Source organism: Excalfactoria chinensis, chromosome Z, assembly GCF_039878825.1.
Source record: "Excalfactoria chinensis isolate bCotChi1 chromosome Z, bCotChi1.hap2, whole genome shotgun sequence".
In the NCBI taxonomy this organism is placed as follows: Eukaryota; Metazoa; Chordata; class Aves; order Galliformes; family Phasianidae; genus Excalfactoria; species Excalfactoria chinensis.
The window spans coordinates 38694144-38838322 of record NC_092857.1 but is presented as its reverse complement, the minus strand read 5'-3'; the positions used below and the strand labels follow the sequence as shown (position 1 = coordinate 38838322).

The following is a 144179-nucleotide window of genomic DNA, read 5'->3' as shown; positions in this document are numbered from 1 at the left end:
TCATTCTTGCCAAACACAGCATAACAACTTTTTAACATTCCTTTTCCTTTACAACTGCCTCCACTTCCATTATATGAAATATGGCTGTATTATACACCACCTCTCATTGCTTAACATGCTTTTTTCAGAGTTCAAGAAGATTTACATTTGGAGCTAAATGTTTCAGTGATTGCTCTGTTGGATTTCATTATACCAGTGTAGTTAATCAAAGCAAGTCTGGCCTTGCAACCATGATTCATTGTATGGTTTTTTGAACTTAGTCATTTATACTGAATGAATATACACATTATCACCAGAGTACCAGATTTTCTTTAACAGCCTGCATGGCACTGTCCTGTAATGCTTTAGTAAACTGCTTATGCCATGTGCACACTGCAGCTGTTTTATTAATTTTCTTTTTCTTTCTTTTTTCTTCTTCTTCTTTTTTTTTTTTTTTTTTTTTTTTTTTAAGGAATTCACTTAAAGCCATTCTCTTTATCAGAGAGAATGAGGACCCACTGGGAGTGTTGTCATTGCAAAGGAAATGGTATTCTCTATTGGTCCAAATGACTGCCATTTCACTATACAGGAATATTTTCAGATCCACACACTTTGTGCAGCTGGGTGGTCTGCACAATAGTCATTAAAAAGAAATCCCCAAATAAGCATAATGCGTTCATCTTTGGCTGACATTTACTCAACCACATGCTTCAGAGTGGATTTCAGTTATGGGCAAGAGAATCACTGCTTTTGGTGTGGCTGGAAAACAATTTTGCGGTTTCTTGTTTCCTTCTTCTTGATAACTTAGAAAAGTTTTTGTAAGTACTATTCAGAGAGCAAGTTCTTTTAGGCTACAGAAACCCATGGAAGTAAATGTTTAAGGTAATAGGATGTGTCAGTTAATACTTCCTAAATAATTATTTTGCGATCATACATGGACTAGGATCTCTGTCTTTAACATTCTGCCTGAGTTGTGCCAGAGCCTCATCAACCTCTTTAAAATGCTGTATGTCAAACACATGCAAGTACTTAGCTGCCTAGAGATGAAAGTGGATGCTTAGTGAGATTTACCTAAATGAGCAAACAGGTCAGGTGATTAATTACCGCTGAAATAAAATGACAGTACTTCAAATCCCTCTGCAAATCAAGATGCTTTTATTCCTGTCTACACTGCCCTTTGCAATTTGTCAATACCAGAACTAGAGATTTTACCTTACCTTTATTCACTGTCTGGCATAAGGTATAAAATGATCATGGGTTTTGAGCACTGTGTTCTGAAAAGTTGCAGTAGCAAAAGTAGTTCTGATCAGTCTGAATAAAACTCAAACACAGCTGACTAAGGTAACACTGTCTTCCTAATCTCTGTTTATGCACAGCTGGTGCACTATAGAATACTCTGTGGGGTTTCACCTTTTCCATCACAGAGAAAACATGTGAGCTATTAGGTGGTAGGTGTGACTGACTGAGAAGCCAATTCATGTAAAGAGAAGAATAGGGCTTGCCCATTTTGAATCAGTTTCTTGGAAAAGGTACCAAGAGGCTGGCAGAATCTTGTACCGTATTCAGTGTGTCATTGTTCTGAGCAAACAGATGCCAGTTTCCAAGTTGGATTCGGGTAATTTTACATCTAAGAGATTAAATGGTTATAAATGGGTGAGATGCCGTTACAGGAGATTTCCTTGATTAGAAGGATCCTCCACTTATTTAAGGTCCCTGTAACAGAATCTATGACCCAGGTCCTTTTAGCTTGTGTCACATAAGTGTATTACAAAGTGAGAAGTGATTTCCACCTTTTCATCCAACTCCGAGGACAATGGTTAGCCAGCACAGCGTGGAACAAAATCAATTTTGAGGACATCTATTGGATATCTTTTTCACTGTCATCAGTCTGGTTTGTAACTGCTTAGTGACTACTTTTCTTCTTAACAAAAGGCACCCAAGAGCATCAAACAATTACAAGAAGAAGAGATGGACAAATAGTATGCAAATATCTTCCACTGGGATTGTCTTTGTAGCCTCAGTGTCACTTATCTTTCCTTCCAACAGCATATTGTTAATTCATTCCGCTGTTTAAAAATGGGATTGTATTTTGTGTTGGCTACGTGATAATCACAATTCCCTTTTGTGTTTGCTTTCTACGGACATTTGAATGATTTCCTTTTACTGGAACAAGTGGCCACAGAGCACATGCTCCCCTGTCACTTGCAGGGGTATTCACTGAAACTAAATGTCATCTTCTCATGTGTAAATATTCCTACCAGAAGTATATACTTGTTGTTCCAATGCAGGAATAGGAGGAATACCGTATGACTTATCTGGCTCATCACAACTAACCAGCCAAGCTGAATTGTCAAATATTTGCAGATAATGGGTTTGGATTAACCTATGTGGTTGCATTTTAAAAATAATATCAAATAACAAATGAATCTGAAAACTATGATCTGTTTGCTGTTATTCTGTTTGCAAAAAGAAGGCAACATGTGTCTGATGAAATATTCATTGCAAATTATTCACCAGTCTCAAACAGTAGGAAGTGTCAAGATAAAAGATTTGTAAACTTATTGAGCATTCAACAAAAATCACCAAGCCTGCCTCGTTTGGTTATTTTCTTTGTTGGTTTTCTTTTTTGGTCATGGCATTTCTGCCTATGAAAATATGCTCGTGAATTTGAAAGATTCTGCACACTTTATGTTTAATTTCTGAATTAACAATTATTCAGCAGTTCAAACAAATCCATATTACCAATAGATCCATGCTCTTATGTTTTATTTCTTCTTCAAAGACGTGCTAGTGTTGCATCCAGATTAGTGCTTCCCCAAACACACACCTTACTTTCTTTCCAGTACTTTACATTCCAATAGAAAAAGGACATTTCTGTCAAGCTTTTCTGATGTTTGGTAAATATGTAAGCAAGAGGAAACTTAGGTGTTAATTTAGTTTCATCACACTTTTCACTCTTAGGTGGAATTTGCTGGCTTTTCTGTTTGTTTTGGACAGACGTTTGTACATGTATATGTAGAAGTGCTGCTGAATTTAAGCTTTAACAAGGGTATGCACTGTGCTCGTACAGAGTATTTGGCTGTTTGCTTCAGGCAGGACTTTGATTTAAATGTGTAAATGTGGCTTAGAACTTTCCTACAGATAAGAATCTAATACTGTGAAGGCTCAGCTACAGACATAACCCCTATTGCAAATAACTCAGGTTCAGAGAATACCTATTTTTGAAGATTTTTTTAAAAATCTAAGTGGTAGAATATGCAACTGTTGACATTTCAGATCTAAACTAGCATTCAGCTACATGTATGTATATATTTTTATAACGAAAATTTTAGATTGAAAATTCTGGCTACATAATTTTCTGAGCTCTTTACAGGAAGAGACAGCAGTTTATGTTAAGTAAGAAAAGGGTTTATGGAGGGTTCAATAGATTTGTTAGATGGGCTTCTTTATAGATGAAGAAGAAGTTCTGCACACAGGGAAACACTAATAGCATGGATGTAACAGAATAATATCACCCTTTTTCAGAGGACTTGTGGTATTTGTCCTCAGATATTTGTAAATATTAAATAAAATGTGCTACACAATATGGAAAGAGCCATTGTGAATACATATAATTTTAAAGATAAAAAAAATCAGTGGCATAGTTCTTCAGAAATGTGACTGCTAGAATTTACACATTGGAAAAGGCAGGAAAAAAAAATAATAATAAAAAAAAAAATCTCTACCTAAAAGGAAGAAAGTTGTTGATGGAGGAGTGTACAAAACTCCTAAAGTATCAGTAAGTAATATACATGATGGAGATATAAGAGGGCTTGCTTGGTCTGCTGTGTTGGGTCTTTTGTTATTGCTTTCACTACTGTCTGTTGAAGGTGTCCTAACACACTGATGACATTGGAAACAGCATTCTGGCATGTGGGATCACTCAGCAATGCTTGCATTTATTAGCAAAGATGGAGACCACATTCCTAGACATCCAGGAGCAATGACAGAGCCTCTGAAGATGCACCTTTCCTTGCCATCACAATAATGCGTCAGTGCCAGCCACAGTGATTCTCAGCACTTGAATATGGAATGGATTGTTCTCTTATTCTTCCAAGAGTCTGGATGCACTGATTTCATTATCATATCCTATAAAAACTGAGTGCAAGTGAAAAGTTCAGGTAGAATGAGTTACTTTTAGCTTGTTCCACCACCTAACATTCTACAGTTTCTTTTGTGTGTCTTATTTATCAATTTTGGATTTAGGTAACTTGTACTTATATGAATAATGACAGCCATCTTCACTGACTGGTAGGAATTCGAGAAAATGTAATTTTAAGATAAAAAGAAGAAAATAAAGAATGGCACTCTTCATCTACATAAGGTGTCAAGAACCTTGGAAATACTCCTCAGGACATTCCAGGTGAAATACCCTTCCACTAATTTTACTTCGATCCAATATAAAAGACTTGCTGCCTATGCTAGGACAAAAACAAATAGAAAAATAATCTTAAAATGGTCACAAGTTTTAGAAATAAATTTAAATAAGTGAACCTAATCCAAGAAGAGATAAGCCATGTCCATGGCTTCTATGCATACAAAGAGAAGAATATACACATATTTATAAAGCGAGAGTTGCATAGTGTTGTAAGTCTCTTAAGTCTCTTGATCCCTGCCTGCATGAGCAGAGCTGGTGAGATCCCTGCCCCTTTAAAAGTCACATTGTGGAAATCTGGTTAGCGTAGTGGATGGAATTATAAGCGGCTGCAAAATACCTCAAACAAGGGAAAGGTAGTAGGCAATGGACAGTTTCCTCTGGTTTTTGAAGGAAAAATGAATTTCTGTAGCTATGAGACATTGCTTGCAGAAAGTACACCTTAGGGACATTAACAGAAAAAGACTTAAAATCTGCTTCTTTATTAGGGTTCAGTGAATTAGTATGAATGACGGTAAGGATGGGCTCAAGTTGCATGGCAGAGAGGGAGTAGAAAAACTTAATGCAAGGTCAAAAGTTGGGTACTTCATTGGAGTGGCCTCAAAGATGGTGTCCTGCATCAGGAAACCTTTTGTATGTACTTCTAATGTGAATAAATGGGAAAACTCATCTACATTAGTAGTCTCCCTAAATCCTCTCTTAAAATGGATCAGGGAGTTCAAGGAAGACAGGATTCCAGAGAAAGAATAAAACAAGTTGTGAGAGAAGAAATTACTCAATGCAATTATCTGCTTAGGATATTTAATCAAAACGAACATATAAAATCAAAACATCCTAAAGAAACATTGCTTCTAAATCTTTATGGCTTAGCTTTGCTTGTTTCTTACAGAAATAGTTGGTGTTTCGTTATTATCACCACGAGTTTATTATTATTATTATTTTCCAGGAACAACACATTTATTTCCTCTGACCCAAGGGAGCATATGCTTAGAGCTAATCTCTTTTGACAATGATTAGCACTTTCTGCTATATTCTTCTGCTGTGTTATTATTAATGCAAGCATGTAAGCTTGTAAAGGATTTTAGTAGTTTGCAAATAAATAAATAAACAAACAAATAAAGTTCTCTCATATCAAAGATTTCTACAGCCACAACTAATCTAGCTCTCAGACTTTCATAATAGCAAGCCAGCTCTCATAAGGGGAAAATAACACAGATTCAGCCCTTCCTCCCTAAGTTTCACATACTTAATAAAACAGAAAAAATTCCATCCACGTGCTCAGCACCCCCCTTCCTGTTGTGGAAACCCTACGGCTGGTTTTAATTTCTGTTTACTTATTTTTCTTCAAATGTCTGGGGAGCTGCGCATTGTTGTCTTTGGTGAACATCATCACTAACAGGACTTTTAAGTGCATCTGTACCGTTCTGACTTGTTGCTGTTGTTGACCTCATTGGATCACATGTTTCTTTGATCATTTAAAAGAGAAAACATTTTTACAGCAAAGTATTCTGGAATGGATTGCAAATGTAAACCAAAGATAGACACACATTTGTTGTGCTTGCTTTCTTCCTAATGTATCCATTTTAAAACATCTTGGAGATGGCGGAATCTCCCCCACACAACTTCTAATCATCTTGTCTTTAAACATTCAAGGTTAATCACTTCCATTGCATAAAGGATTAATTTTTCTTTATGATGAAGAATCTTCTGAGGTTAATTTAAAAGGGCACTTGAATTAGAACCTGCTATGTAGTATTTCAAGTCACACCAGGCAAGATCTTGAACCACTAATCAGCTGGTTTCCTGCTAGTCTAGGATGAGGCAATTGTTTTACTGACACCTACAGACAATATTGGTGCTTTCTGCTTTCTTTGTAGTTCTCTAATAACAAACTGATATCCTCATTTGAGTGCATACATATATTAATTGGATGGAGTTTGCAGTAATAGGAGTAGTTTGAATAGTCTTCCTTATAGGCTGAAAGAGATGGTTTCAAGTACAAATTCATGCATTTTTTATTTATTTATTTTTTTCAAATAAAATGACATAATAAAATAATATTAAGAAACTGAAAAATGATCTTCCCATACCATATAGGGATTTCTTTATGTCTTACTGTATCTGAGCATGAATGGGATTAGGGCTGATTTGCGCTGCCCACTGAAAAATGGTGCATCAGTAACAGAGCGAAGAGACACTGTAATCTTTGATCTACCGCTTGCCACCATTCCCCCACTACTAGACATAGATATTTAGTTCATCATGCTAATGCTTTGTAACTTTTTGCAGAATGAGGTCATCTAAAATTTCAGTGTGTTAGCAGATGACAAATTGAGTTTTCTAATGGAAATTATATTGCTTTTATTTTAGCAAATTACTCTAGAATCTAAGCAAACTGATGCTTATGGAGAGGTGAGCATATAGATTCAAAAATATAAGTTTAAGAACCACATGAGGAATGCATGCTCCCATACGCACATGTCCATCTGGCCAATTGATTGGCACTTGCAGCTTCAGTAGTATGGACAGACACATGCAATAAAAATGTCTGTTTTTCCACATGCTAATTCAGAGTTCAGTATGGACTCTGAATGAAATTCTGAATGCTTAAGCATGGTTTGTTGTACTCTGGGCACATAGGGATGCAATATTAACAATTAATGCTGTGTGTTTTTTCTTGGGTTGATTGTCCAGCATATTTTTGTAAGCTCCATCACTGAAGCAAAGTAGATCTAAATGATGCTAACAAATCCAGGTGCTGGTTTTTTTGTTTTGTTTTGTTTTTTCCCCACTAGTTTTCCTCAGCTAGAAGTAATTGCAAAAGACAAGAACTGGAAAGTGAAAACTAGTTGAACTAGAACCTGTATATTAAGCATTCTTTCTCAGGGAGCTTTACAGCATTAATTAATTCTCATCATCCTGGTGTGTGTCGCTAAAAATTTTATTATCCTCATTTTATAGATGGATAAAATTAGTCACATAAAGGTTAAGTGATTTGTGCAAGGTCATGTAGTAACTCTGTAGCAGGGCTGAGAACAGAATTAGAAGTCGCAGCCTCTGCTACTTTGGGCTAATGATGAGTCCACATGTTGTGTGTTATCCTTTCATAAATGACATATACTCAGACAAGGGCTGACTGTAAATTAAGTACTTAAGAGATTCCTCACATGTCTCTTCATAACGTGTGTATCATAAAGAGGTTCAGGTACACACAGTAAAATACTAGATCTAGAGTACAGAATTAGCTTTGTACTCTTTAGGTCCATACTTTTCAGTTGGTGAGATGCATAGCCAGCCAAGCTGCCTGGAGACAAAGAGAACTCCATAAAAAATACTTAATTTATCCCAATGCTCATTGAAGAAGTTCATGTGCAATAGGGAAGAACAAATCAACTGGATTACAAAAGTGAAAACAATTTCCCTGCGAGAGAAATTAAGTTCTACTTTATGTACTTGAGTGACCACAAAAGTCCTATGTATGCAGAAAAAGAGCAGTCTTGCAGAGTCTGCAGCAAGAAGCTCTCCCAAATCTCTGACAGACTGGAAGTGGTTAAGAAAATCATCCATTGCTGCAGAACATTATTTCCTGCAGCTGCCAGCACTGCTGGAGCAAACACAACACTCTGTGGCTGTCTCTACTATATAATTCAGTAGCGTTTGTATAGCTTTGGGATACAGGCTACATTTCTTGTTACTCCTGCTTGTCACAGGATAAAAAATGGGCTTGTGTTAAATGACATGGCCCTGACTGGGCTTGTGCTTGCAGGGTGGGAAAACCATGACATTCAAGGCATTCATTTATGAAGAAGAGGAATTATGTTTGTCAGGTTCAGATAAAGCTCATCGTTTCAACCTTGGGAGAATAGACATGATACAGATTCCTAATAACTTGGCAATTTAAAGTAAAACAAAAATGCATAGGCAGTACAAACATGAAGGAATATTCCCATTATGTCTTTAAAATGAATCATACACAGAACTGGCTGAATTACCAATTTTAAATAAAGTAACAGATAGTGCTGTTTAGTGAGTTATTAGTCAGAAATCAGAGGTACTTTTTTTATTTATTTATTTTTTTTCCACTTTGTACTGCACTGACACTTGTAAGAGTCATGCAGATAAGTGATTCTTCTTCTCTCTCTCTTTTTTTTTTTTTTTTTTTTTCCTGACGTATATTGTACCAGGCACAATGGAACTGCGCAAAAATAGAAGCTACTGTCCAAAGAGCTGACATCAAAAACGCTGTTAAAAGAGAGAGAAAATAAATGGGCAAAGTGATATCTCATTAGTTTCACTTCCTTCACTTTTAAAAATTCATTTATTTTCATTTTTATTGCAGTAACAGGGAATGAGGTAAGTTGAAAATGGCAGAAGATGTAGAAACAGGAATTACTATGGAAGGAAAGAGGAGATGAAAGTGGCTGCATGTGACAGGAAGACTGAAAGTCACAGACAGGATAGGAGGGAAACCATAGAGCTCAGCTGAGCACCAGCTGGAGCAGGGAAGAAAATGCTTGAGAGAGGTGTGGGGATGGGACTTCCCTCTATAATTTAGAAAAAGCAGGGATTTTCAGTGGGCTTAATCTCTTTCTCCTGAGCTACTTCATCCCAGTGGCAAACAACACTAAATTTGTAACACTGATTAGCAGCATAGGAGAGAATGGCAGGCACACTGAATTAGTTCTGGTGCTGATGCTTTTGTCCTGCTGGCTAGAAACTACTTCGACCGTTCCAGTATATATATCTGCCCCTAAATCGTCTGCTTCCATTATTTTTAATGATTGCAGAGATACTCAATTGTTGAGTATTATTTTGTTAAGCGGATTTGGTCAAATCTGGCAGGGGGAGGATGGAGGAGGCTTGTAGGAAGGGAGGTTTGCGTTTAATATACTGATGTGAGGCCTGTAAGATCAGAGATAAAGCACTACCATTACCTTCTCATACCTTTGCATTACTAGCCATTACTGAATGACACAGTGCAGAAAGGCTGTTAGGGAAGGCTAATGCCTATACAGCTGGTGTAATGAAGAAATGGGAGGTTTAGGTACAGGAAACCACAGCTCCAACAGAAGGAGCTGAAAAGATATAGATAAGATTAGTGACATATGTAAAGGCACAGATAATGTGTGACAGAGTCTGCCCAGCTGAATAGGCTGAAGCCAGCAGTAATAGGAAGCCCATGTTCTCCCTAATCCTCCCAGATAAGCTGTTCCATCCAGAATTATCAGCCAACAATCTTCAGGGTATCAGCCTGAAAATGAAGTTTCAGACTACTTTGATTCCTCATCCATAAATGAGAAAGTGCCTGAAGGATCTTTATTTATTCTCGCTCCCTCCGAAACACTCTTCAGAAAGTGCCAATATACTAGCAACAGATGCATAAAGCCTCGCTTACTTTGATTGACAGAACATGATATAAAGAAGCTCTCACTTGACATTTCAGTTTCATAAGGCTCCAAGCAAGTATATGTGTGGGGGGAACTTTAAAAACTTCAGAAGGAAATAGAAGGGTATATATGCAAACCTGAAGAGAATGTTTTCTGAATTGAACATAACTTTTCCTTTGCTTCATGTTCTTATACGACAACTTGTGCAGGTGATGAATAATTTCACTATCTCATTTCAGCCCCGTGTTTATTAAATGCCTGCAATGTTTGTACTATTAGCTTTTGTAGCATTGCAAAATAATTGATATGTATGTTTCTAAGGAACGGAGTTTAATTTGAAGAGGTAAAGAACTTTAGAACAAGCTTTCAAAACACAAGTGCTGCTATGGAAGTAACGCCTCCTATTTCATGATGTTAGCCCACACTATCAGAGGTAGATGTTGGAGGTATGGCAGTGCTGTGTGACAGACGGCAGCAGAGGGGCAGTCTGACAAATGGCATCTGACATGGAACTGAGAATGAAGCAAAGGCGTTACTCCATGAGAAAAAAATTGCACCCATTAACATCCATTGACACAAGCTGAACATTTTTGGAGACAAAACAGTGTATGCATGCATAATGAGGCAGTGGTTGGTGTATTTCAGCAGTGGTGGCAGTGAAATGAAAGACAAGCCAAGGTGGCCATGCACAGCTGACACACCACGAACTGAAGAGCATCTTGATCGATTCATCCATATGAATTGGTGAATTGCAATCAGGGAACAGTGTGCAGAACCAAGTATTGGCTTTAGTACATCAAATATGATGACAGCAATGTTGAAATATCACAAGGTTTGTGCCAGGTGGGTCCCATGAATGCTCACAGTCGAAACAGAAATAATACCATATGCTAGTTTGTCAGGAACTATTGAAACAATACGAAGCTGAAGGTGACAGTTTTCTAGATCACATCATTACCACTAATGAAATGCAGTATTACCACTACCAGCTAGAGTCAAAATGGCAGTCCATGTAGTGCTGACAGTGAATTCCCCAGTTTAAGAGAAAGTTCAAGATACAGCCCTCAGGTGATGTACACTGTCTTTTGTGGATTTCCTGGAACCCAAACAAATCATCAGCTCTGACTGCCACATTGCAACACTGACAGAGCAGAAGGCTTTAACTTCCAAAGTTAGGACAGAGAAGAAGACAGCCTTTCTCTTGCAACACAAAAATGCCAGGTCCCTCACCAGTTTGAAGACTGTAGATCACATTGCCAGTCCTGGCAGGACTGTCCTACCACATCCACTACAGTCAAAATCTGGCATCCTCTGACTTCCACCTAGGCTGATGAAAGATGTACTGTGTGGGCAACATGTTCCTAGCAGTGATGCCATCATAGCAGATGCAAGGGATCACCTCTGATGGTGCAGATATTTGTGAGCAGGCATGCAGGCTTTTTTACATCACTGGTGAAAATGCATAGCTAATGGTGGTAACTATATTGGAAAGTAGTGTTTTGTAGCTGCGAGTTTGCTCTATCCAATGGTATTATCACACTCTCTATATCTGTTATAGTTTCCAGGGAAATAAATAGAAGGCATTACTTTCAGAACAACCTATATATACTGAGTGTGAAAAGGAATCCAGATTCATACGTTCTTTCACATAGACAAAAATGATGACAAAGGACTGAAAAGGTGCAGGAAGAATTTTCATTGGTTTTGTGTTTCTTTTCTTGGCTATTTTAGCAGGATGAAGGGAGAATACTGGCACCTGCATTGTGCCACTTTAGTCTAACTTCTCCAAGGGAGTCAGGATAGGCAACGGTCACAGGGAGCCTTTCTGCTATGCCTTCATCAGCTTTTATGCTTTAACACCTTTTTTATTCTTTCACATGACTCACCTTGATCTTCCAAGGATGCTGTATTCTGTGTAGGTTAACACTCACAACACTAATAATGCTTGGGAATTATTGATTTGTACCTGGAAAGAAAGGAAGCTGCTTGAATGAATCTATAACCTCTTGGATGGGATGCATCTTCTCTTCCTAATGAGGAAGGAAGGAAGAAAAGGAAAGGAAAAAAAAAAAAAACTCTGGTAAGAGTTTCACTGGGGAAAAGCACAGAACCACGATAAAATGAAACTGGCAGATTTCCTACTCTTTATTTACAATGGATAACCCAGATAATTAACTAAAATATGACTAGTGAAAGAACAATAGAAAAGAGAAATGAAATATGGATTGATAATAATATATGAATATGTAATATTAAACTTTTCAAAGAAGACAGGAAGAAATGAAGCATTCCTCTTTCTCTTACTCCTTGTTCCCACACAGTAAGCTGAAAATTACCTACCTTGAAACCTGAAAAATATTGTTGACTGCAAGAGTTAACCAAATTTCATTTAACAAGCTACAATTTTTTGCAAAGCTACTGCTATCTCAGAATGCTAGCTATAGGATAAAATGATAAATAATTAATCTTTTGATTATTTCGAATGCTCCAAACTTTCATATTTTGGAAGACTTTTAAGGCCCTATGGTACTCAACATCACAAAGTTTCCTACCACCCGACCCTATTTAGCAGAAGCAGATCAACATTTTATGAGTGGCATATCTTTCCAAGTAAAAAAGTAAAGTCAAATTTACTTTCTTCCTTTCTTTTTTTTTTTTTTTTTTTTTTTTTTTTTTTTTTTTTTTTTTTTCTTTTCCTTTTTTAAGTAATAGTTAAAATAGCCTTGTTTTCAGACAACAATTCTGAATGGTGAGCATACTAAGTGTATTTCTGCTTGGGCTCCTCGGTGTTTTCATTTTCCATTTCTTTTAGTTCAGTTGCCACGGGTACAGGGAATTTCAGTTTTACCAGATCTAGAAGTTAACATATGCTGAAGAATGGTCATTACCAGATCAGTTACAAAAATATATGTTAAACCCTACATTCCCAGCAGAGAATGCAGGGACTAAAACTGAACTTCAAAGCAAGTAATCTTCAGGGAGAATCATGGCTCCATTTCATCATGAAGATGAAATTCAGCTAAAGTACAGCCAGGAGGCGAAAGGGGGAAAATATTTAGACTAAATTAGAAAGAGATTGAAGTGGAGAAATGGACATTTTCTTTTCAGATGCAGATGAAATATGCCTTTTTTGTCTTTTCTTCATTCCTCTCCTTGACTACTGGATCATGCGCAACTTTTCTGGCTTTCTAAAACTGGTAAAAGAGAGATGATCTGTACTCCACTTTAAGAATCTTATCACTATGTTTAGTAGAAAACAGAAATGTAGCTTTGTCTCTGTGTTCTTAGGTATAAAAGAGTGTAAGAACTGTCCTGTTACTAGACATTGGTTTATTGAAAAACAGTAAGAAGCAAAAGAAACGAATGTTAACAGAGTCAGATGTTACTGCAGAGAACTGCAAAACAGTATGCAGTGAGTAGGATCCTCATTCATGTTCTTCGCCACAGGGCGAAGTCAGTCCTCACATGAGAATACCAGCAATATCAGTGGGGCCTGTCTTCTTTCACTCTAAGCTGGAACTACAGCTCTTCTTTAGGGATCTTCAGCCATGTTATCATCCCCACTAGTGGACTTGAAGAAGCACTGATCTTATCAATTCACAATTGGCAGCACTTCTAAGTGGACTAAAGACTTGTCTGCAGACACTGCTTAATAGTTTTCCTCAGCTGGAAATGATCCTATGTGCATTGCTGCTACGTGTCAGACCACGAGTAGGGAAAAATGCCTTCAGTTACTGTATTTATTTTTAAGTGAACAGTATTCCTCAGCTATGCTTTTGGCTGCCTGAGAGCAAAGCTGAGCACAGTTAGAAGATGAATTTGGGGCACCGGAGAATCTCTCCTTTGCCCATACATCAGTGTGCTCATGCATGTGAAGCAAGGCATAACTGAAAAAAATAGATTGAGGGGAGAAAGTACTGAAAAGGGTAAGTCGTGCTGCTGTTAGACATATCAAAGACATAATTTTGAGGGCAAGCAGCACATGGGAAAGGATTAAAAAAATGTTTAGATTTCTCAGATCTGTAGGGAACACATTCTACTTTCTCCATGTGGATAAGCAAGAAAACAAGGTGAGAGCTAGTAAATCTCTATCCCTTTGTAATGTCCTAATTTAGTTAGCATAACTGATGTCTCCAGTGTCTTCTGCATAGTGCAAAATGTTTACCTTCTGTAGGTGCTGACATGCTAAGGGAAACTGCATTCAGAGGAAAATAAAAGTAATAAGGTGTGAGGGGGAAAGGAGATCTAGCAAAGACCTAAAGGGTTAACATCATTTGAAAATGCCACACAAACTGCTCCCACAGTTTTAAAATGTTAATCAGTTTTGAAAGTGTAAGTCATCCCCTGCTGATAAAGAAAATGAACACAGGAACACAGGAAAAATTGGAGTTTCTGAATTAAGAATCTGTGTGGCTTTTCATCAACACTTGGTAGGCAATCCAAATACTCAAGGCTGTCATCCAGCAGACCAGAATACAACTCTGCGTTTTATATTATAAATGCATTTGGAGCCAGGATGACTACCAGTGTTGGAGAGATCCCAGCTTTCTGTCCTGTTCCAAATGATCTAGAGCAGAAGCAAGAGAGGATCCTCTGGGTTATGTGTTCGCTAAATGACATCAACTTTACATCTGTAATACAAGTGTGAGAAACTGTGGGTGTTTGATGTCAAAGGTACCAAGCTGATGACAACCTGAACCAGGGGACAGTCTCCTGAGAGAAGAGACCCTCAATATGAAGAGTGCAGCATTACTTTTCCCATTGATGAGCTGTTATAAAAAATTCAAAGACTCAGAATTATTTTGTTCTTTTACCACAGTCAAAAAGGCACCTTAAATTCTTTGCACAAGGACTAATATAAACAAAAGAGTTTTGTTGTCTTTTTAAACCGGCATTTGCCTTCTGCTTGTTCGTTTTAAATATGTTGCACTTTATGAATTCAGAACTTGTAAGCTCAGAGTGGGATGCTCCTCATGGCCCCAAGCAAACATCTCTGATTTTAACATCCTATTATGCATGGATGAAAAGCTAAGCTAATAACTAATTTTCACCCTCACAACTCAGGCATCTCTGATAAGATTAAAAGTGATTGTCTTTAAGGGATGTTTACTAACATTAGGCCAAAGTGGACAAACAGGCAAGTGAGGAAGGAAAGTATGATCCTGCATCAGAATAGGCAATTTTGGCAGTATGCAGAAAGAAAACACAGCATTCAAAAGAATGGAAAGGACAAGGGCAGAGAACACAACATATTAATACTGCAGAAGATTCACTGAGGAAAACACTGTGGAAGAAGCACCTAATTGATTGAAAAATGAGCATTTAGTTTCAAGGTGTCTGAATATTGAACAGTCTCTCTTTGTTTTTACGCCCACACTGGAAGCGTTTGCATCTCCATTGTGTACGTGATAGCACATATAACAAATACACATCAAAGAACAAGTGCTACCTCTTTCTCGTCTCCTTGCATCAGCTTCACAAGAACTCAAAAACAGAGGCTTATTGTATTAAAATGGAATAACTTAACTACCTTTTTCCATCTTGATAAACATAATCCTTTACGGTACCAGTAGAAATGAAAATGCTGCAGGAAATGCTACAGCTGGTCAGGTAAATAGTTCTTGTGTTCAATCTCATACAGTTGTTTTCGGTATGTATTTGTGATCATTAAGGACGATACGGTACTTCCCAAGGAGATGTTTGGGAAAGTCAGCATCATGGCTAAATTGCAGTTTGCATGTGGAGGTCTACCTGAATTTCTCCATGCAGCTTGCATGACGCGGTTCCCTTTTTCCTTTTCTCTTCTGGACACCTGTCTGGTGCAGCTCTGAGTAGTTTGGTAATTATTACATTCTGCCTTGTACTATGTTTCACTGGTGAAAATAAAGGCTAAAAAATATCCCACCATGTTTGTGGTGTTTTTGTTGTTTTTTTTTTTGTTTGCTTGTTTGCTTCTTTCCCTGATGTGGCGTGCTCTTTAAAAAGCCCAGTGAGATTTCTGAATGAATGGGGCTGTAAAAATTAAAGTTTCTCTTACTCATTATCACCACTGGCAACATGAAGATGCTTTTTAGTTAGAAAGCAAGGCTAAAAACTCTGAATAAGAGAAAAGACATCAAGGAAATCCCTTATAACCAGTGATGACTACGGCTAAGATTTGCCTGTAAGGTTGTCACACAAATTGTTGTGGGCATTACCAGCCACTGTACAAGAAAGAACGTACCTCTTAGGGCAGAATAGATAACAAGATTGGTTGCTCATTTCAACTGAGACAGGAGTGTTCTAGAAAAATAAACAAAAAAAGTAAGTTTAAAAAATGAAAGACAGCGGATATTGTATGACTAGTACTGAGTCTATGTTGCCATGCAAGGTGCAACTGCAATCTGTGTCAGTGCAGTTAAACTAGATTTGTATTAACTCTTGATCTTGATGGCTGTGTAGCTACATCATTGTGAATTTCAGCTGACTGGTCAAAGCCATTAACCAGATCCATTTACCTACTGAAGTGCAGAAGGCCATTACAACAATATTTTTGCCCAGGAGAGCTTATTCATAGAAGAACCACACACTGCTTCAAAGGCTGCTTCTGTACTTGGAATGTGACATTTTTTGCCTCTTTCCAAGTTGTAAAAACCACCTGGAAAACTAACTTGGTTGGTTTGCTAAAGATTCCCTATTTGTTAGAGCATCTTTAAAGAGCACAGCCCACTATAACTGATCTTCAGTTATTACTGATCCCACAGAGTCTCAGGTAGTCAGCAATTACAGAACAGCTTCAGATGGCTCTAATTTATGCCAAAACCAATCTGGCCCCTGTCAGTCTCAAAATCACAGGAGTGCAAACAAAGATTAAAGACACATTTTTCCCACTCTTCATTGCAGTTCAAGCAGACAAGTGGCTTATCCAGTAATTGTATAGCTGCAGGTAATTGTTAACTAGGAGTCACTTCTTAAACCATGTAGAAATTGAAACTGAATCTAAAAGAAAAAAACATTTTTTTTAGTTAGCATTCTAAGTAGCTAAGTAGCTGAGAACAGAAACCTGAAAGTCTGGAAACAACTAAGACTTGACAGCAACCTTAAATGTATCCCTTTTCCCTTGTTTATTTTTCCTGTTACTGGAGGAAGAATCATTTCTCAGGGAACAAAATACACTTATTTATAACACAGTATGTAATCAGTTCAATCTATCCCCTACCCATAGCAACAACAAAACTACTCAGAACACAGAACAGGAATACATTAAAAACATGACATGAGCCCTTCAGAGGTTTTCAATTATTAGTTTTCATGCACTGCACAAAGGTATAAGCTGTCATTGTATTGTGGCTTTTTAAAATGCAGAGTATGAAAGAGATGTGTTTCTTCCACGTACAGACTTTAAGCATAACCATTGCGAAATCTTAAACTTTCCCTTTCTTTTTAATCTTCCAGTTTCTTTAATAACTCTCACCTCCTTCTTAACCCAACAACTGGGGGGAAAAAGGCGGAAGCTATAACAATGAAAGGCACTAGAGTTCACAGAGCAGGATATGGATCTTTAGGATGCTCCATTTCTTTTCCAGGCTATGCCATTAGCTCCCTGTGTTGCCACAAGCAGGTCATTCCATTTGGCTACTGCTAGTTTCCTGCTATGCACATAGTAACAACACCACTTGTCCATGTCATAAAGTCTTCTGAGGAAATAAACTCAGATTTACTTGTCAGAAGCAGACTGATTCTGAAGCTCAAAACTGAAATCCATAAGAATACTTTTGTTGAAAGTTAATCTATAGTAATAACTATTGCCATTAGCAAGAATGTTAGCAGATAGCTATTTAGATCAGTGTACAAAAAATGAACTTAGAGTATATAAATTTATTTATAGTGAATCCAAATGAAATGATTGCCTAAACTTGGTCCTCTTGCTAGAAGAAATCTTTGAAATTCTGCTAATTTGATGATGGATGGATACTTCTTTTTTTAATGAAGCCTTTGGACTAGGATAAGTAGTTTGAAAAGGGGAAAAAACAAACAAACAAACAACAAAAACAACAAAAAACTAGTTTTGGAAAACATCACATATCAGACTAACATACACATTTTGGAGGCTCTTGCTTTGTTTTTCAGCTGGAAAGGAAAAAATGGTCTTAACCATAGTGAAAAAGCGCAGTCAACTACTTGCTTCCATCCGAATTAGTACCTCTAGCATGAGACTGTATAATACCCATAGGATCAAATGAGGTTTACCACATAATGGTTTCTAAAGATTGCATAGAGAGGAGAGTCGCTGTGTCTAAGTTTATGTCATACTTCTGTCGTCAGTCACTCATGGAATTATGGTATAGGACATACACCTTGTTTAACATTCATACACTGCATTGTACAAATGCTGGCTTGTAATTTGCACTTTTCACAATTACTCCAGCAAGCAGGCAAGTGTTAAAGAAGTTTTTAAAAAATTGTATGATGGTGATCGGCTGCTTAAAATAATTAGCTGTTTTCAAATCTATCTTAAATAACAAAACTGAGAACAGTTCAATATATTTTGTAACATATTAGGAAATGTACTTCAGGAGAATACAGTAGAAACTGGTGTAAAAACAGAACTACTGTGCTGATATGCTATCAGCCATATGTTATGTTGTTTTATTTTTCAGCACATGTCATCAACAGTTTTCTTTTGATATGATCAAAGAACCATACACATTCACTCAAATAAGGTATAAAGAAATCTGTGCTTCTGTTTTTCTTTAGTGCTCAGTCCTTCATTTTTGTCTGTTCTTTAAACAAGAAATCTTGAGTGTTCTTATGCTAAGATGTGTATCAATTAAAAGTGAACTGCTTACTACAGGAAAGCAAAAAGCTTTAGGACCTTTTGGATATGCGTATCAGTTGTAGGGTCTTCATTGTACTCCAGGGAAATACTCTCAGTTATCACAGAAGCTGAGTCAGCACTCTTGTGATAAGTGTAGGAAAAATGCATATACAGATAACCAGATTAAACAGAAGAAACTGATTTTGGCTTAGTGAAATGGGCCTGCAGTATAATTGGTACACATATTCTGGGCTTTCATCTATGACTAGATGTACATGTTACTGTATATGCATGGGCTCTTCTGTTGCATGGACAGGATATATGTTAGTATATCAGGATGAAAGGAACTCTCATTTTTTCTAAATGAATTGCAATAATGATGAAAAATCTCCTAGTGCCCACAAGTGCCAAAGTAAAGTTTGAAGCAATAACACTGAGCATCCAGTTACACTGTACCAATATTTCCTAATCCTGTTAAATCTCATAAAACAGTTTGTACCAACATGGGAAGCTTTTTAGGGCTGCTTTCTGTCAATGAAATTCACGACAGACAATGAGCACAAAAAATGCATCTGCCTTCTGCTCAGGCAGAAGGAATGGCATCATAGATGGTAATCATAGATTATTACATAACTTTACATATTTTGCTTGCTAAGCACTGAAAAATTATGACATGGGACAAAAAAACAGCAAAACAAAACAAAACAAAACAAAACAAAAAGAACAACTATTATTAAAATAAAGAGTGTATTTTTTGTCTTTTCGTAAATGTACAGTTTAGTTACTTTTCAGATGCCCTGTGATCTTCTTCCTAAAGAAGCGCAAGGTCTTGAACCTGGGTCGTGGTCATCCCCACTATCAATCATTTTGTGGGACAAAATGATTGAGCACAGCCCTGACAAAAAGGGACTTGGGGTACTGGTGGATGCCAAACGACATGAGCCTGTGAGATCTCCTACGGTACTGCATCCAAGTGTGGAGTCTTCAGTACAGCAGGACCTGTTGGAAAGCAAGGCCACAGAAATGATCCAAGGGATGGAACATGTCTCCTATAAGGACAGGCTGAGAGAGCAGGGGCTGTTCAGCTTGGAGAAGAGAAGGCTCTGGGGAGACCAGAGCACATTCTTTCAGTACCTAAAGGGGGGCTGTAAGAAAGAAGATGACTTTGTAGCAGGGTCTGTTGTGAGAGGACAAGGGGGAATGGTTTCAAAGTGGGCAGACTTAGGTGAGACACAATAAGGTTTTTTCAATAAGAGTGAAGTACTGAAACAGGTTGCCCAGAGAGGCTGTTGATGCCCCATCCCTAAAGCCATGCAAGACTGGACTGGACCAGGCTCTGAGCAGCCTGATCTAGCTGCAGATGTCCCTGTTTGCAGGGGAGTTGGACTAGATGACCTTTAAGGGCTCCTTTTAACTCAAACAATTCTATGGTTCCATGATTCTAAGTTGCTTGCACATTTAATGTGCATGAGAATCTATTTAAAAAAGTCTAAGAACATTAGCAAATCAACAGCTCTGGGATTCCTGATGCTCTGGGAGGTGAATAGCCTCACAGGAATGAAGCAGAAGTTCCATATCCTGAGTTCACATCAACTCCATCTCACAGGTATGCTTGGCAAAATTCAGCACTCTTTTAAAGTACTAACAGAGATACATCTGCATTACATTTACTTTTATTTCCTATATATTTTTATCATGATGGCTGTTTCTATGCCTAAAATACAGATCTTTGGGACATGATGATGTTCATGATAACTAATATTACAAACCTGATGGGAAGTGAATATTTTCCATGTGTTATTTCTCTTAGTAATTTGCAGTTCCAGTTACATCAAAAACTCTTCTAAGCTGAAGCAGCCAATGCAAGTCAGCTTGTCCAGAACTGTCACTACACTGGTACTGCTAGGTATGCCAGTGAAAAGCTGAAAGCAGGTGGAGAACACGTATGTCACGGCCAAGAGCAAGATTGGGTCCTGGGGCAACTCCTGCCTTAGTTGTACAAATGCTCAGCTAATTGCAAGTGTGGACATGGAGACTGACGTGGAAGCAAGATGCAAGGAGTGCTTGTCACAGTGGTCTAAAATTGAGACCCAAAACCACCCATTCAGGAGGAACAAAACCTTCTGTGAAGTCTGAGGCCAACAGCATTTTATAAATTCATCCCTTGTACCAGACTTCTTAAACAAGTTGAGGGTTTCATGATAAAACAAAGCTCAGAGCTGAGAATATAATAAAAATACTAGGCATGACAAGATTGGCAATAAAGTTGTGAGCACTGACAGTATCACGCTGAAATCCTTCCTTTACCAGGTCAGTGAGAATTTTACTAAAGGCCTGACAGGCTAAGGACTTCGTGCTGTGTTTTACAAGGAACTATAGAACTATTTAAGCCCTCACTGTATCTATTCATTTCAGCCTTTCTAGTAGAGCCCTGGAAACTTCTTAGCAGTATCTTTTTTATTTTATTTTTTTTAATGCCACCCCTTTGAAATGCTGGTTGCTCAACTGTTGAAGACTAAGCATGCTAAAATATTCTGAAACATAAATGTGGCCAATGAGGTTGGCATTCTACTTAAACTAGAACAGGAAAAAAAAACTTCTAGAATTTTCTAAAAAAAAATAATTGTACAGCAGAGAAAGACAAGAACTGTGATTGAATAGATAATTTCTAACAAGAACACAGAAGTTAACCCAAGGATCTTGGCCACGTTTCATTTTTGCTCTTTAAATTCCCTCTAATTTCATATGGGTAGAGAATTCTTTACTTCCTATCCCATGCTGTTATGTGGTTTGCCATTCCTAAGTGAGCAGTGCCATTTCCAGACAGGCTAATCTTAAGTCATACATGAACTATAGGGATTTTAATAAGTTAACTATTAGGAATTTTATGTAATCTCTCAAGTAAAAGAACCACAGTTCTCCAAAGCTGAACATCTGAAAAAAAAAAATGTTTCAGCTGAAATCTCTTAAGTTATCAATATTTTAGTTCACGGTAGAATTATAATTGAATGAAAGAGCATACAAGTTATACTTAAGTGAAAGAATGCACTTTATCCTTATCCCAACAAAAGGATATATGTAACACATACATTAAACATAGATCACTACACAAATATCTACAAAAGCAAACCTGAACAGTTTTCCCTGAATTTTACTCAGTCTGAAATACTCAAATGACTATTTGAACACCTTTTTTTTTTTTTTTTTTTTCCCCGATGCTCAGTTTTTACCAAGTGCATTATGGACTTCTCCAGGGAGCAGAAAATGTGTTTTTTTAAGTAAACACGGAATGTTTTGATAAATCAAAACACTCAAACGAGATTAGTATTGGAAAAAAACAAAACAAAACAAAACAAAACAAAACAAACAAAAAAACCTATTCTCTTTTTAACTGAAATTCGTTGTTTAGGATAATAATAAAACCCGTTTTCCCAAAAGACTAAAACAAAATTGTATTCATTGTTGCACTACTGCATATTTCTTAAAAATAAATAAATAAAGTAATATCAACTGTAAATAATGTATTCCCGTAAACTAATCAGAAAGAAGTTGAAACTGCCTACAGCATACTGAGTGACAGATATTTAAATGCAGTAATTAAAAGGAACAGCTGTTTTCAAACACAGTTATTTCTATATCATAGATGTACAATGGTCTATAATTTTACCCACTAAATAGGAGACAAAGCGGCACATAGTAAAAATGAATCACGTTTTTAGAATATTGACCTGTAACAATAAATTTCAGGCTATTGCCTGCAATGGTGGCTGGGTAAACAGCAGAGAATTATTTTTAGCTCAAAAAAATAAAATAAAATAAAATAAAAATCACCACCCACTTCTTGCTACATATTACCTTATATTGTTTTAAATTACACCTCAGAATCTTATGGCTGTGCAGAGATTTGTTTTTATGGAGATAAGCCCCCAAACACCTACTTTAAAGTAAAAGCCTTATTTTTCAGCTTTAAAATACAGATTACAAGCCTGATATTGCAAGGCAAGGCACACTGTTCAGTAGTGTCTTTTGTCAGCAACAGGCTTCTTACAATCAGTTGAGACTGCTCTGTAAGAGGCAGTGCATATTTCTACTTCCATTAATTATATGCTGTACTACAAATGGTAACAGACATTAGAAAGTAGTGTAGAACAGGAGACATATCTTCAGACGTGTAAATCACAGTAGCCTTATTGCAGCTGACTGGGGCACAATTGTTTAGAACACTGCAGGATTTAACCTTGCATCACTGGGAGATAGAAGTAACAGGAGTATGAGTCACACACACTAGCATTTGGAATGTTTAGATAGCTAAACAGATATTAGTCAATGTTTAGATAAGTAAAATACATGTGAGTGTTGAGGGTTCTTTTGCCCCAGATGGAAATCTAGGTCCACCACCACTTTCAGCTTGACTACATAGTCTGAAATAAGGAGATGATCTCAGCAAGTTTAAGAAAGATACTAAATCATAAACCTTACAGTCTGGTAAAAGTCCAACAAGTCATTAAGGCATAATCTTAATTTCAACCTTGTGCCTAGCTCTACTGAATTGATAGCTTGAAGTTAAACAAACGCTTAAAGCATTCCTCTCAGATACAACAAATTTGTCGTTACTGTGAAGCTAGAACTGCAACTGGTGTTGAGAAAACCCCAGAAATTCCACAAAAGCCAATGTGAATGTGAATTTCACGTCTTTCAGGGGTTTCAGGATGTGCATGTACTAACCTTGGGGCTTCTTAACAAAACACAATTAGTAATTTACAGATTCTGCAGGCCTGCACAAATATTAATTACAGCAGGTTTTATCACATTTTCTTACAGAAAAAATGAAACTAAATTCTCTGAAGCAGTGAGTGGCAGAACTGTTAACACAGTTCTATCATGCATTCTTTTTCCCTGCTTTGATTTGATACGCTTCTTAGAGATCTAGACTCACCATTTGACGAATCAGAATCTGGGGTGAAGCTATTACATTTTAGATAATCTGTCCTGACCAAAGGAGCCGCAGAATTCCTCTTCATTCTCACTGGGTCTTTACTTTCCCTGGGTCTTTAGTTTCCTGGCCAGGTGACAAATTTCCGATTAATTTAAAAATTTGGTATAAATCTGTAGCTAAAGAGTTCCTTAAAGGTGAAAGGATGAGCTAGAGACTAGATGAGCCCATAAACTCACATTCCTTCTCTCTCAGATCAGAGAACAGGCATATCTTGTTTGAGGAGGGTGGGGAGGACATCTCTTGGTATAAGTATGCCCCTATTTTTCTCCACTACAAGATCTGCGTGCCCATTCTAATCTCTGCCCGCTTCAGGAACTGCTGCTCCTGTGCTATCACTGTTGCTGACATTTGCATGCAGATTGCAATCCCAAACATTTTACAAATTCAAAAGCAGTCTAAACATCACAATCCAAAGCATTCATTTATGAATTAATTAGCATCACGGCATTTGACCTCTAAGCAAAACTTTATGTAGTCTGTAATTCAAAAGTTATCATTGGCAGCTCCTATAAAACTGATACCATGGATATGTGAACAGTGCACTCTAATTCAGAATAATATTCTTCCCAAAATTGTGCATGCTGTTGTCCTTTAATTTTGAGGGAAAGAGAAAAAATTTAATTCAACCTAGTACTTATCTTTCCCTTGCTTTCTTGTAATAAGAAATTATATAGCTTTATACATAATACTTGTTCAGTAAACACAATAGTAAGAGGTCAGCGCAGAAAACAGGTATGGCATACTGCAACAAAAAATATCACAGGTATTTGGTAGGTGGAAAGCTTTTATAAACTGTTTTCTGCTGAGTTACTCTCAGGAGTCTCAAAGCTTCCTCCAGCTAAGGTTAATATATTGTTTGTAATAGTGCATATGCCCTAACAATGTAAAGAGCATTTCCCACAGATCAGTTAATAAGATGCAGCACAGAAAAAGGGCCGATGAATCTGTTTGTTACAGTCTACTTAGTGAAGCTGTGACTACTATACTCCAGTGCTGAAGTCAGTGAAAAGACACCAGCAACACAATCCAAGGAAAATGCAGGCTGATACAGCACAAAAGATTCTTTGTTTAAGAGCAGCAGAAATTTCCAGCAACTATCTGTACAAAAAAATGCAAGATAGAAAGAGAATGTAATTAAATAACAAAACAAACCCAATCTAAAAGAGAATCATTATAAACCAGGACAAGGACACTTTGTTTTTAAGTGCACACGATGAATTTTAAAGTTCTTTCTTCACAAGGGGCAATAAAGTATTATGGAGGAATGACACATTTGATGGATGGGTGGGTTCTGAAAAAACACATTATCAATTACTCGTTCTTGTTTGGCTCTGGTCCAGTAATTTTTATTTGAACAGGCCACATGCTAGCATGGGTTTGATTGCAGGAAGTGACTGACTGTTGTTAAAGGGGGTACTGTTTCATTGACTATACTCAGGTTTACTCAACCCCTCCTTTTTCTAATAAGGACTCTGCTATGGCAGGCACTGTTTCAATTCTTTAGGGAAGGAAAAAAGAAAAAAAAAAAGTTTGCTTAGTAGTCTACTCCCCCTTTTCTTTTCAGCCAACTCCCATCCAGTTTAACCCAGTGTAACTTGCATGTTGTTTAGGAAACAGGAGATTTGATTGCTCAGGTTTATTCCCCTAATCAACTTTCTCATTGGTGTTCTGTCTTTTATACCAGTATTCTTACAAAGCAGTGTCATTAAACCTGAAGTGGTCACTTCACTTGAGCTACGAGCAATCAGGACGTAAATTCCCACTCACTGTTACCTTAAGTAAACTTTTTGGAGCCTTCATGAGATCTCCTTATCAACAAGGATTAGTTATCAGAAGCAAAACTACACTGTTTACCTTTGAGACAGGTGTGGGCTAAAGAACTGCTGATACCTGGAGTACCTGGGGTGAGGATGACTACATTATACCCAGTTACGCCAACAAAAATAGTCTTTCAAATAACAATTGTTTCATCTTTACTGCCTTTAACTGCAGATTTTAAAGGTCCACTCACCAGCCTCCATCAAAGGGAACCTCACTCAAATTTCAGCAAGAGCAGGCCTGTAACCCTTCCTATGAATCGTATCTAGAACACAGGCTAGGCATTCACCTCTTCCAGAACCCCTTCTGTTCACTCGAGGAGATGTATAGCTGCTCTCCATCTCATGTCAAACACTCTGGACTTTCATCTGATTTTTTCTGCTGCAGAGGTAGGGAAGAAAAGTGTATGGCCAACAAGAAAGACAAGACTGAAATGTGGGGACATCATAATGATGCCAGGAGAATTTAGACCTCAGAGGAACAGCAAGAACAGAAAGGTAGCCTCACCTCACATGCTGCTTTGACACAATCTGATGACTTAACAATATCTTTCACATCACCCTGAAATACGCATGTAATTCATGAAAGCCTAATGCTGACCATTTTTGGATGAAATGACTGCTGACACCATGCAGATTTCTGGGTCATATTTAGGGCCGCTGTACGTCAATCCATTAAACAGAAATAGCAGCAGAATGCATTCAGAGGTTCTCAAAATCCATTTAGTGCTTACAATTCTTAGCGCAGAAATGCAGTAAAAGTTCAAAACCGTCTGCATTCTTGTAAGATAGCAGGAAGTTTACATTGTGGCACATAAATGTACCTGAAGCACTTTATTTCTATTATTTTAATTCCGAGTAAAAGCTGGAACTGTTCTTCCCATTCCTCAGGAAAGAAATGTGTGTTTTGTGTAAAACCTCGGTTGATCATCAGATGAAAATGCAATGCCCCTGAATTGCAGTTTTCCATTTTTTCAGAAGAATAAACACATACAGAAGCTATTTTTAATGTTTTCTTAATTGTTCTCTGATAAACACATTAATATACTACTAAATATGGCTATTAAAAGAGGTGTGTATATCTTAGTCATGTATGCTGCTCCTAAGGAAGACAATAAAAGTGTTTCACAACACACAGTATCTAAACTTCTGATTCATGATGCTTGCTGAGTCTGCAGAACAGTAACAGCACGGAAATCAACATCAGCGTATGACTGCAAATTAAAAGAGAAATGGTGTCTTTTCCCTGTCAGAGCAACAAGGAAATCTGCATTACATAATGTGAAAAAGATCAAAATCTTATTTATATTCTGAAACCTAGTTCAAAATATTTGTATTAAGTTTTACCCCAGAAAATATTCTTGTGCTGCTCAGTTTACCCACATTTACAAAGGTAACTAAATGTTAGCATGGCCAGTACAAACACAGTGAACTAATATTCTAATAATCTCTACATAAGGCTGCTCTGAAAGTAATGCCTCCTATTTTATTATGTTGGCAGATGTCATCAGATGTCATCAGAGGCAGATGTTGGTATGGCAGCAGAGGGTGACACTTCCTACCAATATTCCATTACATTTGGTTGCATTATGACAGATGACAGCAGAGGGGCAGTCTGACAGAATGACATCTGACATGGAGGTGCAGATGAAGCAAAGGTGTGTCACTGAATTCCTCCATGCAGAAAAAATGGCACCCACTGAGATTCATGGACGCTTGCTGAACGTTTCCAGGGATCAAACAAAGTGTCTGTGAGCACAGTGAGGTGGTGGGTGGTGCATTTCAACAGTGGTGACTGCAACAGTGGATCACCTCATGGGTGCAGATTTTTACAAGAGCAGCGTTCAGGGTCTTGTTCATGGCTGGCAAAAACACATAGCTAATGGTGGTGACAGTGTTTAAAAGCAGCATTTTAAGGCCAAGAAATTGCTCTATCAAATATTGTTGTTATGCTTTTTGTAACCGCTCTAGATTCCAGGGAAAGAAATAGGAGGCATTACCTTCAGAGCAGTCTACATTATATTCTAAATGAATATTATGTTCATTTTCACGTATTACTTTTAGTTTTGATGTCTTTCAGTACGGCTCTCCTTACATTACTTAATGCATCTTTCACTTATAAAATTCAACTGGTTAATACAGTTTTCTTGTGTTACAAGACATGTGGTTTGAGATAATTTCACAATGTTTATTTCCAAGCAGTGGTACTTTCTCTTTTATCGACATTGTGTGAAAAAACCCTTTTCAATACAGTATGTACTTTTTAAAAGCTAATGTTTTGAAGAGATGCAGAAAAGCATTCATTACACCTAAGAAATCTTGAGTTAAGGACTCAAAGAATTACATTCATTCAGTACTTAATATGTATCAGAGGCTGAAAGTGGCTTTTATCAATGGTGTTGTGAGGGTTGGAGGAACTTTACCTGCAAGACCATGGAGCGCATCTTGGGTAGCAAGAAAGCATGCTAAGTTCACTCTCCCTATCTTACAATACTGTTAGCAGAATCCTAATGTTCTATTAAGCACTGAAACATGGTTAGAGAAGATGGCAAGCCATGGGATTTTTTAGGAAGTCATCACTTCTGGGATGGATAATTTTGTTCTTATGTTGAGGGTGAATGCATGTGAGGTTCTGTCATTTGAATGGGTGACTTCTTCCTCATTTTAACTGTGATTTTGTCACTTAGCTTAGCTCACCTATTTACTAGTGAAACATACAACTAATTATTTGGAAACAGAAAAATTTGTATTGAATGCTGAGAAGGAACCGATGGACTTTACATTACTGAAATTAACAAGGGTTCCGTAAATAAAATACACCAATAAATACTGTTACATTCTTGGCAGGGTTGTAACTTTTACTTAGTTAGAAGAATGTTGATATAAGTTAGAAGTACACAGCCTCGTGGAGGCTCAAATATTGTGGGTAGGTACTAAGTCTAAGCCATTGCCTTACAGAAAGCAAGGGTTGAATAGGCAGCACTCACCTCGCTAATAAGGTGCAATTGAAACTTAGTGATGGACAGGACTTTGCAGGAGTTCTATGAGTACAGTGAGTTTGCTTCCTAAAGAATTTGCCATGGCTTTGCCACAGGAAAACAATAATAAAATCCTTACTGCTTGTTCACACACTTCATTGAGAAAGGGAACATCATCCAGGAAAAACTACTTTAATTTCAAGGATCTGCCTTAACCATTCTGCACTGCCTAAGTCCGCAAATCCAGTATATGATGGGCTCTAAACGCTGTCTTTCCTGCAGATAAAACTTCTGTGGACTCTAACAGAGCTTTTCCTGACACATCCCAAGTGAGTTTCTTGTGAGCTGAATTGTGTCACCGCACGAATCTTGCACGAAATGGAACAAGCAAGTCTGCAGAAAAAAAAAAACAAAAACCAAAACAAAGTAATACCAGGAATCCAAAATACCAATGTTTGTGAAAAATAACTTAAGTGGGATTTTGTCTGTGTTGAAGAAGAATGTAAAGACTTCATTAAAAAGCAGTTTGGAACACACAAGTACTGTTCGACAGATTTCATATTATTATTATTGTTATCATTATTATTGCGAGAAGGCTGCATATAAATTGTTGTATAAATCATCATATTACACACAGTATCATAAATTCTTTCAATTTGCTTATTAACGACAACATGCCCCCAAGGTCGCTAACAACTAATTTAGAAAGTTGTCCGCAGTGATTGTTTTAAAAACATACTGAGACAAGGTCACTTGATAGCACTTGTAAAACAGAAGAATGCAAAACAGGTGCCATGCTGTCACATTCTTCTAATACTAAAACCTGGCTTAACACCATAGTTTAAAGTTTTAAGAAAAGAGAACTTAGTGCCAGTTCAACAGAAATTCTCCCGCATTTATCTTTTTGAATGTTTGTTACAGACTGCAGTTAAATACACTAATGAAGGAATTAGTACAAGGCATTTTGAACTGACTGATTTATCAAAGAGTTCAACACCTTTATTTTTGTGAATGTGTGTGTATGCGCGCATGTCTATTTGTGAGAACACAGCTGGCAAAGCACAGTGACCTACTAACTCAGTCCTGAAATAAACTGCAATAAGTTGCAGTACCAGGTACTTCAGCTGCAGTCATTCCAAACAGGAAATCTGTAGAGTTATGTAAAAAAAAAAATGGCCTCACAGTTGGACCTGTTATCAAAAGTTCTCTGGCACCGTTAAGTCTTAGTATTAAAGCTCAGCGATACAAAGATCACCAGAGTCTAAGAGCAGGTTAGAAAATCTTAGCTGAAAAATAGAACATCTTATCTATCCTGTAATATACCCATAAACATGTATAGACTCTGTTCTGTTCACTTTAGACCTTAGACTTTAAATAAAAGTAGATCAGTTCCGAATTAATAGGACTGAAATAACCAGTTCATAGCAGAAAAACAGTGGATGAGATATTCTGCAACCCTAAGCTTGCATGCAATATTTCATGAGGGGTTTTTTTTTACATCGGTTAAAACTCAACACACTTACTGTGCCTATAAAGCTGCCTAAATATTTCTTGCAGTTGATTCACTTATGAGAAATCTTTAGCAAGATGTGTAAAACATTTAAAAGCTTCTTTCCCTACTTGCTAAATAATAGTACAGGTTATATAACCTACCATAAAAGATTTCTTTCCCCCCCTTTTTAATAAAAGAAGGAAAAAACAGGGAACTTTAAATACAAAACCACCTATATTTAAAGATCCATCAAGGCTGTGTCAGAAGTGACAAAAGACAGGAAAATAGAATGACACTGACATTCCCATCTTAATTCACGTCACTTAAAATTGGCAAGCATTTTCTCTTAAAGTTCTGAGTTTTGTGGATCTTGCCAGAACGTTGCAGAGCTGTGCAAAACCCCACAGTGACATGCTCCATAAAGAGTTAAGCATGCCCATACATATTTTGCTAGAGCTGAGCAAATCTAGCTCTGCCCTTCCTCGAGTGACATAAATTCACTGAAGACTAATGGGCAAGCGAGAGTGAACAGTGCTGAAGCTTATCTGAACATCACTGGCAAAGCGCCCTCCAAAAGAAAAGGGACTGCTTTGTCAGAAAAGCTGCATACGTTTGTCTGCTAAGGTCTTGAATACCTTTTCCTTCAGACCAGCAAATCTAAGACAGGGCTAAAAGAACAAAAAACCCTGCTGTTATTTTCAGAATTCAGTTTCTTCAGACAGAGTGTTTATTTTATAACTGGACTAGTTCTTTGCCATCTTGAGGATCTGATCCGAAAATGACATGCTGAATCTGCTCACTGTGTTTCCAGAGGTGCACACAGCCCCGCAAAGCCCCATAACTGTTCTGTTTTTGTGAAGCTTTCGAGCATTTGTAGACTGTTCAGTCAATACTTCTGAAAGCCAAGACCTGATCCTGTCGCACATGAACATCCTCCATTTCAGAGGAGATGAAAGAGCTGCACTGACTAGTGAACAACGCTCACGACCAAGCTTTTTAAAGTATTTCTTGGTGCTGGGAGGTTTAGATATATACGAAGCGTTCTTTTCACAATCAGGCGGGTGTTTTACCTCTGTATCCTCATAAGATATTTAGAGACCTAAAACCCACTGGAACACTGATTAAGATCCCTGCAAATATGAATGCTCCGGTGGAAATGAAATCTGTGACAATGAAGAAGGGAGTATTTAAATGCTTAATGATGCTGTGCGTATTTTTAGTCATGGAAAAACAAAATGTGAGAAGGACATATTTTGGTGCATTTCCTCAATGACTTACTTTATTTTAGACAGAAATGGCCTCAGAATCACCTGCCACAAAACACTCAGCGGTTAGTTAGGAAGCATCACATTGGAAGCAGAGCCTGGTTACAAGCTCTACCTCAAAACAGAAAGATGAGTTTCTGTCCTGCACCTCCTGAACCCTGGTGCAAGATGGATGCCATCACCACCCCCGACAGGTGGACAGGTGCTGTCACCACTCTCACTCTGCTCCAGCACCCGGCAGCGCTGAGCACTGGACCAGACTTCAGAGATCAGGTGAGCAAGATAGAACCATCATGGAATGTTTCATCAAGACCTTGAGCTGCTCCACAGCTACAGGCCTCAGCCAGAGCACCGGGGGTGCAAACAAGATTCTGCTAGAGAAAAGGTAGCTATGTGTAATAGCTACCGCTATTAGAGCATTAATCGCTGAGTGAAAGTTTTGAGACTACAGATTTGGAATACAGGCATCAAGAACGACGTGACTAAACTGCATCTATTTTGCATGCAGGTTTAAACTCCTGCTCATCAGGAATACAAACTGCTCGAAGGCAAATTGGAGCATGACAGGTGCAGACAGGGAAAAACTCCGAGCCTAACGCTCGCATGTGCATCAGTGCATGGTACTGTCTGCAACGGGGCTTGGAAGAGAAACTGCCAAGAGGTCCTTTTAGGACACAGCACCACCCGGCGCAGAATTGTTGTTCTCTGGGAAATTAGGCTCCCCTGTCCCTGAGCGCTGAGATGCGATGGGCGGCTGCAGGGGTGCGTTTCCTGAGGCCTGCAGCCCACTGAAGGCAACGAGGCTATGGCCGAGCAGCTCGTCAGATCAAGATGCGGTCCTTCCCACGGGTATTTTACAGATACTCTTATTGTACCTGCAAAACCCTGGCCCTTGGATCCAGCAGTCCTTCACCCGCTGGATACTGACAGAAAATGCCCCCTTTGAATGCCAACGTATCTTCAGAATGTATCGCGTAAAGGTCAGATCTTTAAGCCTCACTCTTGCAAGCGGCTGAGAATAACATCCTTTCACCGGAGCCACTTCCAAGAGCAGATTCTGTCCCTTAAATACAGCCAGCCGGAAGAAACCTTAAATTATGTCATATTCGGCAACTACAAACATGACACATCTCCGCCTGCCGCGGCCACGTTGCGGGCTACAAGAGAAAAACAAGAAGGCGGCGAGTTGCGCGTGAGGCGAGACCACGGCACCCGACAGCAGCCCGCGCGGTACCTCGCCGAACGCGGGGCAGAGGCCGACCCCAGGCCCGCACCGCCCGAGGCGGCCGCACCAACACCGACCCCAGCACGCGGGAGGGCAACGCCGCCCTCCTCACCCCGGCGCGGGGGCTCCGCGGATCCAGCAGCGCCGCGATCGGTGCGTGCCGCCCGCCCGCCGGGGGTCGCCCTCACCGCCCTCAGGCGCCGCTGCCCCTCGTTAGCGCGGGGCTCGGCGGGCACGGTCAGGCGGCCGCCGTCGGGCTGGGCGGGGGGCAGGGCCGGCCCTCCCCGCCCCCACCCCCCCCCCGCTCCCGCCGCGCCGCCACCCCGCGCGCAGGACGCGGCGGGAGCAGCAGCGCGGCAGCCGACAGCAGCCCACGTTACTTTGATTGACAGCTGAACAAATGTTTCCCCTGTTCGAACGCCGGCGCTACGGAACGGCGGAGATCTCCAAGCTCCGCCTCGGGCGGCGGGGAAACAGAAGAGTCGAGGCCCGGGCGGCCGCCTGATTGGTCGCGGGCCCGCGAGACGTCAGGCTCCCACGTGGGGACCACCCTCTCCCCCCCGCCCCCCTCCCCCCGCCCGCCCTCCCTCTCCGTGCCGCTGTGCTCATTTGTCAGCGGCGAAATGATGGGCATTAATACAGAACGGCGATTAACGCCAGGCCGACGCTGATTGGTCGCCGCCGACGCCCTTCGTGGGCAGAACGAGCAGAGGGGCGCGCGAGGAGGGCGGGGAGCGCCGCGGTGCCCGACGGGAGGGGAAGTCCGCCGGGCGGAGGCGCGCGCGCGAAGGGCGGGGAGGCCGCCTCCCGGGAGGACTACGGCTCCCAGGGTGCCCCGCGGGCGGCGGCCTTCCGGCCGCTGTGAATATGTATCAGAATGTTAATGACGAGGCGCTGCTAAATTTGGTCAAAGGAGTCACCTCGGCAGAGCGTGCGGTGGGAGCGGCGAGGAGCGGCGGCGCCGGGCGCAGGGCAGGGTTGGGCAGGGCTGGGCTGGGCAGGGCGGGCCGCGCAGGGCCGCGCCGCCCGGCGCTCCGTACCCGCTGCTGCCGCTTCCCGGAGTTCGGACAGGCGGAGGAGAACGAGAAAGCAAAATACAAATAAAACAGCGCGGACCGTACCGTCTTCGTCCTCTCTCTCCCTCTTTTTAATTTTTTAATTTTTTCTCTTTTTTTAAATCTTTTTTTTTTTTTTAATATATATTTTTTATGTTGTTTTTGAGCGACCCACTCGAGCGGAGCCCCGCGATTCGGTAGCGGGCAGGAGCGGCCCCCGCGCTTCGGCCCCGCGGCAGCGCCGCACCGCTCCGCCCCGCCCGGCGCCGCTGCCCCGCCGCCGGCCCTAAAAGTTTGCGGGAGGCGGAGAACTGCGGACGGGGACCTTCGGCGCAGCGCCCCCGGCCCAGGGGCTCTCCCTGCCCTCCTCCTTCTCCTCCTCTTCGTGCTCCTCCTCTCCCGCCGGAGCGCTCGAAGCGGCGGTGCTCGGGGAGAGCCGCTCGGCGCCGCCCGCCCCCGGGGGATGTGGCAGCGGCCCCCGGGCCCCGGGGACGCCGCTGCCGCGCCTCGCTACCGCTGCCGCCCGGGGTGCCCCGCCAGCCCCGGGGCGGCGGGACCGGGGCGCCCCTTCCTGTCGCCGCGCCCCAGCGCTGAGCCCTGAGCGCGGCCGCCAGCGCCCCCCGAAGCGGCGTGGATGATCCGCGACCTGAGCAAGATGTACCCGCAGACCCGGCACCCGGTGAGTGCGGCGCGGCCCGCCGAGTTGGAGCCATTTTCTTATTGTTGTCCGCCGCCGCCGCCCCGAGTTGCTGCCCCGCGCGGCCCTCCCGGGGTCCCTCCGGCCGGCAACCCCCGCTCGCCCCAAACCCTCGAGGCCGTGTCGGGGTGCGCGGGGCGGGGGGCGCGGAGCGACCGAGGGGCGGCGGAACGACCGTGTCGCTTGCTTGCAGGCTCCGCACCAGCCAGCGCAGCCCTTTAAATTCACCATCTCCGAGTCCTGCGATCGGATTAAGGAGGAGTTCCAGTTCCTGCAGGCGCAGTACCACAGGTAACGCTGCCCGGCGCCTGCCCCGGGGGAGGCCGTGCTACCGCTGCTGTCCCTCGTGTGTGCCTGCTCGGGTGGGCGAGGGGGGGGCGGGGGGCTGCCGGGCCCTGCCCCCTCAAGCTGTGCACCGGAGTTGCCCGTGCCCCGCGCTGCCCCGCTGCAGCTCGCTGCCTTTCTGGCACCGGTAACGTAAAGCCCCCGACGGAAGCGCAACAACTTTTGTGTCCTCTGAACGCGAATGTGCGTTTGCTCTGAGTGAAGCGGGAGGTTTTTCTAAAACTCGTGGAAACAAAAACTTCCCAAAACCAACCGCTGGTTTGTTCTGTGGCTCCTCGGGCTTAGTGCCGTAGGTGTCAGACAGTGTGCTGTAGTCTGCCGTCCAGCTCTCTGCTTTTCGTCCGAGAACAGTGGTCCGGGAGTGAGGAGGGTGTTCCACAGTCCCTCCAGAAAGAGGAAAAATGCATCTCCCCACGGAGCCCCGGGCAGGAGCCGGGACGCACCTCTGTCTGCACGTGGTGGAGTGCTGGGAAGGGGGGACCTCGAGTGTTGGGGGGTATTGGTTGCCGTGACGATGCACCCATGCTTTTCTTGTGTCTTGCACAGTTTAAAGCTAGAATGTGAGAAGCTGGCCAGCGAGAAGACAGAGATGCAACGGCATTATGTCATGGTAAGTGAGCTGCAGAGCAGATAGAGCGTCTGTGAGTGCGGTCTGCTGAGACCGAGATGCACTCAGGTTGCTGGAGGCGAGCAGGGAAGATGACAGCGAGTGCTGCTGCTGTAGGGCTGCTTCCGTGTTCCCATTGCCAGATCTTAGTTCAGGGTTTGTAACTTGTTTGCAGCAGCCGTGCTCTATGCAAAATGTGCCGCTTAATGTCCTGAGCAGCGGGGGATGTGTCCTCAGCATGCTGGCACGTCCCTTGCAACTCCAGCAGTGCTTATGGAGACGATGTGGTTTTTCCTGATGGTTTTCCCCTGCTGTCATAAGTGCTCTGGGGTAATGCTTTTTTGTTTTGTTTTGTTTTTTTGTTTTTCTTATGTACTGTGTTCAGAATTGTGCAGGTGTGTCTGTGGCCCCAAAGCCTCCTTCCTTAGGAGAGCCGTTGTTCCTGTGCTGCTGTGCATTGCTCTGCTGAGCTGGGAATGGCGGGGCTCTGAGCGCAAGGGGTTTCTTCAAGGGCTGTGTGGGCTGCGTGGCCAAGTGAGGCGCGCAGGAAAATGTCTCCCTGCACATAATTGCATGATGGATTGTGGTGGCTCCGAGGAGCCTGCGCTGCCCACTACCTTATACATCTACAAAGGATTAGCTGCTTTCTCTGCGTGCCTGACAAATAACACCCCAGTATCCATAAAAAAGAGTAAATAACCTTGAAAAATTCTTAACCAGAAGTGCAGGCATATGTTAAGGCTTGCATTTGTCTTTTTCATGCCTGATTTGCTTAAGTCCTGGGGATGGTGTGGCACTGAGCTGCACGCTGACCCTGCTCCCTGTGATGGGGGATGTCAGAGCCACACGTCTGCCTGACTCTCTGGCTGATGTGCGCCTGCCTTCTTTTCATCCCTGCCATCCAGTCATAGCTTTTTTGTGTTTTTAATTTAAAATATCGAATAACCGTTCTGTGAGTTGCAGCTGATTTATACGTCTGTCTGGCTTCAGGCACTTCAGGCTTTTTTTTTTTTTTTTTTTTGCATCTTTCATGTGTAGTAGGGAATAAAATCTTGAGCGTTTTCTATGTGCTTTTCTGCTTTTAATCTGTAACTCTGGCTGTGATTACTTCTTGTGATTTTTTTTCTTTTTTTTTGTTTTTTTTTTTGTTTTTTTTGCTTGTACTATGGCCATCCTTTGTAGATTTGCCAAGAAGTGACACAGATAAAGCAAAAAGAATGGGCAACTGTAAAATGCTTGTCAAATTCCAGGAGCTCTCCTGGCTAGTAAACATTTTTGGGTCTGTGTCTTTGTATGGATAATGTCTGAATCAGAGCAAATTTTGGAATGGTTGTTAAAAACTGTGAGGTCTAACAGAGTCGTTTTCTTCTTTCTTAGTATTATGAGATGTCGTATGGGCTGAACATAGAAATGCATAAACAGGTAGGTAAATATTTTGCTTTGTGTAAGAACGCTCACCGTAATTTCTCCCATCAGCCTTAAACCAGATGTCTGTTATGTGCGAGTTGCCTTAATTGCATGCTGAAGTGTGTAGGAAATTTTCTGTGCTCCTTGCTGGCCCAGAGCCCCCCATGTTTGTCTGTATGGAACATGTGTGTGCAGGGGTAGAAGCGGGTGCAGCCCTGAGTCATCCTGGCCCTGTGCTGCTGGGGCCATGTTTTTGGAGTGATAGCTGCATTGTGAATGCATGTTGGGTGTCGAGGAATGTGTGTTTGGGTATGGAAAGGGCTCATTCTCAGTTAACTGAGGCTGTTTTAAGCTGGAGCTACAGCCGTAATCAATGTGCAGCCATGTTGCTGTCTCCCTCAGGTTGCCTACCTGGACCCTTGTCAAAAAGCAAGTGTCTCAGCACATCAAACACAAAAGGGTAAAGGAGCTTTCCAGAAGGGTGATATTTTGCTTGGTTCTATGCCTTGAAGTCTAGCACTTAGGCTGAGATTAGCAGGAGATTACTGGTATGGAGCATGGCAGTGTAAATCAGAATTTCTTATTCAGTAATGTGTGTTTTTAACCTTCTCTGGAGGAGAATGAATTAAACATCTGACCTCTTTTCCAGCGAGAGAACTTTTAATATGGTGGAGTTTAATACTGACAACTCATTTTAGCAAACGGTTGAGCAGTTCACCTGTGTTGCTGGGAAGGGTGAACAACAGAAATAAATGGTTGAATGGGATAAGAAACATCATCTGACAATTGGCTTAAGTGTGTTCCTGTTCAAGGTAGCGAACATCGAACTTCGCTGGGTTGTGGAAACAGGATTCCTTTATCTCACTGAGAACAAACTGAAGTCAGATGTTTTTTCGTGTTTGTTATATTTTGTGTCCCGTTAGCACCCCAGTACTACCAGTGCTGATCAAGGTCATTTGGGTTAGATGGCGGACTAGTACGAAGGCAGAGCGTTCGCTGTCCTTGGAGTGGTTTGCCTCTGGTGCTGTAGAGCTTTGGAATCCCTGTGTGGACTTGTGGAGCGTGGGTGCAATGCCTGGCTTGCAGCTGGAGCTGGGTGATGATGTGGGGTGACTGAACAGCTAAGCTTCCTGGGTCTTGTCTGAAAAGCAGAGGCGGTGTCATGCACAAGAGCAATTCACCCAGTGCAGAGACTCTACAGGCCACCTACGTGGTGTATTCTTGCTTGGTTTGAAAGCAGCTCTTGCAGTTTGACTTGTTTATATTTCTGGGTGCTCTGTTTTTACAGCAATTAGTTGTACGTAGACTTCAACTAACCGTGCAAAATGGTGTGGGACAGTACTGGCTTGCAAGGCAAATGTGTAATTAGTTTGTTTTATGTAGGGGAAACTCACTTAAAACCAATTTTAATTTTTAATTTCTAAATGCTTTACTTCAGAGATGAATGATTATGGCAATGGAGATGTCAATGATATTCTGAAAAAATTTAAATCCGAAGCTCCAGCTAAATATGAGGATGACAAAGGACCCACATTTTAATTAAGCACCTTTTTCCAGTACTGCTCAGTCTGTTTGAATTAGTAGTTCAAGTATTCTACTCTCATGCAAAACACTTAAATATTTTGTCAGATGTTGATTCAAATCAGCTGTGGCTAAGAAACTCACTTGCTATCATTCCTAAATCTGATACTCGTTTGTATGTTCTGTGTCTCCTCTTCCCACAGTGTTTTCTTTCCCTTTTTGCTCTTGCTACAGCAACTGCAACATATTTCCCATTTTGCTTTGTGATGGCGGTGTTGGCGCCCAATTTTGTATATACAGGGAGTTGATTGTTTCATTCGATGTGTGCGAATCTTTTTTTTTAGCTTTCCACTTTAAATTCCCTTTTCTTCCTCACAGATCTTTGAATTTTCCTCGCCTGAAATTGAGCGATTCACTTTTTTTTTCCTTTTTTTTTTTTCCTTTTTTTTTTTCCCCCCTTCGTCTATTCCTCTTTCCCCCCCTCAGCTTTCTAAATTCAATTATACCAAAAATCCTGAGGGCAGTTTATCACATTATGAAATACAGACAGCCCTGCAAACCACCTACTTATTATATTTTCTTTTTTTTTTCTTTTCTTTTTTTTTTTTTTCACTTTAGCACAGAGGCATATCTGTCTTTATTTGTTTTTCTGGGCAGACAGCCTTGGTTCCTCTTAGGTTCTTTTCCAGATGTACTGCTGGATGCCCTTGTAATGGAAAGCAGGCAATAATGCGGTGAAGTTGCCCTTCAGCGTAATTGGGCCGAGTTCTCGAGATCAGGTTAGGCTTATTCACTTACTAGATTTGCGTCTCAAAGGGTTCAAGAGCAGGACTCCCTGGAGTCCTTGGAAGTACCCTAGTAATTGGTGGCCCTGATATTTGAAACCTTTGTGTATTTTTCTGTTAAAGCTTCTGTTCTTCTTGGCTGCTCCCAGCCACAGAGTATTTATTTTTAGAGAAATTTTTCACTGGAACAGAAAATGATGGCTGTGATGGAGTCATGACTCTGTGACTTAGCAAATTGATAAAAGGATAAACGTGGAGCGCGGCGATAGTGTGTGTGCATGCCGGGCGAGGGAGGAGGGGGAGAGCATTGCATTCCCACCCCTCGTGTGATGCTCATCATCAGTCATCCTGTGTTGATTTTGATAGAAGACTATTAAAGTGAAACCTATGGGGAATTTGTCATTCTGAAAGGAAAGCTAATGTAATTAGTACCAATTAAAGTACATTTAGTAAATTGGATTTAATCTTAATTAAGCCTGCATAATGTTGCCAATTTTTAACAATTATGTTTGAGAACATAATTAATTTAAATTTTGGTAACTGAGTAAATAGCATTAGACTGGTAGAATTAGTCATTTGTATCTTTTTATTTATTTATTTATTTCTTGTTTTAAAGACAAGTGTGGGGTGTGTTGTGACATGTTGTGTTATAGCCTAAAACATTAAGCCAATTTTTGATGTTCTCTACTAGGATCAATAGAGCTTCAAAACAGACTCTTTCCTTCCCCCGCCCCCTCCCCTCAAAAAAAAGACAGTAGGTTGGGGATTTTGGATGGCAGTATGAACAGATGCTTACCTGCGGTTGTAAATCTCAGTGTTAGAATAAAGGAGAATGTGTGAGTGTGATCTGAAGAAATCCATTTCCCGCAAAGTTGCTTTTTTTTTTTTTTTCCCCTTTTTGGAGGCTCAGTGAATGGTTTATGAATGAATACTTGACATACTGCGCTGTGTTCCAAATGCAGTGTTGCTACTTGTTGGTGGTCATTTGGTTTAATTTCTGAAATTAGGCTGTTTTAATGTTATGGTAAACAGTTTATTTAAATTGCTGTAATCAAACATGCTTTCTGAAGGTTTTAATTGAGAATTGTAATTATCGCTTAAAATAAGTGTCTGTATTTGGCTCCAGACAGCAGATATTTGTGAATGAGACTGATGGAAGGCATAAGCAGGATATGGCATTCTCTTCTTATTTCCATTCTGTGTTTAGAGGAGGCAATATGTAAATGCTGATTCTCTCTTTTCTTGGTCAGGCCTCTGTCTTTTGAACTAATTCACGTGCTGGAATGCTGGATTTCAGCATTTTTGAAGAAAAATTCAGCTCTCTTAAGTAACCGTGTGTTAAAAAATAAATGAAATTACTTCTTAAGATCACAGTAACGAAAAGAAAAAAAAAAGCCCCACACCACTTCAGTTCAATCCATGTAAATTTTATTAGAAGACTTGGGCAACAACCATTTGAGTGCTGCTAAAATATTAATTGGATAGAAATGAAAGGGCTCTACTAGCTGATAGGATATCATAATCATAGCTGCAGTAGTCGATGGTAAATGATGATAAATGGCATTAGGAACCTTTTAGCAAACTGTAATAACTATGAGGAGGGAAGCAGTATGGATTTGCATTATATCTGATACCCTCTAGTACCAAGTGGATTGCCAATACTGCTTGTTTAGCATTTTCTAAGGGCAATAGGATATTGATTTCTGACTTACAAGGAACGGCTCTATTTTCACCATTGAAAAGTATTGCAGGTTGTTAAGAAGAAATTGACTTGAAGAGGCCTGACTGCTGCCCATCATGGAGCAAATAAAGCAAAACTGCCGAAGCATGGTGGAGCAGTGAGATGGGGCCCTCAGCAATTTGTTGCTATTAATTTACCATGCTCGACAGCAAATCAATCGGCATCTACTTCATCTGCTGGAGAAAATGCTGTCCAGGGCAGATAAAAGGCCCTGCGTGGTATGGGGAATAGACTGGATTGGCCAAACGGATGCTGCAGTTAATGTGTAAATAAGTGAAATCAAGGCCACTGTTGCCGAGAAAGCTGTTTTTAATTAGGTTGGGGCTTTATAGTGAGCTATTTAAGAAAATAGTATGGAGCTTGGAGAGTAAGGAGAGATTTATTGCCGACTGAGTTAATATATGGGTTGTACGACATCCCAGCCTTGAGTCTGCTCGCTTCTTAAGCCTTAGTAAATTATTTTGGTAAAAGGGTAAAGATGGGAATCAATTTGTTTAATTTAGGGCTGAGTTTTGACCATTTTTCATCTTCGTGGCCATAAAACACATACATCACAGGGAATTGGTTTGTGTATGTGCTGTGTGTGTAACAGGAAAGCACTCTTTGTTTCACTAGCAGTGGGCGCAGCTTGGCGTGGATGTGTGTGCACATACGTGTGCAAACCTTAGTTTTCTAACACGGACTGCAGCTGAAGGTACTTTGTCTTCTATTTGAAGAATAGCTGGAAAGCCAGCTAAAATTTTACTGTCTGAATTTGTTCTCTATTACAAACAGTATGGAAGATTTAATAGAGATACAGGTGGTGGATAATCAGAGCTGAACTGGAAAACTTCAAAATGAGAGAGATTAGAAGTGGAATTTTGGAGACTGCAGCTCACCCAGGACTATTAGGAGGAAGAGAAAAACGGGTGGCTTTTCCATCAAAGTCACAAAATATTTTTTTTAATATTTTGTGACTTTGATGGAAAAGGTTTGACTACTGAGGCTTGTTTGTCCGAGTTTTAGGTTATTTAACCACTGAAGCCAGTAGAACAGCTTACAAGCTTATGAAAACTTAGAAAACATGCTGTTCTGCAGTTAAACCAGAAACCTTCTGCTCGGTATTAAAAGCTCAGTTTTTACACTAGGTGTTTTTTTTCCTGTCACGGATGTTGGACAACCTTTCCACGGAGAGGGCCTGTTAATTACTCAGCTTGCTGTTTGCGCTTCCCTGTGCTGTTGAAGTAATCTTGCCCCTTTCAATTGCAGAATAATATATATTAGTATGAGAGTCTGCATTTTGTCATTCATAAGGAAGGGAAAATGTTATTTTCACCCATTTGTTTTGGAAATTCAAGCAGATGCCAAGACATGGGAAGTAGCACAAAGCATGCCAAGCAAACTTTAAAATTAAGTCATATGTTCTGTTTTTCCTAGCAAATGGCTATACTCACATTTGCTTAAACATAAAAGCATTTATCTGCCTTTGAAAGATGCTAACTGCTGCAATGCTGCCTCTCTGGCTGTGTTTGCTAGTTTATGGGCACACTTGTAATTACTGGGGGGGGCAAAGGGGACCCTGTGGGTAGGGTTGTCTCACGTTTTGTGATAACAAAAATTCTGACAGAAATCTGTGGCCCTCTTGTTTGTTTGTTTCCCTTTCAAGAAACTGTCACCTTTACTGTTTGCATTCAGGGATGTTGTGGCGGAAGCCCCCTGGTCTTCACCAGTGCAGGGACAGAGGCAGGGTGCTGCGGAGGAGGAGGAGGATGGGTGGCATCTTGCTCCTGGGCAGCTAGTGCAGTTTCAGGCACAGCTACACTGCGAGGCTTGTGCTGAGCAGCTAGAGCTAGAGGAGTGAGGAGCAATGTCACCTTTTCATGTGTAATTGCGTTTGTAGCATACTGTACAATGAGATTTGCCTTCCTTTCAGGGGTAAAAAAAAAAAAAGAGTGCCGAGGTTGTTAAACATCGGAGAAAAAAAAAAAACACTAATTAGCGGAGAGGTTTCAAAGTGTGGGTACTAGGATGCCCAAGCTTTACAGTGTGTGTGTTAGTTTGATCCTGCCCCATTGTGTGTCTGCAACATGCTGCGGGTCTTGGTTATACACTCACTGATCTCATTACCGCTTTTCCTAGAGGACCTCTTTCACTGCACAAAATAGACATTAGGAAAGTAGAATTAAGGCTGCAGAGGCGACTGTAAATCTAGCTTGAAAATGTTTGGCTGCTTGGTTCTGCAACTGAAATAAATAACTTTTCACGTGAAGGTTCAAGGATGTGAAGTAATCGTGCCTGGAAGCTCCTCAGGGCAGAGATTCTGCTTTTTCTCTTCAGGGTACAATGAGGGGGATACCCGCAGGTCTATTATAGTGTATGTGAAGGAACAGAATTTTTTTATTTTTACACATAACACCATCTATATTGAGAGTTACCACTTTGGCCATACTCGTATTTTATTTATGAGAGGAGGCAGCCTACCATTTGCAGGAATTTGTGAGAATAGGATAGAGCACCAAGTGTATCACAGACGTGTGCCAGCTATTGAACAGAGAAGTTATAATTGTTACAGAAGTCACTTCTGCTGCTGTCTGCAGATTGAGCACATCTGTTGCCACTGATTTTCAGAAAACCTATTTACCCACAAGGCACAAGGGGAACAGAGCAAAGATGATAATGTAAAACTCGGAAGTATAAACTGATGCTTGCATTAAGTAACAGGTGACAGTGTACTTGGAGCTGCACCTATCCATACTCCAGAGATCCAATTCTGTGAAATAAATCTAAGGTTTGAATGTGGAAGTAATCCTTAATTTAAAATATTTAAAAACACGAGGTATTTCTAAGATTACCTGTCGGTGTCTCTGTTCGTATGTGTATTTTTACAGATTTTGTCTTGATTCGAGATGATGATTTCACATGTTCCACTGTTTCTTTGAAGTAGTATTTACATGGATTTTTTTTCCTTGATATTCTTTATCGCAGTGGTGGCACAAATGTAGTAGTTAAGCATAGTGGGAGGCATGCTGGCACTGTGTCAAGAAAAGGTGCCTGTAACTTTCTTTTTTAGTATTTTTGAGTATAATACAAATATATCACAAATGGTGACTAGAACTGTACGTAGTTCTTTCTTGCCTGTGTAGATAGGATTTAGACTTAGAGAATGATTTTTACTAGCCTATGACAGGTACGTAATGTTCTGGCATTGAACACTGTGATGTTATGGCTGAGATGTTTAAATGTGCAGATGTCAGGCCAGTCAAAGTTATAGTCCCCACAGTAAACTTGAATTGGTCTCTTTATGGTTATGTATTTGTATGGTATGCGCTATTGCCAACTCTAAATATTAAATCATGCCAATCCCCAGAAAATCACAAGATTGGCTGAAAATTAATCATGAGATAAATAATAAATTTGGGGTTCTTTTATTTCCCTTCTAATTTTAAGCTGCCAAACTGTACTTGGCTCATGTTTCTTAATTTTTTTTCTCCAGTATTCTTCTATCATCATTTCTTGCTAGTAAAAAGTAAAACTTCCTAATAATCACAGTAAAACTTCCTAATATATCCACACACATGGAGCTGGACATCTGATGCAGCTTGTGGTTATTGTCGTAATTTTTTTATTCCTGAAAGTGTACTCTACTAAGGAAGAGTAATGCAAAGTAAAAAAGATACATGTATACATAATTTAGAATTCCTTTTTAATTTTTATTTTATTTATTTATTTATTTATTTGGTATTATATACCATGATGTCACAACCATACTTACGTTGATTTCCCCATCAGTGTTTGAAGGAGAGGGATCACAGGACGTGATGTTGTTTTGAGTGGAGGTCTTCTAACTTGGCCTCCTTCTTTTGGTCTGCTTAAATGATTTCTCCACAGGATCTTATACTGCCAGAGGTTTCTGTCATTTGCTGGATGAGATTCAACTTCTTCAAAGGAGGAAAAACCTCTCACTATTATGTTTGGGATGTGGAACATTGGCAGTGAGAATGTGTGCTTTTCTTTTTTCTCATGTTTGCTTTAAATCCTCAGCAGAGCATCTCACAGTTGAGCAAAAATCAAAATCTGTCCCTTTCATGCTATAAAGAGTCTGCATACTAATAGGTCCTGCCAGTCAATTTTGTTTGGCTCATGTTGTATGCTTAGTGCACGTTGTAGATGATCACTGAAAGCATTTAGTTTTTAAAAATGCTGTTCTTTCTGCTATCTCAAATGCAGTAAGTTTCTCTTGTATTTGTTCCTGCTTACTTACGTGCCTGGCTTCTCTTGATGGCTTGGGGAGTTTGCAGAGGCAGAAACCATGCGTCCCTTGTCCTGATGTACTTCAGAAGGAGCACTGATGGCTTTGGGATGGAGCTGCCCATGATAGATGTGCACTCATCTGTACAGAGAGCTTGATAAAGCTGATGGTGGTACATCAGAGGGACTTACATCGCTGTGTGTACGGGGACATATTGATATTTTTGAGGGGTGGATCTGAAAGCAAAAGAACCTGTTTCCTCATGTATTTTCAGAGTTCAGGCCCCACACCACAAAGTTAGGATACAGTAGGGCCACACATATGGTCTAAGCTCAGCTGAGGTGCTGGTGGGATATAAAGGGGAACAGACAGCTGGAGTTTCCCATTCTTTCCAATGGCATGGCCTCAGCTTTCCCTTGGTAGCAGGAAGGAGCTTGCAGGGTAGTGCATAGAGCTTTGGGACCTCTTGTGTGTACTTCTCCACAGGGGCTCTGTGGGTGATGCCATCATTTGTGTTGTTAACTTGGTGGCCTTGTTTAAAATGCATTATTAGAAAGAATGGCAGCATTTTGGTTACTCACTTTCTTTCTTGCTACCCTTAGCTTCTCAACAGCAGAGACAGAACTTAATGTTGCTTGCTTCTTATGATGGCAGGTAGCTTACAGGACTTCCAGAAGGATGTTATTTAGATATCCAGCTAACATGTGAATTGACACTTAATTAAAAATTTAGCTTTTAAAACCATGGAGAAAAGGGAATGATCTTAACGTTTATCTTGGGCAACCACTTTTTGCCATTTCTCTCCTTTCTCAGGGATGAGTAAGGAAATTGCAGCTGTATTTCATGGCTAAAACGTTTCTTTGATTAATTTTGAAGTCACAGTGGTTCACCTAAATGTATCAAAATAGCTGCCATGAAGCTCTTCATGGCCTGGGGAAGGGTCACATGTGGACTTTCTAGTGTTCATCCATGTTTTTATGGAAGGTGCCTTGCCAAGGGCTGTGCAGGGCTGGGTTTCTGCAAGAGGCCCCTGTGGTGTCTCTGACTGGCTTCCTATCTAACCTGTGAGATGTTGCTGGGGTTGGAGGACTATCAGCTAGCTGCCAGGCAGCCGAGAACCCAGTGTGGGCTCTGCGAGGCCATTTAACTCCAAGAGATGAGCCAAGTTATGCTGTGGTTTTGGCATCAGGAAGGGCATGAGGATCTGCTGTGTTTTCACGGCAGCTGCAGGGTGAGATGTGAGTTCAGTGCTCAAGCTCTACTTTGTGTCTAGAGTGGAAAGCCAACACTGATACGTGTTCCGTTTCCTGCTGTGGGTAATTTTAAGTGCGTACCTCTGGGCCTGACTGTCTTGGATCTGGGAAAGGGGCCGTTTAATAGAAAGTGTGTGACAAATTAACAGCTGTGGTTTCTCTGACTGAACTCGCAGTCTGCATCCCTTTGTGGAAATCTCTGAACGTTTCTCCCTCTCTGAAATGGTGGTGATATTTACATGACAGGAGTGATGTAAGATTTAATTTGCTAACTTCCATTATTAGATGAGAGGCTCTAGAGAATAACAGAATATTGAATAAATATATATTTGCTGTTGAGGGAGGAGGACTTCTTCCAAATCTATGTCAGCTTTGTAATGAGGTCCAGTAGTGCCTTGGCTGTGGTGGGTTTTTCTTTGTCCTTATGCCTCAGGGACCACCAGAAGAAAACACTGGAGATGGCAGGAGTTGTTCTCCTGCCTGCTCCTATATTAACTATATTTGGAGATAGAGTTTGGAAATGGAGGGGGCTGGTTCTGTGATAGCATCTGGAGAAGAAAATCAGCATGGACAATGCTGACCAAACCTCTTTCATTTGAATGAGGAGGCAAAGAACAGAGAATGATTGGAGGAAATTAGTTAATGTTTTCTTCTCACGTCCTGTACTCCCCTGCAGTACCATTCACCCTGTATGACATCCATCCAGCTTCACAGTAACCCCTTTGAAAGATGGCACTGTGCTGGTGTGCGAAAGAGTCAACTACAACACCACTGCTGTCTACTCTTTGTAATTTCATGTGACTTGGTACAAAGTAGACACCTCTGAAAATATCAGCCCATATTGTGAATAGGGTAAGAAAGATGGGAAGGCTTTGTGCATAAATTAAACTCTGTATGTTTATATCAATATATTACCAAAGAGTTGATACTTTGTTCTTAAAATGGGTTTAACCAGTCGTCTTTCTGTCCTAATTGCAGAAAGCTATTGCACTGTGAACAGGTTGTTTATTTACAGTGTCTCTCATTAGTTCTTAGCTTCTGTGATTGAACCATGTGCTTTTTCTCTTAGCGTCCCACTAAACAAAATAAATAAATAAAATCCAGGAATTGTTTAGGGTCTTTCTATTTGTTGCTATAGAGCAGTAATTGTGGAAGAGTACTGACTCCTCTGAACATCAGAGAACTTTTATGTTGGAGTATTTTGCTGTATATTTGAAAGTCACTGATAGATTCTTGGTTTAAGTCAGTCAGTGAAGATGGGTGTTAAGTGGGGCAAAACTAATATTGTGTCTTTGATGGGGGTAACAGGAGAAAATCGTTTTCTGTGCATCTGTAGAAGGCATTTATCTCTTTGCCTCTCGCAGCTTTCCCTGGTTTATCTCTGCATTCTGGTGACACCAAAATGCGCATGATATGTCCCTTGTTGGCACCATAAGAAAAGCCTTACAGTATTATGCCTGTGGCACTCTGGAAGTTTCTGGGGAAGTGTTCGTGTCTGAGATTCTTTTAAAACCTAATTTAACTTAGGGTAACAACTGTAGATAAAATAGTAGATAGAGAGCACCACAGAACTGAGAAGAGCCAAGAGTCCCCATGAGTGTACATGTGGGGTGTTTTTGTTGTTTTTTTTTCTGAGGTTGTGGGTTTTGCCGAAGAGGAGTTTAAAAACACGTTTACAAGTTACTGTGCAAAGTGGCATCACTTATTATTACCTATTTTCAAGCCCTATCTCTGGTATGTAAGACTTTACTTTGAATAAACAGATGTCCAGCTTCTTGCTGTGTGCAACTATTTTATTTTTTTTTTTCCCAAATATATGTTTACCAAATAGACTTCGAATTTCATACACTTAGAAGGCATGATATTTTATCCTGTATTTGGATGCAATGTACTTAGCTCCGTTTCCTACCTGGAAGTCTATCTTTCTTCTAAAGGGTTAATTTTTTATTTATTTTTTTTTTGTGTGTGTGTGGGTAAGAATCCTGGAATAATCTTAATTCGTGTATTTTCAAGGAAAAATGGAGCTGTAAGTATGTGCTGTGTTAAGGGTCATGAAGTATCTTTAACCTGGAGAGGTTGCAAGTCTGTAGATAGAGGAAATACCTCTTAATGTTAATAAGGCACAAAGCACAAAGCTCCCAGGTAGCTGTGATTCAGCTGCCAGGGTCTCGGGATTGTGAAGTTCTGAGGGAAAGTTTCAGGTTTGCACTGTCAGAAGCTGCCTATGGGATCTCGGGCCATCCTTTTTGATCACTGTCTGCTAAGGCAGTGGAGCACTGCTGTGGGTGCCTTTGCACCACCGGGTATAGCCGGGTATATGTACCGGATAAGGGTAGGAGGGAGCTTGCAGTGTTTGGGATGAGCCGAGCAATCTATTGTGGAGTCAAAGAGATCCAGCACATACTGAGTGCAGCTCACAGAGTAATGTTGAGGTTGTGGGTGTGTGTTAAATCTTGCACTGCTTGAAGGCTGGGACACCTCGAGTAGCGCTGTCACAACATGCTGATCTCACTGGGTAGCGTCAGCTCAGAATCGCCTTTAGGAGAATGGAACCTAAACTTTCCTTCAAAGCCTGAACACAGGATATTTTTCTTAAGCAAACAAAAAAAGAGTCCAATAATAATGACAACAATCAATATTAGTAAAAAGTACAAAAAAAGTTGAACAAGGCGACATCCTAAATTCATGTTATTTCAGCTCCTTTACTGTCTACTAAGGAGACTTGTGTCTCAGGAGAGGATGTAGAGACTAGGGAATCCAGCAGAAAGCTGTTTGTTTTGGATGAGCTGTTTAATGGTTCAGTAGATTTGAAAGAAGAGAGGAGCTGTAAGGACTGCAGTGTTCTGGAAGGTGTTATTTTGGGTTTCAGCCCTTGACCCAAACCCTTCAGCGTGTTTTAGCCCCTGGTGTTCTTACTGTGTACCACTGTATGTGGCTGGAAACAGAATGTGGTAAGGGGACTTTCATCTGTGGTTAAAGAACAGGGATTATTTCCTTCCCAGAGTTCACAGAAGCCTATTAGGTAGGGTGTGCTCCTAGGAGGTGGGAACAAAAAGTAAAGAAAGAATTAATGTATGTAATGCTGTGATTAAATTCTTTAACCACTAAGCTGTTACATAAAGTTTCGCTCTTCACCAACCCTCCCTCCTCCCTTTTTTTTTTTTTTTTTTTTTTTTTTTTCTTTTTTTTTTTTACAAAAGTGACTGCTGCTGTGTTTCATGTGAGAATCATTCTGGCAGGGATTCTCAGCTCCCTTGGGGACATGGGTGGAGGAGCACTGATTTGAGGGGAAGTGTTTGCACAGGCTTGGCTGTGAACTGGATGCCAGAGTCACTTCTGAACATGTCTGGGAAGGGGACTCAGAAGTACATAATGGGGAGCTTCAGTTCAGTGCTGGAGACTGACACTCCTGTATGTTTCATGTCTGAAATCCTCCCCCAGAGAGGGGAAGAGAGTTGGGGAAGATCATAGTGTTGGACTGTGATGTCTAAGTCCAGTCTTTTTATGTGGGATGACTTTTTTTTTTTTTTTTTTAAGATACGTACGTACATTTATGTATCTACAGGTGTGGTTATATGTCATCTTGCTCTTAGGAATTCTTGGAAGTCTTGAGCATTTATCTGTTGACGTTCTGCTTGAATTAGGAAACTTGTCTGTTTAGGCATTATTAAAAATCTCATTACTTACTTTCTTGAGACTTCACCTGTGACCTCCACTGCCTCAACTGTCTGTCTGGGAGTGAAAATAATAGTATTTCCTGGAGCGTAACTTACCACAGAGGAGCTTTTGGAGACCAGTATATGTTAAGAAACAGCAGGTGAGATATTATTACATGGGAGTCACTTAGAAGTGCCTCTGTTTATCTCTCTAGACTGTAAGATGCTTGGGGCAGGCTGCTGTTTCCCAAGACAGTTTTGTCCTAATTTTGTCTCCCATGTGAGTTCTGCTGTCTTTTCCATCACAGCTGCAATTAGCAAGCTCCAGTGACGTGCCTTTTGGCAGTACTGCAGTCAGTACTTTAATTTGTATTAAGGAGGTTTGTTCCCCGGTAATCTGTCTTTTCAGTCTCTGTTCTGCACCTGAAAAATGGGATAATACTGTGTGTTTAACTTGGTAGGGTTTTTTTGGGGGGAAGGACAGAACAACACACACACACACACACACACACACACACACACACAATTTAACCTTCTTGTAGCTTATTTATGTGTGTCTCATGCCCCCTGAGACAAAATGCCAGAGTTGGGACTTACGGCTATGTAGCCAGTGGCTGCAGCACAATGGGATCTTGTTTCTCTGCTATAAGCAGTGGTACTGTAAAAATGAGGAAAATATAGGTTTTGTTGAAGTCTTCCACACCTCTTCATTCCAGGCAGAACTAGTGGGCTGAGGTAGTCTCTTTTTAACTTCGTTGGAATTTCTATATGCTGTTTTACAGACTATAAATCTGTAAAAGGCGCTTTTTAAAATTTATTTGTTGCAGATAGGAAGAAGTTAATGGCACTGTGAGTTGTTGAAGATTAGGCAACGGTGAGGATCATGGCATTGCTCAAGTCTTTACTTCTCAGCTTGTGAATACCCCCACAAGTGTGAGAAGCTATAAATGTTCTGAGGCTAAAAGGAAGTTGGACTTGAGAAATACTAGTTAAAAGACCATTTACAGTACAGCATAGGGTTAGTGTTTGATATTTTCCTCTGAAACATCGTTGTGCTTTTCAACCTTGTTGAAGCAAAGGGACTTAGAGACAGTGATCTGTTTTACGCTTTATATGAGCATCTCATTACCACTACCTCTCCTAGTTATTCTCACTGAGAAAGCTGCTCATTTTGGATGCAAAGCAGCTGTTCAGGACCTGGTCTCTTCCTTCCTAGTGTAGCTTGGTCTGCATAGGTGGAAGAAGTCTGATTTACAGACAGATCAAATAAAATCTGGAGAGGTTTTGCAGTGGATGTATAGTTGTGGACTGCGCTGGATGAAAATGGCATCCTTTTTAAAAACACTGCTTAAAAGTTCTGTGGTAAGATAGAGTGCTTTAAGGTATATGGACGTGTTATCCACAAGTACAACTGAAGTACTTGCAGGTGCTCTGTAACCACATCTGAACAGATTTGCTCAGGTTCTTCTAATAGCAGCCTGAGAGCCCAGAGGTCAGCAAGGGTAGTTCTGCAGGTAGTTTCAGTCACCCTCAGTTTAGTGGTCATGAGCTGAGGTTATACCTGTGGTGGCAGAGTTGATGCAGCCCTTGTTGGTGACTGTTAAAAAAGTTTTTCTCACTTCTCTTTCGTTTGCCTTTGCCTACGCAACATGGTATGTTGCAGTAGTGAAAAGTGACTTTTTCAATAAAGAAATCAGTCATTTTAAACTGCCTTCCCTTTATATTAAAGGTTAATATTTTCCAACTTAATTCTTTTATCTTCACTGAAGCTCACACAAAGAAAGCACAGTCTGAGCTATCCACTAGTCATCAAACATATTTCCCTTCCTCCTCCCCCTGGCTTTTTCCATTGTCTTTGTGAAAAACAGACAGGGATTATTCATGAACAGGTTTGCAAACAAACTGTGGGTAGTTCAGTGATTTTAAGGTTTCCTTTCTTGTATTCTGGCAAATTTCTAATGCAAACAGAATAGCACAACTAAGTCTATAATTGTCATGGGAAACTACTGTTATGAAAGGGAATAATTATAATAGTTTGTGCAAAACAGGCTCTCGTAAACCAAAATAGGTACAACCTCTGAGTTTTTGTGGGTAAAAATATTAGAATTCGAATGACTATTTTTCATATGAACACTTGCCTGAAACCTTTTTAATTAAAAGGGTGGAGAGATTACAGACCTAGCTAAGTAAATATGAAATTAACAAGCCCAAAGACTGCATTTTGGTAAACCATAGAATTACTCCATGGCAAAAAGCCACAGATCCATTAAAAAAAAAAAAAAAAAGAAAAAAAAAAGAATAAAAATAAAAAGGCATGGAAATGTGGTTTTGCTGTCTGTCACGCTGTCTGCTGTAACCGAAAAAGCATACGATGTTTTATGAGTGTGTTTTTTTCACAGTTTTGACCACAACGTTTAGTTACTTTATCTGGCTACTACCAGGCTAGTACGCTCGCTGCTCATTTTCACCAGTTTTTACTTATTATTTTGAGCTCACTGTGCGATTGTGCATGGGTGACTTGGTTTACCATATGATCTCATAGGTGGCTGCAAGGACCAGTTGAAACTTGCAGCTGGAGCAGATTGCTGTGCTAACCCAGGAGGTAGAGAGGTTGTTCTGTGGTTGACGGGAGCACATTGGGGTTGCAGCATGGTGGAGGAAGTGAAACGAAGCCTTCCCACGCGGGGAGATGTCTCAGTATCTGTCACAAGGCAAATGCAGCTTGCCAAGAGCACTGTGCTGCGGTTTGTTCTTCTAACTGTGTTCTTGTTTTCTGACTTAAAGGAGAAGGGTGTTGAGTGCTCACAAGGAGTCTTGGCACAGAGGTTTTTGGTGTCTGAGACTGCAGTTCTCTGTGTGCCTCAAGCTGGCAAGAGGTGGCATTGATAATTAAGGGAGTGATCCAGTATTTGCCTTTATGTTGAATTCATTGGGTTCACTCACAATAAATTGGATCTGGGAGTGATATTTGTATTTTAAAAAATAAAAAAGTTGTTGTGGTTCTTTTTAATTTGGGTGTGTTCCTCATTTGGTTCACCCAATGCCCGTTGCAGCACTGGCAGCACAGGGGTGGTGAAAAGGAACAGCTAGATTAGGCAGAAGTGGGCGCCCCTTCAGAGCCTGTTATATGACAGTGCATGGGGAAGCTACAGCCAAAGCCTTTGTCTAGCTAATCTCCCAGGCAGAGATGGTGGTGAGAGTGCTGCCTGTGTTTCAGACCCAGATGCTTGCAGAGGAGTTGTGGTGCTGAGATGGACTGTGAAGGAATCCTGTTTGAGTGACAATGTGTTGAAGGAGAAATGCGTTGATATTGTTATCATACAGTTAAACCGTTTATAGAGTTGATCGAGTTGATCACTTACCCTTTTCAATTGCTTGCATTTGACCTATTTTCTGTGTTCTAGACATTTTTATTGAAGTCTGTGTATGCAGAATGATGAAGAGCATTCTTAACATATGGTGCACCTTGAGCATTTGTCTGAAATTAATGCAGTTCATAGTAGCTCTCCACACAAAGTGTGATCTCACAGGGAGTTACAGCACTGGAATAGATTTCATGAAATCTACATTTCCCCACCAGATAATTCTCCATTGCTCCAAACCTCCTGTTCTGCTTTTTATAGCATTTTCTTAAATTTCATGTTTCGTTAAAAAGTTCATGTTAAGTAGAAATCCTTCATGGATGAAATGTATTTGAAAACTTCAATAATAGTGCTGTAATTTCAAGATGAATGTCATTTAGTGTTGCTTGACTCGGAGTCTGTCCTGGCACGAGTTTTACTGGGGGAATGCCATTCAAATGAATTGAATATCAAGATGTACTTAGTGTATCCAGCTGTCTTGGACAAGTGAATTTCCTGGATGTATTACGCATTCATGTCTTACAAGTGTCTTAACATTTGCTTTGCAAATGTATCCTCTTAGAAGGTTAAAAGGAGTATTGTAAACTGCCTGATTATTTTAGATGTACTTCACTAGTGAAACTACCACTTGTTAGATATTCACATTTTGAAGGATAAAATTACCTGTTCTTTCCTAGTCCTCCTCCACTTAAGAGAAAAATAGTAAGTGCTGTAGGAAACTCCAGTTGCAGAAATGCTGAAATCGAAAGAGAGTTATTGCGAGCAGAGGCAGTTATGATCCACAGTGATTGAAATTATAAGCCCTGACAATTCATATCAATATTTTCTCCACAATGGGAGTCAGAGCTGCACACTGTTACTCTGTGGTTGCTCACAGAAAAGCAAGCAGCTTTTTGCTGCGGCAAGAATGACTTCCTCTTAAGTTAATGGTGGCAGTGCACATTTTGCTTAATGTGGATATGAAGCAATGTAGGTTGTGTGGTGGAGATGTGTACAACAGTAGAAAGTTCAGGATTTGTTCCTGGGTGAAACTCTCATCTTTCTAGCTCTGTAATACCACCCCACCTACTCTGCAGGCAGCCTACCCTAGTAAAAAGGAAGTGGGGTCTTGGCTGGCCATGCCACTGTGTGTGGTGTGGAGTAAGGCCCAAGTGACAAGATGGGTGTCAGCTCAGCCTGGGCTGACCCACCTTCTGGGTACTGTGATGTGGAAATTCGTGACTGGTATTTCTGTGGGAGTGTGGTGCTGTCATCTCAAAGCAGGAGGAAATCAAGAATCAGTGCCCGAAGTTGAAACTCACAATTAAGTTGATAATAAAAGCACGTGGGCTTTGCTGCATGCTCTTAGTGTTATGTTTTTTTCATTTTTCTGTTCTTGAAAAAAAACAAATTATTTGTATGTGGGAAGAGGAGAGAGGTGTCTGTAGTTTGATTCCAGTAGCTGAGACTTGATCTAGTACCATCAAAGAGTATGAACCATTTAGTTATTTTCAGAAGGAATCAACTTCTGGATTTTGTTTGTATTTTTGTCATTACCAAGATCCCAAAGTTGATGCTTGATTATAACTCTACTATAAAATCCACTTCACTGTTCTTTCATCTCTTTGGGGGTATTATTAAAATATGTTTTTGTGTATTGGCTTAAAAAGATTTGTATCTACTAAATTAAATGCAAAAATCTGTTACCTTAATGTATGGAAATTGCATTTGAGTATTACTCATTATTGTAATGCAAGAGGAAGGTGTAGAGAAAAAGGAGCTGAAATGTTTCTTTGGCATAGACTACCTGCCCTTAAATAAGAATGTTTTTGCTATATTTCTCAACTAATTTGTAACCGTACCCCCTGTTATGTGAAATCTCTGGGTAGGAAAAGGAGATGAGGGATTGGAGATGGAATCTGACAGCTTTCTAGCAGAATTTGTGTAACTAGACCTAACAAACACACTGTGTGCAAGTGTGCTGATCCCTGGTATAATCATTTATAGAAGCAACCATAAACAAATGCACTTATCAATGAATCAGACTGACTATGTGCTTCAGCTTTCATGGCCTGTAAGGGTGAGATGGGTAAGCAAAAGCAGTGAGAAGTAGAAGTGACTATTTTTTAATGCAAAAAGCCTGATTCATGCAGGTATGTATGAAGGTGAGTTTGGAAGGAATAAACTGAATTCAGTAGTCATGATGCTTCTGTTATTATGAGGGACTTTTTTTTTTTTTTTTTTTTTTTAAGCACTTTAATAAGTTCATTGATCAGCTCTATGTGTGTAGGTCATTGAAATCTGGAATAGCACAACACTTGCTAGAGAAAATAAATATTTTTTGTTTAGAGAAAAGCAGAGTACTATGTGTTAACACTGGCTGCAGTGTTTTCTGCAAGCTTCAAGGGAAAAGCAGTGCTTTAGACTTTAGACATGTAACTGGAAATCTGGTACAGTTCTGAGCCTTCATAGCTTATCAGTTTCCTAGTGATAACTTGGGATGTGTGCTGTTCCAAAGGAGGCACTGAAGCCAAAGAAAATCTGTAGGATAATGGTTGCCCGTAGCTTCTTCTGAATCTTCCTTTGTGTGTTCTTGCCAAGGAAGGATGATTGCTGGTAGAGATCAGGAATGAGAACTGGATGCTTGAAGCAGTTCTCTTTTGTAGAGGGAAAATGATTTTAGTATTTCTTTCTCGGTAACGTTTTGAAATAACATCAGTGTTCCCTTTCCTGATCATGCAGTGCATGAATTTTAAAAGCATGGATCCTTTTGGATTGCTCTGGTAGAGCAATCTGGTTTTGCTGAAATGCTGTCTCATTAATATTTTTCCAAGGCAGGTAAAGGACGTCTCAAGGTAAGCATAAGCCCACTGAGAATAGGTTTTGACTCTCACCTTTTGTTGGCTCTTTACGATGTACAGATTGAAACTACTGATTGGCAGTATTTCTCTTTGAGTACTTCCCTTTCTACTCCTGAGAAGCTGAACATGAACTTGTGTTGTAAATGAATAGGGAATTCTCTGCATCTGATAAAAGTAGGCTTTAAAACCACTATATACATGTAGCTCTATGGGTGAGCTTAGACTGGCTTGTGTCACTTCCAGCAGGTGCGGAAGAACTGTGGTCAGGCTGTGTGGAGGACTTGTGGGGGGAAGGGTCAAGTGGCAAGAGTGTGGTGATTGTGCATGTGCAGCTGCATGTCAGTGGTTGGGGCAGACATTAGCATGGGAAGCTGACCTAATTCCAACTATATGGGGGACACAAAAGATTGAACTCAGGGCTGTAGGTGCCTTAGTGGGATGTCAGAGGTTTATAAGCTTAAAATAGCCTCCAGAGAACCCAGCTACGAAGTTGGACTCCTATCGTATCTCCATAGGAGTTATCCTATGGAGAAAGCTGGAAACTTGTTTTTCTTATAGTATGAGGCAATAATTCACAAAATATGTATGCTTGTGAAATGCCATGATGATTACTGCGAAGTAGCTGGACAGTACTGTCTAGAGTACTACAGTGCTCTACTAGAGGTTGTCCTGAATCAGCACTTCCTCCTACTTTGCAGTATCTCCTTCTTAATTGTTTCAGTCAGCTTTTTGAGCAAGTCACTTCCCTCTGTCTTGTAAGAGGAGAAGCTGAAGCCAGTTTCTGCCATCTTAAATTCCATTTGCAGCCTTTCTTCTGGGTGCTTTCCAGGACTGAAGGTCTATAGGGACTCCAAGCTTTGCGTTTCTGTGCCGGTACTTGCATGCAGAAGTCAATATTGATAAAAAACATGACTTCCTCAAGTGACAGGCTTTGAGTGTCTTCATGTTACCTTACTTGATTTGCTTTTTATTGTCTTAATCATGAATGATTCAGAATGTATCGTTTCTTGCTCAGTTCAGCTCTGTGTGTTTCTTGAGACATTAAATAAAAGCCGTGTCTTATCAGTTCATTTCAGCAGCCCATGGATTGGGATGTATGCTAGTAAATTGATTTTGGAAAATTCTGCTTCTACAGTCTATTGTGCATGTTGATGTCTTTGGTACTTTTTGCAAAATAAGCACCTAAGTTAATTTATGAATTGCAAGTACTGAGTTTACAGTACTTGGTGGTCTTAGGATGTTTGTCATAGAAGGTTGATTAGGACAGCAAAGGGGAGAATATGGCACTGTTTATTTAGCAGAGTCTGGTTGTTGCATACTTAATTGCATTGCTCATTGCATGCAGTGAAGAAGAAATTTTCAGTTTAATGTCCCTCTTGCTAGAGATCTTTGCCTTCTATTCTCTCTGACTACAGGGCTAGATTGTAGATTGGTTTCCAAACAGTGTTCCTTTATGGCTGAAGAGGAGTTTTATATTCAGGGGTTGCAATATTTTCTCCAGTTCTGTAGAAGTGGAATAAGTGCTTCCAGACAGCGGTCTGTGATTAAAACAAAACACATTCTTCTTTATGAAAGAAGAGTTAATTTTCTGTGAAATACTAAGATTAGCTTTTTTGCTCGTTTTATTCAGGATCATGATATGTCTCATACACTGTAATAATGTTGTTGTTTTTTTTTCCTCACTAATTTGTGAAATGCTTGTTTAGATACTATGGGTGTGTGTACGTGTTCTTGGTAAGCACTTAATAAACTAGATTGATCTTCTTGGCAAAGGCTGCATTGTGTAAAACAAATTAAACTTGAAATAACAGTTGTTTCAGATTATTTTTCTGAAAGTGTAATTGCATATATTCTTTTTCCTACTGGCTGCTGAAATGGGTTTCCCAATAGTGTTTTATTATTTTGTTTTATTTCAACAATACATATATAGTAGTTTTGTTTCCATTCCACTGACAGACCTACAGCCTCCAGTGGTAATTCTTTACCGGCAATTTTTTATAATTGTAATAACTACGGAACTTCATGAAATATAGTGGAAATATTTTTCCTGAAGTTTATATACTATAAATAAAATCCCAATTTCCTTTTTTTTCTCTGCTAAAAAGGAATGCATATGGAATTTTTTTAAAGCAGCAAAAGGATTCTCAACTTCTTGTGTATCAGAACATTTCTGAGTATTTCAGTATCTGAAGTTTATGTGATTCTTGCTTTTCTCTTAGGCTCCAGTTGTGCTAGGAGTTGGGATACATGCTAAAATACTTAGTGAGACACTTGAAACATGTTCCCATATTTTGCTATGTGCTCAGGTCCAGTTTTAGTGGTGTGCAGCAAGGGTGAATCAGACCAAACTCGTAGCTGTTACTGTAAACAAGTAATGGGCTGTCACACGCCTCTTCCTGTGTGCTGCTGTTAGATGCTGGACCGCAAGCCCGCTGTTCTGGGCTGGGCTACCTCCTGGGAGCTCAGGTTCAGCCTTACCTGCTGGTTTATCTGGTGAACGTTTTCCAAAAATACCCAGGCTTTTGTGTGCTTAGAGGTCGGTTTTATGTACAGTGCTTGTCTGCATGTTTGGGCAGTTAATTATCATTTTAACGTTGCTCTTCGCTGCTTTAGTCAAAAAATGTTTAGTGAATTGAGGAGTGAGTTAAGCAGCTGCCCTTCTGTTGGATCTGTGTTTTCATACTGTAGAGGGACTGTTGAGCGGTCCTGGTCTTAATTCCCTTGCTTGGACAAGATTCCGGAAGTGATTTTGCTATGTCTTTATATACAAAACAAAATACCTATTAACATCATGGTTAATAAATGTTAATAATTATTCATGTCAGCATTGTAATTAATAGAGACTTACTGATTCTTATTTATTTATTTTAAATAAATGTGAAAAGAGCTTAAAACTGTTAAAATAGTGTCTTTTGTCAGTGCCTCTTAAAGGGAGCAAACAGTACGTGCCTGCATTAGATAACTGGAAAGACAATTCTGACTTGAACCTTTGCTGCCTGTCACTCCCTCATCCTTTATGGTTCCGTGCTGGTGTGTTCTTGTGCAAAACCAAACATCTTTTGTGTTTAGGGAAAGGAGTAATAGAAGTGTCTGTGTTTGTTAACATATTTGACAAACTATGGCAGCAAAAGCTATCCTTTTTATATTTTGGCATGAACAATCGTCCTTTTATTGGGCCATTAATGCTATTTCAGAGCATCACGCTGTATCCACAGGCAATAATTTAGCAGCTGTTTATCAGGAGCTTTCATAAAGCTTTGAATAGTATTATAACATTCAGTAACCCTAACAACAGCATTTCAGAATCTGTGCCGGTTTAAATGGGATATCTGTGAATGTAGCTGTTCAGGGATGCGTGACCCACATAACCTATAAATTTGATTGGAAGTTACAGTGCTGGCATAGGCTGATGGATAGCAGATTAGAGCCCTGATTAACCATGTGATTCACAGGCTGAGAATATATTGTCCTAAGAAAGATTCATCAGATGCAATCAGAATTTCAAGTGGTCAGATGAAATTCAAATGTGCCGTGTGCTTTTTCTTCCTTTTTCCTTGTGCTTTTCTTCTTGAGTTCCCTTCCACAATTTATTTATTTATTTATTTTATTTCCAATGCTGAAGAATACTTCTTTGATGAATCTGCTCCTCACCCTAAAGCTGTCTGTCTGTTATTCATCAGAAAGCAGGTCGCAGTTCAGTGAGCAGAAGAAAAGATTTTAATAGAAGCTGTGCCAAGGGCTGTAATGCATCATTTTAGGGCCCTAATTACATTACAATGACAAATATCAATGGTGACAACAGCAATAACCTACATCCTTTAATGGCTATGCTGGAAAAGGAGTTTGGGCACTGCGCCATTAGATTAGACTTGGTTTCAAAACATAGGCCATTAGAAGTGTGTGTCCTCAGCATTATTGGCCGATAACTGGAGCCCAGTGGAAAGGCCTGTAAATAAATGATGCCTCTCTAAGGCTTGGTCCCATGGGAAAAAGGAGGCAAAATTAGTTGGCCGTGGAAGCAGCAGTGTTTCTGAGGCAACTTTAGCGTTCAATGTGAGGAACTGGCTGCCCGATTTTATGAAATCATACTTTTTCCTTCTCCTGCCAATTAGGCTGATCACGGAAAACCAATTGGTGCAGCATCTAAGAGAAGAGAATTCCTTATGCTGGTTTTTAAATGTGTTTTTTTTTTCAAAAGTCTTTGTCCACGTGGGAATATAAAGCACACTCGTGCTTTTGTTCTATCTCTAACTTAGCGCATTATGTAAAGTGGGGAGTTTTCAGGCCTGGTCTAATGGAGCAGGCCTATGGAGGTGCTAGTGTGAGTTACCATCTCATCTTTGGATTGTACGGTGGCCTGATAGAAACCCACTTCAGTCAGTTAGCTCCTTTTTATTACGTTACAATAAACAATTGAGTGTGTTGTGGTAGTATTATTCTGTGCAGTTAATTGCAGAAATAGTTGCATTGTCAAGACAGGATACTTTGTATTCACTTACATGAAAATGTATGATCTACATTATTATTATTTCTTTTTTTTCTTAACATCGTTTGCTTTTTTTTTTTTTTTTCACATTAAGCAAAAAAAATACATAAATGATGTGTTTTGTTTCTTGAGCAGTTATGCTTTGGGATCATTAATTTGATACCTAATATGGAACACAGTAATGAGAAAATATTCTGACATCACTGAATGCTGTTAACTATTCAGTTCCGGACCACTGGAAATGTGTAATGCAGACACCATTCCTCAAGCGGCACAAATAGTATCTTCTGACAGTCCTGCCGTCCTTACACTGGGAGTAAGCATTTGCTTAAAGTGCCTTTTACCTTTTGCATTTGGCTAATTGAGTATGTGGGGTGCATCAGAATGTGTTTCACGCCTTTTTATTCACGTGTGTGTAAAGGCGATTTAAGTTCTCAAATCATGTAGTCTACTTCTTCCTCTGGTAATCTGCTTATTGCTGTAGGTTAACAAATTTGCTGTGTGTGCACACCAGTTGTCCATACTTCTTGCTATAAGCACTTGCTGGTGGTTACATTATGATATAGATGGATTGTTTCTATCAAAATTTGGGGAAGAAGAAGATCCCTTTGAAAATTTCATATGCTGCTTCAGGCATCATGTGTCACTACTAGACTCTGAGGCAAAACTCTGCCATGTCTCTGTTGTGTGTGTCCCACACGTCTGTGGAGTATCAGCATGGCTGCCATCTGGAAGAAGAGTTGGCTGTGGTGTGTTCCTGTTGCTTTTGGCAACACTTCTTAGATCATTTCATGATCTTCCACAAATGCAGGTGATCTTTAATCTGCAGACCATTCTCTTAACTTGGGTATAAAGGGAGCTCTGGTTTTTTTCTTTCTCTTAACTAAGCAGAATTACAGTCTTAGCAGCAAAAATGGCAGGTACGGGAGGGTTAATAAGTGCTAGTCATTTCCAAAATGTTTGTGAGGTTGGGGTTAGGAAAGGCTTCATCCTTGCGTATTCGGTAATAGCTCAGTGTCTGTCTTATGGTTCTTGGAATCTTATTTAGAAGTAGCGAGGGGCACCCAAAGACAGTAATATTCTGTGAATGTTCAAGTGCAGTTACTTTGGAGCCAAGCCTAAGCATTGTGGAGTAATAAAGCAGATTGTATGCTCTTTCTGAAGAGCTCTGGAAGCCAAATGCAGATGGGAAATTTTGAGGTCTTGGACTTAAGAGCATTATAACCTTCCTAGCATTTGCACAGGTACCCAGCACTCTATTGTTCCAGTATGTGGACCCAGGGGTAGGCAGCTGTACTTTTATAGTCCTGCAGCGAAGTCCTGCTGCTTGGTTGAGTTACTCTGTTGCTGCTGAGCGCCGCCTGAAGTGCCTTGCTCCCAGGGCTGGTGTACCAGCTTGCTTTTCAGGTGACTCCATCACTACCTTTCACCATGAGATGGTGCGGAGCACTTACTCCTGAGTACTCCCTGCTTTTGTTCCCCTTCCCAAGACTTTTTAGTAATCATTCATGTGCTTCAGAAAGACATGGAGGTACTGGAGCAGGTCCAGAGAAGGGCAAGGAGGCTTGTGAAGGGCTTGGAAAATCTGCCATATGTGTTTAAGATGTGTTTAAGAGCTGTTTGGATGTGGTGCTCAGGGATATGATTATAGTGGAGGGTTGTTAGAGTTAGGGTACTATGGTTAGGCTGTGGTTGGACTTGATGATCTTTGAGGTCTTTTCCAACCTGAGTAATTCTATGATTCCGTGATTCAGAGCAACTGTATTTATGGAAGTTGCTGTGATTTTTATCTAAACATAGAGTTGCAGATGTTAAAACATAACTGTGTACATAACCACACAACTAGGAAACCTCATTGCTGAAGAAGTGAAGACCAGTTTAATGAGGACAGAGTCTTTACGTGCGTCTGTGCCTAGGAAAGCTACCTGACTGTTGTGACTGGCCTAGCAAGCCTCCTTGGCCAGCTGTGAAATACTGATGGGTGTCTTGGTGTACCCTCAGTGAGTTCCTTCTTGTACATGTGGGGCTGGATGCCGCCTTGCTCAGCTCACTTTCTCTCCTGGGAGGTCTACCACTGTTCTGCATCCAGTAGAAGAGAGTTTTGCATCCAGCAGACCAAGAGGTTTGTTAAAGCTGTGGGTGCTGCTGCTCCCTATATCAACTGCTTACAACCTTTTGCAAGTAACATTTTGTATCAATGTTGTCCAGGCTTAAGATTTGCCTGAGGTGAATTTCTGTGTGAATACTGAGAAAGCATTTTTCATGTATTTTTTGGCCATAAGAACAGTTAAAGAGGCATATAATTCTGTGCGGACAGGGGAGTGATTAAAATAAAAACACCGTAGCTTAATACCTTAATTTAGGAGACATGCCATGAAGTACTTTGAATGAAATTATTTTGGTTGACTAAGCTATATTCTGGCTAAACTAGAATTTATGAGTTTGATGGAGAAGTAGGTGAAATTTTAAAGCCTGTGTTACTTAGGAGGTCAGATAAGACAGTTTTAACAGTTCCTTCTGGGCTTGAAATCTGTGAATCCCCAAGCCTTTCAGAGTTAACCAGCTGAATGTCTGAGAGAGACTTCTCTATGAGTCAGAGACAGTGGTGTTTGGGGGCTTTTTCTTCATGTGGAAAAGCCTCTGAGAGCAGGAATGTAGTTTTTTTCTGGTTTTAAGGCACTCAGGAGATTGCTTTAGAAAATACAAAAGTGTGGCTGGGAACCCAAATTTGGAAATGACTGAATTAATGGTACTTGAATCACTACAGCGCAGGTACTTTGGAACTATTGTGAGTTGTCTTATGTTCTACAATGCCTTTATCAAACATTGCTTCTCAAGTAATGCAGTACTAGATCATGAAGCCTTTCTTTCTGGATTTAGGCACATACCTTTTGCCTCCTTGCATTGCTTTATGTAACAAGGACTTCATAAGAGTAGAACAAATAAAATAGTATAGTAAACACTATCTATTTAAAGAGATGTTTTAAGTTTTTAAGAATATTACAGGCATGTATAGAACTTTGCAACCAGGTGATGATTGAACATGTTCTCAAGTGTTATTCAAGGTGACTATGCTGCTAATAAAACAGTATATGAATGTCAAATAAGTATTAGAATGCATAAATTTAATGACACGGGGATTTGCATGAGCTGTGAAAATCAGTGAGAAGTTGCTGGGATGGTACAGCATAGAGATTGATATATAGAAAACCTGTAGGAGTTTTAATGGATTTTGGAGAAATTAAGAAATTATATTGAAAAATAGTGCGTATGAATTCAAAAGTGTATTCACAGTATGCACAAGGGGGCAGAGTTAGTTTCACATGTACCTTACCTCCAGCATACCAGACATTCCGGTTACCTGGCTGTGTAACTGTAGTAATCCTTGAGCACAGCTTTATTTTACATACAGTTCTCTCATTTTACTGCTGTTTCTAAATCGTTCTGTTCCAGGATTATTTCTAAGGGTAAGCATTTTGGAGAACTGCATAGCAAAAAAGCTGGAGGGGTTGCTGGTAAAGGAAGGAAGCCCAGATTGCAAAAGTTTGTACATATTTGTCACGTGGTTAGTTATTCTGCAGGAAGAATGCTCTGTCCTACTGTATAGTGAGAAACTGACCCTGGTTATGATTTATTGTAAGAAAGTTACAATTTATTGCAAGAAAGTCAGCATTACTTTATAAATATTCTGTTGCCCAAGCTGTAATTCTTGTATCTCCGTTGAGATTTGCAGAATAGATACACAGAATAAGAATTGTTCTGCCGTTTGGAAATAAAACATTGTTTATTACCCATTTCTGATCACAGTTGCTTCATGAAAGTAACTACTGTTAATCCAGAGTTTGGTCATAGCAAAAATACAACACTGTAGTGCAAAGCATCTAACCTTGTAAGTTATGTGGTAAAATGATTATCAGTGGAGTTGTATACTGTGTTGCTAATGTTCACATGAAACACAGTGTACATACAGAAGTAACTGGCTTATTTGTTTACTTACATTGACATTGCTGTAATTTGGAGTGATGCTTCCTTTGTTTCCTGGGAGAGAATTCAGAGCAATCCACAGTATTCTGTTTATCTTCATGTTACATCTCCTGAAGACTTTTTCATTAAAAAAAAAAAATAAATAAATGTTAAGCTGTCCTAGCCAGGAGGGCTGGAGATGGAAGCAAACAAATAAAAAAATGTGTATTCTGTGTTCACGTTGCATCTGAGAATTTATATAATTAAACTTTTTCTTTTTTCTTTGTCATTTACAGGCAGAAATTGTCAAGAGGCTGAATGCTATATGTGCACAAGTCATTCCCTTCCTGTCCCAAGAGGTAGGTAGTAGTTTGTACTCGTACCAGTCTAAACAGTTGCCTTGTTACAGTCCCTTTTGTTGAAGCGGGACTTCGTGTTGAGACAGTTCACTTAAGAATCTCACAGTTCTTGCATTTGACTTTCCAGTATGCTATCCTCATTGTAACTTAATTATCTTCTCCAATTCTATTATAACGTAGTTTATACATACTTACTTGAAATGGAGAGTGTTATGATGTGTTAAACAAAATTTTAGTTGTTTAAATATTTTGCTGTCATGTGGAAATGCAGTTTTGCTCCCAGTTCTGACTTTGTCAATCTGAAATCAGAGGGTGGCTTGCCAAAACGGTAGGAAGGCATGATTTGTGCTACATTCTTGGCAGAAGACTTTGAAGTTCAGCAGAAACTTCTGTTATGGTGTACTGAGTAGTGATGTTCCACAGACCTACGAATGCAATATTTTTCTGCCTGCTTTCTCATCTCTGATTAGATTTTACCTTGAAATACTTCTATTATTTCAGTGTATTTTTGCAATATAGACAAAACATTGAAACTCAGTGTAAGCTGATTTCTGTAAGCACTAATTTTTTTTGAAATTATGATATGCTGGTATTATCTTGAATGCTCAGTAGATACTTTGAAGGACACTGGAATTTGGTCAGTGTGGTTCATGAAAGGAGATATTGGGCGTGTGATGGCTTCCCTTGCCCACCCCTCTGGGGCAAGAGATGAGGAGTTGTGTGTGCCTCTGTTTAATTTGAAGTTTCGCTGCTGTAGTATGGAAGTCAGAGATGGAAGCAGTAATTCTTTGTAGTGCATCCATAAAACATCGTATTTGTGCCTGAGAATGCGCTAGAACTCTTTTTCTTTCTCCTTTTCAACTGTCCTGTAAAGTATCATTGCTTTTCAGGGGAGCTGTTAGTTCTGTGTATGTTCTAAAGGCTGTGTGCATGTGTATGTGCATGCACGCATCTGCCAGTATTTGAGATGAAAGTCAAAACTATCAAAACTAGAACCTGGCAATGTTTGCGAGCGTGGCAGTGCTCTTTGCATTTAAAGATAGATTAGTGGTAACTAAATGATGTGTAATAATCTAGTTATATTGCTGGGGGACCAGAATTCAAGTCCTGCATGGTTCTAAATCAAGTAACTGTTGATTCTGTACTTTGCTACAGAATCACTGTACTTCTAGTCTTGGGTTTTCATTTGCTGCACAGGAATAACACAGCATATAAAAATGAGGTGTAAAGCTGATTCATACTCATGCTAAAGTGAGCACGAAAATGTCACGATTTTGAAACAAAGGCAGGGTTGAGTTCTTGGCAGGCAAAGCTGTGATCTTGGCAATGGCACAGGATCAGCATTTCTGTGACAGAGACATCTCTTCCAGAGCATGTGGTACAGTGTTTAGAAACTTTGTACCAGTATACTCCTACTGGGACTGCTATTTTCAGAAGAGTTCCTGAACAGAGCATTATTGCAGTAGGTAATAGCAGGTTGTGCTGCTCTGCTTGCTCTGCTTCCAGGTCCCAGCTTGTTTCTCCTGGAGCAAGCATGGTTCTTGCCATGGAGAAAGTGAGCTTAGAAGTACATCTGAAGAGAGACATGTTTGGTTCACAGTGACTGACAGATTTTGGCCCTCAGCTTCGATTTTTGGAAGTGTTAGCCTGCATCCCCTCTGTGTGCTCACATGGATTTTAAAAAAGAAAATACACTAAGTTTTTGAGCTCTTAGTATTAGTGGCATCCTGCTTATGTGAGCTCTGACTCCTATTTCCCTGCCCTGTTTTCTGTCTTGCTCTCCGGTCCCTTCAGCTGCATCAACCAGGAGTCCTCCTGAAAGCTGGAATTAGCACAACTTAAGTGCAAAGAGAGGAGGCACTGTGATGGCTCTGCATCTTATTTCTCTCATCTTATCAGTCAAGGCTAATCTCCCTTCTACTCATATGCAGTAGCTTCTGAACTGTGAGCCGAGGGCCCTGATCACTGACAACGTTCTGGACCTCAAGCTAAGCATGGGGAGTATCATTTTAAAATAGCTCTGAAGTTAACTATTGCAATATCTTCTCATTGACATGCTTGCTGTAAGAACTATGTAGATAGACAACAGAAATGGCCGAGATTGTAAACTTAAAAAAAAATTACATTTGTCCCACGTCTGTCATGGGTACAGTATGATCCCATGAGGGCTTGAGCACACCAGTGTCACTCTGCTCTGTGACTGCTATTTACTTCTTTAGGTTTTAGGTCAGAACATTAAGAAGTTTTAGGTCTGAAAACAGACCTTCCTATGGTTTCTGCTCTAGCAAACCTCTGCTTTTCAAAACCACGACCCACAAACTTTCCTTCAGATGTTTACATATGTCTTATTTACCAAGTCTTACATCTTCTTCCCTGTGTATACTCTGTGATGTTGAAGCTCTTTGGGCTATACAGGAAACTGAGAGGTCAAAAAAAGTTCACAAATAAGGCACTTTATATGTGGTGACATAGACAAAAGGGAGCACTTCCAGGGAGCCGGTGTACACATTTGTATTACTTGGAGGCAAGTGTATTTTTTAGGTTATTTAATAAGATGGGAGAGGGACTAGAAGGATTGAATGCAGAAGCACAAAAAGACTTTTCACATATCTCGACAATGCTGCTGGAGGTGGCACTTTTCATATTGGGGTTAAGAAAATCTTGGTGATTCTTTGACCTGTATTACACAAACACATGGTCAGGTTGTACTGGCGTATGCTGATGAGGCAAAAGAAAACTGGTCTCCAGTTTTGAGCTAGTCTTAGTTTCTGCCTAATTTGTGTCTTTAAGAACCAAGTGTCTTAATGGGAGCCTCTTTATTTCATCATCTAGATTAACAGAGAACTGAACTGCAGTGTGCTTTTGCTGTTTATGCAGTTTGCATACAGTCTAATTGTGGAACAGTGCCTGAAAAATGTGATCAGACTCCTCTGTATTGTGCCTGAGGGAAAAATGAACAAAATACAGCGGTTACATGCACTGATGGCAACATTATTGCCTCATAATAGCACCAGGTTAACTTGTCTTATTGCTTGTTAACTTCGTAAGGAATCAATGACTTGCAATAACTCACTTAGAAGTAAGAAATTGTGGCCAAAATCACTAGAGATCTCTTGAAATGAATGCAATTACAATACGTCACCCTTCTGGGTATTACTGCCTGCTTTGTTTCAGGGAGCATACCAGTAAAATATTCCGGAATTTCTTCTGACACAAGACTTCAGTCAGCTTTACAGTGCTTTAGATTACCTAACTATGCATCAAAAATAAAGTTTTTAAATGTCCTATATATGCAGTCAAATAGTGTCTTGTTTTTATGTTGACTTCATCTTCAGAAAACTGAAAAATAGCATTAGGAAATACAGACTTCCCCTTTTCAATAAAAGAGTGACTTTGTGGTCGAGGCATGAGATGAACCTCAGGGGTGATCAGTGTTCAATTTCTGCTACTGTTGCAGACTTCCTGTGTTGCAATAGTCATTTTCCACCTCTGTGTGATGTTGTGAGATACTGGTGTGCTCAAGGTACTTTCTATTAAATACGGGGAAGGAGGTGCCCACAGGCTATAGGTAAATACTTGGAGGTTGTTAGCACTGAGTTAACGTAATTTTGATAGTGTGCAGCTGTCGAAGGTAGTTTGATGTCTGCATCCTCTGATGATCTAGCTGGTTAGAGACCATTCATTTTGGGTATATAGCTGTAGATTACACCTCTGCTAATTTATGCTGCTTCTCAGTTGGGTATACCAGCTGCAGCACAGTGTGACATTTCCTCAGATGTGTGGGTTTCAGGCTGAAGCTGGTTCCTGTCTTGTCAACGTGGTATGTCTGTGCGTCTCAGTGCAGCCTGTGGCTATTGCTGTCTGACCCTGCCTGTGTGCCCTGAGTACCAAATGACGTGTGCTGGATTGTGGCATTTGTTTGGTGTGACTGAGTTGTTCTTTGATCACGGTTACCTAATTTTGGGTAAATATTGACTTTTTTTTTTTTTTTATTTATTCATGTGCACGCACAAGAGTTGTCTCATTTACACTGCAAGCATTGTGTAGGCTGGAGGAGGCTATCAGAAACATTTTGGAAGATTCAGTATCCCTTAAGGTGAACAGGCTGATAAAAAGCTAGAAGTTCTGCTCTTCAGTAGCTTTCAGTTCCCATGCAAAACAAGGTGGTGACATTGACCTAGGAGTACAGTTGGATGCCAAACTCATGCATATGTGCAAAAAAACAATCAAAAGAAAATACTGCGTGTGTTCCTAAATGCAGTCATTTCTTCTCAAACACTTTTCCATTTGCAGGATAAACTTGGGCCATAATATGCTCAACTCCTCTGTATATTGATATTCTATAGAGGAGTTTCTAAAGCTTAGTAGATTTGGATGAAGATCATTATGTGCATTATATAGAAGCAGAGCGATAGTCCCTGAATGTTATTCAAAAGACAATAACCATTGGTCTGAGATTTGAGAGGCTGAGAAGAAAAAGCTATTTTCCTCCATCTTAGACTTGCCCAAGACGAGCTGAAATAGAAAGTATAAGGAACTATCACATATCTGTAATCCTTCTACCAAGGAAGACATCTTATTAGCAATTCATGCATATATCGCCAGCAGTTTTCTTAGGATCTTGTGAAGTGGTTATTATATGTTGTCTGAGTTGCTGTGTCTGGATTCAGTGACCCTGATGGTCCTTTTTAGTTTTCTTAGTGTGTGCTGTACTCCACTGTAAATGTGTTTTTGCTCGCTGGTGTTTTCAGTACCGCTTTGTCTCGTTATGCTGTCTCTAGATCAGGCTTTCAGAATGACACCGCTTCATTTCCTAAGCAAGACATGGTTTGCACTCCTTCTAAGCAGATAATACAACAACAAAATATTATAAATTAAACATAGCAGAATTTACCTGCTTCTGCAAAATAAATTATCTGCAGTTTTTGCTTTGGACTTTATAAATGGTGCTGGAGGAAGGCTAAAATTAGACATTTTTAACAGCAACTCCTCTGCATGGTTGTTGGGGAATTTTGCCGCTTGGCTGCCATCAGCATGAGTTTGACTTCTCTGTTGTTGGAAGAAGCAGGGAGCTCCAATATGTTAAAAAAAACAAACAAACAAAAAACACAGTTATTTTCCACAATGCTGCAATGCATGCACAGAAATCAGGGCTAGATGACGGTGTGGTAAGACAGTGTGATTGCAAAAACACCTACATCCTTCTTGTGGTCTCTGTCATTGCTACCCACCATGAAACCAAAAGGAGGAGATTTTCCAGCATAAGGCAACTGCAGACACCACCCCCTGCAGAAAACAGAAAGGGATGAGGAGCAGAGACAGGGAAGAAGTTTGAAAGGAGAAATGATACTAGTCTGCGTGACAGGCGAGGCAGGGCACTGAGTTCATTGCTCTGGTCTGGTGTGCAAAATACTGCTTTCTCATAGCTGAAGGTAATGGTCTTGTCATTTGCTTTCATGCAAGGAGGTAGGCTGTCATTAAAATGTGCTTCACCACCCTGTCTTCATGTAGCTGACAAAAAAGCAGAAGTATTTTATTTTGCAGTATTTTTTTCATTTAGTTGTAAGTCTTTCCATGGTCATTTGATGGGTAGTCTATTGATTGGTGACATCACTGGTTGCTGGAGCATGTGCAGAGTGTGCACTCAAGCACTCTGCTGGTCCCTAGCAATGGTCTGGGCTGGCAGCTGCCCTGCCTTCTGTGGTGCTAACCATCCTTTACATTGCCCATCCTGTTGCATTTGGGCCACACTGCATCCCTGGACTACCACCATGTGCCTCCTTGCCTCTCTGCCAAATAGAGACCTCCAAGCACTGCCCAGTCTGTGATCGGTGACATGAAACCCCTCATTCCCTCATGCACAAAGGACTGGATCCCCATGCCAAGAAGGTTTGATTTGGTGTGGAGGCCGCTCTGATTTTTCTTGCTATGATGCATTGACGTGTGTTGTTTGCATCTCTGATATGAAGTAGCTTATGGTTCGCATGGGGCAAGGACCCAGCAGGGTCTCAGGGAAATGGTAGGGAGCTGGATGTGGATAGGTTGTTCTGCTGAGGTGGAAGTGATGGAGAGGCTAATTTCAGACCATCCATTTTCTCTGTTGTGCATACCATAGCACTGAAGATTAAATCAATTTTAAAGCAGCTAGCAGCAGAGAGTTTTAATTGTTTCTACCATACCTAATTTAGGTTCAGTTTTACAAGGCCCGTGGGTTTTCTCCTTTCTATGAAGGCTTGATCCCAAACCTATTAGAATCAATGAAAAATGCTTTGTGTGGTTGGTTAGGGAATTTCTGTCTAGAAGTGTTTTTCAGCAGAAATCTTAAAGAGAGATTTTGGTGCTTGACCCTTCCACTTCTTCTCACTTAGGAATGAAACAGTGTTTTCCCAAATACTCTTCAAATCCACTGTTTGTGTACGTTCTGCAAAAGAAGCAGAGCCATTTGAACTGTTATCGTGTCAACTTATTTTTCCAAAGCCCAGATGAAAATTTCAAGCATTTCTGTAACACTGTTGACATTTGCAGGCCAGAATTCTGCAGGTTCCTTGGAAGTTGTTTTTTTTCCTCTCTGTGGCCTGGGAACAGAATTTAAGTAGATGGGTATTATAACTGTAAAGAAGGATGCTCATACATAGGGCTGGATTCCTGTCTTTATTTCCATGCAAAAGTATTAGCTAAGAAATGACAGGAAACCAGTGGTGACTGTAATCCATTCAGTAATTGAGAGTTGTTTTTTTTTTTTAATTATCAGTATTTTTCTCATTTATTTGATGATGTGATCAAAAATTCTGTGATCCTTTTTGGATGTAATTGACTTCCACCAGAGTATGGTGGGGTAATTATTTCGGTCACCTCCTTGCCTTACAAAGCCACGTATCACAGAACGCCCAGCTACATTTTTGATATAAGCTGTGCTGTCCTCACCATGTGTTGATCTGGAGATAATGCATCATCAGGAACTTGAAACTTGAGAATTGCAATTTCCTTTTTAATGGTTATCCATGGTGTTGATATGCCACTTGCTGCAGTTTTTGTTTTACTTTTTTTTTTTTTCCCCCATTGCCAAGAACAGACTTGCTTATGTTCAGCCCCATTTTTTGTTCTTCACATTTACTGCTCTTAACTGACAGATTTGGTTTATATTAGCACTGTACCTTTAGAAAACCCTAAATGGGACTGCTGTGATTCTGTTTTCCGTAGTATGTTATTTGCTCTCCTGGCATTTCCTTCATTTAATTCTTCTTTGCTTGAGAACAAACAAACCTTAAAACCCTTTTTTTCTTCCTTCCTGGAATGTTTCTAAATTACCTCCTTCGTTATTTGTTGGTATCTGTTTTCAGTACTAGAGGTTAGCATTTCTTATGTTTATGGGTGGATTTTTAGACTTGCTTTTCCTCACCCGAGGAGCTTTTAGGAGAGGAAATCTGTAAGTGGCAAGGCCATTTTTGTTTCTGCATGGCAGACTGTCCCCACTTTGTAATGAAGATAGCTGGGTGGGGAGCACCAGGAACAGGCACATCTGAGTGTGTCAAACCCAGGTGCAACAAAGCTCTTCCTCCCCTGAGCAGAGCTTGAGGTGCTTTACTATGCTCAGTCTGTGTCTGTAAGGTGAGGGTGATTCACTCTCCTTACTGAGCATGCAATTGCTTGCAGCTTCTCTTCCCGAGCCCTCCTCATCCCATGCACCAATTTCTCATTGTAATTTTGACCCTACACAGCTGCATGTACAAATGAATTTGCCACTGGTGGAGCTCCAAACTGACACAGGTCTGGCTGCAGGATTAGGACCTTACTTTATTTGTAGCTGATGTTTTCAAATACCAATCACTTTTCAGTGTGCAGCAGTTTTGAATTTACTGCAGGAATACGGTATCACTCAAACTGAGATAATATAACCACTGAAGCTTGTAAACTGTGTTGTTAATTAGACCATGTGTTTTTGATGGACTTTTTAAAGCTATTAAAATTTACATGTTGGGGATTGAAATAATTAGTTCTCTTTCACGTGTTTGACAGAATTGTGAATGGCATTTTAAATTTCATTCTCATGGTTGAGCTGCTTTGAAATGTACCAAAGAGAATCTGTATATCCTTCAGTGATGTGGGCGCTGTGTGATTGCTGAAAATACATACCTTTCATTTTCAGTATGCTTTTTTTTTTTTTAAATCAAGAAGTTTCTGTGACTGTAAAGGAAGTGATTTTGCTTTTAAAGGTGACATGTAAGTTTGGGAGCGCACTGATGAACAGAAGGCAGGGCCCTCAAATGGGCTGTAAAATTGGCATAATTGGTGCAAGGATATTCCAGACAAGTAATGGCATAAATAAAGTCTTCTCCTTTCGTTATACACAGAATTTGAGTGTTAGAGAACTATTATTTCAAACGTGTGATTAAAAAGTAAAAAAAATAAAAAAAGAAAAAGAAAAAAAAAAATCTTTGAGTAGTTATTTTAGAAAGCAAATAATTTTATTCTGTTTCTGATCTTCATTTATAGCACCAGCAACAAGTGGTGCAGGCTGTGGAGCGTGCCAAGCAAGTGACCATGGCAGAACTGAACGCAATCATTGGGGTATGTGGTCTTTCCATTTCAGCTCTAATAGCATTTTAAAAAAAAGCCCCTTTCCCTTTTCCTGCCCCTTTCCCTACCCCTTCCCCTCACATTTCCATCACATGGGCTAATGTTGGGGGCAGTGGAGAAGGTCAGTAGCTTGATCTTGGTAAAAGGTGGCTGCTGCTTGAAAATTTTGCTTGTAGCATGCGTAGGAGACAAACAGGTTAATGCCTGTGTTGTATCCATTCCCTGAAGTTGGATGGATATTTGTTTTCTGTTGGCCCTTTTAAGTCATGTTGCTTCCTTTGTATACTGCCTGCTAGTCTGCTTCTGCACCATGCTAACAGCTTTTGTATGATACACTAAACATTAACAAGGAATTGCTCCCTTTGCTACTGCTTATGTACCTTTCTGAGACTACAAATATCCACCACGTATTTGTGCTTACTTGGAAAAATAATTCAGTTACTCATTATAACAAAAAAATCCTGGGAACAGCATAGAGCAAAGTATTTTTTCCCTGGCTCACTCATAGGTGCCAGGTTCGCAGTCAGTTATCTGAAAATACATGTGTGTGGAGCCTCTCTTGTACAAGCTTTACAACCGGTGGTATGGGCTCAGTGTGGAACCCCTGCAAGGTTTATGGGTGTGGGCAGCCACACTATTTACATTTTATGACTGGAGAGGAAAGGCATAATAACAAAAGCTACGACTGCTAGCACTACATAAAATAAAGGTGAAGAGTCATAGCTTAATAGCACATTATTCACATGTATAATTATGCAGCTGGTGCAGGCAGTTGTTTAAGTTATTCTAATGAAGACGCTACAACTGTACTTTCCGTATTCTGTCCCCTCCCAAATGCTTTTTCTTTTGTGTATAGATTATACATAAAAGTCTTTTCCCTTTTTTTTTTTTTTTTTATTCAGTGTATCAAACACACTTTGAAATGCTAATTATTCCATTTACTTTCATTAAAATTCAAATTGCTGAGTGAAGATGTGGATAAGGGTCGCAGAATAATCAATCTGAAGTGAAGATATTGCTTCAATTATGCCTCTGTCTTTTAACAAGGAAATCAGGACTCTCTGATCATTGCTGACGGTAGTGTAGAGCAGCGGTCTGATTGTAGCTTGTTTTTAATAGTCTGTTTCTAACTCTGTTTTGTATCCCTCTGACCACAAGAAAACTGTGGTAGTCAATTAGAAGATATAAATGGAAAAGAGTAACCTTTATTTCCTCTGAAGTGCCCGTTAGAAAGAAGAGGGTGAATCAGAGCGAGTCGTGTAGAATCATGAATAACATTTGTTGTATGTCTTTTACGCTCCAGTGGGGAAAGTGGGAGATGAATAATTTCCCAATTAGTTTTCATTACCTAACCAAAAATATTGCCTTCTATTAACATTCTTTGCATAAAGTAAGTAGCTAAAGGTTGGCTTCTTTGTTGTAGAAGTTTCTGTGCGTCTGCTTTGCATGTGTTTGTAGTGTTGGTCTGTGTGCACATACCATTTTGTGTGTGCACCTGTGTGTACCCACACGCACATGCATATGAATACTTCACAGCCCATTTGTGTACATTTTTGTCGTTCACCTTTGCATATATCAGGGAGACCGTGAAAAGTAATTTGCATTCTAGGAATGAGAAAGTTTATTGATGTAGAGCCTATTGGTCTTGTTATTTAAGTCTATCCTGCTTTCATGAACCACCAAGCTACTCAGAATAGATATAAACAGACTGGATGCTTGTCTGGGAGCCTCGCAGTTATTTCTGTTGGTCTGCCCCCACCAGACAGAAGAAAAAATTCCATTTTGTCTGTTGCTGTGTGAATTTATCTTTTCAAGGCAATTGAGATTCCATTGCTGGAAATTTTTTGTAATATCTGAAGTTTGTTTCTGTGCATTAAAATGGGATAGCTTTCATTTCCCTCTGAAGGGTGATTTTACCTTTCAGTACTTTCTTTTTTCACTCTTGTTTTATGTTGATTTAGGAAATGTTGTGTAGCATCTCTCTTCGTTTTTAGAGAGATGGGAGCAATACTGACTGAAAATGCCATGTTGTTCAGAGTTAAAGGGAAGTAATCGAATTCAGCCTTAAAGAGATTCATTTTTTTAAAAAACTGAATAAATAGAATAGCAGGTTATCAGAAGATGTTAAGTTTTAGTTGTGTGAACACCTGCAATAATTTTAAGTCAGAACTCAGAGTCTGAAAATGTAGCATGGGACTAAAAGAGGCTTGTCATATTTTGTGAATGCTGGTAAAAGAGAAAAAACAAAACGTAATTAGAAATCATGGCTCTAATTATGATGTCTCCTACTATTTTGTTCTTGGGGAGGCCTGACAGAGTTTGTGTTCTTTTAATACTGTGATATTTTAAGAGCTTCCAGTGTTTGCTTGCTCTTTACAACTTTTCTGAATATATCTTTTGATTTTCCATTGAGATGTGTACTGGGAGAAGAACAAAAGCAGTATCGTGAGTTTTTGAAATATAAATGTAGCATAAATTCCTCTGTGTTTGGGGCCTCTGTGTTTTCTTGACTCAGAGCTGCTTTGGTTTGAGTAGAGGAGCTACGGCTGGTGTTTAAAATGGATTTTGCTGGAATGGAATTTGGCACAAGAAAAGAACTGAGTGTACACAAATCATGTCTCTCTTTGTATTTCACATACATATTTTTATATGAATGTTCCCTGATTTAATGGAATCTGATGAAGCACCTTTTTAACTTTGCAATATTACTCTATCTTCATTGGTAAATGAACCAAATCACTGATCCATGCAGTTTAAATGCAAAATACTGAAGTGAGCCTGGAACCCGGAGAGATTGCTTGTTCTCCTGACAATAAACTCGTTGTGTTTAATGGAATGAAACACAGTTATAATGACTTCTTTCACAGGTCATGTTCAGTTTAAAGCTGTTGACGGACTGAAACAAGTTAAATATAATCCATCTTCTTTTTGAGAGATACAATGAGAAAAACTAAACCAAAACTATGTGTTGTAAGCGTGCTGCAAGATGGTTGTACGTCTGCATCTGGTATTTGCCATAGGCGGTGTGGTGTAGGATTTTTGCTTGGAGGAATTGTAGTGCATACTAGTTGTTCCTTTCCAGGATGGATGCAGGGGTGTGAGCAACATGGTGCATCCACTTGGTCTTGTCAAGTGTTTTTAAATTGGAAAGTGCAAGATCTCACTGTTGGAACAATGCACAAATTGTAGCCTTAAATCAGCAATATGATCTAATTAGGAGTGATGTTTTCATTTCCTGTATTACTAAATTGAGTCGCCTAACTCTCTTAAATGTTTTTGTTTTTGTTTAATCCGCCATAATATATAATCGGAACATGCTGTGTGAATGCGGTTGTATTTTAATAAGGGAGCCAGGGAATTAACTTGTAACTTCACAAGAATTTTACCAGAGTGAGTGTGTTTTTTTTTTTTTTTTCCTTATTTTAAAATAGTTGGTTTTCAGCTGTGTTTGGGTAGTAAGACAGAAATGGAGGTTACTGCTTGTGTGTCTGTTTATCACGGGAGAGATAAATGCACCAAAAACTTAAGAACAGGTATGTGATGGTGTTCAAAGAAAATGCAGTTTAGCACAAGAAATGCTGAACCTCAATTTTTAGCAGTGACATTTTAATGATAGGAAGTCTGCAAAATTATTTGCCATCAATTGTAAAGGCAATAACAAGCCTTGGTGGTTTTTCACACTCTCTGTGTTAAGTGCTTTGAGAATGACAGCGTAAACTGTGTTAGAGAACTCCAAGGAAGTAAAACTGATTAAAATGTTCATGCTTGAATGGTGCTGATGGAATAGTTCATTTGGACTTTCTCTACCTCCTGCAGCTCAAGCTGAAATATTAAAATTCAGTGGATTTAAATCTCTCTCCCCTCAGCTCAGGAAAAAAACATTACATTTTAATAGGTTTTAAACTCATAATTCATTGGTTTGGAGCAGCGCTATTAAATCTATTTAAATATTACTTGTATTACTAAGGAAATGATTTAAATGATTTTGCCTTTACCATTCTGTACATCTGAGAAAAAGGGGAAAAAAAAGGCTCTGGTTTAATTCTTCAGCATTTTGTTTTATTATGCCACTTTTGCTATCTATTTTAAATATAAGTAATTGGCAGTTATTGGAAGAAAGGATGCTTCTGTATTGTGGCATATAACCGACAAGCTATAAAGCTCCTTTTTTAATACCCTGCGAGTCAAAATCTGTCTTGTGTTTGAGGCTGCGGTGCTAGTTTGCCCTATCTCAGACGGTGTGTAATTTCTGGTTGTTTTTGAGCAAATTCTGTTTCTACAGATGTGGAGAACAATGTCTGTTTAAATACACCATATGCTATTCTGCAGGCATGTGAAGTTTTGAAAGCGTTGCTGTGCAGATAAGTGCACACAAGTTGTAATACAAACCTAGTGTAATTGCGAGCTCTTATTCCCAGGGCACCGGTGGTGCAGAGCTCCTGCTGTTAGGTGCTAAGGTGCTTGTAGCATTGCAGAAGCATTTTCAACTCCTTGCATAGTAAGTTATTTCTGCCTTTTGCACGTGCTTGTGCAGTGAAGAAGAGAGGAGTGGGACTTCTGGTGTGTTTTTTTTTAATTGAGAGTAGCAGGCCTAGGCTGACATTGCTGGCTGACAAGAAGATGGAGGAGGGCCAAGGCCTGGCCTGGAAGCTTAACAGGTGTGGGGATTCTTTCCTACACCATGCCCAGTTGCAGCAGACTTTTTACCATGGGGTGGTACGGCAGAAGCTTTTCTTCTGTAAGCTAAGAATATTTAATGGTCTGGTTTGTGTGGTAGTCTTGTTCATGCTTGGCAAAGGGCAGGGAAATGCCTGTGTTGTAGCTCTGGCACAAGTCACTCCTCTTAGGTTGTTCAGGTCCTTTATGTATTGTTTGTTCAAGGGCTGTGCTGGCATTAAGCCGTGTTTGAAGCTTAAATGCTGTAAAACAAAGTGGCCACCTGCTGTATATTGTACACAGATTGTTATAGTGGGAAGGTGGCAGACGAGATTGACTTAATGGATATGTGCTTTGAGTTGTGTTCATTTGTCTACCTAAAGAAATACTGAAATTCATTCCTCCCTATTTAATGACTCTTGTTTGCAGTTTGCATGCAAAGAACGTGTGAGGTGAGGTGTGCAATTTTTTTGACACAGCCTAATCTCTGAAATAGAACCGTAGAAGAGGAAATTGTAGATGTAGAATGCTTTTAGGTGAATATTTTCTGTTTTGAATGATTTGTTTGAAGTGTGGCTAGGTCAGAGATGCTGGTTTTTTGAGGATTGGGAGGGAAGAGGTTGTTTGTTTGTTTGTTTTTGTAGTATTTTCTTCTTTTTCTCCTCCCATTACCAAGTTCTGTTTTCAGAGAGAGTCTTGCAGGTGATGAGTGATTTAAATTAATCTCTACCATGTGCAACATTACCCTAATTTAAAAAGGATGAAAGTGAAGTACAGAAGATGTTTTTAGGGAATTTTGAAAGAAATAATTAGAATGCACATAATTCCAGCTTCCATATTTACTGAAAAGCCTCTCCAAGGGTGTATTTTAAATGCTGTTGCTACACTTGGAATAGGCTGCCACTGTTTTCCTCTTTACACAAGCTGTTGTAGCTACTGAATTTATATTGGTCTATCACGGTAGGAGCAGTCAGTAACATGTTGCAGGGCGAAGTGCAGACCATTTATTACATCCTACTGCCAATATGCTGATGCCAGAGGCCCTGCTTGTTATGCTAAAGTAAGTCCATATGACAAAAGTACTACAGCTCACATACTGTATCTGATCCAGCAGGCCAGCTGACTTTTGCCTCATGTTTTTCCAAACACTGGCACCAAAGCTAATTGACCACTGTATTTTTATTTATTTATTTATTTTAATTAAGATTAATCAGTATGACTATAAGGAGTCCTATGGAGAATTTTCTTCATACTCTACAGTGCGAACAAGTACAGTATTTTATTTTCATGACTTCCTTCATGAACAGGAAATAAAGAGGAGAAAACAGTATTGCCATGCTGGTCTGTACTCCAGTGTGTGGAAGCTGTCTCCATCTCCAACCTAATACAAGTTTGGCACACTCTGTCAGACTTCTGGTCCATTGTCTGCTATGTAATACTTGAGTGGCGGCGTAATAATTCTGCTTTGGAAGATAAATAGTCTATAAAGTGAAGACATAGTGTATAATGTGAAGGCAAGGATTTCCGAAAAACTCTTAAGTGAGAAATTAACAGTGCTTACGTACTCATTGGAAAGGCAGCCCATCTAAACATGCATTGTTATTGTGTTGTATAGCCTAGAGGCTGTTGTTACTGTGTCATGATTTCAAACCACGATGTTTAATGATCATCTACAAGCAGGGCTACGTATTTGTCATTTAAACTTCCAAAGTTTTCAGATACTACCTACATTATGAATGAGGTTTAAGTATCCAAACAGTGGCTCAGCTAAACATTTGCTTTCCTCCAGGTGTGAGTAGTTTCTTACGTGTCTTCAATCATACTATCTAGAGCAAGAACTTCAGTTACCAGGATGCAGACTAAAATACTTCATTTCCAGATGTTAAATTCCATCTTTTCAAGACTAATTTAAGAGATCTTTAAGTTGTCTGAAATTTCAAAATGTTTTACTTCTGTTAGTGAAACAATTCTACACTTACTGTTTGATGGACTTTTCACAACGGCTTCCTTAATATGTGAATGCGTCACAAGCATTGGTGAACCTGCTCTAGTAACGTTTCTGAAATGAGGCAGTGCTGCTTCAGCTCTTCTACAACTGGGAGAAGCTGAGGCAAACAAAGCAAATGGCCCTTCTGCAGTTTCAGAGCTATGACTTAAATGTAGATTATTTGATCCTTGTCAAGACCTTTTATCAAAGTTGCTGTGACAGGTAAGCTGTACTAGAGCAAAAGAAGTCACTTTAAGACTTGGTTAGATGACTGCTGGGCACTACATTGGAAAAGGAGAACTTCAGTACACTCAAGTCATCTTATCCTTGTGTCTTAACAGCTAACTTTGTTCTGTGGGAAGAGACTGCTCACCACTGAGAAGAGCAGGTGTTGCAGTGGTCTGCGCAGGAGTGTGGCTGCAGCAGAAATGGCAGTCTTCTAAGTATAGAATGGGTTGAAAGGAATGGATTAGTTCCAGCAACCCCGGTGTTTATCCCAAACACAGGCAGCCTGCTGAAATTCAACACAGTGTGGACTCCTGCAATGTAATCATGACAAAACATAGAGTAGCATTGGAAGAACTAAGGAGTCTGTGTTAGTCACTACTTGCTGTCCTGAAATTTGACTTATTTGTCAGATGTGTGGCAAGTGGAAAGCCGCTGGAATTTCTTCTGATAAGACTTTGAGCACAGCTGCACTTGGCGCTTTCTGCCTTCTCTTGATGTGAATTTTCTTAAACTAACAAGAGGGTGGGGAGAAAAAAAAAAAAAAAAAAGAACTGAAGTGGATTATTTATGCAAGATTATTTGCCCTTTATTAGATGAAAATAAAAAGTGATTGTAAAGTGCCTCCTCTCCGTGTGAAAATGAGAGAGAAGAGTAAGCTACTAAACTCTAAGATTCTGGGGAAAAATGCACCTGTCTCTTTGCAGTGAGTTAGTTTTTTAATTTACTGAAATACTAGCCTCCTTAACCACAGGTCTTTGACTTTGTGGTGGATCTCCTGTTGTTGTTGTTACTTCTGCCCACTATGCTGTTTCACTGAGTGAAAAAAAAAACAAAAAACAACATCCACAGAAGAGAAGGATGCCTGGTGAAATGTGTAGCAGGCACAGATGTTCCTGTATATATAGTTAAGAGTGGCAGTGTTCTCTGCTTGTATTACCTTTCACCCCAACAATATAGTTCTGGAATTGACTTCTTATTTGTAGATCACTTTAAAGATATTTGAGACAATTTGTGAAGATACGATTCTTATACTTTCTTGGTCACTTATGTAGGAGTTATGAATGCTTCCCTAATTATTAATGACAGCTATTGTTTTGGGGTTTTTTTTTCTGTTCTACTCTTAGTTTTCTGAGTGGAGTTTGATTTCTTTGCTTAGAGTCAGTATCTTCAAAAACAGAAATTCCTGGTTCTCAGGGAGTAAGAAGTTTGGCATTTGCATAGAGTTTGTTACTTAGTTTTGTTGTTGCTCTTTTAATTCATCCTTTTTTTTTTTTTTTTTTTTTTTTTTTTTTTTTCCCTCAATTCTGTAGTTTTTAAATTATTTTTTCTTGGACTTTCTATAACCCATGTTTTCATTGTCCTTCATTGTGCTGCAGGGAAGTTGTATATGGATGTATAGATTTCCTACCAATCTCTGATGCTATCCTTTCTTACTGCCTGCACTTATTTGCAAAGGGATCTCTTATCTATTACAAGACCTCTTTTCTATTACAAGACCCCAAGATCCTATTTCCGTACCACAGGCTCTGTATGGTGAGCATGCATGTCCCAGATCATTCCACTGGAGGAGCTACTGCACGACTCTCCTTCTATGCTGTTTTGACACATCATATCATCGTATCTTAACATAAAAGAAAACAAACAAAAACCAAAACTGTTTTGGAATGGTATGCCAGAAGAGAGAGGAAATACAGTGGGGACAGTGTCAGGAGATGCGAACAAGCATGAAAGATGAAAACAATACACCTGTGCATGCGGAAGTACTTCAATTTCTTACTGGTCTTTGAACCACCGACATTTTGTACTCTTGAGCCACTGTTTTTATTTCAGTAATCTTTATCTCAGTTATCGTTTTGTAGGTAAGCTGTCATAATAACAAATCTCTCTAAACAGTAAGTCACTTTACCTGATGAATTTCATAAAGCTATCTTATGTGGATATTTTGGTGATCCTACCAGCAAGTATAGGTAGTTTTTGCATGTGTATAGACGCATGCTTTTGAGGCATTCATTTGTTAGCTTTAGAAATGTCTTCAGGGTTATATTCAGATTGTTTGAATTGTGGCTGTGTGCTTTCAGGGTCTGTGAGGGTAGATTACTGTGACACTGAGCTTCTTGGAAAGTATCCAGTAAAAACTCGAACCTTTTCCAGGAAAATAAGCTGACTACAACAAGAGAGCATTAGAAGATAATTTCTTAGTGGGTTTATTTTCATATTTTGCTTTAAATCTGATCTCTTAAAATGTATGGGAATTAAATAAAGCATATATTTGTAATTCCGGTTGTAAAAGTTAGTGATATGCAGATAAGTATCTTTTGCAAAGCCTTTCTATTCATTTCTTACGCATGGCTTTGGCAGTTGTTTTTATTTTTTCCTTTTCACTGTAGACTGCAGGAGAATATTCAGAAAATTAAAACAAAAAAAAACCAATACATACATAGTAGCAACTAGATGCTGTCTTTATTTGATATATGTCAGTAAGTCTTGAAAATTTTAATTCAGGTTTTAGTAATAAGCTGTCTTCTTAAACTTACTACCAGAAATAGTTCAGTTTTCTTTTTTACTTCTTTTTCACTACTGGTTTTATCCTTTTTGTTCCTTGGATAGTTCTTAAAGACTCTGAAACCTGGTAGCACACTGTAGAGTGTATTTCTTGGTAACTGAAGGAATTTGGGGTGTTTGCAGTAGTTTTTTTGTTGTTGTTTTTAATAGTTCTGGGAAATTTACAGTATAATGTAGCCTGCCTTTGCAAGTTTTCCACCCATTATGAAAATGCATATTTGATTTTATGCATACAGAATTCAGATTGCGTTTAGAAAGCAAATGGTATCCTGGGCTCCATCAGGAGAGGGGTGACCAGCAGGTATAGGGAGATGATTGTCCCTCTCTGCTCCGCTCTTGTGAGGCTGCATCTGGAGTACTGTGTCCAGGTGTGGAGCCCTCAGTGCAAGAAAGACAGCTGTTGGAGAGGGTCCAGAGGAGGGCCACGAAGATGATCAGGGGGCTGGAGCACTTCCCCTACGAAGACAGGCTGAGGGAGCTGGGCTTGTTCAGCATGGAGAAAAGAAGGTGGGGTGACTTCATTGCAGCCTTTCAGTACCGGAAGGGAACCTACACCCAGGAGGGGAGTAAGCTCTTTGAAAGGGCCGATAATAGCAGGACAAGGGGAAATGGTTTTAAGTTGAAAGAGGGAAGATTTAGGTTGGATGTTAGGGGGAAGTTCTTTACTAGGAGAGTGGTGAGGTCCTGGAACAGGCTGCCCAGGGAGGTTGTGGTTGCCCCGTCCTTGGAGGTGTTCAAGTCCAGGTTGTATGGGCCCTGGGCAACCTGATCTAGTAAACATGTAAGTTTGGTGGCCCTGCCAGGCAGGGGGGTTGGAGCTTCATGATCCTTGAGGTCCCTCCCAACCTGGTTTATTCTGTGATTCTGTGATTCAGATGTGCCAGCACTGTGTAAAGTTAACTGCGTTCTGAGAGTTCACAAATGATGTGACTAAGGATAGCAAATTAAAGAGGAGATGGAGGAGTGGGAAGTGAAAGCATTACAGCAACATAAAAAAAAAAATACATGGTTGCTCAGTTGGCTCATTTTCAGGCTTTCCTTGCAGGTTTTTAAATTTTAAGTTTTTATGAAACTCTCCCATGAAGAAAGATTGAGGGAACTGTGATTGTTTAGCTTGGAGAAGAGAAGCCTCTGGGGAGGCCTCATTGTGGCCTTCTAGTATTTGAAGGGAGCCTATAAACAGGAGTGGGAACAGCTGTTTATGAGGGTGCATAGTGATAGAAGAGGGGGGAATAGTTTTAGACTGAGACAGGGGAGGTTTAGGTTAGATATTAGGAGAAGGTTTTTAACACAGAGGGTGGTGTCACACTGGAACAGGTTGCCCAAGGATGTTGTGGATGCCCCATCCCTGGAGGCATTTGAGGCCAGGCTGGATGTAGCCCTGGGCAGCCTGGTCTTGCGGTTGGCAACCCTGCACATATCAGGGGACTTGAAACTCGATGATCATTATGGTCCTTTTCAACCCAGGCCATTTGGTTATTCTATTATTCAACGATTCTATGATCTAAATTCATTGTATAGGGAGAAGTGAATGTAAAAACTTCCTCTAGTGGAATGTTTCTGTGTGGGGAGTGTATCTGTCACTTGTCTTATTCCTCCATATGTTTGGCTTTTTGAGGGATAGAGAGGAGGCCATCTCTTTTTCTTATCATGTTGTAGTGCTAATGTGATGCCCAGTGGATAAGGAATTGCCTATGTTTTTCTAGCTTTCTCTGTAACCAAGCAGCTGTAGACAGGCCATCCTGGAAGCTGATGTTCACTGCTGACACTGATGGGGAGTAAAAAAGCAAAACTAAATTGTGAACGTTGTGGGCTTTTGAACACAGTAATAGATGTCAAAGGTCTGAAAATGGCAGCTGAGGAGGTTCTGCCACTTTCTGTCTTTGTCTTCCTGAGTATCCTTACTGGAAAATAGGGCTTAATTGGGTGATCATTTTTGTTTTGTTTTTTATTTATTTGACATTACTACTGCCAACTTTGTCCTTACAAGGCATTGTGAGACATAACTGTCCCCGCAATTCTGAGAGCAAAAGTATACCTAGCATTTTCACTTTTTTAAGCTAGAGTCTTACTTTGTCCATGCAACATTGTTCAACATTAATTTGGGTTGGTTTTTTGCTTGTTTGTTTGTTTGTTTTCCTTCTTCCCTCCCCACTGTCTTCAGTTAGTTTCAAAGATCTCTGCAAGTCAAGCTGTGGGGAAATCATCAGTTCTTGGCCAAGATGAGCTAGGCCAACTTCAAGCCACTGTACTGAGGTGCTGTTACACATACTACTCTTAATGCACTTATTATGTCTGGGAGATGTCAAGAATGTCTGACACATCCAAGATGCAGCGTCTGTGCTGCTTTGTTGCTGAGTTATGTACAGAAACTCCCAACAAAGTACAGCAAAAGATTACATTTGCATTGCAGTATTCTTCCAGCTCTTTGGGAATCATCCCATATTGGTGGAGGAGGTCATATAATGCAAATAGAGTAGGTTAGTAACGGACCTCTGTGAATTGTACAGAAATGTGAAATAAGAGTAATTTTCCTTGCATTTTTTTATCAATAGCAAAATAGTTAACAAGGCCGGAAGCTCTATCACTGCTGATATTCTTAGTCTCTTTTCTGAGCTGTTCCTTCAAGCCCCTGGCAGATTAAGGCAGACATCTTCTTGCACTGGTTTGTAGTATTTTTTTAAAAGGAATGAAGAATTCTGCATTTAAAATGAAAGCTGATATTCTGTAACACAGGTTATTTTGTGAACTCCTTTTTTTTCTCTGCTTATCTTCTTTTTTCTTTCTCTGACCTCCCTCCACTCCACTACAAATCCAATTTGCCAGCTTGTTCTCTTGCTGTAAGGAAGCCCTAGTCAAACCCCGAAGCTAAACAACACACAGTTGGCTCTTGTTTCATTTTGTTATAGTTAATCTTAAATTCTGAGCAATGAGGCATCCTTCCATAAAAGCATCAGAGAAACAAAATGTGTTTGATACATCTATGAGAATGGACTCTTATTTGAATGACACAGGATTGCAAACAATGAGAAGTCTCGCTGTTTTCTTCTACCTGGAAGAATGTTCTTTATGGCTTCCTTTCTTCTTGTGGTTTTGTTGTTGTTGTTGTTCATTTGATTTGGGTCATTCATCTTCTGTTCCTGGCACTGTTCTAAACTGGGTGTCATGTGTTTGACACTGTCTTTCAGACTGCAGAGCCAGGGTTGTATTTAGAAAAGTGAGGCAGGAATCTGTACCTTCACAGGAAGGTGTTGAGGGATGTACCTGTGCAGCGTACTGCATGAGTTAGGTGGCATGTTGTGTGTGACTTGCTTTCTTTTACTTTCAGCTGACCCATATGTAAAGATTCATGCTAAAGAGGGGAGAGAAACATCAAGTGGTCTGCATGTTGTCTCTTGATTGGAGGGTGGCTAGATTGTGACGTGGAAAATGAATTCCTATACAGACGAAAAACAAACAAAAGTATGAGTTTAGCCTTTGTAATTCGGAATTTTAGATGGGATGTTTTTATACAAAACAAGGTTATATTTCTTCCCCTTCTAAAGTCCTTTATGAAAACATGTGAGGAAGAGAGCAGTCTGAGAGGGTTTCTGATCTGATTTACTATGTGTTCTGAGAAGTGACTGCTTGAAGGCTAAGAGAAAATTTCAGAGCTTGCCTAGTTACTGCATGAACTGGAATTAGTTGGACAGTCGGTGGGTAAACCTTGGACCTAAACACATCTCTCTTGGGAGGTATTTAAGGTAACTTTTTTTCTGGCCTTCCCATTCAGTAGCAGCAAACTACCCACAGCAGTTAGTATAGCGCAGAGCTTGATGCAGCCGTGGTTGAGGTCAAGCGCTCCCAATTCGACCCTCTCAAGGGCTTTCTCTATGTGTTGCCAGTGTACTGGTAAAAATGACTTTAAACTCTTGTCAGCGCAGTTACTGGTGCATGCATCACAGTCCCACTCAAATAAACCTGTCACAACACAGAGTCAGCAGCTAGAGAACAGTACAAGGGCAGGCCTCTAGCTTTCCATTCGAGCATCACTAAACGTGCACAGAGTGCCCAATTATTTCAGCATTATTGAACAAGCCTACAGGAGGACCCAAGCCTTGCTACATTAGATTTTCTTTAGTAATTTGCTCAAGTACCGCTGAGGACACTTAAAGGGCTTAAAACGGTGGCTGCAACCAGTTTCCTTTTCTGGATTGTTAATTCAGGTTTTCTCTTTCAAATTAACTCTCACTGCATGCTGTGCAGTAGCGCTGGGAGAACTGTTTAACGCTAATTTTCTCAATTTTCAGCTTTTTTTTTTTTTGCGTTATATAACTGCTTTTATAGTTACATATGCTTTGATTAGACGTGTACATGGTGTGTTTCTGCTAGCAAGAATAAAACATAATAGCACTGTCAGAGGAATAAAACACCGTTTTTACTAAAATCAGAAATTTCCTTTTTATTTTTTTTTTTAATTGTTGTTGTTTCAGCCTGAAGTTTACAGACTGCGTTGCATCCAAACATATGGACGTTTATAAAATTCCAGGGTGTTTTTGAGTGTTGATACCTGAGTCAGTCAGTCCTATTGGCTGATCTGACTGGTTATGTTTGATTGTACGTGATCAATCAGACATCCCTATGCTTCCTGAACAAATTCAATATCTGTGTTCCATTTTTCACAGCAGCAACAACTCCAGGCCCAGCATTTGTCACATGGACATGGTCTCCCTGTACCTCTCACTCCGCATCCCTCAGGCTTGCAGCCTCCAGCCATCCCACCCATTGGCAGCAGTGCTGGCCTTCTGGCACTGTCCAGTGCACTGGGGGGGCAGTCACACCTCCCGATCAAGGATGAAAAAAAGCACCATGATAACGATCACCAAAGAGGTGGGTTCTGCCAGATGACTGCCTGGCTTCATTTATTTCTGTTTCCATCTTTCTCTTTTAATTCTCCTGCTCATATTCTAAGGGAAAAAACAAACAAGCAAGCAAAAGTTTGCAAGAATTACTAGCTAATTGCTTTAGTATTTATTGCCTAGTGGTAGCTAGAAGGTGTGTTCAAATGGTAGAGTTCCAGTTTTATGAATCTGGCTGTGGAATATTAATAATTAACTGCAAAAATCTGTGCAATTTATTATTTTAACAGATATCAGAATTCTTTCTTCCAAGTATGATAAATGTATAATTTTATGTAAACTAACTAGTACTTTTCCTCTTTTCCTCCTCATATCCTGCTGCCACCTTCTGTCCTCCATGCACATGGTGACTTCTCCACATGCAGACAGAGACTCCATCAAGGTAGGACTCTATTTTGTAGGTGGGAGGAGCGGTTCAAAAGAGCTGCAGAGTACATTTGTTTGACATGGCCTGTAGTGGTGGAAAAAGTCACTAGGGCTGTGACCCTCACGCTCATTAACAGTCTTGCGTAGGCTGTGTATCACTCATTAGATAGTGGAGCTAGAATTGCAGGTCATGTACCATCCAGTGAGGTTGACGATAGCACTCCTGCTCTTTGGCTGGCTCCTCAGCGTAGAGGCTGTTCCTGGATATGTTAAAGAGGGCTACCCTGAGACTCCATATAAGCTTATGAAATGGAAATAATTAGTTGGAAGTTCTGAGTCTTTGGCAGCTGTAAAACCAAAATCCTGATAGGTCTACACGATGCCATTTCAAGGCAGTTATAGAAAGAGGGGCTGAGTCACTTGCAGAGAAAATGTGGGTTCTCACATGCCTGTTGTTTTAACAGCAGTTTGCTGACTGAAGAGGAAGAAACTACCATTCCCTGTTCTGCAGGCAGTTTAAGAGCCCTGTGTTCCCCTTCGAAAAGTCAGTTTTCAGGCTGCAAATGACTCTGTAGCACATGTACATGTGCTATCCTGTGAGTGGTAGTGTTTATAAACAGATGTAACACGTATCTTGCAGCTTGTGTAATTTTGAGCATTCAGCAGTGTGTACTGCAGTGATTTAGCTAGCATATGTGCCTGGATCCCTGTCCGTGGTTCATAGTCATCAGAGTATCATAGAGACTCCTGGAGTTTTAATGCCATAAGAGGGGAGGTGTATCAGGGCTCTGCCCTCTCCTGGATCCATCTGGTCTCCTGTCTGCTGCTGCCCATTTACTGGCTCGCAGCAGAAGCAGTTGTTGCCAGTTGCACATTTTACCAGCACAGGCCTGGGTAGCTGGATGCAGTTACAACTTAGAGCTTGAACAGCTTTCACAATTTTCAGGAGATTAAGCATTTTTAGATGATTGTGAGTGTGAAATGGAAGAGGCGCTTGTATTACAAAGGGCAAGACGTACACCCACCTTAGTGAACACTTGCAACTGATTTGTCAAGTTTTCAGTGGTGCTTTTCTTAGAAATATATGATTTATTCTTAGGATTGGCCAAAAAGCAGAAGTGTTCGTAGCACAGGTCTTAGGTGCGTTTGATGAGACTGCCAGGAATGGTAAGCAGGGTATCCTTAAGGCTTCATCATAGAGCCAGTTCTCTTCAGTGATTTATAAATGATTTGGATTCAGAACTCAAATGCATACTAAGCCAATTTGTAGATGGTGCTAAAATAGAAGGATCTGTTGACTCCCTTGAGGGTAGAAAGGGCTCCTCATGGGGATTCTGACAAAGTAGAGGACTGGGCAGTCACAAATCACATGAAGTTTGACAAGAGCAAGTGCTTAATTTTGCGCTTGGAATGGTGCGGCCCTGGATATTTGTCTAGAGTGCAGGATGAGAGACAGGAAAGCATCCCTGCAGAAAGGGGTTTGGGGACACTCCTTGACAGCGAGTGGCACATAAGCCAACAGTGTGCCCTGGCAGCCCAAAGGGTCAACCAAACCTGGCATACACCGAGCCCAACACTGCCAGCAGGTGAGGGGAAGGCCTGTCTGCTCTGCTCTGTGCTGTGCAGCCTCACTGGCAGCTCTGGGTGCAGCATTGGGCTTCATAATGTAAGAAGAACTTAAAACCATTAAAGAGCATTAAAGGAGGGCTACAAAGATAATGCAGGGTCTGGAGAGGAAGGTGTATGAGAAGCTGCAGAGGTCTCTGGGTCTGTTTAGCCCAGAGCAAGGCAGGCTGAGCGGAGGCCTGATGGTGGCTGCAGCTCCTCACAGGGAGCGGAGGGGCAGCGCTGAGCTCTGCTCTGTGTGACAGCGACAGGGCCAGAGGGAACAGCATGGAGCTGCGGCAGGGGAGGGACAGGGTCTGCACCACAGGGCGGTGGGCATGGAACGGGCCACCCAGGGCAGTGGGCACGGCCTCAAGCTGCCAGAGTTTAAGGAGTGTTTTTGTACAGTGCTCCCAGAACTGTGGTTTGATTTCTGGGAGGTCCTTGTGGGACCTTTCCAACTGGGGATATTGTGTGATTCTGTATTAATCATGTGCTAAGGACAAAATCAGGAGAAGCACAGTGCTGGGCACAGAATTTGCCTGCCAGAGTCCTGTCCCCTTGGGGACTGCTGTGCACAGAGACATACCCTTTGCCTTTCCAGCTCCTGCAGCTGGGGACGTGTCCTGCACCCATCCCCACACATCTATTCTGCCACTGGCAACTTTGCTGTGTCCCCACAGAATGAAAAGGAGCCGATTGTTGTCAGTTTTACTGTTAGCCACATGGTTCTTGTCATGAATTGGACCAAATCCGTTTTCAAATCATGAATAATTTATTGATTTGAGTAAGCGACCGCAAACAAAAACAGCGCTGGGCGACCACGGGAGTCACAGCTCCGCACGTGTGGCGCACCCTCCCCCTGCTGGCCCCAGCTTTTATAGTCTCTCTTGTATTCTGATTGGCTGCCGTGTTGGCCTTCCACGCCTGCGCTCCCTTGTTGCCGGGCAGTATTTCTCCGAGTGGTTCTTCTCTTCTTGTTGATTGGTCCCATTCTTCCCGCCACTCTGTTCCCCGCCGCTATGCTTTCCCGCCACTCGTTGCCACGTGGCGGGTAGACAGAAGCCGCAGAAACAGGGGCGGCAAGTGCAGGAGCCGCAGGGGCGCTTACAAAACCCGGAAGCCCGCTTGACTCCGTTCCGCGCAGCCCCCTCCCCAACAACAACAACAACATACCCAACACAATGAACAAACTTTCACCAACTTTTTACAATCCCTCCTTTTTCTTTAAACTAACTTATTTTGTTCATTGAATCTTTGGAGTGCCTGCCGGCTTAATGCATAGATCTCGTTATCTTCATCATCTTGTTCTATGGTCTCATATTTAGCTCCTACTAACATTAAATGAGCAGCTTCTGATCGGTTCTTTACTATCGTGGTTACCCAATTGAAAATACATTGTCCAAAGGTTAACACCATAATTAACAACAACAGAGATAATAATGTGGTGAGCCAAGGTGAGTAATTAAACCAGGATTCATACCAACTTTGGTGAGCCTCATTTTCTTTTTTACGTTTTTCCAATCCTTCCCTCAATTTGGTCATTGTGTCTCTTACCACCCCAGTATGGTCTGCATACATGCAGCATTCCTCCCGGAGGGCTGCACACAGTCCCCTTTTTTCAGAAAAACCAGATCCAATGCCCTTCGATTTTGAAGAACTACTTCTGAAAGGGACCTTATTGATTTTTCTAACGCTGAGATGGACTGTTCAATTTTAGCCAAGTCCTCATCTACAGCAATGCGCAGAGCTGTGAATCCTGTACCAGCTCCTGCAGCTCCTAAATCCTCAGGGTGGTATTGAATCCTTGGTATAATTATCACCTGTATACAAAAATCATGTGATATATTCCTTAAGCCTAATTAGACTCCACCGGAAAGGTTGATGTGAGCAGTGTTGTGCTGCCACACAAAACGTGATTACTGCGAGAACTCCTAAGCACCATCGCTCATTTATATCTCCCGGTTTTGGGGAGTTCAGTAAAGTCCAGCTGGATCCTTGCAAAGGGTCGATATGCCAATTCTCGCCCTCCTGGGATCCTTTTTCCTCATATTTTTCACATTTACCCTCCGGCAGGTCATACATCCATTGACAATCCCCTTTGCTACATTATATACCCCTATACACATATAATTATTAGCAAACTGGTCCACTAAGGCCTGAGTACCCCAATGTGTTTGTTCATGGAACCTCCGTAGCACCTTTGTAGCTACTGACTTTGGTAAAACCTCTCGTCCATCAGGTAGTATCCATTTCCCCGTTTCATTTTCCCGAATCCCCATTTGTATCATTTCTTTTTCCACAGACGTGAAACAAAGCAGGGGAAGGGGATTCTGTCCACCTTCTGCAAACATGGCCGGGCAATCCTCCCTCTCGGTTACCTTATATATACACATAAGAGAGGCCCTTTTGGCCTCCTAGTCAGCTAGATTATTTCCTCTAATTTGCGGATCCAGTCCTCGCTGGTGACCTTTTACATGTACTACTGCAATCTCTCTTGGTTCTCTAATAGCTTTCAAAACTTTAAGGATCAATTCCTGATGAATTAACCCCCTTCCCTGTGAGTTTATAAGTCCTCTTTCCTCCCATATTTTCCCAAAAGTGTGTACTATCCCATACGCATATTTAGAATCTATATATATTGTACCACTCTTGCCCTTTAATAGTTTTAAGGCTTGCAACAGGGCATACAATTCACAAGCTTGAGCAGACCAGCTCGGGCTTAATAGTCCTGATTCTATCACTTCAAATGTTTTTCCACTTACCAATGCATAGCCTGACTTTCTCTTTCCTTCAACTACTCTAGATGAACCATCTATGTATATCTTTTCCCCTGTAGGTAATTCCATGTCATCTAGATCGGGTCTCAGTTTTATTTGCTCCTCTATACTCCTAAGGCAATCATGTTCTAGGGGCTCGCTGGGTTCACCATAGAGAAACTGAGCTGGGGTCTGCACTGAAGTTGTTTCTAGGGTCAGTTTTGGGGAGGAAATCAGAATTCCCTCATACTTTAACAATCTTGCATCTGTGACCCATTTGTCAGCTTTTTGTTCGTGGCATTCCAGTTCAGTCCAGTGTGCATTACAAATATCACACTCCATAACCAAATAACAAGACAAAAACTTATTGGTTGTGCAGAATCGTTCCAAATGTCCACTGCTTGGGGATTATTTAGGAACAAGGTCTCCTCCACTCACAAACTATCAGTCCGGCATGAAGACTAGATTCCCAGTTCATACCTTCAGGCACATTGGGAGCAACGCTGCCTCATGTGCTGTTACCAGCAAGCTGCTGGCCAGTTGACGTCAAATCACTGGCTGCACTGGAGACATTAACCAAGGAGACGTTGACCAAAACCGGTGCTGAAATGTTCGGATCCTCACGGTGTGTAGGATGGCTCATCGTTTGGTGCCGGCTTAACCCAACGTGCCGGCAGCCAGCGGGGCCCACTTGAGGTCCCGACACAGGCGTATCCTCTGCCCATGACGAGGAGTGGCATAGGGTCTGGGAGCCATGACCCTCCGTCAGGTCTGATCAGGACCTGACCTATTGGAGTCTGTTCAGTCAGCTGATGGTCTCCCATCCGATTCTCCAGATGCTTTAAACTAAACAGTGCACACAGGAGGAGAGCGTCTGGGCACAGCTCAAGCCCCTCTAGCCCTCCCCCCTCTTTAAGCGCACGAAGACACCCCTTCAAGGTCTGATGCACACGCTCCACAATAGATTTGTTAGTGCTGTTGCCAGGAATGCTGAAGGTATGCTTAATGCCCCAAGCTGTACACCAGTGTCCAAAACGTGCACTTCTATATCCTGGGCCATTTTCAGTCTTTAACTCCTGAGGTGCACCCATGACAGCGACAGCCATGTGCAACACTCTTATGCACTGCATGGCAGTCTGTCCAGATTGTGCCACAGCCCAGAGAAAACCACTACATGTGTCAATTGTGACATGCAAGTGATGGAAACACCCAAACTCTGGGAAACCCGTAGCATCCATCTGCCGAACCTTATTTGGTCTCAAACCTATGCAACAACAACTGAAATGTGAAGCATCTGGGGTTCACCCCTGCAGGAAACCTGTCAGCCGAATGGCAACCTGGGCAATTCTGTACAACATCACGTGCAACAACTGGAACGTGAAACATCCTGTGTAGTGACCATGCTGACTGCTGGAACCGCCCACGTGACACTTGCAACACTCCATGTATATTATAGGGGGAGATTAATTTCCCCTCCAAAGGTTATCTTTTGTGCTTCCTCTAGCAAGAGAGCAGCAGCTACTACTACTTTTGCAGGCAACTAGGCCAGCCCCGGCTAACATGATCTAATAATTTAGATAGGTAAGCCACAGGCTTTTTGCCTCCTGCCCAATCCTGGGCAAGCACCCCATAAGCTGTCCCCTCCACACTGTTTACAAACAGAAAGAAATGGTTTCTTTAACTCCAGGAAGCTCAGGACTGGAGGGTGCACAAGTTCCTTCTTTAATTTATTTAATTGTCCTTCATCTGTTTCTGTCCATTTAAGTAACCCATCTTTGTTTAATTTACTATAAAGAAATTTAACTTTTCCACTGTAATCCTCTATCCATTGTCGACAATATCCTATTAATCCCAACAACTGTCATACCTGCCTTTTTGTTGTTGGGGCTTTTAGGGCCAAGATCCCCTCGACTCTCTCTGGGTCCAGTTTTTTTGTCCCTTTGCTCAGCAAATGACCCAAATACTTCACCTCTTCCTCCACAAACTGCAGTTTTGATCTAGAAACCCTTAACCCTTGTAAACTAAGGAAATTTAACAACTGTACACTAGCCTGCCTCACGCTATCTTCATCTGTCCGTGCTATTAACAAATCATCCACATACTGTAACATTGTTGTTCCCGGTGTTCTATTATAATCCTGTAAAATTTGTTCCAAGGCCTGACCAAATAAATTTGGGGATTCTATAAATCCCTGGGGAAGGACCATCCATCTTAGCTGTTGCTTCCTATGAGTATCGGGGTCTTCCCATTCGAAAGCAAAATAATCCGTGTTGTCCTTGTCTAAGGGGCATGCCCCAAATGCATCCTTTAAATCTATTACACTATACAACCGGTCATCTGGGTGCAATTGGCTTAATAGGGTATGAGGATTTGGCACTACGGAAAACCTGGTTACAGTTCTCTTATTGATTTCCCTTAAATCATGTACCAGCCTGTATTCGCCATCCTCCTTTTTTTCTTTTTTACTTATTTTGTAAACCTCCGCCCTGTTCCGCGGACACTCGGTACCTGGCCCTGGGCTGAGGGAAACGACACGAGGGCCCCGCGAGGTGCCTCCACCCGCCCGCTCGGTCGCCCGACGTCCGGGACGGCGCGCCGAGGGGAAACCCGGCAACCGGCCCCGGCGACCCTCGGGGGAGCGTCCGCCCGCGGGGGCGCACCCGTCGTCCGCCGCCACCACCTCGCCCTCCTCCCGGGACCCGGGGTTTCCCTCCGTAACCCGGCGCCCGCCGGCAACTGCGGCCGGGAGAAGCGCGGCTCGGACCGCCCCGCCCGCGCGGGACTCGAGCCGCCCGGCCACCGATCGGACGGCCCGGAGCCGGAGGCGGACCGGACCGGCGACGGACCGGCGCCGCGGGGAGAGCGCGAGGAGAGGAAAGAGGGGAAGACCGCAGCGAGGGGGGCGGGTCGGTGCTCCCGGACCCCGGCGCGACGACACCCTCCCCGCCAACCCCCCGCTTCCTTGGCAGACGGGGCCGTCGGTTCGGGTGGGGGGTATGTAGGGCGGTGGTGACACTGGGACTTCTAAATCCCTTATCTTCTTCTTCCGCCCTCCTTTTTCTTTAGAGGGTATAAATGCATAAGGTATCCAGACGTGGGCATACTCACTTTCCTCTGAACTACCCAGTCCTCAGAGGAGCCAAAAAGGGCCAAAATACACTCTCCCCTTTTATGGGCTTATTGCCCCACACTAAATCATTTTGACTTTACTTTTTCCCCGCCTAGAAGGGGAATCATTCCAATTCTTAATCATTAGCCCTAATGGACTGTCTGGGGGAATAGGGGGTATACCTATACCCACACCACTAGTTCCCCCACCCATGGGACCAGAAGGCTTACTCTTCTTCTGTCCCATCTTCCGGAGCACCTTCACACACACTCACAACGCTTCCCCTTTGTCGTGGCCCAGTCCCTCGCGGGATGTGGGAACCGCACTACCGAGGGGTCCGCACTCGCTCCGCCCACAATTGGACGTCTCAGTCGTTGTGCTCCGGGATACCCAACCCCAACCGAACGGATCACCGGCCTATACTTACCCACCCCGTGGGTCTTCGCTCGGTCTTCGTGCACAAAGATTACTAGGGGTTTACCGGTTTTATTTTGTTTGCGTCCTTATTTTAGGTTCGTCGGTGAAGGGCTTGAGCAGGAGTTTCCACTCCTGGGGCCGCTGAAATCAGCGGGGCGCCTCCCCAGAAGGACCCCTGATCAAATCTCCTTCATCCGAGTCACGGCACCAAATTGTCATGAATTGGACCAAATCCGTTTTCAAATCATGAATAATTTATTGATTTGAGTAAGCGACCGCAAACAAAAACAGCGCTGGGCGACCACGGGAGTCACAGCTCCGCACGTGTGGCGCACCCTCCCCCTGCTGGCCCCAGCTTTTATAGTCTCTCTTGTATTCTGATTGGCTGCCGTGTTGGCCTTCCACGCCTGCGCTCCCTTGTTGCCGGGCAGTATTTCTCCGAGTGGTTCTTCTCTTCTTGTTGATTGGTCCCATTCTTCCCGCCACTCTGTTCCCCGCCGCTATGCTTTCCCGCCACTCGTTGCCACGTGGCGGGTAGACAGAAGCCGCAGAAACAGGGGCGGCAAGTGCAGGAGCCGCAGGGGCGCTTACAAAACCCGGAAGCCCGCTTGACTCCGTTCCGCGCAGCCCCCTCCCCAACAACAACAACAACATACCCAACACAATGAACAAACTTTCACCAACTTTTTACAGTTCTGAATAAGAACTGGGAGCTGACAGGAACTGTCAGTTTTTACTGTGAGCAGCAAAGGCATTGAAGCTGTCTATCTGCAAACATAGGACAACAACATGTCGGATTTCACTTCATCTTCTTTGTCATGAGAGCTAGAAACTGGAATTACTGCTTTGTGCAGTGAAAGCAGGCACAGATTAATGATGATTTCAGCAGAGCATCCCCTGTTCACTCTGAGCAAATAGTTTCGGTAGATTTTCTTTTTTCTTTTACCCTGCATCTAAACAAAAAAGTACAAGTAGGGCAAATATCCGAGCATGTGAATTTAAAAAAATACTTTGTTTCTTACAGTAATTTTGTTTACCTGGATACTTGAAATCACAGACTTAGGAAGGTAAATGGATAGAACTGATAGTGTATCACATATGACTATTTAAAATATAGTATTTAAATATGTGATTATGTAAAATGTATTAGACATGTTTCTGTAATATCTGTGGGATGTTGAGATTTATATGCTGGTATCAATATTGTGGCAGTGTTTATATTAAAAGGCTGATTTTGTTTGGTTGATCTGAAGTTACTTAGAATGATTCAAACACACTGTTATTCATGCAGCTTCTGAGACTGAGAGGAGGGTGTCACCACTTTGTACCAATTTATTTTGAAACGATAAGTAGATGTTTGTCTCATACTCCCTTCAGGTTGCAAGTTGCCTTGTGTGTTGGGATTACAGGGCTTGCTTCCAGCTTTGCAAGGTGAAATAGTTTGCTAATTTCCTTAAATGTTTTCAGTGATGCTCAGAGTAGCAGTTAGTCGCTTGTTCTATCGATCTGTCCTCACTTAAGTGGCTCCTGGTTAAGAGAGGCTTTTTATGATCGTCTGCTGTGTGACTTGAGATGTTTTTTGTCAGCCAGAACGTGCCAGTTGCCAGCAGCTGGAGTCTGCGTGCTTGTATGAAATAATTTATTCATGCAGGATAATACTCCTTAACATTTAACAGGTAATGAACGTGACATAAATTTCTTTCTTGCTTTTAATTTTTCCCTTTCCTCTTCTAATGTGCAAACAGGCAGCTCTGGTACTCTAAATAATAAGTAATTTTTGGCCATCTGTCAAAAGGAAATTTCAATACAAATTTAAATTAATGGTGCCTGAAATTTTTTATAGCTCCTCTAAAAGCCTCTAATGTGCAGAAAATTCTGAATCTGCTGGTAGTAATTAGTGTAGCATGTAATGAGGATATGGGCAACATTATACAGCCCCAGTGTAACGTTTTGATATGGTAGCAAAATTTTGATTTATACAAGGTTGTGCCTGGGTTTAATTGTGAGAGACACTTTAAAGTGTTTTCTTGCTGATACAGATTATTAGGCAGGGCAGATTTTAGAATAGCTCATAAAGTGCAAATTTACGCTTTAGTGTACACTTCAGATAATGCCGGTATCCTACCCAGGAGCGTGGTGTAGGTGTAGCATTACCTCTCTCCGTTTCTTGCCACTGCTTCCAGTGCCTTTGATTAGTTGGGCAGTTCCGATCAGGAAACTTGTATTCTTCATTTATGCTCACTGAGATCCTTTCCTTAACTCTGCCTATATGTATATGCTATGCTGGGAAGCTCAGGCTTCTTTTTCACAGGGGTGCTTACTGTGTGAGATCTATCTCTTTCAATGAGCAGAGCAGGAAGGAGAGGACTGAGCTGGTGATACCTCTTGTGTGTATGAGGTTTTACAGGTTCTTACTGTGGCAAGTAAGTTGTTCCTGTCACTGGTGAGCACTGAGGCCAAGATATTGTGTCTGGAACTGGGGACTAAGGCAAGCTGGCATCAGAAGTCTGTTTCTTTTCAGGCACAATTCCATTCCACTTTGTATCAGTCTTCTAAACACGATGTGTTTTGCCTGATAAGACAGCCCAGGCTTACATCATTCCTATCACCTCCCTGGAGTGAGCAGTTTTCTGCTGAAACCAAGTAGGGACTTTCCAGATAATATGAGATTGTCCAAAAGCTATTCCTAAATAATAGATGATCATCTACACAGCAAGCTCTGTGGAGGAGGGTGGCTTTGAGAACTGTTAGATTTCATGTTGGTTTTAGTCTTGAATCCCTCACAAAGTCTGAACTGTGGAAGATGGCTAGATGCAGTAAACTGGGTCATGGGTCTGCTCTCCGTGCAGACAGGAGAGGGAAGGGCAGCAAGCACAGAGGCTGTGCTGAGAGTGCAGCACTGGCTTAATGGCTCTAGGGGAATGTGATGTGTTTAGGTACAAGGACAAACAGACTGCTCAGCAGTTAGCCGTGTGCCTTTTCTGAGAAGTACTGATATGTCACCTTTGTAAGCTACTAAATACATTTGGCTTTTTTTTTTTTTTTTTTTTAAAAAAAAACTAATAAATAAGTAAAAGGTTCTGTGGTGTGCTCTTACTTTCTAATTACTCTCATAAGGGGGTTTTCCACTTCCTGTAAGGACTGCTGATGCATGAGGCAGGTCATTCTTCCTGGCCTTACTCCTCAACTACCTTCTCTGGTAGTTTCTCTGGTTCCTAAAAAAATCTCATTGTGGAAATTGCTCTCTGAAGTACCTTTGGAAGCAGTTTGTGTGTGAAGGTGTCACATGGAAAACAGTTTATCAAGTGCTGACAGTCTCTTCCCGTGGCTCTGTATGAGGCACCTGGAGTAAAGCAGCCCTAGATGTCGGCTGATGGGAATCTGTCACCACCGTTAATATCTCTTAGTGAGGTATTCAAGAACTTCAAAGTCTTCTGATTCTTGTACACAGGATATAGCTTTTGCAGCTTTTTCTGTATCTGGTATTAATCCATCTTCATACATACGAATATGTTATCTGTTTGTGGGTTTGGGGTTTTTTTGTCTTGCTGTTTTTTTCATTTGAATTGTAAGTTATATGGGGCTGAAACCATGCCTGTAGTAAGACATGCAAACATTATGGTAACTTTTGATTTCTGTGTCAGATTGTACTGTTTCAGCAGCAATAAGAGTCCGTAATTAAAAGCTGAAGTCTTGTGGCGGGAATAAAACAGCTTGTTTGCAATCCCTCTGGAAATAAAGGTTTACATGAAAGGATTATTCTAGTTTGTGAATTAACAAATCAAATGCAGATTTGAGATGAATTTCTGTCTAACGTGTTAGTTGAACGAGAAGTAGTCTGTCAGGGCGTATTCAGGTGGTTTTAGCAGTGAGATTACTTTTGCCTTAATCTTTGGGAAAGCTAATAATTAAACATGCAGCAAATACAGAGGAGGGGGGCTGGTGTGAGTCTCATGTTCCGTTTACATTTCTTGTGGCAGGTGCTCTAGTGCTTGTGAAAACCTGAGCCTGTCTTAATTTAGCTTCTTGAGCTGTTAGCCACTATTAAGGTTTTAGACCTCTGTTCATGTAGTGTGTAAGTAAGAGTAAGCTGCTTGCTCTTGCAGCTGTTAGGTGATACTTTAAAACAAAACAAAACAATATATATGTATATATATATATATATACATATATATATATATATGAATGTAATACTTCTATAAAGATCAAGGTAGTTTTAAAGAAATAAAAATAATAACAAATATGTATGATCAGCTGTCTGGGTATCTCCAAATGTAATTGCGTTGCACAGACTTTATTCTTTCCTTGGTAGGGGAACACCACAAACTGATGTGTGGTACGGTAGTAGACTTCATCTTAATTGTCAAGCTTCTTTTATGTGAGATTTCCTCCGGTGATGTGAGTCTCTTGCCAAATGCTGTTACATTCAGTTTGTATTTAACAAGCCAAAGAAACATAGTTATCTGTTACATGCCTAAAGAAAGTTACAGAATTTATTTCCTGATCATTTTATTTTGCCACTTTAATACCACTCTGCTGAAAAGCACTTCACAGGCTTGTAAAAATCAAAACATATTTTGTATTCGTGTCACAGCTTCTGTGTGTGCCTTTCTCTGCACAGAAAAAGGGCGTTGCGTGTATTTTGCTTTCTGTAATGATGAAGTGGTAATTTGGAGCTGAACATGTTTTAACTAAACTTTGCTCCACAAGAGTTGTGTTTTTTGATCTTCATGGGTGTTTTGAGGGTAGCGTTATCAAAATATAATGAGTAACTTCTGTTGACTTGTGATACAATAATTTGTTCAGTATTAATTGATATCTGCCTCTGGGCATGTAAGCAGTGTTGAACGTAACAGGTGCCCTAATTCCAGAAAATGTGTTGTAATTGTTTGTTTGTGGAACAGATGAATAAATATCTGTGGGGCATAGCTGGTCCTCAGGTGGTGAACGTGAATGGATTAATGATGTGATTGGGTGAGACATGCTTGTTTGTTGCAGTCTCGTCCAGTAACTGTCTGCTGAAGCAGAACAAATATTAATTAGCAGGGTCCTGTTTGTTGTCTTGGTCTATCTTACAGAGCTGATGTTTTTGGCATTACTTTTTTCTTTTCTTTCTTTTGTTTTTTTTTTTTTAATTGCAATAACCTTTTCATGGCTAGACTTCATTCAAGTCTGGTTTTAATGGATTTTTAAAACACAAAACTGAACCTCAGGTGTATCTCCCTTCTTCTTTTCTTTTTAAAGTTGCATTTCTGTCATTCAGTGTCACATCATTTGCCTACTTAATGGGGTCATTTGGGAATTTTAATTTAGTATAGAATATTCCTATGAAGGTAGCAGCATGCACTCTGTTATCAAAGAATTAGTTGCTTCTGCCTTGTCTGATGGTTTCTTCTCCTCTACCCAGTGGCTTTTTAATGACTTCTGTATATGAAAGTATGCTGGCCTCTTTCACTGTATCCTTGCGCCTGTTACAGCAGGGTGACTCTTATTCAGCAGTGTGCCCACATTTGGATGAACTCCTACAGTGCTTCTCACTATTAAACTTTATTTTGGCACTCAGTGATTTACGGCAACTCAAATGTTCTCTCTCCAGATGCTTTCTTCACCTAGGAGGCAAACACTTACATGGGCTGTAATTTCTAACCTGAGCAGTCATGTCTAATTATTTCCATGGCAACAGACTATGATGATGAAAATACAGGATTATGACTTCACATTGTAGAGCAGGAAGAGGAAGTTTGCTGGGGTGAGGAGGTGGGTGGAAAGGCCTTCTCCAGCGTGAAGTCTTTGACAGTGTAATAGTTGGGAGGAGCTAAAGGGAGGGAATGCATTTATTTATTATATATTTATTTGATGTTCTCATTATAATTTAAGTGTGGAATTAAGATCATGTATTAAAAGCCTGTATGCTTGGCATTTGTGGCTTACACCAGTTTACTCAGGGTGAACATGTTTGGAGTAGAGCACGTATCTGTAGATTAGGTTAAACAGGTATTAGTCAAAGTAGTGGGAGAAAATGGGTAGCATACATCAACTTTTATTGAAGTGGAAACAAACTAGGTGACTGCTTTTCTGCTTTATAGATCTGTGTTGGCAACGTGATCAGTTCTTTTTCTCTGTGTCTAGCAATTCGTATTTTGAGTTGTTATTAAGACCTTTGTATCCGAAGTAATTTGAGACATCCCTTATTATAATGCAAATCAGTGGATTCATTGGGCACTCTAAATGTATTAGACAGAGAGGAGAAGAAAAGATTACTTCCTAGAATCAGAGACATGGGTGAAAGGCAATGAAACTTGCTGTCCTTTAGCTAAAGTCATTGACTGCTAATTGTAGGTTAATGTTTGCATTTCATTGTTCTGTCTCTTCACTTGCACTGGGAAAAATGTATATTCCCAGTCAGAGTGTTTCCAGTTTCTTAGGCTGATTTTAGAAGAAGCAGGAGGAAATGAATGGTCTGACTGACTCCTAAGTTGTTACGAAAGACTGTTGAGCGCATCATGAATTGCTAAGTTTTAGGTGTGTTTTTGAGGGAAGAATCAATTACGCTGGCCAGTGGGAATCAGCCGTTGAGGAGAATTTGTAGGGAAGTTCCACCATGCCTTTCCCTGGTGCACTTCTAATTGAGCTGAATAATTAATTAAATATCTGAAGCTCAATTAACCTATTCTGCTTAACAATTTGAAAAGTTCTGTGTTTTTTCGTGAGCGACATTTGGCCTTTTGAAGAACAAAAAATTGGAAATGCTAATGTTTTTCAGCCAACTAAGGGAAGAAAATAAAAATGTCTCCATAGCAACAAAGCTTCTTTCTAGATGGTTTCCTAAGATATGCCTGAACCAGAAGCAGATGTCTGATTTGAGAATCTTGCCTCCTTCAATGTAAACAAATAACTTCTAGGCAGGTGTTGGAAATAATATGGAAATCCTATTAAGGGGCCCTGGGTTCCTGTCACTCAGGAAGCCCTTGCCACAAAAGGGCTGGTTGTGTGAATAAAGGAGGCAGAGTAAATTCTCATTAGGCTTTAGCTTTTCCCAGGAAATGATTGTCTCTGGGTGCTCTTTCTCCCGCGAATCTGAATGTAAGCCGTTTCTTCTATTGATTCCCTCTGCTGCCCTCGCCTTCTCACTCTCCATTCCAGCCAGATTAATGCTTGATGTGCGCTGCTGCTGCTGACAATGATGGTGCTGGTGCCACAAGAGTTGTGACATTTGTGATGGTGACCCCATCCGTCGTAGGCAAGCTCTAGCTCATTGGTGTCCATGTATAGGCGGTACTGCAGTTCCATATGTACCACCTTCTTCAGAGTGGCTGCAGTGGCAGCCTTGTCTTGGTGGGGTCATGAGTGGCAGAATCCAAAATGAGGTTTCCAGACTCCTTGTAGGAATCTGTGTAGGAAGTCAGTGTGCTGGGTTTTTGGTTTTTGTTTTTGTTGTTTTTTTTTTTCAACCCCTTTCAAAGTTGAAAGTAAAACACATCATGCCCAGAGCTGGTAACCTGTCACTGATGCTGTGCTCATGCTTGCACCTCCCTGTGCCAGGCTTAGCCCAGGCCCTGCCATGTGAACCCCGCTAGTGCAGAGCAGCCTCTCTGCAGCCTGCAGGTGAAGCCTCCAAGGCAGTGTAAGCAGGAGTGGGCTCAGGAACATGCTTTCTGGAGTTTTCAGGCTGCAAACAGGGGACCGACCCCTCCTTCCCCATCCTTCCGTGCAGAAGGTATGCACAGAGATGCTCTTAATCACACTCAGAGGGTTAAATGTGGATAAACACAAAACAAGGCTTCTGAAAAGCCTGGCAATTACCATGCTGTGTTTCTCGGACGATAGCCCCCGAGATGTACTTCATAAAGCCAATAAAGCGCACACTGGTGGTCTCACGTTGCCCTGGCAACAGACCACAGGGCACCCTGTGTGTGAAATGCATGAATATCTGTGAATTAATCGTTTTTTGTTGTTGTTATTTTGTTTTTCTTTTGTTGTTGTTGTTTGTTTGTATTTTTTAAGTTTGTCCATCCTTGGGTACTGGTGGGGCTGTGCTAGTCAGTGCCTGTGCCAGGGCTACCAGGCTACCAGGGCCACCCTGCTGCTGCCTTTGCCTATGTCCTGGCCACACTCCAGTGGCAGTGGACCTGCCCTGCTTTTGCAGGATGCTCATGGCACACTTGGGGAAATAAGCCAGTCTGGGTGGCCATGGGTTCATTGGCCTGCCATGTGAAAGACTGAAGTGATTGCTTCTATCTGCACTGCAGTTTACTGGAATTCTCCATTCTCCTGCTTCACTCTTATGGGACAGTGGCAAGCAAAGAGGCACAGTGCTGGCTCTCTGCAGCATGGAGGTGCACCCAGTGGGCAGCTTGCTTGCCTCTTTGTGTCTTGGTCCTGCAGCACCGTTCCCAGTTGTGCAAAGTAGTGGGTGTCTATGCCACCCTCGTCCCGGTTCAACAGGCTGCAGGCGGGGCTGGCAGCTTCTTGCCCCACCGTACTCCACCAAGTCTCCGGGAGGACTGTAGGGGGAACACTGTGTATGTCGTATCAGCAGCTAATGCTGGATGCAGCCAGGGTTTTAATGAAGTACTGAGAGTGAAATGCCGCTCTAATCTGCTAATTGCATTATGGGGACGGCAGATTGCTCTGAATCACTTCTTTCTGAGCTGCAAGCTTATCAAAGAGTACCGAGGTGCTTTTAAGTGAGGCACTGCAGCCGGCCGGACGCTGCTTGTTTGCATACGAATATGAGCAGGCACAGCTGTACCACTGTTTCCCTGCCTCTCGAGAGGCAGCAAATGCAGCTGTGGGAGTTTCCCTAATGCGTGCTTATGAGTAAGTGGGACGAAGGGGCGGGAGAAGGGAAGGATTTCGACACGGCTCGTTCCTTCTTTGGCTCTCAGGATAAGTGGTCTGCCTCAGCTTCTCTGTGCAGTAAAGCTGGCATATTTCAAGCTAGTTTTTGAAAGAGGGCAGAAAGCATTTTCTTGTTAGGCCAAAGTAATTAGCAGTCATGATTTTGCTGAGGTTGTCCAGCCAGTTGTCTGGCTGGTGGTGTGGCACAACTGTATGGAATTGGGGCCAGGAGATACCTCCCAGCTGGGCAGCCCCACAGACCAGGCTGTGTGTGGGATGTGTGCTGTGAGCTTGGCTCTGGCCGCATAGTTGGCTTGGCAGCTGTCACAACTTGTTCTGAGTCCTTTGCTCACTGTATTTCAATAACAGGAGTTGAGTATGGACCCTGTACAAGTTGAGAACTATTGGTGATGGGTGGATGGTTGGACTGGGTGTTCCTGTGGTTCTTCTCCAACCTTGGTGATTTTATGATTCTATGAACATGTGGGAAGACCATGTAGATAAGTCATTGCTTGCACTGAGTTAAAAAGCCAGTCCTGAGCAAATTAACGTGAACCTTTACCGTGGGATTTTACAGTCCTGGGCATACTAGGAAATCCTTCTAATTGGCTTGAAGTAGTTATAGCTGTGTCTTTAAATGTCTTGTCTCTCCTTGTTTTTTGCTGGATTTGTATTTGTTAATGCTCTGTGTCTGTCACACCTCTCTTTCAGAGCTTACTTTAATAATACCGAAATGCAGTTTACTTTGCAAGAAACAAATGTTTTGTTTTTTCTCCCCTGCTTCGAGGAGTTTCTTTCAGTGACCTGCAAATATTATTTTGCAGTGAGCTTTGTTGTTCCATACTGCAAAATATGAGAGGAATTCTGAATAATGTCTGAATAATTTAGAAATAAGCCCTTTAAAATCAGTTAGCAGTAAGCCTTGTGGGGTGAGAGAAACCCATTTTCTGCTATTCCCTTGAAGTAAAGTGTCTTTCCAAGTGCCCTGTCAGTATGCGTAATTGGCGTCAGAGCAGGAAAGGCAGCTTGCTTTCAGTATAAAGACAGCCTGTCCAGGGTCCATTTGGTGCCTTTGTAAAAAGCTCTGTATGGTCGCCACCTAGGTAGCCGGGAAGCTTTATGTCGCACTGCGGGGTATTTGAAAGCAATTAAGTATTTAGCAGACCTTCTATAGGACTCTTGTGTGTCTTATGAAGCTTTTCTGCTAACTGCATTGCCTCCAGCGATGGCAGAGGTTGGAAATGCCATTTTGGGGCTTTTCCTCCTCTGGATAAGGAAAGGGAGAAGTTACTGTGTGATGTTATCTCTCATCCCTGGTCTTAAAGTATCTAGTGCCAGACTGCTTAGTTTTTTCTCCAGTTCATCTGTGCAAGATGTAATCCTTTTGATACCAGGTGTTTTCTGTGTGCCGGTACCTCCCCGTTGTGCCTTTGGTCCCCATGAACCCTAAGCCATTTCTTAGACAAAACTAATCGACTGAAGCAATGAAGATACTGCTCTTAGAAATACTGATCAAACAAGGTCAGTGTTGCAAATGGCACTAGCTTGATTTATAGTAAAGCAATGGCTGGATTTATAGTAGTAAATGTAACTGCAGCTGCCCACCAATCAGTGTGGGGCTGAAATGCATATTCAGCATGCACAGCCGCAATGGTAGATGTCAAAAATAAAGTATTTATAAGTGTATTTGGTACTATGTTCTGGCTCAAAATATGTATGTGTCCAGCTCTTTACTGTGATGGGTATGTAAACTGGTCTTAGACGAAGCAGTTGTTCGCGTCCACGCTTTTTCGTGAATAATTACTAAAATTAAAACAAGTACCGCTTCTTAACTAACTAATCTGTTCTCTTAAAGCTTATAAATAGTATGTTAGCAATTGTGTGGTTATGGCTAAAGCTACTAACCAAGGAAATGGAAATTCTAAATGTGGCTGTTTCTTATCCTGAAGAGAAGTAAAAAATTGTAGTGCTTAACACTTAAACCAGTATTACAATGCATCGTGTTTACACTGCTCTTTCGAAGTGTAAACATGAATCCTCGTGAAACCTCTAAAGGAAAGAACATGAGCATTCACCTTACAGCTGAAGAGAAGGAAACACTGAAGTGGGTGATTAGTAAGAGATGAAATGAGCAATGTAGAGAGAGAGATGTGGGAATAAGTGCATGTTGCCTGTGTCCACCTTGCTGACTGCTGTGTTTATTTGTATCCACAGCATACATATTCTCTAGAGACGACTCTTTTACAACCTGTATTTGAAAAGGAGAAGAAAAATTGTAGGCAGCAGCCTTGATCATGCTGTATAAAAATCAGGCAACTAATAGACGAACATGTGTCGTACTTGTTTTTTTTAAGAAACTTGCCTGCTTTCTGAATAGTAATATTCTAAAAATTGAATAGGAAGGCATTAGCCCTTTGAACGTTATGCTTTTCAGTGGGTTTCCATTGTCCTCTGTTATGTCAGAATTTGCCTAATGTTTCCTTTTCTCCCGTTGGACATCTGGTAGTTTCTGGGAAATATTTGAAGAGCCATCATTTAGTAGTTAACGGGCAAAGCTTTGAATAATTCACACAACAAGTGATTAGGCAAGCACTTGTCTATCTAACTGAATTATTCTGCATGTTTGCTGAAGCAGTAAAGCAGGAGAACAGCATTTCCTTCTCTGGAGGGTTTACAGTGGTAGTATTGACCCACCTAGTTATTGGGTTTCAGCCTTTTGTTGACACTGTTGTAAATGAAAGCAGCCTGGACAGGCACTGAGCAGCTGGGCTGGATAATTGTGAAGGATTCATGCTTGTTGCTGTTACCCCCAGTGTTTGTAGTGGGTTTGTTTGCTTTGACTTTTGTTGAACTGTTGACAAAAGCATTAGATACAAATGGGAACAAATAAAGTGTTGAGATGCCAGGAGGGGTTGGCAATAGTAGTGTTTTTCTTTTTGACTTAGATGGGGAATGTCGACACTTAACAGGATGGGAAATGGAAGGTGTGTTCGCTGTTTGTGTGCTCCCCCTCCCCTTTTTCTTCCTTTCCTAACTGCTAAATATGTTTTGGCAAACACAGGTGAATAAAAACAGAGCAGAGGCGATTTCACCATTGCCTTAACTCTTTGGCACCACATTTTTGAAGCTCTTTCTGACTGTGGATGTCTTGCTGGGCAAATCCAGCTCCTAGCATGAAAGGATTAAGTATGAAAAAGGGAGGAAGGAAAAAAAGAAAAGAAAAGGAGGGGGGAGGTAGAAGGGGGTAGAGTTGGGAAAAGAGAGGATTAAATAGAATGATATACACTGAAGTAGTATAGCCAGCAAAATTGAAGTCATTTACTGGAACGCTTTTAATTTGGTTTAAACAAAATACTCTTTTGTATATTCAAATAGGGAGTAGCTCAGCTGTTGTGAAGCCAGAAAATTAATGGTATTTTTAGTGAAATAGCAAAAGCATGTCAACAACATAGCTGAGGATGATAATGTTGGCATTTTATTCATGAGGAATTATCAATGCAGGTTACTGGACAACATAGTGTGACTGGAATGATTGAGCACAGGGGGGAAGCGGCTGTCCTTCTGTAAGATGATTTCATTTTGCATTTAGCCTTTCAAGAAGAGAGGAAGGAGAGAGAAAGAAAGCGTTTAAAAATAGGTGTCTGAGAGGCCTATCCTTGTGCTTTCTGGCTCCCAAAGTCTAACCTTTTTACCTCTGCCTGACTCACAGTTTTGTTACCGCTGCTTTTTTGCCAGATGTCTTTCTTTTCAAGGCTGTCATGAGGGACGGCAGAGAATAGAGAGAGAAGAAAAGAATTACTTTAGGATATCTCTGCTAAAAAGGCAGTTTTGGCCCTGGAAGAGATTCAAGCTTGTTCCAGCCATCTTGGCTCTGACTTTTGCGCCTCAGCATTGTGTGTGTGGGACCCCTAATGCATTTAATGCGTTGTGAAATACGGTTACTGTGTCTGGTCATGGAGGAAGAAGGTGTATGATCTGGAAGGTGTTAGCACTTAGCAAGAGAGATGCTTCATATTTGTTACTGCAGCTACGGCTTTCTTATTAGCAATCAACATCCCAGTGTTGTGCAGGTCAACTAGAAAGTGGCAAATAGAGTTCACAGGGGTGAAGATGGCACTACGGTGAAAGGAGAATGCGGTTTTGTGTGGCTTTCTGAAGTATTCCTTGTCTCTGCTGTGGCCTGTGTGCCTGGTGGTATTTGAGGCATCCAGAGGGCTCGGAGCACTGAAGCTGTCATATGCAAATATCTTTTGTTCCCTGTTTTCATGGAGCTTCAAGTTGTCCTAAAGCCTAATGCCTAGTAGCAAGGTAATCGCGGTGTTTATGGACACACTTTGCGCAATCATCCATGAGTGCTTTCTTTATTCTCCTTTGTTCTGGTTGCCATATTGTTCCTAGTCTCTTCACATTAACAAAAGAAGGGAAGCACAGAAAGAAATAAGGAAGAAATTGCCTTTTACTGCTGCCATTGCTGAGTTTTTTGTAACATGCACTGTTTGTTGTGCCAAACCGGAGCTCTGTGGACGTCAGCAAGGAACATTTTGCCCAGATGTTAAATATTATGGGATCAGGGCCTGAATTTGTTATTAATCCTACAAATATTAAAAGAAAGTGAAGAAATATCAAGCTATTTCCAGCAGACATGTACTGGGAGTGGTGTTACTGTAAATATCAGCTTGTGCATGATGAATCCCCTATTCTTCTTGTCTGTCTCTTTAGGGAATGCTCTTAAGAATTCTGCAGGGGGGCTGAAGAAATTCTCATAGCAAATTTCAACCCCGAATAAAGGAAAAATGAGAAATCTCTGAGAAGTAGAGACTTAAAGCCCAGTCAAAACAAATATATCCCATAATCATCTCTGCACAGCATTTGAGAAATCCAGTTTTGAATCATGTAAATTATGCAGAAATTCAGAAAAATAACTTGTGAATGTTCAGTGGCATTGTCTGGATGGTTTTTAATCAAGCTTGGATAGTTTTCTGATTTTGCGTGAAATGCACTTTTCTCTCTCCTTGGTCACAGAGAGTTAGTTCTTTAGGCTAATCTTTGCTCGTGGACTTGTAAGAATGGCCCCAAGCTATTCTTAACAGGAGAAGGCAAAAGTTTTGGGGAAGCTGGGACATGGGAGCAGGAAAGCGCTTCTGGAGAGAATTAGGATTGGAGTAACAGTAGTTAGGAGCAATTACAGAAGCAAGAAGAAGGGACATAAGTGGTGTACTGCCTACAGTGAGATTGAATTTGAACTTACCTAATTCACTAAGTGATTGTGTGCTATGCGGAAAGATTTGTTTTACGTAGACAGGCATCAAATGGTAAGAAAGAGAAGTGTAAGGTGTCTGAATAGAAATAAGAGCAGATATGGGAATGGTCATTAAATAATGTTGTGGTTCAACTCAGCAGGCAGTTCAGCCAGTGGCTCACCATACACAGACCAATACCCAGCCTGTTCCCAGGCAGTGGCTGCCCCCTGCCACAGCCAACTTCCCAGTTTTGAAGTTTTCTTCATATATGTCATGCAGTTGGAATATCTCTGTGACCAGTTTGTGTCAGCTGTCCTGGATTGGAACCGTAGGACTCCCTCAACCTCCTTGCTGGCAGGGCTGTACATGAAGTTGAAATGTCTTTGGCTCCTTAGAGCACTGCTCAGCAGCAACTAAAACACTGGTGTGTTACCAAATGGCTTTTCTACTAAAGCCAAAACATAGCATCATACCAGACGCTGTGAATTAAACATCAACTCATCCTGGATCAAACCAGGACAATGAGGATAATGTAAAATAAAGAGACAGTTGTAGAAGATTGGCAGAGATGTGATGCCCTAAATCGGCTGCACACAACCTTCATCACAGAAGGTCTTTATTGGCAGCTTGCATGAGCCAATGGGCTGCACCTATTTTGCATATCGTTTACATTGGATTTTAATCATAAACACACACTCTGTTTGTTTTCCATACTTATAGAACGCTGTAAGTGCAGACACAACATAGTACAAAGCAATGGAAGACTGTATATTTGGTAGTCTGTAGAAAGGAGTGATGATGAGAAGAATGGCTCTGCAAAGTCAGGGAGTTTTATCTGACATCTGTCTGTCTTTGAGATGGTCTTATGCATTCTAAAGGATAGATCTGAGTTTAGTAAGCAGCTGCAGGTTTGACTTTATTCACCTTTCAAATACTTAAGTTTAATTTGAGAAAAATCATTTCAAACACAAGTCTGCAAATAGCAGATTTCCTGGTTAATTTTATTAACCATGGGTAATTTAAAAACATGTGCACGCGCACACACACAAAAGCCAAAGCAAACTAACGATAAACAGCAGTATATTCTTCCTGAAACGTTGGGGTTATTTATTTATTTACATCTCAGATTTTTATCTGTCTAGTTTAGCTGATGTTAGCTTTCTGTAAAATAACAAAATGTTTCCTCTTTTTAGTTTCCCATGTCTTTACAATAAAGATTTATACAAACTAAGAATGGGCTAAAATTACTGTAGACCAGCTAGTTGCTGGAGTTTGATATAGGCAAATTGTTAAAGTATTTTGATTGTTGTGTTGGTGTTGATGCAAAGAAGAGTGATTTTTTTTTTTTTTGCCCCCTTCCCTTATTTGTCCATTTCAACATGAGATGTTAATGAACCCATCCTGTTACTCCTGGAGTACCTCAAAATCTTCAGCACACCATTCCTCTCAACAATCTCTATAAGGCAAAGAACAGCTCTGTAGACTTCGCCTAATCAAATAAAAGAACGGAGTACTGAGCCTAGATTTCTCAAATGTAAACACGGTTTGCTGTTTTCCCAGTTTTAGTTTCTTGCTCAGGCATCAGCATTACCATGTGATCCATTTGTATATAATTTTTCTTTTTAAAATCATCTTTGCATTGAGCCCCATTGTGGGCAAAAGTATGCACGCTTCTTTCTGGCCGTAGCTCTTGTGGCTTACTTTGCCAGCTCAGTCCTTTGGAGCTTATTCCTGTTTCTGTTGATTATCTAGACTATGACCACTTTTGTCAGAAGAGAAGCTTTGGCTTAACTCTCATCCTTCCTTTAGGTTTGATTGCATTGCTTTTTTTGCATTGTACAGATTCTTCAATGCTGCTTGGGGCTGTAGATGTAGCAGGATGGGCAGAAACCTTGTTAAGTGTTGAGAGAATTGCAGCAGAGGGATCACGCAGCACGTGTAGACTTGGTATGAGGTGCACCCCCCCTGAGACCCATGGCTTGCACTGACCTGACTTGGTAGCACATCACTGCCAGCGTAAACTTAAGCAACTCAGCCCTGTGTCTTCTGTTCTTCCATCCTGGGAGCCTGCGTTCACTGGGCTGCACTGCTTCCCATGTGCAGAGCAAGATTCCTCAGCTGTGCATCAGGGTTCGTATGGCATGGCACTGCCAACATAGAAAGCTGCACAGCTTCAGGACCCTCCCTCACTTCCTCTGTTGCAGTTGCAGTGGGAGCAGCCCCACAGGTGAATGTGGTTTTTGTTGGTAGTGAAAGCTCCCTGTGGGGAGATTATGTAGACAGAGAAGAAGGATTTCCATCTGCAGGCTGGAGCTCAGAATACAAGTGTGCCTGCTGTGAAAGAGCTTGTTACATTTTCTCACTGTAAGAGCTCCATCTGGTGCTCTAGGTGTCTTTAAATGGAAATTTACATTTACTGTCAAAACTGAAGTCTACACACAATATTCAGTCCCAATGATCTTACCAGTCACAACAAATGCTAAAAGCAACTCCCTCCCTTCAACCTGCTGATGTAAGAGGCAAGGACAGATAGTGGAAATGAGGGAAATGGTCTTGATACATTCACATCTATCGTCTAATTTCAAGAAGCAGTAATGAAGCCTTGTTTAAAGATTCAAGATTTTCTTTGAGCAGGATTTAACTGAGGCTAATTAAGGTGGTGTTACAAGGGAGCAGAGTGTACTCTTGTTCAAGCAGCCCAGGTGTTGATCAGTAAACAGTAGCATGACTTGCAATTCAGCCCTAGATGCTAGCAAGAGAATTGATGGCAGCACTGTGTACCTGGCGAAAGACCCCACTCACTCATCAGGACCATCATCCCCTGTCGATACCAAATTTCAAGCTAGTGCGTGCAGAGATCATAATAATAGTCAAGTCGTGCATTAGGGGATAGGCTGGTAATATGCTGGCTTCTGTCTTGGAAAGTTACAGTCTTGGCAGCTACTAAGGAGGACAGATTCACTGACAAGCTGCTGCATTGTGGGATCTAATAAAATTTCCCAACTGAGAAACCTATTTTACAAGTTGAAGCCAGGCATTCTTAAATACCTCCCCAAAACTTTTTCTTGCCTCCACACTGTCTAGCTGCTTTAGGTCCCATCAGGATCACTCTTTACAACTAAAACAGTCCCTGGCTGTGCATAGAAGCAAGCCACTTGTGTAGGTGTCCAGTAAAACATGGGTGTTAGTTTTTAGCATGGACCAAAGCCAGAATAAAAAGGCATTACTAGAGTGGATGTTGGGTAGAGGAATTTCCCATGCTGTAGTAACTTGAGGAGGCTTTCTCTTAACTCTGTGACTCTTGGCTTTGTAGCACTACTTGGGCCTTTGATCTCTGTTCTTAATTGGCTCAGGGGGTGGTTATTTACAGTCAACAAGGAAAGTACCTTGAACTTGTCATTTTAATAAACTTGTTACTTGCCAGCTTCTCCAGAGGCATCCCAAACGGAAATAAACGTCTTTCATTTTGTTTTCAAACTAAATTTTAAAAATGGTTTCCTAGACAACCTTGATGAAATGCCAACTTCTTCGCAGATCTAAACCCACACCATAGGTATTGTTAGCTCCATCCCTTCTGGGTAATTTGTACACTGCAATAGTTTGTTTGGAAACACGTCTGTTGTTCTTTAAAATGTACTTAGTGCTAGATTAGAGAACACGGTCTTTTTTTTTTTTTTTTCCCCTCCTGTTTCTCCTAGCTCATTTCTAAACCATTTAAAATAAAGAGCTTGAGCATGTATGGTATTTAAAAAACCTTTCACGTGATGTTTTAAAAACAGATCAATTTCGGCATTAAAATGTTAGGAATTCAGCCAAGGAAAATTCAGCTCAAGGTTGTATAGCTATAATGATAAGGCCAGTTAGCCTCACCTCTGTCCCAGGGAAGGTGATGGAACAGCTTGTACTGGATGCCATCTCCAGACAAGTGGGAGAAAAGGAGGTTATCAGGAGTACTCAGCATGGGTTCACCAAGGGGAGGTCGTGCTCGACCAACCTGATGGCCTTTATGAAGATGTCACTAGCTGGGTGGATGGGGGGAGAGCGGTAGATGTAGTCTACCTTGATGTCAGTAAGGCTTTTGATACGGTCCCCCATGACATCCGTATAACACAGCTGAGGAAGTATGGGATAGATGAGTGGACAGTGAAGTGGGTTGAGAACTGGCTGACTGGCAAAGCGCAGATGATTGTCGTTGGGAGCACGGTGTCTGGCTGGAGGCCTGTGACTAGCAGCGTCCCCCAGGGGTCTGTGCTAGGTCCGGTCTTGTTCAACATCTTCATCAACGACCTTGTTGAGGGGATAGTGACCACCCTCAGCAAGTTTGCTGATGACACGAAGTTGGGAGGGTTGGCTGACACGCCTGAAGGCTGTGCAGCCATTCAGCAAGACCTGGACAGGCTGGAGAGCTGGGCAGTAAGAAACCGGATGAGGTTTAACAAAAGCAAGTGTAGAGTCTTGCACCTAGGTAGAAATAATTGCATACACCAGTACAGGCTGGGGGAAGACCTGCTGGAGAGAAGTTCTGCTGAGAGGGACCTGGGCGTCCTGGTGGACGACAGGTTGGCCATGAGCCAGCAGTGTGCCCTTGTAGCCAAAAAGGCCAATGGCATACTGGGGTGCATTAAAAAGAGCATGGCCAGCAGGTCGAGGGAAGTGATCCTCCCCCTCTACTCTGCCCTGGTGAGGCCTCATCTGGAATACTGTGTCCAGTTCTGGGCTCCCCAGTACAAAAAAGACAGGGATCTCTTGGAAAGAGTCCAGCGGAGGGCCACAAAGATGGTGAAGGGCCTGGAGCATCTCCCCTATGAGGAGAGACTTAGGGAACTGGGTCTGTTTAACCTTGAGAAAAGAAGGCTGAGAGGGGACTTGATCCAGGTTTTTAAATACCTGAGGTGTGGGAGCCATAGTGGCGAGGCTGGTCTCTTTTCAGTAGTGCGTGGGGACAGGACTAGGGGAAATGGGCTGAGACTTCAGCATAGGAAGTTCCGCACGAATGTGCGCAAGAACTTCTTTATGGTGAGGGTGACGGAGCACTGGAACAGGCTGCCCAGGGAGGTGGTGGAGTCTCCTTCTCTGGAGATATTCAAGACCCACCTGGATGCCTACCTGTGCAATGTGGTGTAGGGAGCCTGCTTTGGCAGGGGGGTTGGACTTGATGATCTCTAGAGGTCCCTTCCAACCCCTACAATTCTGCGATTCTGTGATAATGTATTGTACTCGACTTCCTTGAAAATGAATGTAACAGTAGAGTTGAACCCAGTGAATTACATAATTTAGGAGTGTTTGCCAGAATGCTGTTTGAGGGGGATTACTGTAGTCTTCCCTTAACAAGCAAAGGGAAAGATGGATCGTACTGTGAAGTATTTAAATGAGGGAGAAGAGTCTTCACAAATTCTCTAAGATAGCTCATTTGAATTGAACAGAAGATCATGGATGTGTGTGCCAGTTATCACACTTAACTTCTTGGCAGAGTGTATGGGGGTGTACTGGAGGGAGATCTTTGCTTTTCTTATCCTCTAGCCTGAATTAAAAATGTATTGGCTGCTCATTGCTGACATCAAACCATTTCCAGCCAGCCTGGAAATGTTCGCATCTGACTGTGCTTTTAACGTTTAAAAAATTAACAGTGTGACCTGTCTAATATAAATAATGAAATTCCCAGAAAAATATAAGCTACAATTGCTTCTCTTGGCAGAACTCTAGGATGTTCAGAAGTTGTAATGCATCTAAAAATCTGGCAGAAGAACAGCATGTTTTATTTTCTTTCTTTAAGTAGGTACTGTACATATAATTTGTTATTATATACCAATGTAACTGCTTTGAGCCTGCAGGAAATGTGCGTTCCCCGTTCCGTTTACCAAAATCTTTGATTTGAATAATGAGTTTGGGGACAGTTGTTTTTGAAACCAGCTGAGATTCTGATTCAAGGTAGCATCAGTAGGAATCCAGAGTTTAGCACATATATACATTCTACTGATTTCTTTATCTGTCTTGTGACTTTTCTGAGATCAAAGTGTGTGCCTCAAATCTGGCATCTGCTCGAGCGATTTCCTGAATAGGAAATAGGATAATTTCCTGAACAAGAGTCTTGGGAACACAAGTAAGTAAGTGCAGATGAAGTGAGGCAAAAATAATGGGCTTGGATGCTATTTGGACAGAAAGGCGAACAGTAGTGTTCAAAGATTTAATTCTGGAAGATATTTTTTTTAGATCACTGAGAAAATGTTTTACTTCAGAATCAGCATGAACTGGAATTTTCCAATATTTGATAGCACCCAGCCGTGTTTTATCCACCTGCACAATTAAAAGACTGGTTCAATCATGAATCATGAGGACTCTTTCCATTGGGTACTTAGCAGTAGATCTAGCTTCCTTAATCACACAGAGTGTGAGAAAGGCTGAAGTGTATTTAGGGTTTTCAGACATAGCATGAGATCCAAAGCAAGAAGAAATGTGCAAATTGGCAGTCTCTGAATTAGTACCTGAGATAAACATGAATGTTTTTCTGCTGATCAAAGCAATGTGGAAGTGGAAGTAATATTTCTGTTGCTATTTGGGGTGCTTTTTGGGAGGACTGAAAATAAGGGAAAGAGATGAAGGAAATCAGAATGTGTGGAAAATGATTGCTAGTGGTGTCATTGAAGCATTGCATAAAATCAGCCATTTGCTTTTTTGTACCGTCTCCTAGGTCACATATGCAGCAAAGTATCTTTAAAATACTTCTGAGACAAACAGGCAGAATGAAAAGAATAAATTTACATGTACAGGTACAGTGGAAAAAAAACAGAACTCTGAAAAGTCAAACAGATGCTCTTACCGTGGATATAACCTATATTAGATGGAACCAGAACTAAAAATGTGAGGCACTGGGGCAGAGTATCTGATCTGGATGGCAGCTGAAAGCAGCTAAATGGAATGTCCCATGAGACTGTCTTCAGACATGATCTCTGTGGTTTTGCGCTAACAAAAAAGGCTAATTAGTGCCAGGTTATATCCTTCTGGTCAAAGTGAAGAGTTAGATAGAGAATGTAAATCCCAGGAGAAAGTTGTTAGGACCTGTCATATGGAAAGTGAATCCACTTAGCTATCCCCAGAGAAGGTAAAGCTTAAAACCTGATCGCTATTAATTTAACATGGAAAATTAAGGGGGGAGGTATAGGTGTGTATTTTTACCTCCTAACCTTTGTTGCTAGTACTGACGATATTTTTTATAACCCCTGTGGCTTCAGCCACTGCAGGGAAGTGTTTGTGTTCATCTTGGCTCAGTGCCGCACAGTCCATTTTAATCACTGTGCAGAGTGAAAGGATAACGGTTTTACTGTGGTGCTCAGTCTGAGAAAGGGCTCAAAGCAATAGCTGACTGTTCTTCGGGGGAATTTCTTGATTCTTACAGATATTTTTTTAACAAATTATAAAGCATACTGACACAGGCCTTTAATGGGTATCATAAAACATTCCCTCTTTAGTGTTTTCTTACTGTTCTGAAACTAACTAAATTACCTTGCGTGCTCTGTTCAAATTCAGCTGCTATGGAAATATAACTGCTGTTAATATTCTACATATATACTGGATGTTGGGAATTTTCCGTGCACATCCATCACTAGCTTTTGAAGAAAGCTCGGGGAGTGCCACTGCTTTTCCTCGTGTTGTGGCATGCCACTGAATCAAAGCCTGTAATGCAGGCTGGTGGTTATCTGTCTCTCTTTCATGGTGGTGAGCCCACAATTAAATTGCTGCATTGAATGCTCTGGCTGGATGAGCTTTTTCTCTTATCGTGTGATTGCGTGCTTTCCCCTGCTCATTCTCACTAGTTAACTCCCAATACTCTCCTCTCTTTTTCTGCTTCTGTTTTGCTACAGCTGCTCAAACTGTTTCAGGTCTCTGTTGAAGGAAATAGCATGAGAGATCAGTAATTGGAACCCCAAATAAATATTTGAGGAGAGCGGAACTGTAGTTCCATGTTTCCTTGGCACAGCTCTCTTTCTCAGATTTTCAAAGCTGACTGTATTTATCCACAGTCCTCAATCTCTGACTTACTGGCCTTTGACCCCTCTGTTTCAGTGTCTGATTTTAGTTGAAATAATATTTAAGATTTTGTATTCTGTGGTGACTGATAAGCAGGCTTGTCTCAGATTTTGGCATTTATCTTCCAGAATGCTAGCAGCAGAATTTTCCCTGTCTGGTAGTGTTTTTGCACTTGTGTGCGTTGGTTGTTCAGGAGCATTTACCTGTTCTGACATGATTAGGTACAGAACACCTTTGCAGCCTGCGTATGCCCTGGGGCTTCTGCCCTCTGTAATCCCTCTGTCCTCTGTAACTCGTGAAAATCACTCTGGCCTAGTCACCTGCTCTTCTCTGTGCTTTAGCTTGTGGTCTTAGTTTGGGATCTGTTCAAAGGGAAGGAGGCTGAAGTGAGGGACTGTGAGTGGGAAATAGTGAGTTGCTTCGCAGGTTGAAGGGGAGGATGTTTGACAATGCCTGTGTTGTTTTACCATCAATTAAATTCAATATTTATGAGTTTGCAGATGAAGACAAGACAATGAGGACCATCAAACCTAGATGGTAAATGTAATGTGAACTCTGAAGCTTCTGTAAACCTAGCAGAAGTGTTTAACTCATTTTCTTACCCATCAGTGACTTTTTCTTTTGTTCCCTACTTAAACAATGTCCTTTGTTCAAACTGTCATACTTACCAAAGGATGCTTGTTATTGTTGCCACACTCCTTGATTTCACTACCTTCACATGCTTGTGCTAAGATACACTTTAACCTAAATCTGTGTTTCCTTTTCTGCCTCATAGCTATGCTCCTCTGCTACTTCACTGCTTGTACTTAAGCCACATGGATTCTTCTCGCTATCCTTTGACCCTCATAGGTTCAGCAATGATTAGGCCTTCTGTGTGTGTTATGTCCCTCAGCCGGTGATTACTGGAGAAGCTGTATTTTAAAGGATTTATTGCAAAAATCTGTCTGTGCAAGGCTAGTCAGCAGCCCTTACCATTGCATTAAACGCCTCCTTTTCCTGCCACCACTGTGCACCTGTGCACCAGGAGGGACCGAGGAAACAATAGCACATGCTGATAGGATTACATCTCAAAATTGCTAGGTATCTCCAGCTTCTGCTGTGTGGACTGCACAGCTCATAGCAAACTGATAAACACATCATGTTAAAGTACATGACTGGAATTAACATGCAACTGATAGTGGTTTATTGTTCATTCGTTTTATCTGGACTTCGGTGCTTTTGATTAGTTTAAATGAAATACCACACTGGTGCCACCAGGGCAAGCAAATCACCCGTGTAAACAGGTACATGGATATTTTAAAAGAAATTACAAGCACACATATATAATGTGTATCTGTATTCTTATTCATGTGAAACTTTTGAGAAAGCTTGTCTTTTGGAGAAAGACAAACTGTTCAACCTACGCGTCTTTTTACTGTGGGCTTCTTTATGACCATTTCATTGCTCACAAAGTAGCATTGCACATCTAGGCTTTGATGAGGTTTTTTTTGACACTCTTATCCACTAATTAACTTCATTAATTTTGCAATTAATGACATTAATTAGTGGGTAAAAATGCTATGTGAAACTTCAAAGTATGCATTTTAATCATAGTTTGTATTAAAAATAATTGTTACACCCATGATTACTAAGCTCAGTTCCCTTTGCTCAGAGAGAGTCACGTGATATTAAAAATAGCTTTGTTCTGCCTTTCTGAGCTAGTTAGTAGCATTCTTCACTAACAGGTACTGAGACTTGTCCAGTACCTGCAAATGCAGATGCAGGGAGAAGGCAGGGAATGAGACAAGAAAGTCAGTTTCATCTTGATGTGGCAGACTGGGTGTTGGGTTTCACGTTGGCTACATAGAGAAATGAGTTGGAAATGAGCAGTAAAAATAATTTAGAAGTTTGTTACCACTGATAATGTCTGTGGGAACAATACTTGGCTATCTGTCTCTCCTCATTTGATGAGCTCATTCTGGATTGTATCAGTGTGATCATGATCTATTGTATTTATATAAAGGGAAAAGAATGGTAAGGAAAACCCAGATGCCTGAATAAGGACAGCAAATGAAGGACAGGAGTAAATTAAAGCAAATAGTGGAAATTCATTTGGGCTGGCATGGATACTGGAATGCAGTAGTGGTAATAATAAGAGCAGAAATGTGTAGTAACTGTGGAGGTGTGGGTGACCTGAGGAATACAGCCCCTGTAGAAACACACCATATGGTACCTACAGAGCAGCCTACAGCATTTTCACACCTTCTCCCTAAGTTTAATAAAAAAATATGTGCGTGAGCATACAGAAGTATGTAAACAAATGCATTTTTTAAACAGTTGGGTATTCCCTTATAGTTGAAGCCATGCAGAAGGCCTACTGTATGGGAGCTGTTTAGTTACATTTTGGTTTTTTTCCTTTTCCTGGCTGTGTGATGTGGCCTTGGCAGACTGCTCCAGACTGTCTGCATTACCTGCCTTTCAGTAGTGACTGTGAGGGCTGGGCAGCCTGCTTTATCATTTCACATAAAAGGCCAGAGGGTTCCCCAAAGGCTTCCTCTTCCAGTCATCTCCAGAACACAGTGGGGCAGACCTTTACAGGAAATTCAGTGGCCAGTGAGGTTTTCTTCCACATTGTCCACACAGTGGCCATTCTTGCTGTGGCTGGATCTGGTGTAGGCCATAACCCAAAGGGATAGTGTGTGATTGCTGCATGTCTGGTGGCCTGTGCTGGGGCACTTTGTGTGGTCCTGCTTCCATGTCTCAGTGATGATGTAGTGGAGGAGGCACCAAAATGGCAGCTCAAACAGATGACTTGATGGAGTGGCTCAAAGGAGGAAGACCAAGAAGGCAGGACCTTCAGCCTGTGGAGACAGGTGACGGAGGGTGTGCTTGAAGTGTACAAAACAGCAAAGCATGCCTAAAGCAATGGTGTATTCACTAGCTCCTTCATTACTACATCTGGGGGACATTTGATGAAATGCTTGGAAGAATGAGTTTGAAACAAAAAAAAGATAAAGTTCTCTTCACAGAGATGTTCTGAAGCTTGTGTCTTAAGAGGCAGCGGGGGCAAGACAGTTACCAGCAGCTTCAGAGGGGTGGATGAGACAAACACGCAGACCAAGTAGTTTGCCATTTGTTTCTGAGAGCAACAGGCAGGGTGGTCCTCGGGCAGCTTCCATGCAGTAGCCCTGGGTGCTGCGGAAACTGGAGGGACAGGGCAGCAGCCAGTGCCCACCCAAGCCATGGCAATGTCTCTGACAGTTGTATGTCCATGCATAACATTGGCACTAACTGTCCAACCAAGCACCATTGCTGTTTGGTCATCACTGGACTGTAATATGTATTGTATCCATTTTTATAGTTTACTTTATACTTTCAACAGACTATAGCATTAGTAATGTCATTCAGGTAATTATACTGTAATTGACCTTAGCATTGAGCATCCTTGGCTTTTACTGCAGCTTGCTTAATACTTCAGGATGGTCAATTATCGCATAATCCCACTTTGTTGGCAACAATTGTTTTAATTATTATGCTCCAAGTAGATCATTTTAGCAGTAAGAGTACATTGGGGAATGGTCATATTCATGAATACTTTAAAGAGTTACCAGCTTTATTGTGGGGGAGAGCTTTTCATCCTGTCACATCTAGTCATTACTTTTAACACTGATACTATTCAGGTGTAACTTAGTCTGTTCAGGCCAGGACTTCATCTGCAGGAGCAAGCGTATGTATAGCTGCAGTTTATAGGATTTGAGAGCAGTTGGAAGACTGCTCAATCTGACCATATTGATTTTTTTTATTTATTTATTTTTTTTTCCTGCCATTGCAGCATGGGTCTTGTTAATGCAAGTAACATCAGTGGAAGCTGGAGTTAAAATGGTGACTTCAGTATCTCTGCTTTCTATTTTCCAGGAAGTCTCAAGTATTAATTATACCAAGTAGAAGGCAAGGATGCTGATGTTTGCCTTGTTACCAGTGAGAATTTTATGGCTTAGTAAGAGGCTTATATTGCCTTCTTCATGATCATTTAATTTGTTCTTGTGTGGCACCGATATTCCACCAGGAGCAGTACCCTTGTGGTTGTTGTAGAGGAAATGCACTGCTTTTTCTCCATTTAGAGTTGTGAAACTCCAAATGGCCATTGTGACGGGCAGTCTTTTTGTTTAGGACTGTGCACAGCATTGTGCAAAATACACAGTAAGGTATACCATGTCATGTTTTATGGTCCAGTGCAACAGATATTGTGGATCCAGCACTAGATACAAACTGTTTCACTTCTTAAGCCAATTATGTGAAGAAGGCAATGTGCTCAGCCTTTTTATAAATGTATCTGTTCTAATGTTTTTTGTCAGCGTTTTGTGATGTATTTAACATGAATAAAAATGTTCTGCCTAAGCAGAAATTGGAGAACTGGTACATTTTGCTAAAACGGAAACTAAATGTAACCCACTTTCCGCAAAATAATACCGTTTTCCTATGTCTGATATAATTATTATATGTGAGCAAACTCTGTGTTGGTTAGTAGGAAAATGCTGCTCTTCCTAGTAGATTAGTGTTTTTTGTTGAAGAAAACAGCGGTGTGAAAAGACTTATTTCTCTATAAATTTTCACAGTCACTAAAATGAGGACTCTGTCCCATTATGTGTCTACCTACCACGGCATAATGCTTGAATCTTTTAATTTCTCTCAGTAGCTATTCTACTCCTATTTCTTAAAGGCAGTATTAGAATAGCAGTGATGTTTTAATCGAGAAACAGTGCAGAATCTTGTGGGCGATGGAGAGGTCAGCTCAGCCTTGCCAAGTGTCGACTCTCTGATAATGAGGCTCTGGAAAGGAGACAGAAGATCTGAATAAACAGGGGTGTTTTGTGCTTAGGCATAAGATAAACTCTCTGCTGATTATGAATTCTTGTTTTGGAATTTGCTTGTTTTCTAGCCAACGGATTGTTAATGGAAATGCACTGAATGCGCGTGTTAGAATATAAAAGGCTTGCTTAGAAGTAGAAGCATGGGGATACACAAGGTGATAGGAGTACACATCATGATCATGGTCATCACAGCAATAAAGAAATCTTCCTGGTATGAAAACCCTGTGTCATGTTGCTAACTCGCAACAGCTGGCGCCTGAATAGGGACCATGCACAAGGGCCACAAACAGGGACCATGAACAGAGACTCAACCAGACACTTGGCTTAGCTTGAAGACTGACCGGTCCAGAATGTGTTGAGATAAACACAGAGTGTGCTAAATGCGTTGAGGAAAAACACAGCAGATGTCAAGAAAAACATTTAAAACTTGTACAGTAGAGCATTGAGATAAACACGGTATCATCCTAACCACTTCAATTGCCTCTTGCTGGACAAAGGTAAGCGTGCACCTATAGGGAACAAAATGACCTCAGAACAGAAAAAACATCCTAGTTACCTTTCAGTCTATCCTTAAATGATGGGGTTCATCAGTATCCTCTTCTGATCTACTGCAAATGCTTGCATGGGCCACTAGGAAGGATCCCTCCATCACCAGTTAGATAGTTTATGATCCAGAGACTTGGGAAGGGTTTGGGGTGAGATTGTGGGATGCATCCACTAAAGGTGATAAGATGACATCTGCTTTGCATGAAACCTGGAGAAAAAATTTTGAAGCTTTAAAAAGCCATGTGAGCTCATTGTCGGTTACCCCCAGTCCACCTGAGAATGAAGGAGCTGTCAGCTCCTCCTCAGATTCACCTGCTGTACCAGCAACTCCCCCATTACCACTGTTGCAGAAGGGGCTTGTTGCCTTCCCTCCTGGGGGCCTCAACAATCCCTTTGATCCTGGGGGTAGACAAATGGTCCCTATCCTGCGAAAAATTGCTGCAGTTAATTATCCTTTTTCCAGAACAACTCACAGCCAGACGTGTAGTGCCAACTGCAAGCCCATGGAATACCCGAGTTTGTGATCAAAAAACGATCAGGGAGATGGAGAAAGATTAATGCTGTTGGATATGTGGGCTCCTTACAAGCAGGGCGGCCTTCTCCCACTATGCTTCCACAGTCGTGGCTGCTTATAGTAATAGACTTAAAGGGCTGTTCTTTCAGCATCACACTGTGCTCTGATGATGCACCAAGTTTTGCATTTTTTGTTCCCTCTGTTAACAATGGGGAACCCCTTTGTCAATACCATCAGACTGTTTTACCTCAGGGCATGAAGAACAGCCCAGCCATTTGTCAACAATTTGTTGCTGGTGTTTTATCTCCTGTATGCCAAACCCCCTCTTCAGAAACTGGAAGGATATCTGGACTTATCACCATGACATTTGACACCAGCAGCAGTGACCATGCTGAATACTGCCATCTCGAAGATGACCCAGCCACTGTTGTGGAACTGTTGGGTTCGGTTAAAATGGATTTATTGTTTGTATTTTAACTGTAGTGGAAGGAATCAGTCATTAGTTCACTATGTTAATTCTAATGTAGCTGCTTGTAGAAATCATTCTGCTTTGTGCAATTAAGCCTGGGAGTGTGCATACAGAATGTTTTAAAAATAGGGTTAGTTTTTGCTTTTCTCAGTGTTTTAGTTTGCATTCCTTGCTTATTACAGTGTGTTCAGAAGTGATACAAAATAATTTAAGTCACACTTTTTTCATTAGTAAAGAAGAGGGAGATGTGTGAGATGGAGAGGTCAGCTCAGCCTCCACAAATGTCGACTCTCTGATAGTGAGGCACTGGAAAACAGGCAGAAGGTCTGAATAAACAGGGATGTTTTGTACCTAGGTATAAGATAAACTCTGCAGATTATGAAGACTTGTTATGGAATTTGCTTGCTTTCTAGCCAACTGATTGTTAGTGGAAATGTATTGCAGGTGCATGTTAGAGTGTAAAAGTCTTGCTTAGAAGAATAAGCATGGGGATACACAAGTTGATAGGGATACACAAGATGATACAAGATGATGAAGATATACATCATGGTCATGATCACTACAGCAGTAAAGAAATCTTCCTGGTATGAGTACCATGTGTCATATTACTAACTTGCAACAGAATGTGGCAAGCTCAATGATGCACTTCTGTGGTTGTTGCCTCACAGCTTGCAAATATGAGGAGGTGGAATACATAGATTTGCAGACATGGAAACTGGAATGTGTATGGGTACAGGGTTAATATGGAGGAACTTGATGTCAGTGGAAACCATGAAGATATCGTTACACCTTGTATATAGATAGATCCTTGCAGATGTGCTAGTAGGCAGAACTTCTGTTGTAAACGATCAGAAATAATTCAGTATAGCTAATGGTTGTCCCTCACATAATGAAATTAATGGGAGTTAAGTTTCTTACGAAGATCTAAATCATAGCCTGTTGGCTAAGTGGCACGTGATACATTACTACTTAGCATGAGAAATTTAGATTTGTCAGCACTAGTACCAGGGATCCCACAAAGTTAGGTATTCATATGTTGCAGGTGCATTAGATACTGAGCAGAAAAGAAGCTGGTATTCCAAGAGTACTGGTTGACTGGCCTCTGTGCAAAAAAGGGAATGGAACAGTTTAAAGCGAGAATGTTTTATTTGTTGAGTAGTAATTGACTCTTTAGATAAAATAATGTTAGTCCAATTCACAGGTCAAATTTCAGTTTGATAAAAATATTCTAATGCTTCCCTCACTCCTTTATTTGCCCACTCTCCATCAGCTATCATTAGGTTAGTTCTCAACTTTTTTTCTACAGATGTCAGCTGGGAAACCGTATTTTCATATCAGAATCATGTCTGATCCATCTTTGAAGCAATAAAACCATTAAGCAGTGTGTATTGCTCCAGTGCCCAATGTGGTACTCATTCTTTATGTGCTAGTGATAATTAACTACTTTATCATTCTAGTAGGAAGCTTTAATTTATTACTTTATTAAGCAGTGAAATCAAAGATTAAAATGGTATCTGTAGCACACAGCTAACTAGATTGTGAAAAATGAAACTATATAGTTTTAAATTCATGAAAATAAGTGTTTCTATTTAAATAAGTGCAGTAATTTACTTTAATTCTTTAGACATCATTTTAATTTGTAGTTTACTGGTGATTATTTTTCTTCGTTTTAAAGTAATTTGCTTTCTGTAGGGTGAAGTTGAGAAATAATGAATTGAATTCACATTACAAGCTACCGCCTCCCAAATTATAAATGAATATAAATGTAATAGGAGTCTGCTATTAAAATCTTTTGCAAAAGACTGTGCTATATCATTGCAGTAAACAAATACATTTTTCAAGCTATCAGTTCCTTTAATACTGGGTTTCTACTTAGCCTCTGTTTTAAGGATTCTGTGCTTACTGTCACTACTGTCTCCAAATGCCTTATCAAGCGTTTTCTGTTCAGAGCAAACTATAGCATTTTTAATTTGTCATTTACAGTGTAACAATTGATTAACGATCTACTTTAAAGCTAAACCAGTGTACTTGTTTTAAGGTTTTTCTTTTCTCAGGATAGGAAATCCATGTGTGCTGTCAAAAGGAGAAGGAGGGAGGGAAATGAATAAGGCACAGGCAGTGCTTAGTGCTGTCCTTTTACCAGAATTTGATGTTTCTACTGAGTGTACTTGAAGGGTAAATAACAATCAGCAGTTAAGAAAGCTGACAATTTTTTTCAAATTCCATCACTCATTAGTCTGAGCTACTGTTGACAAGAACTGGAAATTTTAAAGAAGTAGCAGCCGGGTGTCCAGGCAAGGAGAAACATTATGCTATGTGACTTGACCAATGACTGCAGCTTAACTTTTGGTTAAGTGTTCTTAATTATTACCAGAAGCTTGTGGTGTAGTATGTTGAGGAAAGAAGAAATTCAATAGAACAGAAGTTGCAGAGCGTAAATGCTGACTTTCAGGGTTTGTATTCCTGGTGTGATTGTGATAAAATAAACCAACGGAGGCGTGCAGTTAACCCTAAAACCAGAGTGCTGTACTGTGTACGCCTGTATCAAAGAATAGCAACTTGCTATAAGACATAGAAGAAAATCTCAAAACCAGTGTTTCTGCATGTGCAGAAGGGTCTAAAATCCAGCATTAAGGACTTTTTACTTGTTCCTCTCGACCTCTTGTGTAAAGAGGATAGAGAGATGCAGACAGTCAGCAGGGTTTAAACTGAGGATTATTTTCATTTTCATTCTTGTCACTTCCAATTCTGCAAAATACCAGAACACATCCTTAGTTATGTACATTCAACCATTGACTTCAGAGTTTAGTGTGTGCTTAAATGCTTCTTTCAGTTAGGGCCAAAAGCTGCTGTTGCTGCTAAAATGAATCCCAGAAGAAATTTTTCATCTTTCATTACTTCCTTGTTTGTGTATGAAAATACAGGCTCCACCAAGCTCTGGAAATTTGTTAGGAACTGATAAATGTCATCTTGGTTGTTTAAAGAAGTATAACGAAGTTGCTGAATGACAGTGCATAAAGTGCAGATTACCTTCCATTCTTTCCTATCCCCTAAATGTGCTCTGTAAACCATCATTAGTAAGTGAGGTCCACAGAATGGCAAAAGACTCCGTGAGCCACTGCGTTGTATTCCTGTCTACTGTAGGAACAACTGTAAACTGTAAAAGGTGTTGGATAATAATGGCTACAGAGGTTTTCCCCTATTTCCAGTTGCTATTACTCAGAAGCTTGGCCCTTACTAGGAATCTTCATTCAAGTGTTTACTGAGGTCTATCTTAGCTTAAGCCATCTTTATTCTTCTTGTTCTGATTTTCACAGGCATATCCATGCACATAGTTTTTCTGGGAGGTCATTCGGCTGGGAGTATTGATTTAACCATGCATATTTATACAGGAAACAAGCCAAAATTAGTCCAGTGCAAAGTATTTGCAAAATGGTCCAAAGTAACTCTACATTCATCTTACTAACACTGTGGATATGTAAATTGATCTCCATTATCTGTGTTTCTTGCAGTGCGCTGTGTACTTTTAACTCAAGAAACTTGCTTGGTAGCTACCACTGAGTAAAACCCAATGTGCTGTCCTTAAGAACATCCTTAAATCATCTTGTTGAGTTGTGTTGAGGGAATTTGAGAAGAAATGTTCTGTTTGGAAGGAGCATCTGATGTGTTGTTCTTCATCTCTTTTCTAACTACAGAGCTCTTCTGTATCTCCCTCAGCCAGTTTCAGAACAGCAGAAAAGCACAGAAACTCGACAGATTATTCTTCAGAGAGTAAAAAACAGAAAACAGAAGAGAAAGAAATAGCAGCTCGTTATGTGAGTAAAAAATTATGTTCTGTACTGTTAAACTTAAATGTTCCTCTATAATTTTACCCATTTCCTACTGCATAACTAATTTTAAAATTGATGATCAGGATTTTACTGTGTTCTTACAGTCTGTATGTAACATCTATGGCGGGTAGCAGTTTGAAGGCTTGTATGTGTAGGATTGATAGCATTTTTAATAATGTGGAAGGCAGTGAATGAGGATGAAGCATTAATTAGGCTGAGAACTGACAAATTTGCTGTCTAGCTTGTCTCCACTTCTTGGTGCAGTGCAACTTTGGGTGAGGATTTTCATCTTCTGTCTCATCCACTGATCTGAAAACTGATCAGAGAATAATGCTGTAGCTCGTGGAACCTTTTAAGGTGAAGCACCGTACATGACCTAAATGTTGCAGTTATATTACTGGATAAATCTTGGTTTAAAAAAAAGGCATCATTACATAGATGTGAGCAGGTTTTTGTTTCTTTTGATTAATTTTTTTTCAGGGTATTAAGTATGTATTTTTTACACACCGTGTCTTCTTATTGCAGGACAGTGATGGGGAAAAGAGTGATGACAACTTGGTAGTTGATGTTTCCAATGAGGTACATAGAACATTTTATGTTGGGTTTTTTTTGGTTGTTTGTTTCATTGTTTTTTTATACCTTACAATAGCAAGGGTTGGATGGTGAGGTCTTCAGTACTATCTGTGGTTTTTGGGTATGAATAAGACTGCAACCTTTGCCTTCATAAGAGAGCCAGAAGCACTTGAGGGAGTCTGATCAGGTCTCTCCTTAGGATTAAAAATCAGATCTGGAGCACTTATTTCTGCTAAAGACATTTTTTGTTACTTGTTCACCCCAAAAGTGTGCTCTGAATCCAGCCCAGTACAGCTTGTTAATGTTTTTTTTCACTCTTGCCTTCACTTGTTTTGTGAATTTATCAGGTCTGCCACGTGCCTCAAAACTTTCTAGCCTGACTCTTAAAGAATGAAATTTATTTGCTTATTTTAGTAGCCACAAACATCGCATCATTTTTGTTTAATAATGTCAATTTTTAAGACTTCCTTAAAAAAAAAAAAAAAAAAGGTCTGTTATTATACATCTTGATTTTAGAATTTTATCAACTAAATTGCTTAAGGACTAAAGGAATATGTCACACCTTATGGAAGAGCTTCACTCCAAAGTGCGAGTTGCTCAGGATGAGCGCTATTGGCTAGTATGGACTTTTTATAGTAATCCGCATTGCTGATGTTTAGGATCCTTCCTCTCCACGGGGGAGCCCAGCACACTCTCCAAGGGAGAATGGCCTGGACAAGACTCGACTGCTGAAGAAAGATGCACCAATTAGTCCAGCATCTATTGCATCCTCCAGCAGTACTCCTTCCTCCAAATCCAAAGAACTTAGCCTTGTAAGTGCTTCTTAATTCACCTGACCTGAGTTAATACATAGAAACAATTGCTTACCAGATTTCTAGCTGGATACAATTTGAATTTCTACAACTATCAGTAAACCAGTATGAAGCATAATAAATAATAATAAAATTAATTTAAAATTAGTTTTATTTTATAAAACAGAAGGGAGAAAGTCCTCAGCCTTTTGGGGGATAGGGAGAGGTTGTTTTCATTGGTGGCATGGGTAGATGATAGATGTGCTGTGCTGAGAGACATTTTTCTCCTCCCCCATATGAAAAACTGTCATTCTTAGAATAAATAAGAGTACACAGGGGTTCCTTGATCTGTTTGCCTGTGCCTGTGGTTTATAGCAAATTCAGTTTTGCTTGGATGTGATTTGGTTGTTAGCTTTGTTTGAATTACCAGGCCATATACAGCAACAATAATTTTTATTTTCTATCTAAAAAGTAATCTGTCATTTACAAGAGCCTTCCTTGACTTACATCGCAAATCACAAAGCAAAAAAATAAAAAAATAAAAAAATGCTGCCAGCAAGTTGGGGGTATGCTTTCCTTTTCTATTTGTGGCCAAAATTAATCACATTTCTGAGCTGCACAGTAACTCCCTTCTGTGTTCTTCACAGGTCAGGGTACGTGATTATTTAAAGAAATAAAATAAATAAAAAGAAAGCTTAAAGTGAATGTAGTGCTCAGGGAAGGTGATGGAATGACAGGTTCAGGCCCAGGAGTCAGCAATCTGTCTGATAAACAAGCTTGTCACAAGAGCAGCAGTGCACAGTCCCTGACTTAATGCCCATCACTGTCTCTACCTTATGTTACCAGCACCATGTCTGTGTGTGAGTTGTTGGTCAGTTGTGCTTTTTTTCTGCTTTTCTTATCTATAAGGTTCCTTAAAGAAGCTTGTAACATAAACAGGTCTGTGACCACTGGACGGATTTAACATGTGCTGCCAATATAATTGCCAAGCCACAGTGATCTTCAGTCACTGACCTCATTCAGTATTACTCAGTGCCCTGGGCAATGAAAGCTGTGAGAGCTATAGTTAATTCCTAAGCCATTCTGTCTCCTTCAGTGTCTCTTTGGTTTTTCATTGCCAGTGACTTTTGAAACCCAAACCCAAAAGCTAGATTTCACTGAACAGATGTGCACTTGTCTTCCGCTCGCTTTACAGCAACTGGTCAAAAAAGTAAACCAACTAATGCACACTGTTTTCCCTTCTTTCTGATGATCAGAATGAGAAATCTACTACTCCTGTATCTAAATCAAATACCCCAACTCCACGGACTGACGCACCAACTCCAGGCAGCAACTCCACTCCCGGACTGAGGCCTGTGCCGGGTAAACCTCCAGGTGTGGACCCACTAGGTGAGTGTGGATCTACCTCAGCAGTGTGAGGATGCTTCCATTCATCCCAAAACCTGTTTCCTTTCAGTGTACAGTGGTTAGGCAGAATTTACCACTACTTATATTGGATGCTGAGTTGGCTCTTCAGCACTTAAGAACAGCATTTATATATCTATATAGAAAGATATAGAGATATAGAGATGCATATATATATGCATATGAATGTGTTGTGTTATATCAGTATATGTACTGCACTGTTTGAGAAACTCTTATTTTGTCTGATGGGTCTGAGTGATGGCTGAGTGACTTCTCTCTTTTTTCCTTCAATAGCTTCAGGTTTGAGGACACCTATGGCAGTGCCATGTCCCTATCCAACTCCATTTGGCATTGTGCCACATGCTGGTATGAATGGAGAGCTGACCAGCCCTGGAGCTGCCTATGCTGGTCTGCACAACATTTCCCCTCAGATGAGTGCAGCAGCTGCAGCAGCTGCAGCAGCTGCAGCTTATGGGAGATCTCCAGTGGTAAGTGTTAGCTGCTGTTGAGTAATTCATTTCAAATGTAAGATCTGTGGGGTTGAATCTAGTTCAGCCTTTGTAATTCAGGTAGTATGCTATGGAGAAAGAGAATTAAACTGTCTTCTTTTGCCTGTCACCATCTTTAATATACCTTTGTGTTTTGCCTGGGGAAAACTAGGTTGGTTTTGATCCACATCATCACATGCGAGTCCCAGGCATCCCTCCCAATCTCACAGGCATCCCAGGAGGAAAACCGTGAGTATCAAACATTCAACTCTACAAATTATTCATCTGTTGAAGTTGTGTTCCCATGTTGATTAGAATTGCCCTTAGCTATTGAAAATTATTGTGTGAATTAGAATAAATATAGCTGTTTGGCAAAGGAAGGAGAAACTATTTAATCTTAAAGTTATATTTGCAAATTTGTTTTGAAGACTAGTAGCAACTGGCGAGTTTTGGGGAGAGTAGAGAAAAGGAAACAAATAGAGAAAGAACCTGAGCTTTGAGGTGTTACATGCTGAATCTGACTGGTTGGTCTTACATAGAAATACAAATTGGAGTGGGATCTTGGCTTTCCTTCTCTACTGTACTCTGCTTTTCAGTTTAAAAAATGATTTCTTTGTTCACAAAAGCCTTGCAATTACTTGCAAACTTACCAGCTGTTATAGGCAGCAGTGTGCAGAGAAAGGAACACTGAAATGTTTCATTTGATTGAAAATACTGGAAAGAATTATTGTATCATAATGTTCAAATTCATCCTTGATGGAACTGACCGTAAAAGGTGACCTGCTCTACCACGCATCACTTGTGTGAGCCTGAGAAAAAAGAATTACATAGATATGAAGAGCTCTGTGCTCACACCCCTCTTGAGTTAGAGAGGAGAAAAATAAAGCATTGATGCAAACGATATTGATCTGGGTTTTATGTGAGGGTCCCCAGTTCCACTTCCTGTGTGACACCCCTTTTGTACAAACTTAGCACTGAATTCATAAACCTTGTCAAACTCTCTTAGACTTCACACACTGGTTCACCTCAGCTGACTTTCTGCCGGTTGCTCTGCCACGATAGATTTTTGCGAGTTTGAAAATTGGTGTGCAGCAGCTTCCAGATCTGCTGTTTACATCGAGAATTTCTGAAGGATGGAGATTTGCTTCTTACACATGCAGTAGAAATTTGGAAATTGATGTAACATTCAGATGTTTGCACTGTTCAAGTTTTTCCATGGTGGAGCTGGCTCCAGAAAGGTTAACTAGCTGTGTTAGGCTATGTTTGCGTGGTCTGAGAAACTTTAATTGTGCAGACCTTCTTCTCACATCTAACTTGTGGTGGGGGAATCTGAAGTCAAGTGAGTTCAAGTTTTGTTGCATCTGAAAGGTTTTTGAATGGTCACTGATATACTGATGACTGTTTTAATTGACAGTTGCATTTAAATATTTGTCAGCCTTGGAATCTGAGTTTGAAATCTGTGATTCCTTTAGCATGATTATCTTTTCTTACTTTTTAAGTACAGTATTTTTCACAGCTGTCATTCAGGACTGTTGTTTTGTGATGTACTCTTTTTTTTCCTTTAAGACAAAAGTTCTGAAAATCCGCACTGCTGAGTGTTAGCTGAAATGGAGCAGTTAGTTGAAATGGATCCCTTAAGTGCAGTGTGTCAGGCTACTAATAATTCTCTTTCCACTTCAGACGTATCTCGCAAAATGGATAGAAAAAACAGGTGACCTGAAAAGAAGAAATAATTACCAAGTGTTTATAGTTATTTGTAGTGTCAAATATTTTTAAATTACTTAAGTAACATGTCATGTGAATTTCTCAGTGTTTAAGAACAATTAAAAAAGCAACAGCTTAATCACACATGCCGATGGGAATAATGGAAGGAATGAGAATAAATTAGTTAGAATTAAGCTTTATTTCTGTAGTTGTTCAAATTTGTTCTCTGTATACTTCATATGTCTAGCAAGAATCTCTTCGGATGATGAAAACATATAGAAAGTATCGAGTGTGGCACTGCACAGAATGACTGAAACTCTGTACAGGAATCATATAGGATGATAATGAAGTTTCACTTGTTTTGTTGGTGATTCAGCTTCTTTTTTCAGTACTTTATTGCAGCAAACAGGAATTAAGGAAATAATGAGGAAGTTATTTCAGATTTCTGTGGTGATAATTGAAACCAAGTTGCTACTCATATTGGCAGTTTGCTGCTTCTGACAGCCACAGAAATCTGTCCTACCCTTTCCTGAATGTGTTTAATGTCAAAAAAAATGGAGAATGGTGATATGATGTGTCACTCAGACCTGCCAGAACAAGAAATGGAGAGCAGGATGAGAAGAGTTAGTAAAGCTTTGGGAATAGGGCAGAAAGGTGAAAATGCAGTTGCATTTTATCCTGATGAAAATTGCTGTTCTGATGTTAATATACTATGAATCTTAAATAACAAATTTAGCAATTGAATTCTGAAGCCTGCCTTCTTCAGTGACTGTCAAGCAACAATTAAAGTAGTGAGCTTTCTGGGTAGTATCATAAAGTGATTTATTTATTTATTTGTTTGTTTTGTGAGCTGTTCTCATCATTACTGCATTTTACTTTTTGTTTATTTGTTTTTATCAGTACTTCTGTGGTGTTTTCAAGTCTAAAGAAATTAAAGCTGTCCATGAAGGTTACCTTTTGTGTATGCAGGTGAACCCTCTTATAATGTTTATAGTCTTGTAATAGATATGATGTGTCAAGAAGCATCTAAGAACAAGACACTTTCACAACCTAACTGTTCTCCTCAGAAAATATTTTGAGATGAAGCTGTTGATAGGTTATTCACAGGTGGCATAACTGGCAGTCACATAACACATTCTTTCTCAGTGAGAGTCCTAATTCTGGCAAGAGAAATTGGGATTTGTAGTTGTTGTGTCAGCTTCACAAAAAAAAAAAAAAAAAAGGAAAAGAAAAAGAAGGCAAACGCAGAAGAAGGAAGAAAATCTCAATGCATTTTCACAGAATCACACAATCACAGAATTATAGGGGTTGGAAGGGACCTCTAGAGATCATCGAATCCAACCCCCCTGCCAAAGCAGGCTCCCTACACCACGTTGCACAGGTAGGCGTCCAGGCGGGTCTTGAATATCTCCAGAGAAGGAGACTCCACCACCCCCCTGGGCAGCCTGTTCCAGTGCTCCGTCACCCTCACCGTAAAGAAGTTCTTGCGCACATTCGTGCGGAACTTCCTATGCTGGAGTTTCAGCCCATTGCCCCTAGTCCTGTCCCCACGCACTACTTGCTGGTCTATCATGTCAAATGTCTGCAAGCATACCTGAGGGCTTAACCCCTACCTGGTGGTGGTTTCACTGCTCTGGTAACACACTGCATGGGACCTGTGGTGTGTCTGAGGCAGCTTGGCAGTGATCCAGCTAAAGTCTACGTTAGAGGTAGTGTGGGAACAACCAAATGTCCTCTGGCACTCAGCTACCACGGGGGCTCTACTGCAACTAGTTAGCTATTTCTGTCTTCCAATGGGCCCTGACTTGACCTTCCTTCCCTTCTCTGCAGGCAGTGGTCTCCCTATGCATTGTTGTGTTAAGTATCTCACCAGAAACCAGCCCATTTGATTGATAGATGGTCCTTGTCTCATACATCAAGAGTAGTACCAGTATATAAGCTGTAGGCATTATAATAAAGATTTCAAATAATTTCTTCTTTACATTGTAGAAAGAAAGTTTTAAAAGGAGCTAAGTGAGCAATCTGAATGCCCGTAGTGGAAACAAATACATAATTCTGTTTTCTAAAATAGGCTTGAAGAAAAACTTGATCAGTATTTGTCCTTTTACCCCTATGTTTCTTTCTTCTTAGGGCATACTCATTTCATGTAAGTGCAGATGGCCAGATGCAGCCTGTTCCTTTTCCTCCCGATGCCCTCATTGGTCCAGGAATCCCTCGCCATGCCCGTCAGATCAACACTCTGAACCATGGGGAAGTTGTGTGTGCAGTTACCATCAGCAACCCCACAAGACACGTGTACACGGGTGGCAAGGGGTGTGTCAAAGTCTGGGATATCAGCCACCCGGGCAACAAGAGCCCTGTCTCTCAGCTCGACTGCCTGGTAAGAATGGTAGCTTACGATGGTTAGAAAAAGGCAGCAGGTTATGTCAAGATTGAAATGATGCTGTTAAGGTAAAAAAAAAAAAAAAAAAAAAAAAAAGCAGTGGCTATTTGAGTTCTATCATTGGCATCAAAGTTTGATATTTTATTTTTAATGTTGTTTCTTTTAGAATGCAGTTTGAAGTGTGTTCCTTGTAATACTTGTGTTTTCCCCCCAATGAATCAAAACATCTTTAATATCCTAAAATTGTATTGGTAGGGGGAAAGATCAAAGACAGTACAGCAGATATTGTTTATAAACTTTGACATTTGTTGGCAGTGTTAAAGCTTGATAGCCCATCATGCTAAAAATTCCTGTCTTACAGCTGTATCCTCAGAGAATACTTGAAGATAGTCATGTATTTTGTGTCTGTGTGTGTATGTGTGAGTGCTTTGCCCTGTCTTAATGTGACAATTAAAAATATCCCAGAGTGTTATTCACAAATTATTTGAATGTGCTAACAAGATGAACCATTGTTAGCAGTATTTCTCGTGTCATTTACCAGTTCTTGGTAAGATGTTGCATCTTGTTACAAAGGCAGTAAAATGAGAACAGTGCAGCACGTGTAGACGTATAATGAATTGCTACACAAATCGCTACACAAATGAAGAAAATTACCCAAATATTTTTCTCTGACATTTCCTAGATGGTGGCAGCAAGTCTCACTGGAGCAGAGCAGGGGGATGTGCAGGGAATTTGGTACTCTCCCATGCCAAGAGGTTAATGTGCTGAAATAAACTGCATAGGAAAATGTAACTTTCTACACAAGCTGTTGAATACAGCTGTCTTGAATTGTTTGGAGTTGGGTTCAAGTCTTCGCATTTTGATGCTAATTAAGATTAAATATCTCTCGCTACTGAATTTTGTAGATCAAGTTTAAGTACTTCCCTAATGTCATGTAATTTTCTGGCATTAATATACTTTATCATTGTCATAAGTATAAATGGCTCATTAAAACCAGGAGGGAATACAATACTTTTATGGATTTCTGCTCTCATGTTAATGCTGTTTTCCTTTCCTCATGAGTAATCTCTTGATGGCTTCTGTCTCCACAGAACAGAGATAACTACATCCGTTCCTGCAGATTGCTCCCTGACGGCCGCACCCTGATTGTTGGTGGAGAAGCCAGCACGTTATCCATTTGGGACCTGGCAGCTCCGACTCCACGCATTAAAGCAGAGCTGACATCTTCTGCTCCAGCTTGCTATGCCCTAGCGATCAGCCCTGATTCCAAGGTCTGCTTCTCATGCTGTAGTGATGGGAATATTGCAGTGTGGGATCTGCATAACCAGACTTTGGTAAGGTAGGTCGACAGAACCAGATCACCGGCTTGTGAAGGATTAATTAGACATAGCCTTACATGCTCTTCTGCATACATGCACTCTGTTCTTCATGGTGTGAGCATAGCTGCTCCCGCTATTTCATTAGTAGGTAATAACTATGGTAGTACTTTGACTGAAGTCTTTTTAATTGTTTGTGGGTTTTGAGAGTTTCATAATTCCAAGCCTGCCAGACTGCTCCGTAACTGTTAATTGCTTGAGATAACTTGGTGCTGAAATTGCTGTAGGTTCTTGGAACAGAAGGATTTCTTTGCAATACTCTGTGTTCACACTCCAGTCTCTTTAATTAGTGTTCCAGCAAATACATCTACAAATACGTCTCAGATACAAATGTGTGTAAATCACTGTATTGCACACCTCAACTTCTTAAGAGTTGGGGTTGATGTTCACTACTAATGACCAATAAGGTAGTTAGGAGCCACTTGTACAGACTTTCTTCATACTCTGCACTGCATATGTGTTGTTCTGAAATGTACTATTTAAATAATGCACACAAAGGCAGGCCGTTACCCTCTGATGTGCCCATTTGGACTGCTTTGAAAAAACAAAACAATGTCATTGTCATTCATATTCATAATCAGAACTGGTTATTTCTGATATGAGAATGTGTGAATCTTCTTTTGATATTTTCAGACAATTTCAGGGTCACACAGATGGAGCCAGCTGCATTGACATTTCTAATGATGGCACCAAGCTTTGGACAGGAGGCTTGGACAATACGGTCAGATCCTGGGACCTCAGAGAAGGGAGACAGCTACAGCAACATGACTTCACATCACAGGTGCAATCTTTGCAGCTTCAGCATGTTCAGAAAAAAATTGACATGGTTTACTAAAACAAACCCTTTCTCTAAAATAGTAATAATAATGGGGAAAAAAAAAAAAAAAAAGTACTCAAAAACACTAGAAATAATTTTTTATTTAGACTTATGCTTTTTTTTATTTATGTGTACCAGCTAAGCATCTTTCTGGATTATTTCTCTTTGACAGATTAGTACTTCTCCCATGAAGGCAGTGGAGAATCCTTTTTATAAAAGTATTGCCAGATTAAAGTGTTTCTGAGTGCAATCTGTTCCCATTCCTGTAGATCCTTGTTCAAAAACATTTTACAAAAATATTTTTAAGTGCTGTCAGATAGGCTAGGACATTAAATTTTATATCTCGATTCAGTGCTTTGCTATTACAGTTTTAATTGAGCTTTGTTTACATGAACTAATTTCTCTTGATTACTATAGTAATTGGATTATCATGTTTTTAAAACTGTAGCAGACTATGAAGTGTTTTTGCATAGTGTTAACAGTGTAGCAAGAAGTCAGTTTAGAATATCTGGAGCTCATTCCTGACTGACTGAAACATGTGCTGTGCTAATTCCAGATCTTCTCACTGGGCTATTGTCCAACTGGTGAATGGTTGGCAGTAGGAATGGAGAACAGTAACGTTGAGGTTCTGCATGTTACTAAACCAGACAAGTATCAGCTACATCTTCATGAGAGCTGTGTGTTGTCACTCAAATTTGCTCACTGTGGTAAGCAAATACTTCCATGCCAGTATTTTCTTTTCTTCCTTCCTGTAAAATTCTTTCAAGAATGCCTGTAGATGAAATTAGAGATATTTAAAATTGGATTTTTAAGTTAAGGATTAAAACTGTTCAAAAGCTCCTTCTTTTTTGTCTGTGGAAGCTCCCTGTGTTGTCACCAAACCTCTTAGTTGTACTGGTTTAAAATGTGACTATTCTTTTGATATGTTTTTCATTAACATGTGAATGTGGTGTTCTTATGACTGATCTGTTGCTTGGGGTGCGTTTCTTGAAAAGAAAATGCAACAATAACATTTAAACAATCTGTTGCAGGCAAATGGTTTGTAAGCACTGGAAAAGATAATCTTCTTAATGCCTGGAGAACACCTTATGGAGCCAGTATATTCCAGGTAATAATCTCCTAAAAGCTATTTTCCACATTACATTACAGTGCAGTAGAGCTGCACATATCACAGTCTGTCATTAGCTTAAGAAGTTTTTAAATGGAAGTTCCTGGCTAATTGCTATATTCTGTAATTAAAGAGACATACTTCTGTCCTTTCTAACATTTTAGTAATTTATCTCTTACAATAAAGTAACCATTTACTCTGAAGTTGTTTTTAACCTTCTTGTGCTTAACCCAAATCATGTTAGATTAACATTCACCAAAGGTCCCGTTTGCAGATGAACTAGTGACAATCATATTCAGCATGTGTTTTTCGTGGATGAGGTGCACAAGTTCAGTCGATCGGACATAGTCTTGAACTGAAGACTGCATCCTTACTGAGGGATCCTTTGGATGGAATTGAAAACTGCAACCTTACAGCAGTTTTTAATCCTTCTGTGCCCAGTTTTAATAGAACTTCAGTGCCATTAAAGGAGAGCGGGGTTCTTGTCATGTTCTTTCACCTACTGGTACTTCTATGCTGGGAATTTTTTAATTAAATTATCTGGTGCTCCTACTTAAATGATCACCTGTACTGATACCTGTAATGGTTCTGTCTTCCAGAACAGCAGCACAATTTGTCTTGGCATGTGAAGTCTAAGCTCCGAGTTTTAGTAGCGGAGAGTATTCAGTTCTGGAATGACTTTGCACAGAAAAGTCTGAGTTGTCTTTCAAGGAACTTGCTTTAAACTGTTATTCCCATTGCATCTTTCTTAATGAGGGATAGAGAAGGAAACTTCTGCAGCACAGTAGATCTTTCCTTGTAAAAATGTAGTGTATTTGGGTAGTGTATAGTTCTTGCAGAGACAGGCAGAAAAGAAAATGTTGGTGTATATACAGGAAACACTAAAGACACTAAAACAGCAAGTAAAATATTGAAGTACGTACACACTGTCTGAAAAAAGGCAGAATAGCTGGGAAAGGCACAAAGCTATTGCATCCTGTTGTGTCCTGTCTTCCATTCACCTTCCTGTTACACCACTGTGTCTTTTTTATATTTGCATCCTTGTTGACAGCGTAAGTTTATTTGTGCAGCTTTTTGTTGTTGTAGTTCTTGCTGTTTTTTCTTTGGTAGAAAAATACTGAGATGAGATATAATTACTTCTGTAGAATTGTTTCATACCTGTAGGTAGTACAGTTCAGTACTGTTTCTCCATAAGGATTAAAATGAGAAAAGGAGGGAAGAATTAAGATTTCTTTTGATTTATTTTTATCTGAAGACTAATGTGTAAAATATTAATAAATGCTCATAGCTTGTAGAGCATATACAAGGGAATCCTTGTTTTTGGTGGACTGATAGGTTACCTCCAGGACTTATAGCACTAAATAAAACATTCTCTTCCTTTTCTGCTGCCCTTTTGTGTTGCCGTAGAGCTTTAGGTGAAACAAATTTGGAGAAAGTCTTGTAGCAAAAGCTGTCACCTTTCACTTCAGATTCAAACCTGTAGTGCTGGTATTTAAGTGAGCTTTTTGTGTATTTGCTGTCTATAAACTCTTCTGATTAATCTTCAAGCCCTTTTGGTTTGAAGGATTGAAAAGATGTAATTCTCCTTTTTTCTTTTTCTCTTTTTCTTGTAGTCCAAAGAATCTTCATCCGTGCTTAGCTGTGATATCTCTGTGGATGACAAGTACATTGTCACTGGCTCTGGGGACAAGAAAGCTACAGTCTATGAAGTTATTTATTAGAGACAAATCTAAATGCAAGCAGAACTCCTTCTCCTAGCACTTTGATGTATTTTTTTTTCTCTTTTTTTTTTTTTTTTTTTTTTTTTTCTCCTTTTTTAAACTAAGAACTTAAATGCTGATCACAGTTGTGGAATTTATTTTTACCTTCTTAAATTGCTATTGATTTGTGAATGCTCATTAAGAACTTGCGATACCAAACTGTCAGATAGCTATTTGGGAGAAGATTGAATAAGCATACTTAACAGTGAACTTGACTCTTTAATTATGTATTATAGCTGTAATGTATTTATTTTGTGTAAAGAAGGCTTTCTAACAATGAACTGACTAAATAAAGCTGTCTGGCCCGGCTTTAGTTTAAAAGGTGCATTGAATACTTTGTGTTTTTGCTAGTGGATAAATTGGGGATTTTGGAGAAGGATGTTCAAGAGATAGTGAAAGCTACACTAAATAGGCTTGTAGTTTCTATTTAAAAAAGAAAAAAAGAAAGAAAAGAAAAAAAAAAAGAAAAAGAAAAAACAACAAAAAAAAAAACCCTTTGTTATATTTTTTAGTCCTGTTCTTGGATAAGACCTCTAAGTGTTATTACAGTATAATTATTTGGTGGGAAGATGCTGTAACTTAACTATTTTAGACAGTCTTGGAAACTTAGGAAATTGCAAACTGTAGCCAGTAATCTACATGCCTGTGATGAATGGCAAATTCAGTTCACATCTAAATTAAATTCACTTTAAGTAAGAATGTGCTAATTTATATATTTGCAATGTTAATATAGCATCCTGTGTACAGATTTGTTCTCAATGCTTTCCTGTTGATGAACATAAAGCATTTTGGTGTCAAGCTAGGTTTTTTAATATAAACACCTCTCTTTGTTATATTGTAGAGAGTACAAGAAGTTGCCTCAAAGAATCACCTTTGTTACTTCTGGAAACTTTTGCAATGTTTCCTTGAAAATGGGGATATGTGTCTTTGGGCAATTTTTCAATTACAAGAGATTATGAAAAATATTTGATATGTTCTTTGGAAACTGCACTGAAATAAAAATGGATGCCTACCAATATACAAACTACAAAAGCAATGACCTCCGAGGTAGGATTTTCAAGAGCACTCATTCCGACATACAAAAAGGAATGGATTCTCACTTGGGAAAAGGACTTGTTTTGTTTGCCAGCAGTTCAATCCAAGTCTCAATTGGTTGTCCCTAAAATGGACAGAGACTGAGCCATTGTGCCAGAGACATGTTATCTTTTTTTGTTGTTGTTGTTGCTGTTAAACTATGATCTGTGACTTTTTTTTTCCTTTTTTTTTTTTTTCTTTTTTCTTTTACTTTTTTTTTTTGAATGCTTTAAAAAAAAAAATCTTTAAGTCTGTGGATCTGCTGATGTACAGTGCCTTTGCTGCTATGGATCAAAATCAAAAGACCCGTGTAGATAAATCTTATTGTATAAGTAGAAAATTACTTAATTTCATACTAGAAATGGATTGATGCTGCAAGTTAAAATGGACTGTTCATTGAAGTTCCAAATGTGGTAGCAAAAAATGGTGTCTTAAGTGCTTAGTGTTTGATGTCATTAACAGTTTCGTAATATTCTACATTGTAGAAAGATTTTGATACTAAACTGTGTCATTGTACATAGTTCTAATGCATTGTATTGACCACCAGTACTTCTATAATGGTAGATTATTGTTTGTGCATTCAGACTTTTAAGCATTAAACATAAGTAACTTCTAATATGTATTTTTCTAAGTCTTTCTTCCCTCCCTTGTTCTTTTGTGTGCAGTAATTTCACTTAGGTATGCAGAATGCTGCCTGCAAGGGGAACTGACGTTCAGAGGGCATGCCAGTGCAGATACATGCTGTCACCCATAGACAGTGTCATGTTTCATCATGTTTTTCCCAGTCAACGAAATTAATTAATCTGTAATTTCTCAGGTAACTAACTGCAATGGCTCTCAGCTTTTGGAGGTATCAACTCTTGAAGGCCCCAAGACTTCAGCCATGTCACCTAGGAATTCGTCACTTCCCATTTGTTTAGTTTCTCATCTGTTACAGAGCTTTATGTTATTCCATGCCTCCATGACAGAGAAATTCAGAACAACTGCAGCTCGCAGGCCTGCTGAAGTTTGTAGAGCTCAGCAGGATATGGGTGAGGGATGTTATACCGGAGTACCAGACTTGGATTTCATTATCATGATGATGAAACCGCCTCCTACATATGCAAAGAGTTCTCTTGACTGCAATAGGTTTTTGGTTAAGAACTCAATTGATTTAGGATGCAGGTTAACATATGAACGTTGGGAAAAATTAGGGTAAGAAAAATAAAGTGAAGTAGGAGAAATGTTATACACAATTTAGTGGGGAGGAAGTTGTGCTAGTCATAATGGGAGAAAAGGAAATGGAAAATATCTTAAGTGGATATTGGAATTAATATTTGTCCCTTAGCCTGTATTTGAAAAGTGGTGTGCATGTTACAAACTCCCAGAGCTGTAATCTTGTCATGCTGTGAGGTCCAGTCCATGCTATCTGTAGTTTCATAAATCCCAGACTGAAAAGTTTTCACTTCTCTGAAATTCTAAAACAAGGCTTAAGCTGATCTGGTCATTTATCTGCACTTTGAGTGATTGGGATACTTGTCACTGGAGAAGAGTGTGGAGGGAAGTGCTGTTACTTGTCCCTCAGAGCTCTCAGATTCCTTTCAGTTTACAGTGAAAAATTTCCAGATATTCCCCAAAATGATGTAAGTTTTCACTCAAATGGAGATTCTCTGCTACTTAGTACAGTAATGCGTTGTGAAGATAAATTCTGTACAGATGCTTTCTGTCAGTTGTTATTCTTGTCTGAAGAGATGCATTTTGCCTGTTATTATATAGGAGACAACTTTTACCATTCAAATGTTTTAAAGGGTAGGGGTGTATTCCATTTACTTACAAAAGGAAAAGTACCTGCTTAATGTTTGCTGAAGATGCTGTGTTATTCAGGCATAAGAAATTACTTAAACTCCTAAAATAAAGCCTACATTTAAAAATAATAAAACACCGCATATCTTCTATTTGTACCAGAGCTAGTTTTGAAAGTGAAGTTATAGTTTTAGAACAACCTGCCATACATCTGCTTATTAATATTTTTATGAACAGCTTGTAAACAGTGCAGGATTTAAGTGCTTCAATCCAGGATGATCAAAGTTAAACAAGTAATCATCCTGACTTTTCTCCCTTTCAGGGTTCAGTGCACATGAGAGGTGGTACAGAGTTACTTTCTGTTTTTCAGTTAAGCACACATAAGGTCACCTTCCTTTTTCATTCTTAAGCTCCACTTGCTGCTGCAGAGTGCAATTTTGTGTGGGGATGTTATGTCACAGATGTTTTCTGTACTACAAACATGTGGCCTGCATTCTCCGTATTCAAGTTACAGGCATTACTTTCTCATTATTCCTTTTTCTCCTCACAAATTCTGTTTGGTACAGTGATGCATTAGGAAAGCCATTTCTTTCTAATCTTTCCATCTTTTCCCACTTCCCAGTATAGACATGTTTGGTGGGAGTACTTTCCATCAAAATGGTATTATTTGAAACAAATGTGATGATGAGCAAATTTAAGTCTATACTTGAATAGTTCAAACAAGTTCTTATTTATGTTTGTTTTTACTCTGGGACTCGAAACACAGAAAAATTCTTCCTTATTCC

The 144179-nt window shown here is 40.6% G+C and overlaps 1 protein-coding gene across 3 annotated transcripts; it reads left to right on the top strand.

Annotated features, from left to right (window-relative positions):
- Nucleotides 1-33894: 33894 nt before the first annotated feature.
- On the top strand, nucleotides 33895-142226 carry LOC140263718 (transducin-like enhancer protein 4). Of its 3 annotated transcripts, none has more exons than XM_072358821.1 (20): nucleotides 33895-34084; nucleotides 34296-34393; nucleotides 34994-35057; nucleotides 36432-36476; nucleotides 64593-64655; nucleotides 73149-73223; nucleotides 87333-87534; nucleotides 87929-87945; nucleotides 128000-128119; nucleotides 128660-128713; nucleotides 129367-129519; nucleotides 130755-130887; nucleotides 131197-131390; nucleotides 131563-131639; nucleotides 135225-135474; nucleotides 136569-136816; nucleotides 137487-137634; nucleotides 138227-138377; nucleotides 138702-138778; nucleotides 140392-142226. In XM_072358821.1, exons 1-20 carry the CDS (start codon nucleotides 34040-34042, stop codon nucleotides 140497-140499), a joined length of 2322 nt encoding a protein of 773 aa, XP_072214922.1. In that variant the 5' UTR covers nucleotides 33895-34039; the 3' UTR covers nucleotides 140500-142226. The 3 variants fall into 3 exon arrangements, with proteins under 3 accessions (XP_072214922.1, XP_072214921.1, XP_072214923.1); XM_072358820.1 differs by having other exon boundaries at nucleotides 87330-87534; XM_072358822.1 differs by lacking the exons at nucleotides 33895-34084; nucleotides 34296-34393 and adding an exon at nucleotides 34425-34574 and having other exon boundaries at nucleotides 87330-87534.
- The last annotated feature ends 1953 nt before the right edge of the window (nucleotides 142227-144179 follow it).

Coding starts and splice junctions, on each gene's coding strand:
- LOC140263718 (XM_072358820.1), top strand. CDS start 34,040: ATGATCCGCGACCTGAGCAAGATGTACCCGCAGACCCGGCACCCG. Junction 34,085..34,295: donor ACCCGCAGACCCGGCACCCG/GTGAGTGCGGCG, acceptor GCTTGCTTGCAG/GCTCCGCACCAGCCAGCGCA. Junction 64,656..73,148: donor TTCCCTTCCTGTCCCAAGAG/GTAGGTAGTAGT, acceptor CTTCATTTATAG/CACCAGCAACAAGTGGTGCA.